The 144179-nt window shown below is 37.8% G+C and overlaps 2 long non-coding RNA genes across 3 annotated transcripts; both read right to left on the reverse strand.

The window, feature by feature from the left end:
- Window positions 1–133560: 133560 nt before the first annotated feature.
- Window positions 133561–134550, reverse strand: LOC143578241 (uncharacterized). The gene is made up of 3 exons (XR_013143225.1): window positions 134413–134550; window positions 134241–134317; window positions 133561–133744 (listed from the first exon to the last, which is right to left on the reverse strand). It is a non-coding gene; the product is annotated as an uncharacterized LOC143578241 (long non-coding RNA).
- A 760-nt stretch (window positions 134551–135310) lies between these two features.
- Window positions 135311–136150, reverse strand: LOC143578242 (uncharacterized). 2 transcript variants are annotated; one of them, XR_013143227.1, is made up of 3 exons: window positions 135818–135871; window positions 135673–135726; window positions 135311–135385 (listed from the first exon to the last, which is right to left on the reverse strand). It is a non-coding gene; the product is annotated as an uncharacterized LOC143578242 (long non-coding RNA). The 2 variants fall into 2 exon arrangements; XR_013143226.1 differs by having other exon boundaries at window positions 135673–136150.
- Window positions 136151–144179: the final 8029 nt, after the last annotated feature.

Here is a 144179-nt window from a genome sequence, read left to right on the forward strand (position 1 = left end):
GAATGTGACCCTCACTCGGTATCAAGTTGCAACATTTGTTGCATTAACATATTCTGTGAGGCTAGTGCATACATACCAGCCATTTTTGACAACTATCAAAATTTTAAAATTTAAATATAAAGAATTAGCGACTGTGAACAGTTGTAGCGAACTATGAACAGTAAACTAACGAATCAAATCTTAACGAATTGATCAGATGGCGAATCACAATTGATCTTAGCGAACCAATCCAAACGAATCAGAGAGTCAACGAATCAGATTTAACAATAAGTCAAATTAACGAATTGACTAACGAATCGGCTAGCGAATTGCTAAGTGGAATCTTGATGAATTAGAAAATTTTCAGTAACGAATCGCTAAGGTAGACTTAGCGAAATAGATAACGAACCAGCTTCAGTTGATAGCGAATCAACTAAAAGTGAATCAGGTTGTTACAATGGTTTGTAACAAACTCTGACACTGAATGCCACGTGGAAAAGGTTGTTATGACACAACTTCCAAGGTAGACACGTGTCACACGAATCTGTTAACACGAAACAGATGAGGTAGCGAACAGATTGACGAACCACTAGAATTTGATAACGAATTGACCAAATTAGTTAACGAATCAATATGATCAAGATAACGAATCAACATAAACATGATAATGATTCAAACTCATTTTCAAATATTCAAATCTTCAAAGATAGTTCCCAGATTTTTCTGGAAATGAAGAACTTTAAACCCAGAAACCCAGAAACCCAGAAACTTAAATTCATAATACTACCTCAATTCTTGACCAAATTGCCCAAATAACCTACCAACTACTCGCAAACCAAACGCGAATCCAAAAATCCAATTCTCGTAATTGATTAACACCGATTACCAGTCCAATTGCACCACAAACCAAAACCCTGTTTCGGCTAACACCAAAATCACACTACTATCAATCCAAATACAGTCCTAACTTCAAATCCAACTCACAATATCTCACCAATACCTTAACCAACTCAAATCCAATCCAATTCCATTATAACTCACTCAATTAACCTCAAATTAATTCAAAATTAGTCAAACAGAACACTATCAATAACCAATACTAATAAACAATTAAATCAAGTGTAATTGAGCCCCAACGGCTCTGATACCACTTGTTGGAACCAGAAGATCAATCCTATAACTATAACAGATCTCGGATCTGTTTTTATTTGATTTAATCCTTAACTTAGATCTAGCTCATAATTACGTTTGATTATGTGTTGTATATGTATATCTATTATAAGTATATTAGTAGTTGTATATGAATAAGATTAGAATGAAGATCGAGAGCGATTTGGACAGCGTATTGTTAATTAACTCTCAAAACTTAAATTATGTGAACAGTGTTCACCTATAAATAGAAGACGGACCTAGTTCGTTAACATCCCCTCACGAACTAGAGTCCGCTTCGTTACATACATTATAAAAGAAATATATTAACGAATCACCCCTGATTCGTTAAACATCCTTAACGAACCAGAGGAGACTTAACTTAAGATCTAGTTCGCTAAACATTCTTATCGAACTAGATACATACATAGCGAACTAACTAAATGCTTGTTTATTATATTAAACAAAACAACAAATACACAACTGGTAATTACAAAGACTCAAGACGCAAAACCGTGCACTAACAGTATGTTCTAAGATGAATATTGAATGATGTATGTACGTACGAAACTTTACGATTATGTATATAGAAAGTATGTTATGGAGGTAAGGAAGAAAGGGTACCGGACCCTAATAATATCCGAGGATGGAGGGTGACCGGACCCTAATAATATCCAAGGATGGATGGTACCGGACCCTAATAATATCCGAGGATGAAGGGTGACCGGACCCTAATAATATCCGAGGATGGAGGGTACCGGACCCTAATAATATCCGAGGTATGTAGGACGAATGCTCTTTATAATGTAAGGTTATTTATGAATGTATATGAAAGAATGATGGACATGTTAAGTATGTAATGCGTACCTTCGGGCACGTATATGTGTATGTAAAGTAAGTGATGTGATTAACTAGAACTCACTCAGCGTAGCTGACTTTTAGTATGCACACAAACAAATAGGTTGAGACAGCTAGCGTGATTGAAGACACATGGCATGGAATCGAAGATACTGGCATCTCGAAGAAACGTTGTGACATTTTAAAGACTATGGTTTATTTAATTGACTATGAATGTTTTATAAGACAAGATTTGAAGGTTATGTAACATATTATGGTTGAAGCTTTAATGTTTCACGAAGGTTTTAATTAACTCTGATATTAAGAACTGTGTTTATGAGTAAATCCAACACCAAAGTAGGGCTACTGGTAATGGGGCCTTACAAGTTGGTATCAGAACAAAGTTCATGAACTTGTAACCACTTAGCATAAGCAGGAATTCAAGTTTGTATCACTCTGACCCTTACTCATTTGTCAAGCTTATCCACACATTAAGCAATGATCTTATTGGTGTTTGATCTACTATTTTCATGTGTTAGAATTGTCAGAGAAAATTTCTTATCATTTTCCAAAGGTTGGATCAATTTCTCAAAAATTTAGAATCTTAGAATATTAATTATCTGACTCCCTTTAAACAAGAGCTCCCTTTAAATAGGAAAACATTCCTTTTGAAACATTTTATGAAAAATAAAATCATGTTGATATGTCAAGCGACTCATCTTTGTTTTTCTTATAATCAAACTAAAAATCTTTTTTGTGAGTTAAACATAACTAATTTTCTCCCTTTAAAATTATGACAAATTTACAATATATTAACAAGTTTTAAACACAAAAAGATAAATAAGGTTTAATCAAAACAAATCATGCTAAGCGACTGTACAAAATATAGAAATCGAGCACGATCAAAGGCTTTTGTATAAAGTTCTGCAAAGTTGTGGTTAGGGTGGACCTTTCAATACTGAAAAGTTTCTGGTCATAAAATCACGAATGTAGTGCGTTAGGATATCAATATGTTTTGTCTTAGAATGTTGGATCGGGAGTTAACAATACAAACTGTCGCTTCGTTATCACACTTGATAAGGGTGTTAAAGAAATTTAAATTGTAATCCAGTAGCTGATGTTGGATCCATATCAATTGTGTAGAGGTGGATACGGTGACTTGATTTTTGTACTGCCAAGAGGTTAATCGATCACCCAGGAATTGGAATCCTATTGAAGTTGATTTTTTTGTCAAGATTGCATCCCCCATAATCACTGTTAGTGTAAGCATGCAGGTCCAAAGGAGAGTCTTTAGGAAACCACAGACCCAAACAAGGCTTTCCTTTTAGGTACTGGAAGATACATTTGACCACAATTAAGTGTTGTTCTTTTGATTCAGATTGATATTTGGCACACTGACCAACTGGAAACATGATGCCCGGCCGACTTGCATACGTCAGGGAGCCAATCATTGACCTGTAAAGGTGTTGATCGACTGATTTCCTTGTCAAATCTTGAGCTAACACTGCTCTTGTAGCAATCAGAGTAACATAGGAAGAAGCATCCTTAAACGCAAATTTCTGAACATTTTTTGTGGACGTATTTTTCTTGATGAATCAAAATCCTATCCGTCTTTTATTCAACTTGAAGTCCCAAAAAGAATGTCATTCCACCCCCCCCCCCCTCAATGAGCTCATCTTGATTTACTCTGCATTACCTCTGCAAAGTCTCTACACAGTCTATCACATGATGTTTCGAAGATAATATCATCAACATACACTTGAACTAGGATATGATATTATTTTACCTTCTTGATAAAGAGTGTTTGATCAATAACACCTCTTTTATAGCCATTCTCTAAAAGTTCTTCTAAAGTAGCATACCAAGCACGGAATGCTTGATGAAGACTATAAAGAGTTTTATCAAGACGATAAACATAGTTGGGACGGTCAGGACCCTTAAAACCTGGCGGTTGGTTGACGTAGATTTCTTTTTTTACCTTCCCATACAAGAAAGCAGTCTTCACATTCATTTGATATACTATGAAGTTCATGTATGATGCATAGGCTAAGAAAAGACGAATTTTCTTCAAGCCTAGCAACAGGGGCATAGACTTCATCGTAATCAAGACCTTTGCGCTGAGAGAAACCTTGAAATACCAACCGTGCTTTATTCCTTATAATTATTTCTTTGTCTTCCATCTTATTTTTTAACACCCACTTGGTACCAGTCGGTTTCTTGTTTTCAGGCTTCTTCACTAGCCTCCATACGTTTAGCTTCTTGAACTGTAATAGCTCATCTTACATAGGTTCAACCCGAGAATTCTATTTGAGAACAACCTTATAATCCTTGGATTCAACATGTGAAAAAAAAAACAAGCAAAAACACATTTGTTAATGATACCAGACTTTCTTCTTGTTTGGATGCCAGGTGAAGGAGAACCAATGACGTTCTCTATTGGGTGTGGCCGATGAATGGGCAGCTGAGGAATATCATCCACTTGAAGATCAACTATCAGACTCTCAACGGGATGAAATATGCATGGAGCATTGAGAAAAGCATCTGTGGCTGATGGGATAATGTTAAGATGATCAACCACATGTTCTTGTGCAATAGGACCATCCCAGAGATTTTCGATAAAAAAAACAACAATTGCGGGAACCAGAGAGGAATCAGTGTTGTCAGAAGCACCAACAATAGTCTGCTCAGCATCAATCTAAATATGGTAATTTAATTAGAGATGTGTGGGAACAGATTCCACCACACTAGGTTCCGTCTGAAGATTTACTGCAGGCTCAGTCTGATTTGAATCGACATTGTCGACCGACATGAGTGTAGTATCCGAATCTGAATCCGATGCATCTTCGACGGTTACCATATCGGTTGTATCTGCTGGTTGTGGCATGTGATTTGCTTGAGCCACACAAGGAGCTATGTGTGGAACATCTCTATTTGAGGGACTAGCTAACAAGACAACATCGTTTAAGCTGCTTGCGATTTCATGAATTATCACAGGCTGAGGCACTGAAGTATAAACTTAAGCAATAGCATCATGAGGAATAGAAAGGCCATGAAACTGACTGAAAAAATTGTCATAGTCAAAAAGCCAGTTTGGTACCGCGTCTGCATCTGTGGGATTATACACTTTCTAGTCAACGTTGAAGGTTTCCGCTATCACTTTGGCTCTTTTGTTATAAACTTGATAAGCAGACTTGCTGGCAGCATACCCAACAAAGTAACAGTCATCTGCCTTTTAAGCAAACATTGGATCTGAATTGGAATTAGTATGAAGCAAAGTGCATGGACATCCAATGGTCTTAAAATAGTTGACTAGTGGCTTTTTCTTGTAATAGACTTCATAAGAAGTCTTGTCTAGACGAGTGTTTAGTAGCACACGGTTCTAGAAGAAACAAGCCACATTAATTGCTTCACCCCGAAGAACCTAGGAATCTTCGAGTATGATAACATTGTTCTGGCATCCTCGATTAGTGTTCAATTCCTTTGTTCAGCAACCCCATTCTGTTATGGAGATAAAGGAGCACAAAACTGATGGCCAATCCATTTCGAGTATAAGAAGTCATTCACTGCCTTGTTGCAGAATTCGGTTATGTTATCGCTTCTAATACACTTCACTTTATTGTCTATCTTATTCTTCACAAGTTTCATGAACTTAATCAAAAAATGAGTGGTTTCGTCTTTATACCCTAATAGGAAAGTCCAGCTGAAACGTGAAAAATCATCAGTTGCAACACGACAATAGGCTTTTCAACCTATTGCCAAATGATGAATTGGACCAGATAGTACAATGTGTAACAACTGAAGAACGGAATTGATGGAATTAACAGTTTTGGGACTGTGAGGGAGCTTGTGTTGCTTGCATTTTGAGCACGAAAGACATTTTTCAATGAAAGAGAAAGTTTAAATATGCAAGCCCCTCACATGCTTTCATTTAACCAATTTTTCTAGATTCTAAAGGTTGACATGACCGAGAAGTCGATGCCAAATTGATGAATCGTTCTCCGAGGCTTTGGAAATCAAATATGAAGTAGTTCATCATGAGTATGAGCTTTTCATGTCTAATATATATGGATCATTATGCCTCTACGTATGCATCAAAATCCAATTTTCAGGGACTGGCAAACCTGGTTTCAAGATCAAGCAATCATTTCGGTGAATAAGGTTTAGAACTTCTTGTCACAAATTTGTGAAACGATGAGCTGATTATGATTAAGTTGTTCCACAAGGTTGAACTCATCAAAGGTTAGTGTGTTGTTAGAAACCTTTCCTCTTTTTTTTATGTTCCCTCTCACGTCTCCATTAAAAGAAATGTGTCCACCATTGAACGGTTGAACGTTAAATAGCAAGGACTCGTCTCTAGTCATGTGTCGGGTGCAGCCACTATCTAAGTACCATATACTATTGACAAATCTTCTTGACTGGCCTTACACTCATTAGCGATTAATTAGACATGGGTTCCCAGCCTTAGTTGTCTCGGGAAGGTTAACTACGAAGTCACCAAATTTTATCTTGTTTGTGTTGAAAATGAAGTTTTGAGAAAAATCAGACTCAGAGGAACAATCCTTTGGAATCCATGCAAAGACACGTTTCCTGGTTTTAGAGGATCTGGTGGACCGTTTTCGTTTTGTTTTTAAAACAAAATTCTCAGCTCTTTCGACCTTTGGATTTCTTTTCTCACTTGGTTTTGGTGGGTTCTTGGACTTTTCAGTCTTTGAACCCCTTTTTGTTCTTTTCCCGTTTGGTTATCCAAAAAGGTTTCGTTATCTTTTGCTTGTTGTTGGATCTCACATCCATTTCACTAGCATCACTAACATTTTGATCAATCATTGATCCGGAGATGCTAGCAGCCGTAGACTGGGACTGATGAAATTGTATTTTCAACTCCTATTGTTGTCTGTGCCAGTCCTTTCAATGTCTTGCAAGGTGAGATGGGTTACCACACACAAAACAAGACTTTCTTCTACGAACACTATAGAACTCATCAAAACTATAACATGGTTGATGCGGTGTGAAAGGTTAACCTTGGAAAGGAACATGGCTGTAAAATCTGCTTGATATATGGCTACAATCATTAAGAGCGTTTGTATAATAAGAATCAACATAATTTTCTTGATAGCGGCCATAGTAGTTGTTATCACAGAAGTTGTATGTCTGAGGATCTCTTACTTGATTGGTAATTTGAGAAATAGACCGTTTGCTTGGTGGAACATATTTACTTGAAGTGCCTGTCTTTTCATTTTCATAAATTTTGTTTCCATTCATATTAACCTAAGTCTTACAACTTCATGATGAACGACTAGGTACGTTCATATTAATATGCCTTTTCACATTCACACAATTTTCAACAAAAGTTTCATCATAAATAATTTTACAAATCACTATCTGAAATAACATTTACATTTTCATTCAAAATGATGTGAGAGGTGCCAACATTAACATTCTCGCAAGTTATATTATCATCCGAAGATGAGATCAATATATTTTGCGTGGAAATAGAATTGTTATTATTATAGACATAGGTTGTAAATAAAGATTTTAAATTCACATTAGAAACAAAAAAGTAAATTTGAAACTCCTTTCTTGTTACAACCCATGCCCTTTTCCATTGACCCACATTCTTCTACACAACATGTTGAACAAGATGAATAATTATCAAAACCAACTGGCATAGTCACTAGATCAACAGTCTTAGGAACTGGAGAGACAAACATCTTTGATTTTGGTACATGGCCAACTCCATAGACCTTTTCATCCTCTAGAGGGGTATTGAAACTAAAATGAGGTAGGATGGTGTAACTATCATTAAATGAATGTGGAATGGAGGTATGTTCATAACCTAACCATGTCTTTTGTTTCAGCCCCAATTGTGCTCAAATGGTGCCATTTACTTTATCCGACGACATTTCAAAATTTTCCACAGTCATCTTTCTTTGGGCAAGATCTAATTCTAGTTCCACTATTTTAGCGTTTAACTCAACTATACGTTTAATTATGAGACTCGACAAGCAAATTATATTTAAACAATTTTAGAAGTAAGCTTGCCATGTCATCATGATGAGTTTTAATTCTAGTAGTAGATATCTTTTTATCTTTCAATTATTCCTTATTCGGATATTTATAGCCTAGTTCTTCTCTAATCATGGAGGCATTATGAGTTACACAATTCTCTACTTTATTAATACAAGCTTGAGTGCAAAGATTTTTATGGACCTCAGGAGTGTCAGAAGTATTTTTGTTTCCTCCCGGTGTAGAACTTGTAGAAGCTTGATCTCTATTCAAGAATGCCATTCCAGCAAAGGTTACCAGGTTCATTAGCTCATCAAATTGACCTTCTCAATCTTGTCCAGATGCTTCATTAGATTGGGTGATCAATGCCCTAAAATTTGAGCTAGAGTTCCCTTGACTAATTCGTGGAACTCTTTAACCCAAAGAGCTGTTTTGACCCATAGATCTCTTGTCGTTATTCTTCCTACCCTCATTATCAGAGACTTCAGTAATCTTAACATCAATGGCAAACTGTGCTGGGTTGGTGCATTCTCTAGCAAAGTGCCCCCATTTCATTACAACTGTAACGACGGAGATTTTCCTTATCGAACCCGATGCCTTTGATGTCAGAGTCTCTAAAACTGTTTTTCCATAGTTTTTCATGAAACTTAAGGCTCAATGAACTGCCATGGCCATTTGATACGTGATATCTATTATCTTCATATCTCTCTTGTTGATTTCAGGGATATCACCTTGTTGGAAGAAGGGGGGCAGCAGTTTTCATTGCAGCAATTCTTCATGACTGGCTGGAAAGGAATTGATTAAATCAATGTTGGAGTCATCAGCTTGATAAGTGGGTTGACTGGAGCTGTTGGTTTTGTTGCTTGAAAAATTGGTTATCCCATGAGCCTTGAGAGCTTGTTCAACTACTTTGTTGACTGCTTCTTGGAATAAGCTTAAGTTAGATAAAGTTGACTGACTTGCTGATGACTTGAGAACTTTGTTGTTGTCGGATTGAGCTGTATAAAGCTTCACACCATCAGCTGGATATACGTTAGGTGAGATTGACTAAGAAAGATTGTGCAGATCAGGGAACCAGTAGAGACCCCGGCTTGATTCAAATAGCTAACATGGTTGTTTAACCTGAGCTTGTCACCCATTTCAAACGACTTGATAGCGGATATTAAGTCAGAAAGAGTATTGATGTTCATATTTTTTGTTCTTTTGATGGTGATAATACTACTGTTCCATGTATAAGGCAGTGAATTCAGCAACTTGTGATTAAACTCTGACATGTCATAGTTGATTCCAGAGCTTATCATTTTGGTAATCAACTTCTCAAATCTTCCAATCAAAGCTCCAACATATTCTCCTTGAATGTGATTGAACATGTTGAAATCTCCCCTAAACATTTCTTTTCTATTGTTTCTCAGCTCAAGATTACCCTCAAACTTTTCAAATAAAACGTCCCAAAGACCTTTAGTTGTTATGTATTATCTCATAGTTTTAGCTATATCGGCTGACAGACACACACCCAACACACCATATGCCTTTTCATCATCAAGAATGAACTTCTTGTCACCATCAGTATAACTCTCAATACAGCCTCCACTGGTCCATTATCAATTTCAACTCTACGCTTGAGGACCGTTTTCAATTTATCTAAGAAGAGCAAAGTTAGTCATTCTTATGATGTTCTTTAGCCTCAATTTAAAATCATCAAATATAGTTTCAAATAACATGTGCTTAGGAGGTTTAGTTGCCTCATTCTTTAGCATTAGACAACTCTTCAATAGCTTAAGATCGTGTGACATTTTTTGTTAAGCAAATCAGAAAAGTAACAGACTCTGTCCAAAATTACCAAGTAGGAGCAAATCGAGTCAAAGTTTAAACGAATCAAATTTTTAAGGAATCAAATTGAATTGCAAAGAGTCGAATCGAATTACAAACTAATCGAATCGAATAAAAACTTGATTCTATTTCTTTGAAATCTCGATTCGATTAGTTAGAAATCTCGATTTTATTAGTTTGAGATCTCGATTCGATTTAAAAATCTCGATTCGATTTGTTTCGAGTTTCAGTTCGATTCAAATTTTTCAGAAGGTACAAATCCCACTTTTCGCATACGGACTTTGAACATATACACTATTTACCACTTATGGAAACTGCAAACTCCACACTAAACCAGAAGAACGACACATAACACTTGAACACAACTTTTTAACATATTTCAAGTTTGCACATACACTTAGTAATCCCGAAACTCACTCACAACACTTGAGCAGGCAATAAAGTACAAGTACACACTTCCCAAACACTCAAACTAGACCAAAATTCAAGGTTGTGACCCAAGAACCACAACTAGTAGCGTTGAAGCTCTGATACCAATTGAAGGTTCTTAAACTGGATCTAACAAAATGTTCTTGAACCAATCTCAGCTAAAAGCTAGCGAAAATCACCTATAGCCAACTAAGATCTCGGATCTTGTTGTGTTTTGTTATTAGCCGAAAGAGGAAAGAAAGTGATGGAGTAAAGAGAGTTGGTGAATGGATAAGATAGGTTGCAAAAGGTTGTGATGCATTGGTATGGTTGCACTATTTGTAGTGCAAGCCATACCATGCATTTTATATTAGATCTGGCCCAATGGGCTCCAATACATGGCCTCGGGCCCAAACGTTTATTACAACAAAACGGAAACTAACAAATACAACAAGAAATAACACAAATGACTATTATACAAAATGGGCCCTACAATTAGGTTGGTGGTTTGGGAAATAGAACCTGTTAAGTTTGGTTTCCTAATCATCACTTAAAAATAATTCACATATAGAATCCCCATTAAGGATATCTCAGTGAACAAATCTAGATTATTAATTAAATACTAAACTTGAAGCCTAGGATGATCATTGTTCTCATTATTGTTTTTTAATCAAAGTTATCTTTAAATCGCTTGGCATCGATTATCGACCTAGTATTTTATTTTAATTAATCAATTCTTCATAAAAACTTGATTTCTCCTTTCTGACAGAACCTCTATAGGTTTGACACCTTACTTACCCTTGCTAGTTAAGGGAACATTAGTAGGTAAATTATAGATGTTTTGGCATGAATTAACGACGGTCGTCAAAATGGCGTCGTTGCCGAGAATCATCACACAAAATCCTAGCTTAGTGTTTTGTTTATTTTTCTTATTTATCATTTGTCAGTTTATTTTTATTTTAATTTTACTCACGGTATTATTATTTCTTATGGATGCAGGTAACTTACAATGACTGGAGACGGGTTTATTACCCATATGAGGAATATGAGGTCATGGAAGATGTTGATACATTCTATTCACCTCCATATCATGAACCATCTTCACCAAAACTTCAAAGCTATTACGATCCAAATGATCCAAACAATTATAACGAAAGAAACTACAATCAACTATGGCGTAATATGTTATATCATAACCATCATCATCACTACAGCCAAGATTGCCAAAATTATTCACCGCCACCACCATATTATCAGGAATATCATCAATTAAACACTGGTAATAACTATAGGTATGATCCAAATAATGATAGTGAAAGGCCTAAATGGAAACTTTTGTAAGATATCAATGGAAGGAAGATTAGTATCAGCATGAATACTTTCAACCATTATACGATGATCACGAAGAGTGTAACCGTGATGATGTGAGCACTTAATTGGTTGCATTGATGATGCTGATGAAATAGGTGATAGAGGAGCAAAAAAAGAGAAAGGAAAGCTAAGAAAGGTCAGATGTTGTCTACGATAAGATGATAAGTCAACTATTAAAAGATTTTTCTCAAATTAAACGAGACCATCAACTGTTATCTAGTGATGTTGTGATGGATGATAAAGTGATAGACGAGGCTCTTGATAATTCAGAGCACGATGTAGAGGAGGAGGTTGTGGAGATTAATACCACACCAACTCTGTCAAGTATTGAAGAGTCAACAAGTGTATTGGTTGTGGTTAAAGATCATGATGCAGAGGGAAAGGATTCAGTTTGTAACTACTCGGTTTTTCCAATTAAGATTTTATCCGTAACTCGACCCGTTTTATGTTTGGAAAATTTTATCAATTTAATTATCACGTTTGTCGAGTAATTATTATATTATTTTTATTTGTTATTATATATATTTAATATATCTAATTAACTTAGAAACATATACATTTTAAACCCTAAACTAAACTTTAACTTATTTATGTTTCCATCCCTAATCTTGAAGGACCAATATGCAATTTATCTTACTTATAACCTGACCTGTTTCCTCGAAGACCCGAACCATTAACCCAAATCTCAAACCCGATTGTAATTGGGATTCTTGGACCTTAATTCTCGTAATCGTTATAGAAATTGAATCAAAGTTTGTTTTACACATTCAGTATTCGGTCCACCGACGAATTTAATTAAGAAACAACATCAATTTGATTCGTTTTACCTGTTATCAATCGGCCGACCCTAACCCTAGGTTGTTACACACCTAAATTTCTATATAAACACAATTAGTCTTGCAGATATCATCCATATACCCGCCAGATTAAGCCCTCTCTTTAATTGTATTATTGTAACTGTTAGTTCTTGTTTTTGGATCGTCATCTTGCCGTCTGCTATATCCCTCAATTAACCATCGACCTTAATTTTTCAAGGTAATTAATTATATGGGTTCTACTTGTCGTTATGTCTTTTTCATTAACCCTAAGGCTAATCGGCCAATTGTTTAACGATTTGGCCGATTTGATTTCTAGGGTCCATCCTGTTGAACTGGTATTAAGGCCGGTTGCTTAATTAATTTAAAATATTGTTATAACTTATGTTAGCCACCACCCGGCTGGCTGGTGGCATTCTGGATAAAGCGTTGGGACACTAGGGACGCGGATTCGAACCCCCCTCGCCATATTTGTTTCTTTTTTTTTTACTTTGAATCATTTAAGACATATAATGGATATATTTAATTGTAGTACAAATATTATAAGTATTATATTTAATTGGTATTATATAAAACCGACATTTAAAATCGTTTTTTTCCAAATATCGGTTAGATTATATATATATGTGTGTGTTTGTGTGTGTGTGTTGGTGTGTGTGTAAATATAAAAGTTATTAAATATTAATAAAGGTTTTATATTAAATAATTAAAAAGGTTATGTCTATTTAAATTAAGGTATATAATGTTATTTTACATAATTATTTGGCTAAGCATTTTATAAACAAATGGCATTTTTATAAATATTTATATCTATTTTTATTACTTTAATAGTATAAGTACAAATATTTTATAAACAATTATATTTTGTATTATATTAATTTATAAGTAATCCTTATTAATCATAAACTTTATATAAAATATGTTATACCCTCAATACCCGTTCATATCTCATTTCTCTCTTAGTCCATTTATTAATTTGTTGTATTTTCCGTTATTACACTTGTTAGAATTTAACTTTGTTACCTCTCGAGCGCGACGCTTATTCTCTTATTAATCTTAACGTATTTATTCAATTGCTTATTTCTAAGGTGAGTATCTCACTCCCCTTTTTAACTCATTTTTCATCATTTTGGGGACTTATGCGTTCTATTTATTTTAATACTATATAATACACAACTTGCAGCTGTTAGTCATGTATGTTTAACGGTTTATACCTAACGTGTTATATGCTTATATTCTTTACTTGAATACATGTCGGAGAGGTCCAACATATTCTCAGTGTAGTATGATCATACGTCCATCAAGTTAGCCATCGTTCAGTTCATTAGACATCGTGCTTACCAACATCATTATTTACTTGCTCATTGGTTAAATTACTTATCTCACTTGACACATTTTGCCTTATATATTATTATTATTATATAATCATGAAAATCTGGTGATTTACCCAATCAACCTTGTGTTGACAAATTTATTTTATTTTTAGCTCATATGCAGGTTCTCGTGTGATGTGATTCTCAAGTTTGTTTTGAAGAGAACTTAGGGTTGCATGCTAGAGAAGAAGATACAAGAATTAGAATATTGGTTTTTGTTTTGATTGATTTAATTTTAATTTATGTAATTTGGTTACTTTGATGTATATGATTATTTAATTATATTTAATATATATTGTCACATTTAATATTGTATGATGGTACCTTGAGAGCTGTGAGCAATCAACTCACGCCCAGGCATTTCCAGCATAGGTTGGGGTGTGAAACCAATATTTTGTCCGGTTAAAGATATAACAAACCTTGAAGAACCAATCATTAAAGTAACCCATGTGAATTCGAATTTTTCTCCTATAATAGTTACACGATAAACAAAATTGGGGTGAATGGTTCAAGTTCAAAGATAAGGAAGGTATGCAAAGAAGACTTTGAACAAAACACGATTAAACAGCCTTGTATTCAGTTTACACACGTGTTAACTACGGGAAAGAAGGTGTAGGTACGACATGTCGCTTATCTTAGTTCGATCCCAATCGAATCATTGTGTTTTAGTCACAAGAAATAATGGGTGGGCTTTGCGTGTTTACTATTGGGATTATGTTGGAAATTCTGAAGGTAAATGAGCATTTACGCCAGGTCGTATCGTTTCATCGAATATGTTGAATGTGGAAGAAGAAGCAGAGAAAAGGAATGTAAACTACTGAGCTTTTATAGGAAACTTGGCAGGCTAGTATTCGCCTTGGCCACTGTAAAAGATAAATTAGGTATGGTCCGGCGAAAGACCTATACAAATACATAATGTTAACCCAGAGGCAACCCAGGTGTTATATTTTGTTCTTAATTTGTTTTAGTTTATTATATTTTATATTTGTGTATTTTTTTAACCATTATTTCAAGCATGCAACTATAGAAAAAGTCAAGTGTGGGAATATCTCACGGGAAAAGTCAGAGTTTTGAAGTGTTCGGTGAAGAAAATCGGCATGAATGAAGTCCCAGTCGAGTTAATCTGGAGTTCTTTCATGTTTCTTTTGTTATGATTATTTCAGGTACGTGTGTATTTTTTTTGCACTTACAAGTTTGTGGGTGTAGTTTCCTAGAAACCCCCACAAGACCTTACACATCTAATCGGGACCCGACGGGTTTAAAGGGATTGTTTCATACACTAATTGTGATCGTGATTCCTACGAAAGTAAGTTAGGTCTTTTAACGCGTTCACTCGCTTAACAAAACAGATTGTGATTTGGAGTAACCAGGATTGGTAATTGATATTAAAAATCTAAATAACGACATTGAAAATTTCTTAAAAGACGTAAGGATTGAAAATTTTGAGAAGATTGCTTCAACATGCTTTAAGAATTTGTAGATTAATTCAAGTCTTTGGAGAAGACAAATCATTCCAAGCCGACGATGTGTTAGAGCATAAATATCTATCGCTAGGGTCTTGTATGTATTAGAAACAGTCTAGAATGTATTTTTTATTGTATGTAGCCCATAAGTCACATACAACGTATAAGACTTATACGGCGCATATGTTATTCATCAGATAAGACTTAAGCGACGTATATGATTTTGTCAAGTCTATAAATAGGTGTTAGAACTTATGCGCTGAGTAGTGATCATTCTAGAGTACTAGAGCTGTAATATAATTTTTTTGATAATATTAGATGAATTAAAGAGAATACTTATGTATTTCACCTTCTACTGGTTTCCGAACATTAATTGAAGAGCATATATTGTTATATGTTGTGTTTCAACAATCCTAGAAATCACTAGCATGTCTTTTCAAGTGGTACAAAGATTTTGGGCTCTAAATCTGCTTAGAATACACAGGTTTTTACCTCTTTTTCATCTTACTTCAATCATATCATAAGATTTAATCATCAAGTTTCTACTAAAACATCACAAGATGTTCTATCACTAGTTTACATTAATTTTACAAAGTTACAGATTCAAACACATTGATTTTCATCTTCAAAAGTTTCACAAATTTCACCGGGATGTATACGGCGGATATGTTCTTCCGTATAACTTTGGCCGTATAACGTGTTTCTCCGTATAACTTGATTTGCAGCGCATAATAAGTTATACACTAAAAGTTGTCACGTATATCTTATCCACTGTGAGAGACATATACATTAAGGAGAACTCATAAGTTACAAGATCTTATACGTTTGGGGATCAAGACCAATCCCATGTTCCAAATTAGAAGACTTTTGATACCACTTGCAAATACATGCGGTGACGTCTAGGATCGTTGAAACACAAAATATAACAATATATGCTCTTCATTTAATGTGCGGAAACTATTAGAAGGTGAAACACACAAGTATTCTCTTTAATTCATCTAATATTATCAAAATAATTGTAGTACAATCAAGTTTTGACTCTCTTAGAACTCTGGTACTCTACAATGATCACTACTCAGAGCATAATTCCTAACACCTATTTATAGACTTGACAAAATCATACGCCGCATAAGTCTTATATGGCTCATAACTTATGGTCGTATAAGTCTTATACGTTGTATATGAATTATTCGCTACATACAATACAAAATACATTCTCGTTTGTTACTAATACATACAAGACCCTAGCAATAGACATTTATACTCTAACAAACGCCCCCTAGGATATTGCTAGGTCTTGATCTTCAAAAATCTTCAATCTTTATCTTCAAAATGTTTTTCACGATACTCCTTCCTTATATCATCAAATGATATTTTCTTTGATTTGTCTTGATTTGTAGGAATAGAAACACCACACAGTTTTTATCTAAATTTACTCCATGAAGCTCGTTCCATTCTCTTTTTACGTTCAGTCTTGATATCTGCCTCCTCCCGGTCCATGCATTCACCTAACTGTCACCATTTACTCTCCCAAACTCTACCACAATGTATCTTATACAATAAGCATACCTTGACAACACGATGATACTGTAGAGCTTGATCCACATCCTTTTCATTGTACATATGAATCTTGTTCAAATGTAACACTTCTATTTCTTTTTCAGAACAACTTATCAGCCACATCGGATCCAAAACAATCACGAAGTCCCATTTCCCTTCTTTGTTCAAAACAATCATTGCTTCTCTAGTAGCACCATCATAGAACCACCAGTTGAAATAAACATGAAAGTTCTGTTCCATTGGGTACACAAGGATAATTTTCAATGTATTAGGTTTGTTGTACCTCCAAGTCTCCACAACTTCTCCAATTTTGGAATCAATCTTCACTTTTGAAATATGAAATTTAGGCTTCTGAGGAGTCCAATTCTTGAAACCACCCTTAGAATGTCTCACTATGAAGTTTCAAATTTCATGTACATAACCCTTTGCTGGAGCATACCACAAATTTTTTGACACAAATTCATTACATTTATCCAAGGTAATGACTTCATATCCATCAAACTCTTAGAGTATTGAACACCATACCGCCTTCGAACATCAATTTTCCTAAAGTTCTTTAAATAAGCTATGCTTATACATTTTCCCAAAGCAACTTCCTTAGGCTTCTTATAACACTTTATAGGTTGAAGGAATTTCTTTTCGGATTCAACTTTGTGTTCTTTAACCAATCTATATTTACACTTGTCACCTCTTCTTCATTTACAACAAGATTACCTTGATTATCCAACTCCTGACTCAGCATCTCAATCTCATCATCAAAATCTTCATCAAATTTAAGAAACTCCTGATTATCCTGATTCACATAACAAACAGACTCTTTTTCCATGACTTCCTATAAAATAGATTCATTAGTCAGAATAAGTTCTTCCTTATCATCACAACCAATGTTGTAAAAGTAGGTCTCCAAGGCCAAGTACTCCCCGAGTACTCGCTACAAGGCATGGCACCGAGGCGAGTTTCTTTAACTCCGCCTAGTTGCTAAGAATCGGTCTAAGTTTGTCAACCTTAGCCAGAATCATATATAGTCGGTTAACTTTGGGCGATTTTGACTTAAATAAATAAAACATAATTCGTTTTTCTGTATTATTAAAGAAATAAAATCATTTTTCAATTAATAATTAGCACTATTTAGAATAATTTAATATTTAAAAATGCATTTCTCTTATTTATATTAATATTCACTTATTTTGTTATAAATATTAGTAAACTTACGGTATTTGATATATATATAATCTTCAAAAAACTATTTGCTTTATATTTACCATTTCCGAGTACTCTCCGAGTACTCACTGAGTACTCTGAGTACACCCAACTCCCACGTCGGCCGTCTAGGGTCCGCCTAGCGATTTTTGCAACCTTGATCAAACCCACGACAATAGTTATGTCAGCTTCAAAATCAAAGAAGAACTCTTCTTCTATGGCATTCATCATTCTAGTTAATTCATCTCTATCAATCTCTATCTTCCCCTCTTCCAAATCATATCCAACACCTTTAAATTGAAATAAAACATGAGATTTTGTGGATATTGGATCAATAAACAATACCTGCATCTCATCCACATTTCCTTCTTTAGACCTTCCAGTTTGTTGTTGATCTGGTTGTTGCTATGGTAAAGTTTGAAATGCCATGTGAACTTCATGAGTTGAACTCACTAATATTTTAGTAACACCACCACAACTTGGATCATCATTATCATCTTGAAATATAGGAGAATCTTCATAATCCATTGTCTCCTCATTCTCTCATTCTGCCACTTCTGTTATCTTATCTTCAACTATTTTTTCAACCACATATTCAACAAATGTGTCAAGATTGATTCTATCACTACAAACTCGTAACCCACAAATATGTTGACAAGACGGATTACGAAATAACTAAGTGAAAACTCCTTGTTCATTAATGGAGGTAACAATACAAATCAGGATGTTTCTTTAATAACACAAAGCTAACAAACACGCTATAAACTCAAAAGATTTTCGTTCATAGTAATCAGTGAAAATACAAAGGAAATATCTTTAGGCTTTCTAGGTAGAATATCAGGTGCGGCTGCTTTCCGTACAAAATATTATTTATGCTTGGAAAAGTGTGTTATCAACCGTTGTCATAAATGTGACCTAGTATATTCTTATATAGCCACATCTGACACCTTCTAGAAACCCTAATGCTTGTTAAACGTATTCAAACATATTCAAATTTATTATAAGTGTTAACTGGTCTTTGAGTAAGCTTTTTTCTTTGTTGAGCAGACCTTGTAATCCTTGAGTACGCTCGAACATTTCTTCGAGTAAGATTTTACTTAGAATATTTTTCGAAGAAAATATTCTTCAAGCAGACTTCAATATTCATTATATATTCAAGCCTTGCTCGACAATATCTTACAAGCAAGCTTATTCTTCTTGATCTCTTCAACCTTTTGTCTAAGACTTATTCTAGCAAACTTAGTATGCTCGGGATACTGTAGCTTGCTCGAGGTTGAACCTTGCTCGTAGAAGTCCTCATGATAATTATTTTAGCTTCATACAAGTGTTCTTGAGATCATATTATTGAATCCGAGCTCGACCCACCAAAATACTTGGTTTAAGCTTGGATAAGTCAAGAGTTTTCTCTACAACAAACCGTGTTTGACTGAAGAACAACGTTGTTTGATGAAGTACAGTTTGCTCAAACCTAACAATTAGAAGAATTTCTAAAGATAACCTTACTCGAAATAAGATACCTTGCTTGAATAAGTGTAAAGCTTGCTCGAAGTGCCTGGTTTGATCAAATTCCATACTTGGCATATTTCTGAGGAGGTTGAGAAACTATTTCATCGTTTAGGTCCAACAAACTGTTTTAGCAACTGGTTTCACATCAACTTGTTCAATGATTGGTTCAGCAACAATATAAGAAGTACCAGCATCCTGCACATTTACTTTAGGAAAAACCGAATCCTCAAGAAGAACAATTGCTTCATCAACAACCTTACCCTTGCGTTTCACATCAGCCTTCTCTTGATCATATAACATTTTGAAAGCACACTCTTCAAGTGATACATCAGCTCCATAAATTCTATCAAGCAATGTTTCTTCAAACCCTTTCATATTCTTTCATTAAGTTAATTCCAAGCTTATTTTCTATTACAAGAAAATATTTCATGTACAGATAGATTGAGTAGATCAGCTTGAACTTGTCTTCTTATTTCTCCTTCAACAATCTTTTGTTGTTGTTTATCATTTTCTTTTCTTAACCTCTCATTTTATGAAATAAGACTTTCAATAACAACCCCCTAATCATTTGCTTTCCACTTTAAATCATCAAATTCTATGGCAATCACAAAATCCACAAAATAGCTTGCATCAAGATTAGGTATACAACCGAAAGTTGATTGAAAAGGTTCTTGAGGAGTTACTTTTGGTTTAGTTGGTGGTCATGTAGCTTGAACAGTATGAGTCTTCAAGATATTATCATCTTTACACAAATCTACCACTAGTTCAGACTTAACAATAAAATTTGGAATAATAGGAGAAACTACAATTTCATGTTCGGTTCTGAGCACCGTTTCCCTTTAAGCTTGAACATTCTTAGTTTCATTAACCAAATGGAAACCTGGAGATCTCTTATGTTTTGCCATATGTTTCTTTCTACGAGGAATATTTTTCTTTGAAGCAGGATTTTTAAGAACTTCTTCAGGTTTGTATGTTTCATAAACCTCCTCCACATCTTTATTTTTCTTTAGTTGATTTCTTTTCTAATACATAGCACGTGGATCAGCAAACCATTTCCTTCTCTCTTCAAAATCAGACTATGTTTCTTCACCTTCACCTTCTTTGTCTTTATCAGAAGTAGTATATTACACTTTTGTGTCAAATGGTGTTACTTCAGGTGTTACGACCTCATCCTTTACACTTTCCTTTTCTTGGTCTATGGTTTCTGTGATTAATCATCCTCAATACTCTCTATTATGATAAACCACCTCTCATAGTTTGAAAATATCCATTTTTTCTATTTTCATTTTCTCGATAAGAATCACTTCCATCGTTTCTCCACTTATTATTACTAGTAGCAACATACTGATCATTCTTTAAATATCCAAACAACCCTCTAGATCTTGGAATCTCATGTTCTTTCTTTCCTTTATAGGAAGCCAACTTAGCACAATTATTTCATGCCATGTGCGCTAACTCTATCTTTGCACCCTCTTTCTTCACTTTTGGAAATTGATCTTCAACTATCATCTGAATAAACTGAGGGTACGTCAACCACTTCTCTTTAAAGTAATGCTTCATATTCTTAAAGATCATCCTTGAAAAGTTAATCTTCAAGTTCAAGCATAATGCAGCCAAGATACCCATTTGGTAATCTAGAATTCTTCATATCCACGTTTCTATAACCAGGACAATGGATAAGCACATGGACTAAGAATTTGTACAGCCTCGATAAACCAGTCTTCTTAAAAGAACTAGTGTTCACAACTCCCTGATAACCCATTCTTAGCAAACATCTTTTAACCATTCTATCATCCAATGTAACAGGATCAGTATTAGAATCCCCAAATTGCAATATCTTTCTGATGACTTCCTTATAAACAACAATCTCTTTCCCATGAACTTTTGATCTGATTTGACTTCCCACATCTATAGCATTCTTCCAGAACTCCGTGACAACCGACTCATATGGATCACACCTAGCTGTAATTGCTTTGAGAATCCTGGAATGTTTTAGAAAGGGTATAATCACTTTGAAATGCTTCACCTTTGAATCATCTTCTTCCAAATATGCAACAATGTTGTGTTTTGGATATGTTATCTTAGCAATTTTTACCATTTATAAAACATATATTGCAAAAAAGTTAGAACATGTAGATCAATACATAAGTCAACAATTATATCAGTATCTAAGAATGATGAATAAGACTAATCAGTGGATAAGTATTATTAACATATACGTCTGATCAACCCATTACACTGTATCAGATATATCGACGTATATGTCAGTTTTAGAAAATACAACGTATAATTCTGATTTGAAATGTTCAGCATATAAGTGCCCAAAGTATATGACTAATTACATCGTATAAATAAATTTTGACTTATCAGCGCATAAGTCATATGAATCATTTCAAAAAACAATTTTGTTCATACACCAATTTTTGCATAATCTATACACACCAATAGGTCCTACAAACGCTAACTATAACAATGGAATGATCAATTTTATCTTTAAAAATGATTTAGAACATATACGTTTGGTTTAGAATTTTGTTTTTTTTAAGATTAATCAATCCAAGTTCAGTTATTCCAGTTAACAGCAATGTAGGAACAATCTAGGTTTGGCAATGATGTAACAACACTTCATTATCAAAAGCCCTTTGATTTGAAGATAAATAGCACTCCACTTTTATCCTTCAAGCCCTGTTCATTCAAAGCCAAAAATCAGAATTGATAAGAACAAATTTATACCTCCAATAGTTAACCCATTGTGTAAATCACCAGATTAACTAGATTTTGACAGAGTAATGACTCCAAACTTCTATTTTAGTTGACAGATTATACCAGCATGTGAGTTCAAAGTGATATAAATGAGATATACAGCGTATAACATGCATATATATAGTAAGGACATATGCGACAGTATATGTAATGATCGGAAACTTGTACAATTCTCCAACTTCTTGAATAAAATCATCAAGCTGTTAAATGTCTCATCTTTAGAGTCTAAAAACATTACCCATGAGAATCTTGAATAGTCATTAGTGACCACTAGACAATAGAGTTCGCCAGTGATACTCTTAATATTAACATGACCAAAAAGATCCATATGTACTCGCTCAAAGGGTAAGTTGATAGTGTTAACCATCTTTGTTGGATGAGACTTTTTCTTCTACTTTCCTTTCTTTCAGCTAAGACAATCTTCACTCAAATCAAACCCTCTAACATTTACCCCATCAACAAGTTGATTATGAACTAGATAGTTCATCTTCCTTACTATAATATGACCCATTAGTCGATGCCATAGAATATACTCCTTTTCTGATGCTTTAGATATAAAGCATTGAGCGCTACGAGAAGATCTAGTAGAAATACACATGTTGAGAACATATAGATCATTCTCTCGAGGACATCCTAGCATAGTTTAACATGGCTGATTCAACAACAATCAATACTCCGCATCCATTGAATCATGGGATTGATCCTGATCCCACTGGGGAAATGGTTGATCAAACATTTTATTAATCTATGATTAGCCCGCTCATGTATCATGCCGCTTCAATGCCGGACCTCATGTATGCTACTTGCTTGTGTGCCCAATATAAATCCTATTTGAAAGTCCCACACCTGATGATTGTCAAGAGGATACTTTAGTATCTAAAGGGACATCCAGGTGTCGATCTTTGGTATCCAAAGGATGATGAGTTCATATTGAGGGTTTATTCAGATTCTGACTATGGAAGTTGTAAACTAAGCTGCCAAATCTACAACTGTTGGATGTCTATTTTTCGGCAAGAGGTTAGTCACGTGGCAATGTAAGAAACAAACCACCGTGTCGCTATCAACCTGTGAAGCTGAGTATGTAGCTGCTTTAAGTTGCTTTGTTTTGAGGTTCAACAGTAGATGCGCGATTACATTTTGAGTTTTCTGACTACACCTATATTTGTAGATAATAATGCTACTATATCCATAACTAAAAATCTGGTAAATCACTCTAAAACTAAACGTATCGAAATATGGTATTACTTCATATGTGACTGTTATGAGAAGAAGCTGATAACTATTGACAAGATTCTCACCGATGAGCAAAAGGGTGATCTTTTTACTAAGAAAAACACGTTAACTAATTGAAAAAGCTTATCTTTTTCCGAGATTATGAGCGGTGGGGAAGTGAGTGATCCTGAGAGTAGGTATTCGGACCTCAAGTAACTCGTCATCAAATTCAAATTTGTTTTGTAAATACTTTCATTTCAAAATTCCAAAAATATGTTTTTGCTTTTAGGTGGAGAAAATTTTTGAAAATCCAAAAACAATATAAATTTTGAAAAAACCAAAAACATTGAAAAAGATATGCCTTTTGCTCTTTTGCATGGGTTACAAAAAAAACGTTAACTAATTGATATTTTACTCTTTTTCAAGATTGAGGACCTAATTAATTTTACTGTTGTCATTTTGTTGATATTTTGTTTAATATACTAATTGCATTTGGGTATTAAGTTTTTTTTGTTTTACGTTAAAATTAATAACTATTATATTATTTGGTCATATATGTAATTTTATCTTCTCAAAAATATTATTATCATTATATATATAATTTTAAAACTTTGACCAGTGACCCTCCAACTACTATCAACTATAGTCAATAAAATGTGAAGCAGATACAAACAAAAAGTATATTGTGATCCACCTATTAGAAGTTTCGTTCCGTCACTGAATGCCACAATAATGACAGTGGTGCTTGGTGATGTTGTATAATAGTTAAAGGTGGGCCCAAAACGTAATTTAATATTTTAACTTTTAAAGGGTGGTTTGTAAAAAGACTAGTTTACACTCTCATATGCCTTGAAATTTCATTTCGCTTTTAGCCTCCAAATTGGTTTGACGGCCCTGTTCAGCTATTCTTTTGAACCGACCATTTTTTTACTCTATCCAGTTTGTGCCCACCATAGAAAAAATCTATGGATCCGCCTTGGTGTACGTATGTATATGTGTGTTGTGTGTGTGTGTGTGTATATATATATGTATGTATGTGGTGTGCAGCTTGAATGTATCTATATATATATATGTATTTATTACATACATGCATGCAAACATACATACATACATACATATATACATACATACATACATACTGTGACAATCGTCAATTTCAGGTTAACCCCGTTAACTCAACTCCGTCAATTCAAACTTTAAGATCGTTGAATCTATAACGCACACTTCATTACATTTAAACTAGGGTTTAAATGACGCTTAACACTTACTACATGTGTAGTCTTTCGGGATTTGCACCGAAACGCAAACGAGTTGACGCGAACGATTGATAAATAAACGACAAATGTCAAAACACTAATTATGTGAGTATTATGTGTTAGATATATGTGTGTTACTTGATTGTTATGTGGAATGTTAAACAAGAAACAAGAACCAACTAGTTTAGGCTAGAGATGTAACACTTGAAAGATTAGGGACTAGAGTGTAACTTGTATTATTATAAATATATCCTTAACTAAACCCTAACCTATTATTATTCTTTCTTCAAAAACCCGATCGGAACAAGCTCCCACCCCACCCTTGGCTGCCGTCACTTCCATACACACATTCAAGCCTTAATCAAGTGTTTAATCCAAGAACTAGGTGCTAGGAAGGTATAATTGATCATCCTTTATCTTCTTGTTGTTTGATTTTGATGTTTAATGGGTTAATCAAAAACCCTAGGCAGCCGACTTTCTTATGTATGTATGAGTTAACATGGTGGTTGTTGAATTCATGATGATTGATAACTAGTATTGATGTTGTTGCTTGATTGATTGTTGTCTTTGATTTGAGTTAAAACACAAACCCTAATCTTGTATGTATGGTGTAATTGAGTTGCATGGATAGTAGTATTAGTGTCTAGCATGTTATATGATTTATTTGTGATCCATGGCTAGTGAAATTGTTGAGTTTTGATGTGAACAGAATCTGGACAGAATGTATGTACGATGTTCAAGTGACTGTAACGAAGTGTAAACGTGAAAATTGGTTGAGATTGTGGGTACTGCAGTAAACTAGGTTGAGTCTAGTTTTCATAAAGTATAAATTCGTAATTTTTGGATAAGTGGAAGTATACTTTTATGATTTTACAAAAACGTGATGCAAAGCTGAGCTGTTAGACCTGCTGTTAGGTTATGTTGTAAATGTTATATCTCATGAACTACGAGACCAATTGGGTTGGTTCCACTTCTGGAAGTTGACTCATTGAGTTAGGAACCAAACCCAAGTGGTCTTGCATTTATTGGATTTTTCGTTTAATGGGAATTGCAAATAACATTCTGTTGCACATGAATCTGACTGATATGAGTTTGCTGTAATGTTTTGGTCATTATAAGAAAAATATGTGGAATAAAAATAAGATAAAATATGTTCTGGAAACCTAAGATATGTATGCTTCTGTGGTAATTTTTGGTGAATTAATTGAGACGTTATGATCGGTGAACTAGTGCAATCTTTCAAGTAGAAATTCTGTCATAACGAAACTAGCTGCTGAGTTGTGTAGGAATGCATGAAATATGATAGTTTTTGTATAATTGTTGTATTTTGACCAAAATACCCTTGCGGGGAATAGTTGTTAGTTGATTGCCATGAATTGACCAAATTGCCCTTATGGGGAATAATGGTTAGTTAATCTTTGTTTGTTGACCAAAATGCTCTTACGGGAATAATTGCTAGTAAAGTATGTTATTAGTACGTGACACGAAAGTAATTGCTCACTCATGTATCGTATCACAATTGTACTTGCTTAAGTCACACACAATTCACAAACGAAACACGAAATCTGTTACGTGCATAGGTACTATGTGCCGAGTCTAGAGACTCGTTAAACGTACCGATACTTAGAAAATCTCTTTGTTATTTAGAACGCTAGAGAGTTTCTACGACGCACATCACTTGGTGATCTAGATCGGGATATTCTTCGCAAACAGTGAGTTTCACTTACCCCGCTCTTTGAACTGTTTTCAAACGTTTTTCACTTGGGGGAGATAACATACTCCGATAAACATATTTTCTGAGATAAACGCATATTTAAGATTTTGTTATAAATTATATATCACTTGTAAAGGCTAAGCGGCAAACGTAACATTTGAAGTCCCACACATCGGACCGGTTAATATTTGGAATAGCGAGTCACTGTTGAGTAGTACTACTGGGTTTGACAAACCCCACCCGACGTTAAGCTCAACTGGAGGTTGAGTGGGTGTAATTTTGGCTAACACTTACCATGGTCTGGATTGACCTGGTGACGGGCACTTGATAAACAGTCAGCTTCGGTCGCGAACCACTTAGCGATACTTGTTGTATAGATTAGCTACCTATCGATATATAATTTGACATAACACTATCTGGTAATGCAAAACACTTAAACGTTGTAACGTGGTTACACAACACTTAAACGTCGTAACGGGGTTACGCAACACTTAAACGTCGTAACGTGGTTACGCAAAACACTGAATCGTCGTAACGAGGTTACGCAAAACGCTAAACGATTTATCTTATTTAACTTGTGAACTCACCAACCTTGTGTTGACACTTTTAGTATGTTATTCTCAGGTAGCCGAGGCGGGCGCGCGGTTTAGGAGCATGCATTAATTGAAAACATCTTTATTCTGCAAACTTAATTTTAACAGTTACATTTGGTTTTAAGTCGTCCTGCGTGACGCAACTTTTGAATTAAGGTTTTACGCTTCCGCACTTACTTTCATTTAAACGTTTTTCTTTGGTTTGATTATAACTAATGATTCCGATCCTGCCAGTTCACACCCTCTGACGGTAAAACTCTGTTAGTGGATTTTGAGGGAGTGACAGATTGGTATCAGAGCCATTGGTTATAGCGAACTAGAAGCTGCATGCATACTAGACTATAACCGCGACGACCCATTAGTTATAATGATACGCACTGCATAGGTTTGTGTAGTCTTGAAATCTTATTTCTTTACCTCCTTCACTCATACGCGCGCATATACACGGCTTACCTGTAGGAATGTCGACGCCACCCTCATCATCATCTGATTCGATGACGCATGCTCACGGGAAGGAACCGCAGTTACCTACTGCCTCGCCACCCCGTGTAGTCCCGGAACTCGAAGCTCCTGCACCGAAGAGGTACCGCCTATCCGGAGGCCTGTATGAAAACGACGTTAGCTGGGATTGGTACCCCAACATGATCAGACGTATGGTCTACCGTGAACAAGTTCCCCCATTGCCTCACCCTAACACTCTACCACCCATAACCGAACCTGTGGAGCGAGTTCTCGCAGCTGTCGTTTCTTGTTTGGAGCGTGATGTGGGTTACATGCGCTACACGAGAGAGAACGTTTCCAGATTGTTAAAAGACGAAACCGAGAATAAGGAGGAGATTGCCCGCATGGCGGCGGCAATGAAAGATATGCAAGGGGCTAGTGATCAACAGATGAAGGTTATGATGAAGATGCAAGCCGAAATGATAGACTTGAAAGAGCAACTCCAAGAAGCAAGGACCCGAACCGAAATAGCGTTAGAACGTCGCGATATCCTACAAATGCAACTTGCTCAGAACGCAGCAGAACCTGAGGCAGAGCCTGAGGCCGAGCCCGAGGCAGAGCCTGAAGTAGAACCTGAAGAAGATCCCGAAGAGGAACCTGAGGAGGATCCCGAGGAAGATCCCGAGGAGGAACCCGAAGAAGAACCGGAGGAAGAACCGGCTGAGGAGGAGGCACATTCGGAAGTGTCCTCAGATGACGACATCTAGTGATGATGATACTTAGATGGAGGGGTTGTCTCCATCCTAACTATTATTTTTCTATGATTTTAAGGATTGATTGGAAATACTTTGTAGCGAATACAATGGTTTTAATCATGAGTTTTTATTTAGACTAATATGTGGTTGTGATGTGATGTTTTTTTTTTCTTACCTATCTTTTATTACATGTATGGTGTGTTGTATATGAAAGAAAAATTCATGTTTAACATTTTATACTGTGATTCTAGGAAATGGCCGGAAGAAACGCTGGACGAGGACGTGGTAACATCAGCATGACTGCAGCTGAACTCCAAACTCTGCTGAATGACCATGTGGCGGCCGCTTTAGCCGCACACGTTCAGAATCAAACTGGAGGTCCGAGTGGAACATGTACCTTCAAGAACTACCTTGACTGCAAGCCCAGTACGTTTAAGGGCACTGAGGGAGCTATAGGCTTCCTGCGTTGGGCTGAGAAGGCCGAGTCGGCCTTTGAGATGTGTAACTGTCCCCCTGCCAGTAGAGTCAAATTCGCTGCTGGGACACTTGAGGATTCCGCCCTCACTTGGTGGAATTCGAACGTCCAGATCCTTGGATTGGAACTGGCTAACGCGATGAACTGGGAGGAGTTCAAAAACATGATGCGAGAGGAGTACTGTCCGAGGGAGGAAATTTCGAAGTTAGAGTCGGAGTTTTGGTCGTTGAAGATGGTGGGTTCGGAGATTGAAGCCTACACTACTCGTTCGCACGAGTTGGCTGTGATGTGTCCGCGGATGGTGGATCCGCCGAGCAAGAGGATAGAGATGTACATTGATGGGTTAGCACCACAGATTCAGGGTATGGTGACGTCTTCCAGACCAGCCACGATCCAGCAAGCGATCCGTTTGGCTCACAAACTGACGGATCAGGCTGTGACCCAGGGTGCGTTACCACCGAGGGGTTCGACTGTTAAAGCCCGTGACAACCCGAGTAATGACCACGTCAGCAACAGTAACAACAACAGCAACCCGAACAGCGGGAAGAGAAAGTTTGACAACACCAGATCTTCATCCTCAAACCTCCCACCGCAACACCACTACCGTAAGCCCGAATTTACTCGGAGTTTCAATACTCAGAATCACAACAACAACAACAACGGTAGCGGGCAGGTTTCGAGCGGATATGCTGGGAAATATCCAAAGTGCAACAGGTGCAACTTTCATCATGTTGGTCAGTGTGACCGTGTCAAGTGTCAAAGATGCGGAAAGATAGGTCACCAAGCGAAGGAATGTAGAGTTGACCTTGCGGCGAAGGGTGCTCCTAAGCCACCGATGACAACTAAGGGATGTTTTGAATGTGGACAGGAAGGTCATTTCCGGAAGGATTGCCCCAAGCTGAAACAGAATGACAATAATGGGGGTAATGGAAATGGCAGTAATGGTGGAGGAAATGGCAAAGGAAGAGCGTTTGTGATTGGATCGGGTCAAGCCCGCAATGATCCGCATGTGGTGTCTGGTAAGTTCCCTGTAAACGATTGTTTTGCTTCTATTTTGTTTGACACTGGAGCTGATAGGAGTTTTGTGTCAAAAGCTTTTAGCCAACTTTTAAACCTTACTCCAACCCCGTTAGACGCTAAGTTTCCTGTTGAATTAGCTAACGGTAAAACTGTAATAACAACTCATATACTTGCGGGATGTAAGTTGAAACTGTCAGGTCATGTCTTTGACATTGACCTTATTCCTTTTACGCTTAGTAGTTTCGATGTCGTTGTCGGCATGGACTGGTTATCCGAGAACCGAGCGGAGATTATATGCCATGATAAGATAGTCCATATTACCACCCCTTCCGGCGAGATCATTTCGGTCCGAGGCGAGAGAAGCGGCATGACCACCAGCGTCATTTCCCTTTTGAAGGCACAGAAGTATCTACGAAAGGGTCATCCGGCAATTTTGGCGCAGATTGTTGAGAAACCCGCGGAGGAGAAACGAATTGAAGACATACCGGTTGTGCGAGACTTTCCGGAAGTTTTCCCGGAGGATTTGCCCGGACTCCCTCCTATTCGTCAAGTCGAATTTCAAATCGAGTTGACACCCGGTGCAGCACCCATAGCACGAGCTCCGTATCGACTCGCACCGGCGGAACTTCAGGAGTTGTCCACTCAGTTGCAAGATTTGTTGGATAAAGGTTTTATCCGACCTAGCTCTTCGCCATGGGGAGCCCCTGTCTTGTTTGTCCGAAAGAAAGACGGGACTTTCCGAATGTGCATCGACTACCGGGAGTTGAACAAGGTGACGGTCAAGAACCGTTATCCTTTACCCCGAATTGATGATTTGTTTGACCAGCTTCAGGGATCGAGTTACTACTCGAAGATCGATCTACGATCCGGTTACCACCAGCTGAGAGTGCGCGAAGAAGATATTTCAAAGACGGCTTTCAGAACACGGTATGGTCACTACGAGTTTTCGGTTATGCCTTTTGGCCTAACCAACGCACCAACCGTATTTATGGATCTCATGAATCGAGTATGCAAGGCGTACCTCGACAAGTTTGTGATTGTTTTCATTGATGATATTCTCGTCTACTCCAAGAACGAGACTGACCACGAAGAGCACTTAAGGATAATTCTGGAACTACTGAAGAAGGAACAACTGTATGCTAAACTCTCGAAATGTGAATTTTGGCTTCGCGAGGTTCACTTTTTAGGACATGTGATCAACGAGAATGGTATCCATGTCGATCCCGGTAAGGTAGAGGCCATCAAAAACTGGGAAGCACCTAAGACTCCGACTGAGGTGCGACAATTCCTAGGACTGGCCGGCTACTACCGGCGTTTCATCGAGGGATTTTCAAAGATTGCTCAACCCCTCACCGCTTTGACTCACAAGGGCACTAAGTACAACTGGGGTGACGCGCAAGAATCCGCTTTTCAACTGTTGAAAACCAAGCTTTGTAGCGCCCCTATTTTAGCCCTTCCCGAGGGAACGGAAAATTTTGAGGTGCACTGTGACGCATCTATACAAGGTCTCGGTTGTGTGCTGATGCAACTCGAGAAGGTTATAGCCAACGCCTCTAGACAACTACGGGTTCACGAGAAGAACTACACGACCCATGATTTGGAACTCGGAGCTGTGGTGTTTGCTCTTAAGATATGGAGGCATTACTTGTACGGTACCAAGTTTACCATTTACACCGACCACAAGAGTCTCCAACATATCTACGTCGTTGGGTCGAGCTGTTATGTGCATACCAAGTTTACCAAGTTTACCATCTCTACATACATATGTAGAGATGTTATGTGCATACATACACACATACATGCATACATACATACATACATACATATGTAGAGATGTTATGTGCATACATACACACATACATGCATACATACATACGTACATACATACATACTATGTATACATCCACATATGTATGTATGTATGTATGTATGTATGTATGTATGTATGTATGTATGTATGTATGTATGTATGTATGTATGTATGTATGTATGTATGTATGTATGTGTGTGTGTGTATGTATGTATGTATGTATGTATGTGCGTGTGTATGTTTGTGTGTGTGTGTGTATGTACGTGTGATGGCGTGTGCGAGTGGCTTGTATAAATATGGTGGATTGGATATTTAGCTTTTGCACAAGATCGTGTTTTAAATTTATAAAAGTGATTTCTACAAAGACTAAACACACACAAAATAGGCAAGTGTACGTATCGTATATGTAGAATAGTATTGGTAAGAACCAAGTATCGATCCGTGGACACAAATATTTCTAATAATAAATCGTTGTTTTACTTTAATCGGAGGTTTTAATCATTTTGGGGTTAATTTTTGAACTTTGTATAAAATATAAATACTTATATATATAACATATAGGTGACCAAGACGAGAGATTCTAAACGAGTAGTTCAATTATGTGAAGGTTACCATCTAAGATCAAGAATCCACTCCATTTTAGCATTGATAATTAATATTCAAACATGTGGTAAACTTGTCGTAGCAATATATGATAGATAGCTAACATTAAGTGAGCATCTTTGGCACTAAGGAGGTAACGTGCGCATTTTAAAGTCCACCCTTTCCTAATGTCATGCCACCTCAATGATGTCAATTTAAGTTGACAAGTAGTTTCATAAAGTAGAAAGATTAGGATTGACTTCGATTTATCAAATACCAATTGTAACAACTTCGGGTAGTTGTAGTTAACTCACATAACCTCCCCTTGGTTGATTTATGTAGGTTATAATTACACATTCCATTAACATATGATTTCTTTAACTAGCATGATATCCTAAGCAAATCCATTTTTGGATTACCAAGACTTAGAGAAATACATCATAACTTATATCTCATCATTTCTAAGTACAATATAAGGATCCATGTTTCGATAATGTATCAAAGTATTTCTATCTTTTAAGAACAAGAATCGATCATGAACGATTGCCAATAGATTTGACAACCACCAACTTTGAATTAGTGATTTAAGATGGTGAAACATTTCTCATCAAAAGATAATTGTAATATAACCATGTACTTTACTAGACTACACCACATGTTTTGTATGATTATCAAGTAAAACAAAGCTTCTTCATAGATTTTAGATGGTAAATGGAGTTTAGCTCATAATGAGCATGATGATAAACATTAAGATGATTGATGATAACAAATACATGATTAAACTAGAACAATCTAACCAAATGTAGATGAATCTTCCTTCTTAATGATGATGATGATGGTTGATGATGATGATTGATGATGATGACCTCCAAGCCTTCAAACTCTTCACTAAATCTTCTATGTGAGTGTTAGTGTGTGTTTTTATAAGAGAAAACCGGATAGAATTCTTTTCAAGGCACACCAAATGAGTGCAACATGAGCCACTATTTATAGGAAATCAGGAGTGAGAAGCACGGCCCCGTGCTTACGTAGGCACGCCCCCGTGATTTTTAGTGACATGTGCTAATTCTTTTTGTCGCTTTTGAAAGGTAAGCACGGCCCCGTGCTTACGTTGGCACGCCCCCATGCTTTTTAGTGACATGTGCTAATTCTTTTTGTCGTTTCTGAAAGTTAAGCACGGCCCCGTGCTTCCAAAAGCACGGCCCCGTGTCCCGCTGTTCACTATTTTGTCTTTTCTTGTAGATTTTTTTTGTCTTTTCTGAAAATTGACCAGAAGCACGGCCCCGTGTTTCCAAAAGCACAGCCCCGTGTTTCCAAAAGCACAGCCCCATATTTCTTGAAAGCACAACCCCATGTTTCCTGAAGCACAGCCCCATGTTTTCTGAAGCACAGCCCCATGTTTTGTTGTTTCTTTGGTTTTTCATTCGTTTCTTTGTTTGAGGCTTGGATTCACCTGAAAATACATTTTAACATGATAAGTAGTTATTTTAACTATATTATACGATAGAAGTTGCAGTTTTTAGAGATTATTTGATACTAAAAAGATGTATATTTTTATATACATCAAACATCCCTACACTTGAACCTTGCTTGTCTTCAAGCAAGCTACTTATAAATATTCTCTAAAAATAGCAAGTCAGGACCATAGCTAAACATCCCCTAAAAGAGTTCCAAGAAAATGGGAACAAAATAACCAACCTTAAATCATAAGAATATATGAAGTGATATATAAAAAGTCACGTTCTCATGATGGTTGGTTAATTTGAATATGTTTTGGTTTGTTTATAATTTAGTTTTAATCATTTATTCCAGAACTTTCGGTACTTCATACGTGCTTTCGTATTTCAGGTCATTGATCGTTAAAGATGCTAAATTGGAGACTTGTACGATCATGGAATGATATCTCGGGAATATCGGAGCCACCATACAAGTTGGTTGAAATTCATCTGGCAGAGCATGATAAGATAGAGGATGAAATTACGAGAACGTGGGCGAAAACGGCGAATAAACCGGAGTTGAAACGAGAAAGATATGAAGAAAACAAGATTTTGGGAAAGTGTCCCACCGTGGCCCACGGTCAAACCGTGGCCCACGGTCAACCCAGCCCAAAATCGGACAGAAGCCACTGTACGGTGGCCTCTAACCCACGGTGGGACCGTGGGCCACGGTCCAGTATGGCCCGGCAACCACCGTGACCCACGGTGGAGACCGTGGGCCACGGTCCGGAGTTCGTAACAGCATATTTAAAAGGGTTTTTGGCTGCATTTTGACCTATCTTTCATTCCATTTCATTCTTGGCGGCTGAAGGCGATTTCTAGCAGCTCCAAGAGGCGATTTCCACCACCATAGCTCGTGCCAAGACCCTACATATGATTCATATAATCCGTATTGAAGACCCAATGATGTCAAGGCTCGGCAAATCTCCTAGAATCGCACCCGGGATGTATAGTTTGTAACCTTTACAGTTTTTCTCATGTGATTAAGAACATTTGTGTATAATTATTTATGATTGATATATGATTATTGATGTTTGGTATTTCTGTGTGTTCGGTCGGTTTAGGTTTACGTTGGTCTGAACGATCTGTTACCAGTTGCTAGATAATTAGTCATATAACTGTTTGGTTAGATTGAATACGATAAAACATACAATTGCCCTTAACTGAGTCACACTGGCAAGGACTGTTTGGTAACCAGTGCCATGTGTAAAGTAATTGTTGATGTCTAAGGTTTTGTCTGATTGATCAGTTTTCAGTTAATTGTTAATAATTAATCTGTTAGGTTGCATGAGATAATTGTTGGTTGCATACTTGAATTCCTGGGTGTGATTTGCTTTGTTAACTGCTTACAACTTGTTTACTTGTTTGTTGCTTAGTTTTCTAAACTCACTTTAATTGCTTGTGTGATCAGCACTAAAAACCAGTCACTTCATAATTAGAAATCTATTACACGAATACATTGACCACATACTCCTTGTGATACGATACCCTACTTGTTCTAATTATTTAGAATAATTAGGTTTTTAATTGACTCAAACGACGGTCATCAAAATGGCGCCGTTTCCGGGGAGTTAGCGCGCTTAGTGTCTTTCGTGTTAATTGATTTTTGTGTTTATTTTAGTTTTTAATTGTTAATTTTTATTTATCTGTATTTTACACGGGTTTTGTTAGTGTGCAGATTACAGATTTATGCGCACCCGCCATTCGGGCCGATAGTCTCCATTAGCTTACGAGCCCGAAATCGAGAGGTTAGCTCGGCAGAACCGATTACAAAAAAGAACATCTGAGATGGAAGACCAAAACCAAAACCAAAACCAAAACCAAAACCAAGACCCACTCCCACAGAATAACCAGTTTCACCCAGAAAACATGCCTCCACTACCAATTTTCAATTACCAAAACGAGCAAAATAACCAAAACGCCCAAAATCACTCAGCTCGTGCATCTAGAAACCGAAACATAAACCGAAACCTATTTGACCAAGCCGGACCATCCGCTCCAAACAATAACCCCAGCCGCCGAGTTCGGATAAATATTGATGATGTTCGATCGAGTGTTCCGACTGAAGATGAGGATGAGGGTGAAGATAATAATGGAAACGAAGGTTTCCGGGCAGCTGATGATAAAGTAGATCTATGGGTTAGGAGGAATCGGGTGGTTGAGCCCGAGAACGAGGTTGGTGAACCAGAGATTGAGTGTGATAATAATTATGAAGATTAAGTGGAGGAGCCTGTTAATCGAAGACGGGCTGAAGTAGACAACAGAAACAGAAGGGATCGAGAAAGGGTAAATCAGGCGGAATGGCCCGAAAGAGTTCGTGGTTTTCCGGTTAACCGGGGCGGTATGGGAAACCCCGGGGGGCTGAGGAGAAATTACATAGCCCTGGCTCACGTGTTAACAGTCGGTTCAGATCGGCTATCTAAGACGGAGCATCCCCGTTGGTTTCACAGGAACGAGTGCAGGGACAGCAAACTTTCAAGTCCCAGACATCCTACATCAACATCGTTCCTCACTACAACGGGATGGCTTCGGAAGACCCGTATTCACACTTAACTGATTTTTCGGCTATCTGCGGGACTATTGGTGACGGTACGTTTGATCAGATGAAATTCGGTTGCGGTTATTCCAGTTCTCGTTAAAAGACAAAGCAAAATTATGGTTTAATTCGCTGCCGATGCACAGTATCAGAAATTCGGCCGTGATGCAACAAGTTTTTTCTAAACGAGTTTTATTCACAGTCGAAGACTACCGAGGCCCGTTCCGACATTCGTCACTTTTCACAGTTACCTGGTGAGTTATTTCACGAAGCATTTACCAGGTATAAAGACATGATTAGGAAATGCCCACATCACCAGATCAAACTGTGGGAACTGGTAAAGTGTTTTGTTGATGGTTTGACATACGAGGACCAAAAGCATTTTAAAGCCTCGTGTAATGGTCAGTTGTTGAATCAGCCCGAGGAAGATGATTGGGAATTTTTAGAGTTTATGTGTGAAGATTCCAAGGCAGAAGCAGCAGCTGAAAGACGAAGACGTGGTAATTCATCAAGATCCGTTAAGTTAGTCACGAGTGAGTTCGCGAGAATTACTGAGTTGGAGCGTGAACTGGCTGAGTTGAAAAAGGGTAAGAAGAAAGAGGTCGGGAAAGTTGGTGTTAAATTCCTGATTTGTGAAGATTGTGGTGAACTCGGGCATAAGGCAGAAAATTGCCCCGAGTATTATATTGATGAGGAGGATGACATCGAGGAAGTTAATTATGCTTACGAGGATTCCAAAGGCCAAGGGTTCAATTTGAACACATGTCACCCAGGGCTGAGGAATCACCCGAACTTTCGTTACGGGAACGCGTCTTCTCAGTTGAACCCAAACTTTTAGAGATCGACCCAGAACAGATCGCATGGGTAATTACCACAAGGGCGGTTATCAGCAGTAGCAAGGTTCGTATGATCAGAGTCAGGGGTATAATAGAGACGGTAACCGGGGTGGAAATTCATCGGGTAATCAGGACCAGCAGAGGGGGTCCTCGGGAAATGCGGATGAGTCGTGCACTCAAAGTTGGATGCATTGATGAAGTTTCTGACAGATCATAAGGGTGAAACGAAGAAACAGTTTGAGTTACATGATAAGTCAGCAGGGGCAATGTCAAAGCAAATTGGTCAGCTTGCAGCAGATATGGCAAAGTTGCAAACGAGTGCAGGTCAACTCCCGAGTGATACTACAGTCGACCCGAACCATTACTGCTCAAGCTCCAAGAAGGGAAACAATGTGCACATCAATGCTGTAAGTCTTTTACCTCATTTTAAAATTTCTAGTGTTGAAGTGGATTCACCACCACAGTTTGTTGAGGAGGTGGTGAAAGATATTAGTGGTGAGAGTGATTGTGTCGGTCCAAATGAATCAATGTTCCAAAATGAATTAGAACCAAAAACATATGAAAAGTCTTTTTGTGAAAATTGCGCGTGTGAAAATGTTTAAATGGTAAATTGATCAACATGAGAGATGAGGAGGTGGAGAATAATACCACCTCAAGTAAACTCCAATACCCAGGAGTGCCGCTTTTATCAATTCAAATTGGGAAATTTAAAACTAATCGGGCACTTCAAGATCTTGGAGCATGTGTTAGTATCATGCCCGGTAGTTTATATGATCAGTATGAATTTGGCCCATTAGAAAGGGTAAACACCACCGTGGTGTTGGCTGACCAAACTCATACACTTCCCCGAGGCATGGTGACTAATGTAATGGTTCAAGTGGAGGAATTTTTCTACCCAGTTGACTTTCTTGTACTTGATTATACTAAACGTGTGAATAATACGCAACCACAAGTCATATTGGGTAGGCCATTCCTTGCCACAGCACATGCGGTGATTAATTGTGCTAAGGGGGTTTTGGGAATTAAGTGTGGAGACCGTGATAAACGGTTATTATTGTTTGATAATGCTATTAACCCTCTTGTTGACAAATGTGTATCCTTGGACAAGGATCACAAAAAAGAGGATTGTTTTGTGATTGACAGGATAGATAAAAAGTGATTTGAGAAACAACATAGTGAGAAGGTGGAAGAGAAAGGTAGCCGGCCAAGGAAGAAGAAAGTGAGACATCCACCCAACCAAAATGATCGAGAGTGGAGATTGAGAATGTTCGGACCAGATCCTGGCCTATTGGAAGACTGGCAAGAAATGATTGAAGAAAAGTGTGCTTATAATTAGAAGGTTGCACGGGAGCGGGCCAGAGGCCCACCTTGAATGCCATAAAAGTTTCAAAAGGGTGGTAATTGTACATTTTGTATATTTTTAGTTTAAATTTTGAATTTTTTTTATATTACTAATTGTATTTCAAGCGTACCATCATAGCAAAAGCTAAGTGTTGGGATACCGCACCACGAGAAAAGTTGGGATTTTGATGCGTCCATTTAGCTACCCAGAGTGCTTTCATGTTCTTTTTGTTGTGGTTAATCCAGGTACATGTAAATTTTGTTGTAATCGAACTTTGTGGGTGGTGTTCACTATAAACCCTCACGAGACCCTACTCATCCTCCCGGGCTACCGGGGGGTTTACAGGGCTTGTTTCATACGCTAAATGCAATCGTGATTCCTACGAAAGTGAGTTAGGTCTTTTAACGTTTTTAACTAATTTAACATAATTTATTATGAAACGACTTAATTTGGCTCGGTAATCGTTTTAATAAAATAAACAAATACTCATTTTCATAACTCTTAAAAGACCTATGTCTTACACTTGTGAGAAGCTTGCTTCTACACATCTCGAGATTTTGCAGGTTCGATTGTCAGTGTGGTAATTGGATGAGACGAGAGTATACTAGTGTTTCTGAGAGTTCACGAGCCAACTAGTCCTTCTCCAGTCCCGTTGATATCAGGTGAATTCAGTTTCATAATTTATTTTGTTTTTATTACTTTAAAAGTTAAAAGTGTAATTGTATAATTGTTAGTAGAACCGCCACATGTGAGCACCGAAGTTTTAAAATTTGCTTAATAGTCAAAAAGTAAATTTCAACCCCGTCCCTCAAATGTTCATTAAGCGTTTTATCTATTTTAACTTTGAGGGCAATGTTAACTATTCTTACATTGAGGACAATGTAAACCTCAAGTGTGGGGATGGGGGAAATTTGAAAAATTTTAGCCCGATAGTACCTCGAAGAGTGTTCAGAAACCAAAGTTGTTAACTGTTAATTATTGCCATTAATGCTGTAACAACTCGGATCTTTCAGAAACTATATCTTTATTAAAACCCGACCCATTTCGAAATTCGGGAAATATTACCAAGAAATATCGCGTTATTCAAGTAATGTTATTGTATTGATATTTTTTTATTATATTTAATTAATATATATTAAATAACTTTTGATTATATTCAATTTTTACCCTAAGCCCTACTTTTATCCCTTTATGTTTCCACACTCAAATCATAGGGACTAGACTGTAATTTTATAAACTATAATCCACCAATCCAGTTACCCAGGATCCAACCATTTAACCCAAAACCGAATCCATATTCGTCTTTATACCCGATTACCAAAATTTGTAAGCCTTGGACCACAATTTACGTAACCAACTTGGTAATTCAATCATCTAATATCCTGTTTATATTATAATCGGCCTAATAAACTGTAACGATTCCGACGAAACCCGGTATACCCTAACCGGTAGACAATAGTTACGTCATATTTAATGTCGGGTACATGAATTACCATAGTAATTATACGAGAATACATGGTTCATTGTATTGATTGTACGTGAATATATAATTCACCGTATTGAATATGCGATCAATCGATCGATAGTTATTGAAACCCGAACGAATCGAGGGTTCAATTATAGACGAGATATATGATATATAGTGATGTTACGAAGTATTAAAGCTTCGGGATAAGTGGATTAAAGCACAGAAAAAGAATTTCGATTTAATAGTACGTCGGTGCGTTAAACGAAACCTTTAATACCAAACCAAGCAAGAGACGATCGATCAAGCCGAAAAAGATGCGCAATTATTAATAATATGACGTTTTAAGTTAATAAATGTCATGGTTTAAGTTTTTAAAGTTTTTAAATCGGTTTTATATAAATTTCATTTTTAAGCCGAAAAACGACCGTTTTAACCTCGTTTTAAGCCGAATCAGATATTTAACCGAAAAACGAACTGAACCAGATTATCCAAAACATTATCCGGATTACGGGAATCCAATTGTGTGGCTAAAAATAGAGAAGTGGGTCCCACCCCACCCCCCTATCTAATCGATCGGACCCAAGGGGGTCATTCCCCATTCCATTTTCTTTTTTCTCATCAAAACTCTCAACATTCATCAACCTCTTCAAGATCATGATCCAAAACCGAAAGTTTGTAGCAAAAAAACAAGGTAAAGAATCGAGTTAATCACGTTTCCATCTTCGTTTCTTGAGTTCATTTGCAAGAAAATGAGGTTTCAAAGATGAAAACCGATTCTTGCATGATCAAGTGATGTATACGGGTTATACAAGGGATCTTGGTCCAAGAAAAGAGTGAAACGGACCAAAAAACGAATTTTTACGGTTTAAATCTTTGTTTTTGAATCATAACCAAAACTATAGTGTAAGAGGCTTGATCGTGAGTGTAACTTGCTTGGTATTGTGGTATGTTGGTTGTAGGTTCTGTATTTAGTGGTAGATAAGGCGGAAAGACGAGTTTGTAGCTTGTAGTGGCGGAAAACGAAAGGTATATTCGGTTATGTTCGGTTTTGGGATATTTGGACAGATTATGATACGTGTAGAGTTATGTCATGAAATTTTACAGAGGTGTTAGATACATGAAAATATGAGTTCCGTGAATTTTTGGTAATTTTTGGATAAAGGATGAATATTTGGTGAATTTAATGCTCGGTTTTGGCCAAAAATGGTGAAAAATAGTTAAATATTATGAAAAATTCTGGAAAATTGCAGATACGCTTTTTATATCATTTATAAGTCACACACAAAATTTGAGGTCAGTTGGAGAAGTCTAAGTAGGCTTTTCGGTTAAACGAGTTCTAGGGTTTTCTAGCTCGGTTTTACTGAAAATGGCATGTAAAAGAAGATTTTGGTTCTGGAGAAATTACAGGGGACTATGTGGATGGTAGGGGACATCCAGGAGAAATTTGGGATTTTTCTAAGATCGTTTGGTATTTACGACATATTTAGTGTTTAAATGGTGTTCAAAAAATAGATAAATAAATTTTAAATATATAATTTAATTCTGGAAATATTTTTATTAAATTCCCCACTGTCAAAAAGTGATTTGTGCAAAATTTCAAGATCCGAGACTTAACGGATAATCATTTGTGCTAAAAAGAAGATAAAAACAAACTTTTAAAGTCTAAAACGCATAAACCGGAAAAGTTCGTCTAAACGAACTGACTGGTGTATAAAAACCCTAAAAATGAACTATTTTCATATAATTGAGTTAAACAAGTAAAAATGAATCATGCGAAAATAATTCGGATGATTTGAGTAATTTTAACCTATTTTAACAGTTTCCGGTACGCCAAAGACGGAAACGGGTCCCGCGGCCAATCGGGACGTCTAAACCGAGCTATAATTTCACATCTTTAATTAAATTATCAGTCAACCACTATTTTCGGGTCGTGTGTAATCAAACTCATTTTTGAAACATAAAAACGGATAACCGTGCTAGGCACGCAAAACGAGAAAAACGACTAATAGTAATTGTGACCATGGAACTCTAAACGATATCACAATCTGAGTCCGGAGAAGTATTTCGGGTACAGTACTGGGTTAACAGTGTCCCCAGATGTACCGGTTGATACGGTTAAAAGATTATATAAACAATAAGTGTATAATAACGATCGTAGGGATCATATTACAGATTGGACGTGTTAATTGATAATGATTGTTGTTACCTGCTTGCATGTGCTAAGGTGAGTTTCACGAGCCCCTTTTTCTGAACTGTTTTCGAGTATTTTCTCGGGGCGGAAGCATGTTTTTACTGAAATGTTTAAGTGCATACTGAACGCATGGATTTGCGTGGATTTATATATATTTTATTATACGGGAATCGTATGGAAATATACTAAGATGGTAATTGTCTGAGTTGCTAACATTCTAAGGCCCCGGAACACGAGTGATTAACTGAAAGCCGGTAGAGTGTGGATAGTACTATTGGTCTGACAAACCCAACTGGTCCGGCATGGATTTGCTGATGTTTCGCAGCCAGTTGCACATGTCTATTTTGGGTGTTATATATATTTTGCTATGTAATGTTAGACATAGCGGTTTGGGGCAGTTCCGTGGGCGGGGGATATGCCACGGGTCCGTGGGCGGGGGATATGCCACGGGGGTTGTGTGTGATAGTCAGAGGTTTCACTTGTGGGCTCAGCATAATTACATCGATAATAATATTATTTTATGATAATGATTTATCATGGTTTACTCGAATTGTGAAACTCACCAACTATTCGTAGTTGACCCGTTTTCTCACATGCTTTTCAGGTACAATTAAGATGAAGTGATTGCTTACGTGCTAAGTGCTTGATGTGTGTAAGATTTGCGTGCGGAATGTTAGGATACATTATAATAAATAGAATTATGTATCGTATTGTATGATGTGTGTATCACCTAGACGGTAATGAAATACGAGATAATGTAATTTTGAAGTATATTAATGTATTCAGTTTTCTTTATAAGCAATGTGGTTGATATCAGACGAGTCTGTCGCACCCCGTTTACGTTTCCGCTGCGGTTACGGGGTGTTACATAAACGAGTTTATTATGTTACCTATATCACATCTGATCCGATTTTCCTATTTAACCCAACCGACACTCGTTTGATCTTGTAGAACACGTTATAGATCATAATAATTCAATTAATTTAGCAGTCACAATCCTCAAACCCTAACCGACATAACCCCTCTATTTAATTGAGTTTTATGAACTGTTTGACTGGTTGTTCATCGTCCTCCATCGCCGGGCCCTGTTCTTGCTCAATTAACCCTCCTATAATTATCGTTACAGGCAATTAATCATACTATTTGAATTGTTTTTGAGTCTAGATCATTAGCCCTATCAATATTCAAACAAACATTTAACCGAATATCAGATTTGAGTTGTTAGGGTTTGGTAATAAAATCTTATATGAACTGTCTGTGTATTTAAGTTTTGGAAATTGTTGATTAAACGCAAGTCGCCCTTGGGTCAGCTGGTTAACACACTGGACTATGGGCGCAGAGGTCGCGGGTTCGACCCTCTGCACCCCGATTTTTTAGTGTATTTATGTTATTTTCTTATTTAATAACTATAATATTAATATTAATAACTAATTAAAAACCATTTTTAATGAAAACCGACTTTATAATACTCGTTAATTCACGTTTTCGTTCACTTGTATACATATATATATATACATACATACATATATATATATATATATATATATATATATATATATATATATATATATATATATACGAAGAATATTATAACTTAAAAACTAATTGTTTAATGAATATATAAATCAAGTAAACTAATTTTATATATATTTATAAAACTACAAATAATAATTATTAAGTTATGTTTTCTTAAAAATCAAAATAATTATTTTATAAAATAAAATATTATTATATTATTATATCATTTAACTAGTTGAAATAAATATCATATTTTACTTAAGCGTATTTGTTACTCTCGTTCTTTTAGGCTTTAACGTTCGCGTATGACTTTTCCCGTCTTCTCGCTATTCTAATCATCTTTTGTTCGTATATCGATGTGAGTACCACATTCCCCCATTTTACTTGTTTTTTCACGTTTTGGGGACATATGCGTAAATATACTTTCTCATATATACATATACACAAAACTGCAACTTTGTCTTATGTGCTAATAACTTATACCTTACTTGTTTATGTGCTTATTTGCTTTGTATGCTTTCGCATTCGGAGAGGTCCAACATAATCTCAGTCTAGTATGATCATACGCCAGTCGTTAGCCTTTGTGCTTCTCGACATCTCAGTTATACTTGCTCATTTGGTTAATTTGTTATTCTCATATGACTTGTTACAAATACTTATTTTTATAATATACTATATGTACACTTAAACTAGTGTGTTGCTCACTCAACATGTGTTGTTGACAAAATTCTATTTTATACGCATATGCAAGTTGGTGAAGACTTAGTGAAGACTTTAGTTAGAAGAATATTTTAATCAAGAATTTAATTTGTAATTGTTGTTTGTTTAATAAGTTGTATTTTGTACTTGATTTTTTTTGAAATTATTAAATAGATGTTGAAACTTATATTGTGCATGATAGTAACCTTGAGAGCTGTGACAATTAGTTCGCACCCCGGCATTTCCGCCGTAGGTTGGGGTGTGATAGATTGGTATCAGAGACAGGTTTAAGATAGGTCGTTAGAAATTGCCCTAGACACATGTTTAGGAACCCTATTCGTGCCTATCTGTTTACCTTTATGTGTTAAATTTTAAATTGTTTACAACTTTCTTAGATAATTACCTATTATTTATTGTTATGCACACATACACAAACTCCGAGGCTATGCCTCAACATTCAAAGAAAACTTTAAAAAAAAATTAGATTACTTTTATTTTCGGGAAATTCCTTAAGAATTCCCACATGTTGTTTTCACTCGTAAACCTTAAGGCTAGGTTATGTGGCATGTCCCTGTGATAAATGAAAAGGGAAGAGAAACTGTGAGTTGGGCACTGGCAAAACGGTTCCAAGAACCAAAGGTAAGAAGCTATTCCTTACATGGGTGATAACATGACCACATTACTCAACCCTATGGACTCGAGCGAGACCCAAAAATTCCATATGACCGACACGTTAGGTTAACTTAAACCGAATTCACGGTGGTTCGTGGTTAAACTCGGTTTTCCTGATTATTGTGTTCCGTTATTTAAGTGGTTAGTTGGGTGAAAAATCCATGGAACCCATGGGCACTCCTACTATCCATTTCTCAACTTGTTTTCGCGTTATTGTTGGAGTAATCAAACGTGGTGGTTCACAAGATACTACGACTATCCGTATTTATTTCGATAGTTCGTTATTAGTTTGGTCGGATAAAACGCCGTGTAACGCTCATTGGGCCGACAAACTTCATTGCATTGTTAATTCGTTAATTAGTTGGGACAATCAAATTGCCATGTAACGCTCACGGGCTGTCCAACTCAGTTGTTTTTCGTTAGTTCGTTGGGCCATTCAAATTGCCATGGAAAGCTCATTGGAGGCCAACATCCATAATTTATATTTCGTTAATTTATTGTAAACTTAATAATCTAAATTTTAAACTGACTTAACTTCTCATGTAGTCATCACACATAAATCTTATTGACTACATCACTTAACAACTATTTACGCTATGTATCCCCCCCCCCCTCTTATTATAAACTATTAATTTTGATCATAATGACGCAATTCCCTTTACTTCTCAAGGCAATGTTATTATAAGTTACCTACATACTTTAACATTTTACTATTCATATGATTTCCTCAATTAATCCTTCATCTTATAAATCCTTATTTTTGGTCCCTATAGAATGACTCATTCAAGATACTAACGTTATCCTCGACATCAATCATCTGATTCTCATGGCCACCGTATGGCTGCCTGTATCGCCAAAGAGTTAACTGCTGCGATCCCCAGAATAGTAACCCAAATTCGGAACCTCCATGCAACCGTCCAACTTTTCTCACTAATTCTTCTGCTGGTGACTACAAACCATCTACCTCCACTCATCCTCATACAAGAAACCTTACCTTGGTTCTTACTCGTTATGCTCCATTTGTAACCATCATCACCTAGTTAAATCACTATGCCGTCGTTGCACCCAATGCAACCGTTATGGCCATCTTGCTAACACCTGCCGTGTCCCGCCTACTGCACAAGTTGTCCCGCAACAACCTACCCCTCTTGCTCAACTTAGTGTTCCTAATACTCGTGCTTGCTACCATTGTGGAAACCCAAATCACCTTCGTAATGCATGCCCTCAACTTACCCAAGCTCATCAAGCCAAATCTACGACTACAACATACTACTTGACCCATGCTTACCAGACTCAAACCCATCAACCTCATGTCCCTAAAGCTCCTCCCATATTCAAGGTCAACCTTACTTAACCCAACACTACCAAACCTCGCAACCACAAGCTCAAGTTTCCCAGACATATTTCCACCAAACAACTTTCTTGCAAACCGTTCAAGCTCCAGATTTTCAAGCAATGCCGAAGCAACCTACCTCGACTGCTCCTACTCCTACAATTCCTCATGATGCCTCAAGTCATACCAATTAAGCTACTGAACGATGGTGAAGCCCTTTGACGTTCCCTTTATCTATCTTAATTTATTTTGTCTCTGCTTAATTACGTATTATAACGCCTCTTTATGGCTTTGAATTATTTCTCCATTTGAACTATTTATCTTCAATCCCTTGACTAAAGTCCATATTGTTGTTTACTAAAGCCTACTTCTATCGTATCTCTTTACCTTCGTTAACTTTAACCATATATAAGCTACCCCTTCTTAAACTTCAAATACTTATATCTTTACGTTCAAAAGTCTTAAAATTTCTTTGCTTTATTAAAATCCACCACAACTTTTGAAATAATTTTATACATTGGTGACTTTCTAGTGTTCTAAATTAAAACTCCTTAAAACTTTTGTTTCCTCAAAGTCATGTTTGTAATCAAACATTTTGTAATTCCACACGATGGGACGAATCATGTGGACCATCCGACGATAACAATAATTATGGTCCGGAACATAATTATCGAAGTTCTCGCATGGAAATCATGAAACGTAAAGTTGTGTGTCATAATATAGAATCGAAAGTAGTTGGGTAACGGTACAAATGTAAAGATGATAAAGGCATGGTGGATACGCCGCAGGTACATCCTATATATAAGTACCCTTATCGGATTTGCATTTGGAGCGTTATTTTAACTATTCAAAATTCAGTGTTGTGATAAATTTTTAGATTTTATTTTAAAATTTTCTTTCCCTTAAACTTTAATGGTGTTGTTATATTATTCTTTAATTTCGGGACGAAATTCCCTAAAGTAGGGGAGACTGTATGTAACGCCCTGGAATTTGACTGGTAGACAAAAATCAGGGAATCATCGGAAACTATACACTTTGGGGTTCTGGACGATAAGTTCGGAACCCATATCATTGGAGAAATCTGCTTTTATCATTTGAAATGTTTATTTTATAAAACGACATTTACGCCTGGAAAATATTAATTTTTATGCTTTTGAAAAATAAAATGTTCTTATTTAAAAAAAAAAAAAAAAAAAAAATTTTAAATAATTATTCGGAAAATGGTTTATAAAAGTTTTGCTGAAAAAGTTTTAGTTTGTTTAAAAACTTATGAACTCGACTAGTCTTGACCCGTCGGTAGCCTAAACCCGAACCCGAGTCACCCGAGTATTTAAGCGGAAAATCAAGTATTCTTACACCATCTCTTTCATTTCCACCAACACTTCCCACCCAAACACTCCCACTTCTAGAGAGAGAGTAGTGAGAGAAAGTCATCCAATCTAAGATTCGAGTCCACCAATCTGTTTATCGTTGTTGTCGGTAAGATCTTCTTGAAAATCATACGTTTTTACAACCAAAACCCGCCCCGAATCGAGCAAAAACTCCGACTTTTGTGTCAAGTGTGTTCTTGGTCAAAAACCGTCATTTTTGGTGTCAAAATGCAAGCTTTTGTGTTTAAAAGTACTAGGAATCGATACCCCTTTCAATCCCGAGCATTTCCATGTCAAAAACTTCGATTTTGGGTCAAAAATCTGGAAAATCTGGAAAACCCGTGGGTATCTCCGTCGCCCAGCTTTCAGTCGATCGAATCAGTTCATTCGATCGAACCAGTCGATCGAATCAGTTCATTCGATCGAATGTGTCGATCGAACCAGTCCAGTCGACCGAATAGGAAAGCAACCGAATGGTCTCCAACTCATTCGACCGAATGAGCTTCGTATTCGATCGAACGTCTGTCTATTCGATCGAATGTGTTTCTATTCGATCGAATGTGTGTCTATTCGATCGAATGTGTGTCTATTCGATCGAATGTGTGTCTATTCGATCGAATGTGTGTCTATTCGATCGAATGTGTTCCTATTCGATCGAATCAGGTCAGAACCAAGCTGTTTCGTCTTTAAAACCTAGTTTTTGCTCGAGATCGTGTAAGGCTTACACTCTTAGACTTAAACTGTGTTGTTAACTTATTATGTCCTTGTCTAGACTTAGAGGATCGACGTTTGACAGCACCCGACCGCCCTAGCAACCACACCTAGTCAACAAGGTGAGTTCATAGCCCCCATTTTTCTTTTAAAGCCTTTCAAATCATTGGGGGTGAAAACATGGTAAATGTACACGTTTTGACAAAACACATTTATTCAAACATTACTTATCATAAACACTTGACAAATCTTTTGCAAACAATGAACATTGGGAAAACAAGTAATCATGGCAGGTTACGCGTACCTTAACTTTCTCGGAAGTTGTGTATGCATAATCAAATATTCAGGAGTAAATATGGGAATCACTCAGCGTTTAAGGAACATTGGACGTTTGGAAATCAAAGTCATGTACCCGTTATACTTTATCATGAAAACACATTATTCATTGGTCAGTCTTGTGATCGTGTGAACAGTGGCAATATAGGTCACAATAGTGCATAGGTTTGATCTCCAAGTGGTCGATTGGTAGACAGGCCGTCACTAGATGTGGGATTCTAAAGTGATCGATTTAGAATACACGTGACCTATGGGGTTCTTAAGTGTTCGATTAAGAATCCGAAGGATCTCTTAAGTGTTCGATTAAGGATCCGAAGGATCTCCTAAGTGATCGATTAGGAATCCAAGAGATACTAAAGTACGCTTTAGAATTCTCTCATGGTACCCAAAGTGATCGATTTGGGTTACCATCAAGGAAATCAAGTAGCATAGTGTGGTCTTGTGTGGGGTCGATGTCAGGTCTTGTGTGATCATTATGCATCATTATCATTTTTCATCATGGCATGGTTACATATGATTCTTGGGTATCTTGTACATATATCCTTGATACCGTTCCTCCTGCATGCATGGAAACAATAATTGGAATCTTTATACGAAACTCTTGCAGATTCAGTTGAGATGATAAGCATACCAAGCATAGTAGGATAAGTTGTAGGAGTGGTGGGTTAGCCGATGGTACACCCTATATATAAACCCCTACAACTTAGCCTAGTATGCTTGTGTAGGGCTTATCACTACAGTATTAGTTAACCTATGAATTCACTCATCTACTTTTTGTAGTTGACGTTTTATTACATGTTTTCAGGAAATGAAGCAGGAAGTAGCTAATAGCTGATAGAGGCCTTAGAGAGATGAAGGCTAGGCTAGGAGTTGTTTGGAGACTTGTTATTTTGTATTAGAACAATTTGTTTCATGTTACCTGGATGATGTAATATTTGACAGTTTGGTTATGTTTATGCATTTAGACTTTTATACTATTGTGCTCAATCAATCACGACCTAGTCGCCACGCCTCGGTTTTCCGCCATTACGACCGGGGTGTGACAGATTGGTATCAGAGCCAATGGTTATAGGGAATTAGGAAACCGACCTAGACTATAACCTAGGACCCTTAACTCTAGATAATTCATGCATCACTATCACACGCCCACACTTATGTGCTTGCTATGTGCTTATGTGCTGCATCTTTAATTGTGTCTATCGTAGCGATGTATTCTTTGGCTATTCCTTATCCTGTTATTCTTATTCCCGGTATCATTCTTGCGCGTTCTTTTTCTTTTTCTGAATGCCTCCTCGTCGCTCGTCCGTCAATGCTGACCCTGCTGACCTCGCTGCCATCATAGCGCAGCAAATTGCAGCAGTTCTTCCGGGTCTGGTTAACAACCTAAGGCAAGAAGGAACCTCGGGTGCGCCACAAGCCCCAGAACCGAATCCTACTCTTCAGGCCGACAGGCTCTATAAGGCTTTTACTAACACTGGGCCTACGAGCTTTAATGGATCCGAGGGAGCTGCTGGTCTTCTCCAGTGGTTCGAGAAAGTCGAAGCTTCATTCAACATGTGCTCTTGCCCGGATGAACTCAGGGTCAAATTCGCGGCGAGTATGTTCCACAAACGGGCTCTCACGTGGTGGAATATCGAGATTAGAACCAGGGGGCGAGACGCGGTCTTAGCCTTGCCCTGGGCCGAGTTTGTTGAGCTAGTCACGCAGGAGTTCGTTCCGAGAACCGAACTCCAGAAATTGGAGGCTGAGTTTAGGGCGCACACGATGAAGGGCGCCGATCACATGAAGTACACGGAGAGATTTCATGAACTCTCCCTATTGGTGCCCCACATGGTTACCCCAGCTTCACGCGCTGTCGAGCAATACATCAGCGGTCTTCCGGACTCTATGAGGGGCATTGCGGTTGCAGTTGACCCCACTACACTTAAGGCCGTGATCGATCTCACTGCCCGTTTGACCAGGGAACAGCTCAGGTCCGGTGTTTTGCATCAGGATAAGGGCAAATCTTCCGATGGGAAAGCGAAAAAGGGGAACAATAGGAAGCGGAAAGCGACCTACTTAACTGCGATCACTGGTGCTACGCCTATCAACTCCATGGCCCCCGTTTCAGCCGCAACAGTTCAGGGAAGACCGAGAAAGGAATATACTGGGCCGCATCCCAAGTGCAACTTATGTTCTTATCATCACCCAACAAGTGAGTTGTGCCGCAAGTGCACAAATTGTGGACGATTCGGACACCTGGTGGAGCGCTGCAGGAGTCCTGGCAACCAATTGGCTGTGGGGAATGCTAACCCTCAGCCTAACCCTGCTCGAGGCTGCTTCGAGTGTGGCGCGATGGACCATTACAGAAATCGATGCCCTCGCGTCACCAACGTTCCTCCGGCTCGCGGGAGGGCCTTCACCATTGGAGCTGCCGAAGCACGCCAAAACCCCGATGTTATTACTGGTACGTTTACTCTTAACAACAATTGGGTGTCTGTCCTATTTGATACAGGAGCTGATAGGAGTTTTGTCTCTTGCGAATTGGTTCCTTTGCTGAAATTAAAAATTTCCGAGTTGGAACCTGCCTTGGTTGTTGAACTTGCTAGTGGAGAGTCCACACAAGTGAGGTCTGTCATTCGATATTGCACCCTTACTCTTGTCACCACATCGTTCAGTATTGACCTTATACCTTTTCGTCTTGGAAGCTTCGATCTAGTTGTGGGAATGGACTGGCTGTCTAGCAATCGCGCGGAAGTAATCTGCGCCGAGAAACTTATTCGTATCCCTCTGCCCTCTGGTGAAATTCTAACCATTCAAGGGGATAGGTCGGGTGGATGCCTAAGAATCGTTTCTTGCTTAAAAGCCAGTCGGTACCTTCAAAAGAAGTATCCCGCATTTCTAGCCCGTGTTACTCTCAAGGAATCCAAAGTCAAGAGACTGCAGGACTTCCCTGTCGTGCGTGAATTTTCTGATGTTTTTCCCGATGAGCTGCCTGGACTTCCTCCTAGCAGGCAGGTGGAATTTCGTATCGATCTTATTCCTGGTGCTCTCCCTGTTGCTAAGTCTCCTTATCGTCTAGCTCCGCTGGAACTTCAAGAATTATCGAATCAGCTTCAAGAACTTCTTGGCAAGGGATTCATTCGCCCTAGCTCGTCTCCATGGGGAGCCCCAGTACTCTTCGTCAAAAAGAAGGATGGGACTTTCCGTATGTGCATTGACTATCGGGAGCTTAATAAACTGACCATCAAAAACCGGTACCCGATACCGAGAATTGATGATCTCTTTGATCAGCTTCAGGGTGCTACGTTTTTCTCTAAGATCGATCTGCGTTCTGGTTACCATCAATTGCGTGTTCTGGAAGAGGATATCCCGAAAACTGCGTTCCGAACTCGTTACGGTCATTACGAGTTCATGGTTATGCCTTTTGGAATGACCAATGCCCCCGCCATTTTCATGGATCTGATGAATCGCGTTTGCCGTCCATATCTCGACCAGTTTGTCATTGTTTTCATAGACGATATTCTCATTTATTCTCGTTCGAGGACCGATCATGAGCTTCATCTCAGGCTTATTTTGGGGCTTCTCAGGAAGGAACAACTATATGCCAAGTTCTCCAAGTGCGAATTTTGGCTAAAGGAAGTTCAATTCTTGGGACATGTTATCAATGTCGACGGCATACACGTCGACCCTGCCAAGGTAGAAGCCATCAGAAATTGGGTAGCGCCTAAAACACCTACCGAAATCCGTTCATTTCTTGGATTGGCTGGTTACTACCGCCGATTTATCTCAAACTTCTCCAGGATTGCCTTGCCTTTGACCACTCTGACTCAGAAGGGAGAACCCTTCGTGTGGGGACGAGATCAAGAGGAAGCCTTCCAAACTCTGAAGAATAAACTTTGCCGTGCACCGATTCTATCGCTTCCGGAAGGTGACGATGACTTTACCGTTTATTGCGATGCTTCAAATCAAGGCCTCGGTTGCGTTTTAATGCAACGAGGGAAGGTCATCGCTTACGCTTCTCGACAACTCAAGGTGCACGAAAAGAACTACGCCACGCATGACCTCGAGTTGGGTGCTGTGGTGTTTGCCCTAAAAATCTGGAGACACTACCTGTACGGCACGAAGTGTGTCATCTATACCGACCACAAGAGCTTACAGCACATCCTCCATCAGAAAGAGTTGAACATGAGGCAGCGACGCTGGGTCGAACTTCTCAGCGATTACGATTGTGAAATCCGCTACCACCCGGGAAAGGCTAATGTGGTGGCTGACGCATTGAGTCGTAAAGAAAGGACCCAGCTGCACTCTATTCGAATTCAATCCAATCTTCCCTCCTTAATTCGCGAAGCTCAGAATCAGGCGCTTGTGAATGGAGATCTCAAGGGCGTTTTGTCGTGTGGAGCCGAACAGAAATTCGAAACCAAGTTGGACGGCATCCTCTATTTTCTTGACCGAGCATGGATCCCAAACTCTGAGCCTCTTCGAACGCTTATTCTAAGTGAAGCCCACAAGTCCAGATACTCGATTCATCCCGGCAGCAGCAAAATGTATCAAGATCTTAAACCTCATTATTGGTGGCCCGGGATGAAGAAAGACATCGCTTTATACGTGATGAGATGTTTGACTTGTTCGCGAGTCAAGACAGAGCATCGAAGGCCGTCTGGGCTGCTTCAGCAACCTATTATTCCTCAGTGGAAGTGGGAAGAGTTAGCTATGGATTTCATCACCAAGCTACCGCGGACGCCTAGCGGTCATGACTCAATTTGGGTTATTGTGGACATTCTAACTAAATCCGCTCACTTTATCCCGGTTCGTGAGGACTACACTACGGAAAAGTTGGCGCGGATATACATTCGTGAGATCGTTTCCCGTCATGGTGTGCCTAAGGGCATTACGTCTGATCGCGACAGCAGTTTTTCTTCCAGGTTCTGGAAATCTTTGCAAAAGGCCTTTGGGACAAGTGTGAAGCTTAGCTCTTCCTATCATCCAGAAACTGATGGGCAGAGCGAGAGGACCATACAAACCCTAGAGGACATGTTGAGAGCTTGTATCCTTGAATTCGGTAATAGTTGGGAAGCTCATCTGCCGCTGGCAGAATTTTCTTACAACAATAGTTACCACTCTTCTATTAAATGCGCGCCGTTTGAAGCTCTTTACGGTCGCAAGTGTCGCTCACCCTTGTGTTGGTCCGAGACCGGGGATTCACAGATCATCGGCCCGGAACTAATACAGGAAACAACCGATCAAATCGCTATCATTCAACAGCGACTCAAAGACGCCCGTTGTCGGCATAAGTACTACGCAGACAAACGACGCAAGCCACTCGAGTTTCAAGTTGGTGACCGTGTTCTGTTGAAAGTTTCCCCCTGGAAGGGCGTAGTCCGTTTCGGGAAGAAGGGAAAGTTCGCTCCTAGGTATGTTGGACCATTCAAAATCCTTGAAAGGATCGGACCAGTTGCCTATCGTCTTGAGCTGCCGCCGGAACTCGGTAGAGTTCACAATGTTTTTCATGTTTCGCAGTTAAAGAAGTGTCTTGTTGACGAGGCCCTTCTCATTCCCGTCGACGAGGTTCGAATTAACGACAATCTGCTTTTTGTTGAAGAACCCGTCGAAATCTTGGATCGCGAGGTCAAGAAGACCAAGCGTAGCCGCATACCGCTTGTGAATGTTCGATGGAATAACAAACGCGGACCCGAGTTTACATGGGAACGCGAAGATCAAATGAAGGAGAAATACCCTCATCTGTTCTCTTAGTCTCTATTCTTGTAATCTATTGTCTAGAAGTCAATATAACATTTGCAGCATGTATCACATAATTGTGTTATTCAATGAATATCGTGTTGCCTTATTATGCTTATAAGTATTCTTTTATTTGCATCCACAAATTTGGCTACTCAGGGCTCATGCTGGGAGCACAAGTCATATCTACTCAATCATATGAATTTTGGGGAAATTTATACATTATTTAAGCCAAAAATTTGTCATTCATTCTTGCATTCATGGAGCATGGTTGTGTGTATGTGTGTGGTGTCGTGTCAAATTTTCTAGCCGCACACAATAGAGCTTATACATTGATACAAGGTGAGCTCGTAATTATAGTCCGGAATATAATTACATCAAGGTCACAGGTGTATACGTGTATAAGCAATATGCTATTGTGTAACTAGAAGTCGTGAACTCAAGGTTCGTGTAGAGAAATATTCGACAAAGGTTGAAGAAGTGGTGGGTTAGCCGCTGGTACACCCTATATATAAACCTCTTCGGCACGAGTTGAATATGTCTGAAGCGAAACCTGGAATTAGGGACTTATAGTTAGCGTGGCAGCTGTGAGACATTGAATTCAAGAATTACCGAGGGTAATATTCGCGGAAGATTGAAGGAGTGGTGGGTTAGCCGCTGGTACACCCTATATATAAACCCCTTCAATCCGAAATGAATATGTCTGATGTAAAGCTTGAGGATGATGCCTCGTAGTGGAAAATAGTGTGTCGTCCTGTGTGTCATTGATCTAATAGGAGTCGAAGGAAACACCCAAGTAAGGTTGAAGGAGTGGTGGGTTAGCCGCTGGTACACCCTATATATAAGCCCCTTCGGCTTGAATTGGGTGGTGCCTGAGACGAATATTAGAAGTGGTGGCGCATAGTGGTCATCATGGGATCATGTAATCTTAATCATCGATGCATCAAGTATACTAAAAAGCTAAATTTCGGGACGAAATTCCCCTAAGTTGGGGAGGATGTAACGCCCTGGAATTTGACTGGTAGACAAAAATCAGGGAATCATCGGAAACTATACACTTTGGGGTTCTGGACGATAAGTTCGGAACCCATATCATTGGAGAAATCTGCTTTTATCATTTGAAATGTTTATTTTATAAAACGACATTTACGCCTGGAAAATATTAATTTTTATGCTTTTGAAAAATAAAATGTTCTTATTTAAAAAAAAAAAAAAAAAAAAAAATTTTAAATAATTATTCGGAAAATGGTTTATAAAAGTTTTGCTGAAAAAGTTTTAGTTTGTTTAAAAACTTATGAACTCGACTAGTCTTGACCCGTCGGTAGCCTAAACCCGAACCCGAGTCACCCGAGTATTTAAGCGGAAAATCAAGTATTCTTACACCATCTCTTTCATTTCCACCAACACTTCCCACCCAAACACTCCCACTTCTAGAGAGAGAGTAGTGAGAGAAAGTCATCCAATCTAAGATTCGAGTCCACCAATCTGTTTATCGTTGTTGTCGGTAAGATCTTCTTGAAAATCATACGTTTTTACAACCAAAACCCGCCCCGAATCGAGCAAAAACTCCGACTTTTGTGTCAAGTGTGTTCTTGGTCAAAAACCGTCATTTTTGGTGTCAAAATGCAAGCTTTTGTGTTTAAAAGTACTAGGAATCGATACCCCTTTCAATCCCGAGCATTTCCATGTCAAAAACTTCGATTTTGGGTCAAAAATCTGGAAAATCTGGAAAACCCGTGGGTATCTCCGTCGCCCAGCTTTCAGTCGATCGAATCAGTTCATTCGATCGAACCAGTCGATCGAATCAGTTCATTCGATCGAATGTGTCGATCGAACCAGTCCAGTCGACCGAATAGGAAAGCAACCGAATGGTCTCCAACTCATTCGACCGAATGAGCTTCGTATTCGATCGAACGTCTGTCTATTCGATCGAATGTGTTTCTATTCGATCGAATGTGTGTCTATTCGATCGAATGTGTGTCTATTCGATCGAATGTGTGTCTATTCGATCGAATGTGTTCCTATTCGATCGAATCAGGTCAGAACCAAGCTGTTTCGTCTTTAAAACCTAGTTTTTGCTCGAGATCGTGTAAGGCTTACACTCTTAGACTTAAACTGTGTTGTTAACTTATTATGTCCTTGTCTAGACTTAGAGGATCGACGTTTGACAGCACCCGACCGCCCTAGCAACCACACCTAGTCAACAAGGTGAGTTCATAGCCCCCATTTTTCTTTTAAAGCCTTTCAAATCATTGGGGGTGAAAACATGGTAAATGTACACGTTTTGACAAAACACATTTATTCAAACATTACTTATCATAAACACTTGACAAATCTTTTGCAAACAATGAACATTGGGAAAACAAGTAATCATGGCAGGTTACGCGTACCTTAACTTTCTCGGAAGTTGTGTATGCATAATCAAATATTCAGGAGTAAATATGGGAATCACTCAGCGTTTAAGGAACATTGGACGTTTGGAAATCAAAGTCATGTACCCGTTATACTTTATCATGAAAACACATTATTCATTGGTCAGTCTTGTGATCGTGTGAACAGTGGCAATATAGGTCACAATAGTGCATAGGTTTGATCTCCAAGTGGTCGATTGGTAGACAGGCCGTCACTAGATGTGGGATTCTAAAGTGATCGATTTAGAATACACGTGACCTATGGGGTTCTTAAGTGTTCGATTAAGAATCCGAAGGATCTCTTAAGTGTTCGATTAAGGATCCGAAGGATCTCCTAAGTGATCGATTAGGAATCCAAGAGATACTAAAGTACGCTTTAGAATTCTCTCATGGTACCCAAAGTGATCGATTTGGGTTACCATCAAGGAAATCAAGTAGCATAGTGTGGTCTTGTGTGGGGTCGATGTCAGGTCTTGTGTGATCATTATGCATCATTATCATTTTTCATCATGGCATGGTTACATATGATTCTTGGGTATCTTGTACATATATCCTTGATACCGTTCCTCCTGCATGCATGGAAACAATAATTGGAATCTTTATACGAAACTCTTGCAGATTCAGTTGAGATGATAAGCATACCAAGCATAGTAGGATAAGTTGTAGGAGTGGTGGGTTAGCCGATGGTACACCCTATATATAAACCCCTACAACTTAGCCTAGTATGCTTGTGTAGGGCTTATCACTACAGTATTAGTTAACCTATGAATTCACTCATCTACTTTTTGTAGTTGACGTTTTATTACATGTTTTCAGGAAATGAAGCAGGAAGTAGCTAATAGCTGATAGAGGCCTTAGAGAGATGAAGGCTAGGCTAGGAGTTGTTTGGAGACTTGTTATTTTGTATTAGAACAATTTGTTTCATGTTACCTGGATGATGTAATATTTGACAGTTTGGTTATGTTTATGCATTTAGACTTTTATACTATTGTGCTCAATCAATCACGACCTAGTCGCCACGCCTCGGTTTTCCGCCATTACGACCGGGGTGTGACACTGTAACAACTCAGATCTTTCGGAAACTATATCTTTATTAAAACCCGACCCATTTCGAAATTCGGGAAATATTACCAAGAAATATCGCGTTATTCAAGTAATGTTATTGTATTGATATTTTTTTATTATATTTAATTAATATATATTAAATAACTTTTGATTATATTCAATTTTACCCTAAGCCCTACTTTTATCCCTTTATGTTTCCACACTCAAATCATAGGGACTAGACTGTAATTTTATAAACTATAATCCACCAATCCAGTTACCCAGGATCCAACCATTTAACCCAAAACCGAATCCATATTCGTCTTTATACCCGATTACCAAAATTTGTAAGCCTTGCACCACAATTTACGTAACCAACATGGTAATTCAATCATCTAATATCCTGTTTATATTATAATCGGCCTAATAAACGAGTTTATTATGTTACCTATATCACATCTGATCCGATTTTCCTATTTAACCCAACCGACACTCGTTTGATCTTGTAGAACACGTTATAGATCATAATAATTCAATTAATTTAGAAGTCACAATCCTCAAACCCTAACCGACATAACCCCTCTATTTAATTGAGTTTTATGAACTGTTTGACTGGTTGTTCATCGTCCTCCATCGCCGGCCATGTTCATGCCCGATTAACCCTCCTATAATCATCGTTACAGGTAATTAATCATACTATTTAAATCGTTTTTGAGTCTAGATCATTAGCCCTATCAATATTCAAACAAACATTTAACCGATTATCAAATTTGAGTTGTTAGGGTTTGGTTATGAAATCTGATATGAACTGTCTGTGTATTTAAGTTTTAGAAACTGTTTCTTAAACGCAAGTCGCCCTTGGGTCAGCTGGTTAACACACTGGACTATGGGCGCAGAGGTCGCGGGTTCGACCCTCTGCACCCCGATTTTTTAGTGTATTTATGTTATTTTCTTATTTAATAACTATAATATTAATAGTAATAACTAATTAAAAACCAATTTTAATGAAAACCGACTTTATAATACTCGTTAATTCACGTTTTCGTTCACTTGTATACATATATATATATATATACATATATATATACGAAGAATATTATAACTTAAAAACTAATTGTTTAATGAATATATAAATCAAGTAAACTAATTTTATATATATTTATAAAATTACAAATAATAATTATTAAGTTATGTTTTCTTAAAAATCAAAATAATTATTTTATAAAATAAAATCTTATTATATCATTTAACTAGTTGTAATAAATATCATATTTTACTTAAGCATATTCGTTACTCTCGTTCTTTTAGGCTTTAACGTTCGCGTGTGACTTTTCCCGTCTTCTCGCTATTCTAATCATCTTTTGTTCGTCTATCGAGGTGAGTACCACATTCCCCCATTTTACTTGTTTTTTCACGTTTTGGGGACATATGCGTAAATATACTTTCTCATATATACTAATACACAAAACTGCAACTTTGTCTTATGTGTTAACAACTTATACCTTACTTGTTTATGTGCTTATTTGCTTTGTATGCTTTCGCATTCGGAGAGGTCCAACATAATCTCAGTCTAGTATGATCATACGCCAGTCGTTAGCCTTTGTGCTTCTCGACATCTCAGTTATACTTGCTCATTTGGTTAATTTGTTATTCTCATATGACTTGTTGCAAATACTTATTTTTATACTATACTATATGTACACTTAAACTGGTGTGTTGCTCACTCAACATGTGTTGTTGACAAAATTCTATTTTATACGCATATGCAGGTTGGTGAAGAATTAGTGAAGACTTTAGTTAGAAGAATATTTTAATCAAGAATTTAATTTGTAATTGTTGTTTGTTTAATAAGTTGTATTTTGTACTTGAATTTTTTTTTGAAATTATTAAATAGATGTTGAAACTTATATTGTGCATGATAGTAACCTTGAGAGCTGTGACAACCACTTCGCGCCCCGGCATTCCCGCAGTAGGTTGGGGTGTGACAAATGCCAAGTCATAGGTTTCTGGTCATGGTTGGTTTGTCAGCTTCTCACTAGTCTTACTCACAAATGTTTTTATAACGAGAAGTTGAAAATGGGGTCGTTTAGGCGGGGATAACGAGTCATGGGGACAGGTACACATGTTTATATCGTCAACCCTATTCCTCCGGTATGTGTGTGAGTTGACCAAATATATATATATATAATACACATATAATATATAGTACACACATGTCATTTGAGTGCTTTCACAGATGTTCATGGATTGCGGGATCGTAGTTGGCAAAATGCAAAAGTGATAGAGGCAACTAGGTTAAGCCTTGTCTGGATGAGCGTGAGTGTGGGTTCTTGGGGGTTGGGGCCTCATACATTATACATATGAGGATGGTTTATGTGAGGGGCGGGGGGTTGGGTCCCTTAGAAAACCTTTCTTGGACTTATTTTTCATTTGTTTAACCCCGACATTATGTTACGAGACGATCCGACTTACTAGGTTTATTTGTAATTGTATTTGTTTTTGTTATTGTATTTGTTCCATTTTTAAGCATCACGTTATTATGCTTATATATAAAAAAAAACCTTGAGGAAAAAGCCAAAAAGATGTCTGTTTATATTCAGTTATGTATTCAGTAGTTCGTTTATTTAAAAAAAAAAAGAAAGAAAAAAAATATATGAAATTAGTATGTATGTTAGCTTGCTTATTTAGAGGTTTTATAATAAGTCAGTCAATTTGTATAGAAGTTTCGTTTATTTAGATGTTTTGTAATAAGCCGGGTCGGATCGTTTGAGCTACTTAAATATTTCCCTTCCATACCCTTACACCTGGCCCTGTTACAACCCTTTTAAGACCTCTTGATTTGCATTTGTGTCAAAACAACTTGATGGATGAATATGTACTTATAAGTGATACTGAGAGCAGAATGATACTGGCACATCTTTTGCTAGTCCATATATTAAACCGAGAGGAGAGATTTTATATTACGAGGGGTATGAGCATGTGTGCCATAACCGGAAACAAAGTACACTTGTTTGGGCGGCTCTATCGTTTTTATTATAGCAGTTAACCTTATTTGTGGGATGTCCATCTATAAAAAGTGTCAGTCTGGGAAACTGGTTATGACCTTAAACCTTACGAGTATTAATGGCGATAATTTACATACCTATGATAGAGGTTAATGTTTACTTTAGAGTTTGCTTGAGGGCAAACAAAATATAAGTGTAGGGATGTGATGGTTGGTTCATTTATATATGTTTTAGTTTGTTTATAATTTAGTTTTATCGTTTATTCTAGAACTTTCGGTACTTCATACGTGTTTTCGTATTTCAGGTCATTAATCGTTAAAGATGCTAAATTGGAGACTTGTACGAGCATGGAATGATATCTCGGGAAGATCGGAGCCACTATACAAGTTGGTTGAAAGTAATCTCCCAGAGCATGATGAGATAGAGTACGAAATTACGAGAACATGAGCGAAAACGGCGAATAAAACGGAGTTGAAACGAGAAAGATATGAAGAAAACAAGATTTTGGGAAAGTGTCCCACCGTGGCCCACGGTCAACCCAGCCCAAAATGGGACAGAAGCCACCGTACCGTGGCCTCTAACCCACGGTGAATACACCGTGACCCACGGTTGGAGCGCGGGCCATGGTCCAGTATGGCCCGGCAACCACCGTGACCCACATGTAGACTGTGGGCCACGGTCCGGAGTTCGTAACAGCATATTTAAAAGGGTTTTTGGCTGCATTTTGACCTATCTTTCATTCCATCTCATTCTTGGCGGCTGAAGGCGATTTCTAGCAGCTCCAAGAGGCGATTTCCACCACCATAGCTCGTGCCAAGACCCTACATATGATTCATATCATCCGTATTGAAGACCCAATGATGTCAAGGCTCGGCTAATCTCGTAGAATCGCACCCGGGATGTATAGTTTGTAACCTTTACAGTTTTTCTCATGTGATTAAGAACATTTGTGTATTATTATTTATGATTGATATATAATTATTGATGTTTGGTATTTCTGTGTGTTCGGTCGGTTTAGGTTTATATTGTTCTGAACGAGCTGTTACCAGTTGCTAGATAATTAGTCATATAACTGTTTGGTTAGATTGAATACGATAAAATATACAATTGCCCTTAACTGAGTCACACTGGCAAGGACTGTTTGATAACCAGTGCCGTGTGTAAAGTAATTGTTGATATCTAAGGTTTTGTCTGATTGATCAGTTTTCAGTTAATTGTTAATAATTAATCTGTTAGGTTGCATGAGATAATTGTTGGTTGCTTACTTGAATTCCCGGGTGTGATTTGCTTTGTTAACTGCTTACAACTTGTTTACTTGTTTGTTGCTTAGTTCTCTAAACTCACTTTAATTTCTTGTGTGATCAGCACTAAAAACCAGTCACTTCATAATTAGAAATCTGTTACACGAATACCTTGACCACATACTCCTTGTGATACGATACCCTACTTGCTCTAAATATTTAGAATAATTAGGTTTTTGATTGACTCAAACGACGGTCATCATCTCACAATGTTCACTCACTCTCGGTTTTATATCTGATCATACCTGTGATGTATGTATGTGAACACTCTTAGCCAAGATGCAACCTGTGAAAAATAAGCTTGTAGCAATTTCAAATCTCCACCTTTGTGAAGGGTTTCACAGATTAGAAGGTAATATGGGTTGGTTTTGTGTGAGTAGGGATTTGGTATTTTGTGGTGGCTCAAGAGTTTAGGTTAATGAGGATGGTAAATACAGATTATGTTGATTGTCGGGAGTCTTAAGATGTCTTCAACGGTTAGCTCCTTTCTCCTGATTGCTAAATTTTTTTTATTTTTTTTAACTAGTGACTCTTTTAAGGTCAGATCGTCAAGACCAGTTTTGTCGAGGATGTGGATCAGTTCTTCCTCAATCCTGCTCTGAACATAACTCCCAACTCTAATGGATCATTCGGCTTTGAGCCAAATAGCCCCCACCCTCATTAGTTCGGTATATTCATGTGAGACTGAGTTTGAGTTTTTCTACATCTTTCTTCGTGGGATCAGTTTCCGTATCCTAAGCATCGTAAATATATTTTTGCTCTTCTTTTCATTGCGCTTTTGTAATCTCCACAAAATGGTGGCCTTGTTCATCTTGGCGCCACTTTTTCATCTCCTCATTGCTAGAGAGAGAGATTTTCTCCCTAAGTTATGGAGGTAACCTAGGTTTTGCGAAATGTATGCAGCAAAGGAATTTGAAATCGAAAGAATGCACTTCCAGTTCTTTAGGGTCTACCGGTAAAAGACCAGTGTTGTATTTTACCAGTGAGATGCATGAAGTAGTAAGGTTTTGGTTAAGGTTTTGGGTGTTGTAGTTTTGGGAATGGTGACACGTTACCTTCTTCTTTATACAACGCTTCGTGCGGTCTTGAAATGAATATTTGTGACAAGTTCTAAATCACAAGAAACATATGACTCACTCAAGGCTTCTGAAAAAATATTTATATGGCATGAGGTTTATCTCACAGTAACGGAGGAATTGGGTATAAACGCCATCTTTTGCATAAATTTCTTCTCAGTATTACAAAACTTTTTTACTTTTTCACCTTTCTTTGATTATAATAGATTAGTAGTTGGTTATTTGCAAAAACTTTTCTTGGATTTTCTTTTGGTTTTGTTATAAAAATAGTCTTTACTTTCTATAAAAATTTTATTATTAGAGAATCTTATAATTAGTTGAGCAAGCAATTGGTCAAGTAATTCCCCTCCCCACACTTGAATCTCACATTGTCCTCAATGTAAAAAATTTCATAAAAAGGCTCGTAAAAGGATTCATAAAAAATATGGTGGGTAATGTGGAAAGGAACTTCCCTATGGGCTAATGAAATTTCGACAGAGCATCCCCTGTTTTTCGTCCGTTTTCCTGTAGTGTACCTGAGTAATTAAACTGCAAACAACCAACAAACATCTAAATCACAATTATTATATATTTAACTTTATTTTTATTTCTATTTAAAATGCCTAGTTTAATCAGGGTCTTGGCCAGACCCTACTTCCAATATGTTCATCGGTTTGGTGGAGGATTAGTACCTCCGAAACATCTTCGAATGGACCATCGATGTATGGTTTTAATCGATGTCCATTATCTTTGAACTTGTGGCCATCAGAATTTGAAATCTCAACTGCCCCATAGTTAAAAACTGATTCAACTATGTGTGGACCTGTCCAACGAGATTTCAATTATCCTGGGAAAAGACGTAAACGTGTGTTATATAACAGTACACGGTCGCCTACTTGAAATTTCTTGTTTCCTTTTAAATGGGCGTCGTGTAAACATTTAGTCTTTCTTTGTAAGAGAAGGAATTTTCATATGCCAGTGCTCTTAGTTCTTCGAGCTCGTGAATTTGATCTTCTCGGTTTTTAACGGCGGACATTAGATCAAAATTCACTGCTCTCGGAGCCTAATACGCTTTGTGTTTTAGTTCTACGGTTAGATGACATGCCTTCCCATAAACAAGTTTGAATGGTGTTGTTCCTATGGGGTTTTGTAAGCCGTCCTGAGGGCCCACAAAGCGTTATCTAACTTTTCTGCCCAATTTTTGCGATTCACTCCTATAGTTCTTTCTAAAATCCTTTTAATTCCTCGATTCGAGACCTTTACTTGCCCACTAGTCTGAGGGTGATATGGTGTTGCCAGTCGGTGGTGAACCCCATATCGTGCTAAGACTTTGTCCATCAGAGGGTTACAGAAGTGGGTACATCTGTCGCTGATTAGGGCTTTCGGAGTACCGAATCGTGAAAATAACTTTTTCAGAAATCTTAATACTACCCGAGCATCAATAGTGTGAAGAGCTTGAGCTTCTACCCATTTAGACACGTAGTCGACTACTACTAGGATGTATTTATTTCCGGATGAGTTAGGAAAAGGGCCCCATGAAATCTATTCCCCATACATCAAAGACCTCACAAAATTGAATGCCTTTTTGAGCCATCTCATTCTTGGCTGAGATGTTCCCGGCTCTTTGACAAGCATCACATGCTTGGATTAAAATATGTGTGTCTTTATATATGGTGGGCCAGAAGAATCCTGCATCAAACACTTTTCTGACCGTAGTGGCGGTACCGTGGTGCCCACCAGTAGGTCCTTCATGACAGTGTTTGAGAATATCTAAGGCCTCCTTTCCCGCTACACACCTATGAACAACCTGATCGGCCCCTATCCTAAACAAGAATGGATCTTCCCACAAGTAGAACTTAAGGTCGGAGAAGAATTTCTTCCGTTGTTGATGAGTTAGCCCTTTTCTTAGGATTTTACAAGCCACATAGTTTGCGAAGTCAGCAAACCAAGGACTTTCATCCTTTTCCTGCATAACTGCTTTGATATGCATGAGAATTTCGTGTGGAAAATTATCATCGATAATTTCTTTGTGAGGTTCTTCTGAAGTTGGGCATTCTAAGCGCGAAAGATGGTATGCGGCTGCATTCTCTACTCCCTTTTTGTCTTTGACTTCTATGTCGAATTCTTGGAGTAGTAGAATCCATCTGATAAATCTGGTTTGGCATCCTGCTTGTTGAAGAGGTATCGTATGGCTGCATGGTTGGTGTAAACTATGGTTTTGGAAATAATTAGGTAGGATCTAAACTTTTCAAAGGTGAAAACTACTGCTAATAACTCTTTTTCTGTTGTGGTGTAGTTTTCTTGTGCATCATTAAGAGTTTTACTAGCATAGTAAATTGGGTGAAATTGTTTTTCTTTGCGTTGTCCGAGTACGGCTCCAACTACAACGTCACTTGCATCGCACATGATTTCGAATGGAAGGGTCCAATCAGGTGTAGTCATGATTGGTGCGTTGACAAGTTTGTCGTTTAATATGTTGAATGATTCAACACATTCTTCAGAGAAGACGAATGGTGCGTCTTTATCCAGAAGTTTGGTCATAGGTCTAGCAATTTTGGAGAAGTCTTTTATGAAGCATCGGTAGAATCCTGCGTGACCTAGAAAACTTCTAATGGCTTTTACTGAATTTGGTGGTGGAAGTTTGGATATGGTTTCTATTTTGGCTCAATCAATTTCTAGTCCGTCTTGATAAATTTTGTGACCGAGAAAAATGTCTTCCTTGACCATAAAGTGGCATTTTTCCCAGTTGAGCACTAGATTTACCTCCTCACATCTGGTTAACATTTTATCGAGGTTGTTTAAACAATGATCGAAGGAATCTCCAAAGACTGAGAAGTCGTCCATGAAGACTTCCATAAAGTTTTCGATCATTTCATGAAAGATGGCCACCATGCAACGTTGGAAGGTGGTTGGAGCATTACATAATCCAAATGGCATTCTTCGGTAGGCGAAGGTTCCGTATGGACATGTTAATGTGGTTTTCTCCTGATCTTCAAGAGCAATGGGAATTTGGAAATATCCGGAGAATCCGTCAAGAAAACAGTAGAACATTTTTCCAGATAATCACTCAAGCATTTGATAGATGAAAGGAAGTGGAAAATGATCTTTTCTTGTGGCGTCATTAAGCTTCCGGTAGTCAATTTGCAAACTCGCCAGCCTGTGATGGTTCTCATTGGTATCAGCTCGTCCTTCTCGTTCATTACGACCGTCATTCCTCCTTTTTTGGGTACTACTTGAACGGGACTAACCCAAGGTGAATCTGAGATTGTGTAGATTAATTCGGCATCAAGTAGTTTGATTACTTCCTTCTTCACCACATCTTTCATGTTTGTATTCTTCCTCCATGAGAATTTTGTTAGTACAAAAGGAGGGACTGATGCCCTTGATATGCCTTCTTATGGTTCTTGAGAACCTTGAGAAGTTCGTCTTTCTCTTCCTTCGAAAGGTGAGATGAAATAATTACTGGGAGTTGAGAGTCTTTTTCCAGAAAGGCATATTCGAGATGTTTTGGCAGCTCTTTTAATTCTAAGACTGGTGGTTCTTCGATTGATGGTTTTGATTTTTCATTACATTCGGTGATTTCATATACTGCTTCTGATGCTTCCTGATAGTTATTCACAGTATTGAGATTATCGTTTTCTAAAATGGGTTTGGTAATAGTGTCAGTTATGATTTGTGTTTCTAATGAGGTGTTAAGGGAAGATTTCCACACATAGCAACTCACGATAGAATCGATGATGTCAACACAATATAATGTGTCATCGTGATGTTGCGGATATTGCATAGATATTCCTATATCAAAAGTGATTGCCTCGTCATTGACCCTGAGAGTGAGTTTGCCGGTGCAAACATCAATAATAGCCTTTACGGTGGCTAAAAAGGGTCTTCCTAAAATCAGAGGTACACTTTTGTCTTCCTCCATATCTAGAATCACAAAATCTACTGGGAAAAAAAACTTGTCAATTTTGACAAACATGTTTTCAACAATGCCCCGAGGATTTTTAACAGATCGGTCAGCTAATTGAATGCTCATGCGGGTGGGCTTTGGCTCTCCTATCCCTAGTTTTGCAAAAACCGCATAAGGCATTAAATTAATACTAGCTCCTAGGTCAGCCAGGGCATTGCTAACAGACAAATTTCCTATGAGACAAGGGATAGTAAAACTCTCTGGATCGGTCATTTTTGGCGGCAACTTGCTTTGGAGGACAACCGAACATTCTTTACTTAAAGTGACATGCAAGAGCTCCTTCAGCTTCCTTTTGTTAGTCAGCACTTCTTTGAGAAACTTTGCATAGTTCAGCATTTGAGCAATGGCTTCGACGAAAGGGATGTTGATGTGGAGTTGTTTGAAGAGTTCTAAAAACTTCTCATACTGAGCTTCCAATCTCTCCTGTTTCAGCCGTCCAGGGTATGGAATAGGTGGAACATAAGTTCGGACTGCTTCCTTAGGTTGTACGGTACCTGTCGGGATCAGTCTTTCCTGCGTTTTCTCAGGGGATTCCTTCTCCATAACTGGTTCTGAAGTTGATAAGGCAATATTGGTTGTGCCACTTCTTAATGTAACAGTGTAGGCTACTGCATTTGGGTTTGTTATTGTGTTGCTTGGAAGAGCGTCGGGTGGTCTTTTAGACAATTGTCGGGCAATCTGTCCGATTTGAGTTTCTAGATTCTGCAGTGATGCTTGTTGACTTTTTAGGTCAGTTTCATGCTTCAACAATACTCCGCTAATATCAACGGCTCTTGAGTCGGCCTTTTTCTCTGCTTCAATTGTTTTGGTCATGATTTGGATAAGCATTTCTTCAATTTTTAAGTAGCTCGGATTCGGATGGCTACTGGAACTTTGATCTTGGAATTGTGGTTTAGGCTAGAAGGATTGATTCATCGGTCTCTTTACAAATCTGGGTAGGTTTTGAGTGTTACCTCCGTCTTTCCAACTTAAATTCGGGTGGTTTCTCCATCCTTGATTGTAGTTATTGCTAAAAACGTTGTTCTGTCGAGCGATGAAATTGACTTCTTCCATAGCCATGATGACTTGTTTACAGTCACTTGCTTTATGATTTCCTCCACAAGTGTGACAGGTGAGTCTGGATTTTGATAGCTCGGCTTGAAGTAGTTCGAATTTTTTAGAAAGGGCCTCAAGCTGTGTTGTGACAAGACTGTTGGAATCAACGTGGTTTATTCCTTTATGGGTAGGTGTAGATCTTGGTAGGTTGTAAGCGAAACTCTTCTTTGCGGATTTCTCCAGGACTTTAAATGCTTCATTAGGTGATTTGGATCACAGGTCTCCACCAGCGATTTGGTTGATGGCCTGCTTGTTTCGACTGGATTGTGCGTCAAAGAAAGTTTGTACTTGTAACCATACGCTCAGCCCATGATGTGGGCATCTTCTCAGAAGACTTTTGTATCTCTCCCATGCTACGTGTAGCGATTCATCATCATCGGTCCAGAATCCGGTAATGCTGGCTGGGTATTTGGCAGTTTTATCAGGCGGAAAATATTTGAGGAGAAACTGTTCAACCATTTGGTCCAAGTGGTGATGGAACCAGAGAAAATAGATTCTATCCATTCCAGGGCTTGACCCCTTATAGAGAAAGGAAAGAGTTTAAGATTGATTTGATCGTCTGAACAGTTTTGGATTTTAAAGGTTCCGCAGATTCGTAAGAATCGAGAGATGTGAGAAAGAGGGTCTTCATCGAGGAGACCATGAAATTGAACTGAATTTTCCACCATATGAATGGTGCTTGATTTGATTTCGAAATTTTCGGTAATTTTGGGTGGAGCCACTCTGTTGTCGGAACCTACAAGAGTTGGCTTGGCATACTGGCTCATGTTCGACTCATTCTTCTAGGCCGCCATCATTTCTTCGGTTTGATTTTCTCCTGGTGTGGTGGCGTCTACTGATTTGTCTTTAATTGCTTCGGCGGTTTCTGCAGTCCGTTTACGAGTTCGTCGATGAAAGAGCCATTCCGGTTCAGAAATTGGAAAAACAAGCTCACGCTCAAAAGTAGAGGACATACATGGAACTAAATCAAAATGAAAACTAAAGTAAAAGTTAGCTAAAGTTAGTCTAAATTAAACTATGAGTTAGGCTAAGCTATTTTAAACTAAACTAAGGTCTAAATTAATTAAGCTAAATTAAAGTTAAGGTAAATAAAGGTTAAAAGTAGGCTTGCCGTAAAATTATATAGTTTAATATTTAGTAAAAAAATAACTAAAGAGAATAAATAAAATAAAAGTTAAAAAAAATTTGTACAATTATAGACAATGATTAAATTAAAACTTGGATCATTCTTAGAAACGTACCGTGTCCCCGGCAACGGCGCCAAAAACTTAGTGCGCGTGCGTGCGAGTGGCTTGTATAAATATGATAGATTGGATATTTAGCTTTTGCACAAGATCGTGTTTTAAATTTATAAAAGTGATTTCTACAAAGACTAAACACACACAAAATAGGCAAGTGTACCTATCGTATATGTAGAATAGTATTAGTAAGAACCAAGTATCGATCCGTGGACTCAAATATTTCTAATAATAAATCGTTGTTTTACTTTAATCGGAGGTTTTAATTATTTTGGGGTTAATTTTTGAACTTTGTATAAAATATAAATACTTATATATATAACATATAGGTGACCAAGACGAGAGATTCTAAACGAGTAGTTCAATTATGTGAAGGTTACCATCTAAGATTAAGAATCCACTCCATTTTAGCATTGATAATTAATATTCAAACATGTGGTAAACTTGTCGTAGCAATATATGATAGATAGTTCCTTAAACCTTAAGTGAACATCTTTGGCACTAAGGAGGTAACGTGCGCATTTAAAGTTCCACCCTTTCCTAATGTCATGCAACCTCAATGATGTCAATTTAAGTTGACAAGTAGCTTCGTAAAGTAGAAAGATTAGGATTGACTTCGATTTCTCAAATACCAATTCTAACAACTTCGGGTGATTGTAGTTAACTCACACAACCTCCTCTTGGTTGATTTATGTAGGTTATAATTACACATTCCATTAACATATGATTTCTTTAACTAGCATGATATCCTAAGCAAAGCCATTTTCGGATTACCAAGACTTAGAGAAATACATCATAACTTATATCTCATCATTTCTAAGTACAATATAAGGATCCATATTTCGATAATGTATCAAAGTATTTCTATCTTTCAAGAACATGAATCGATCATGAATGATTGCCAATAGAATTGGCAACCACCAACTTTGAATTAGTGATTTAAGATGGTGAAACATTTCTCATCAAAAGATAATTGTAATATAACCATGTACTTTACGAGACTACACCACATGTTTTGTATGATTATAAAGTAAAACAAAGCTTCTTCATAGATTTTAGATGGTAAATGGAGTTTAGCTTATAATGAGCATGATGATAAACATTAAGATGATTGATGATAACAAATACATGATTAAACTAGAAAAATCTAACCAAATGTAGATGAATCTTCCTTCTTAATGATGATGATGATGGTTGATGATGATGATTAATGATGATGACCTCCAAGCCTTCAAACTCTTCACTAAATCTTCTATGTGAGTGTTAGTGTGTGTTTTTATAAGAGAAAACCAGATAGAATTCTTTTTAAGGCACACCAAATGAGTGCAAAATGAGCCACTATTTATAGGCAATCTGGAATGAGAAGCACGGCCCCGTGCTTACGTAGGCATGCCCCCGTGCTTTTTAATGACATGTGCTAATTCTTTTTGTCGTTTTTGAAAGGTAAGCACGACCCCGTTCTTACGTAGGCACGCCCCCGTGCTTTTTAGTGACATGTGCTAATTCTTTTTGTCGTTTCTGAAAGGTAAGCACGGTCCTGTGCTTCCAAAGGCACGGCCTCGTGTCCAGCTGTTCACTATTTTGTCTTTTCTTGTAGATTTTTTTGTCTTTTCTGAAAATTGACCAGAAGCACGGATCCGTGTTTCCAAAAGCACAGCCCCGTGTTTCCAAAAGCACAGCCCCATGTTTCCTATAAGCACAGCCCCATGTTTCCTGAAGCACAGCCCCATGTTTTCTGAAGCACAACCCCATGTTTAGCTGTTTTCTTTGGTTTTTCTTTGGCTTTTCATTCGTTTCTTCGTTTGAGGCTTGGATTCACCTGAAAATACATTTTAAAATGATAAGTAGTTATTTTAACTATATTATACGATAGAAGTTGCAGTTTTTGGAGATTATTTGATACTAAAAAGATGTATATATTTATATACATCAACGTGCATGCGTATGTATGTATGTATGTATGTATGTATGTATGTATGTATGTATGTATGTATGTATGTATGTATGTATGCATACTTATAATAGTTTGTGAATAAACGGGTCAATAGACCGGTGTAATTGGTGACAAGAAAGAACGGTTGCTCCGTGTATTGATTAAATTTAGAACGGTCTTATGGACCGTCCTACAAATATACAACGGGCTTTTGTGTATAATCGTTTTAAATTCACTACATTTCGCTAGTTGTTTTCCCGTGTTTTGTGAAACTAAAGCGTCAGTTCGTCTTCAATAAATTCTTTATCCAACTTCACACACTTCTCATCGATGTTTCAGATAAACAAAAACCTTAACACCTCTATTTCAAGACGATGGCTTACGACGACTCTCGACACACATTTTCGTTAACTTATAATTGGAGAATGATAACGAAAGTCACGTGAGAATTCTAAGACTTCAAAAATATGATTAACTTGCTAAGACTGAGTCTTCTTGCCTACTCCATAAATGATCAAGCCAATGTATATCGACGAGGGATACAACAATTTTGGGATTCTGTTGTTATTGAAACCTATATAGTAAATGGGCATTTAGAACAAGACATTCATTGTGTGATAAATTGGTCAGAAATCGTTGTCGGTCAAGTGAAAATTTGTGCTTCTCTACAAATAAATGATGCTCAAACCAGAGAGTTCTTCTCTCAAGATGATGTGCGCCAGAATTTTTGGTAGATGGTATATCAGAACATTTCGCCATAACAAGTTGAACAAAAAGCACCTCTATGAAGAATGGCAATTTTTTTGTACACAACTCTATTTGTGTTTTTCACACAAGAAGTGTAACAAATAGTTTATGCTATTGTGAAACAACAACCCTACAACTACTCCAATCATATGGTATGAGATACGTGTGATAACATTGAACAGGAACGAGTGACACTTCTATATCTCATATTAATCATGATAATCATTTTGTCATAAGTGCTAGATTTTCTACCAAGTGATTTTCATGTTAAACCAACCTTATGTTTAGATACACATTTCTCAATCACTCTACTTGAACTTTTAGAAAAATTGGACTAATATTATTTGTCTACTCTATATCTTTTTTACTTGTAAATATTCTACCTTTATTAATATTCTTATCAGTTATAATTATGTTAATTTGTTTATAATATTTATGCGTGCTTTTAGATAGTTGTTAGTGATTGTTACAATATAAATAAACAAATAGTATAAGATATGATACTTGTGAGACCAGATGACTAAAGTCGTTTGCAATGTTCAATGTGTTTTAATTATTTATTATTTTGCCATATACAACAAAATAATTCAACATAACTAAACAATATCTCTAACACGAACAAATTTAGTTCGATAGTACAAAGGATATAATACAACAAAAATTTCTAAACAAAAACTGTCTTCGGAATTTTATGCATGTATGTTTCTACATGATTGGGTATGTGTCTTCATGATTTCACCAATGCGTATTAGCATTCATCCGTGACGTCGATGATAAGATCAACGATCTATTTCGATGAACAATCAGACATTATATACCATTACTTACATGACGATATATATGAACTTCCAACTTCGAATAACACTTAGGTATCTTAGGTGGTGTTTATCAACACGCTTACACGGATGCATACCTTAGTTGGATATGATTATTCAACATTAGATAACATTTAGGGATCTCGGGTACGCGTTTATCAACGCAGTTACATCGATATATCTCGTTTAGCATTTCAAATGCATGCCACCTGGTCATCAATCTTAGAGGGTGTTGGGCTAAGCTAAAGCTTAAGCAATTCAAAAGCTTGGCCAAATAGCCCATAAAGTCAAACATTATGTAATATTGAAAGCATAAAACTCTATAGCAACAAAAGATCCAGGAGAACGTGACAGGTTAACACATTGGATACACTAATCCAATGTGTATAGCCTTCCATTTCTCATTACTTGGAATCGATCTAAAAATCAAAAAAGATAAGAGGCCATTCAAAAGGTATCATATTTCCGAGACTACCAATTCCAACAAAAGTTCAAGAACCTATAGTGAGGTGACTTTGAAAGAGGATGTAGCATAATCTTATACATAATTTGGTGAAGGGAGGATTCGGCCAGAGGAAATTACTGGACAATTTTGAAAGTGGTTGGGTAGATTGGAGGAGTACGTTTGCTAGTTGAAATTTGCAAAGTGATTGATCTTCTAATTATTGATATGATTTTGTTATGGTTGCACGTAACTCATTTAATTGATATTAATTCTTATTAGCTGGCAGATAGACCATCTACCTTATTAAAAATCCATTTATTATAAATGTGTTTCTCTTCTATTTTTAAATCATGCATCTGTGTCAACTTATACATGTGCAACTATTTTAAACTTATAAACGGTTTACATTATAACATGTGTAAAATTATAGAATTTTTATTAAAAAAAAGTTAGTATTTCCATTGGTTTAGTATAATAACCTTGTTATATGCAAAATGTTTTAAGTTTTTGGAACGGGTCTTTGTAGAACCATTCCAAGTAATGAATATATTAATGGAAATCTAACGTGAAAATGTTAACTGTTTTAAAATAATTATTAAAACTCGTTGTTGAAGGTTTTGTCTATAAACAACGCTAGTTTCCTTTTTATTTACACCGGGTGAGAAAATTGTTTAAAATAAAACGATGTTGTGCATTATATTTAACGGTTGGACCTTACACTGTTGTAAATTATATTTAAACCGATGTTAATAGAAGTTTTTATGGTAGTGGAAGGAATGGGGGACATGTTGTGGGTTTTGAACAGTTGTCTATGTTCCTTAAGACGATATATATAGGTAGCATTTGGCATGAAGTAATTATAGACGGATTGAAAAGGATCATTTCAAAGAAATGAAATAAAACATTTTTGGTTGTCATTTATCAATGAAATGAATCATTCATAATGAATGCAATTCCTTCCATATATAACATTTTTCATTCCTTGGTAAAAGGTGAATGGTCTATCATTACTTCTAAGAATAGAATGGAAAATTATCAATAATAACAATAATAATTTAATAATTATTATTATTATTATTATTATTATTATATCATCATTATTATTTTGTTATAGTATAACTATTATCAAATTAGTGTTATTATATTTTTATCACTATATCGCATTTTCTTATTATTGTTTTATAAATTGACAAAATATGATTGAATAGTTTATTATTTAATAAAATAATAATAATAAAGTGATGATTTATTTCATTCATACGTGGCAACTTAGCAAGACAATGGAATAGTAATAATTCATTCCATTGTTTGCTCATTCAATCATTTGTCCATTCCATTTACTCGTTCATTCCATTATTCCATACCAAACATGCCCATTGAGTATATTATTTGGATTTTGTAGTAATATCTTTACACTTTAGATTATATGATTTGGTGGTGGTTGTATCAAATCGCGGATGCAACTCCAAAGAGGATTATAGTAATGATGTATTGTTGTTTGAAAAACGTGGATTACGATAGAAACCGAAAACAAAACAACTTACATCAACTGAAAAGGGCTTTTAACCACATTAGATTCATAAAACAAAATATGAATCTCTTTATTTCTTAGTTTAGATGGTTAAAAGAAAGACGTGTTCTAATATCTTTTAACATTGAATTGTTGTAACATAACATGTAACCATGAGCGGAGTCTGTAACATATGAACCTTTCATCTCCTAAAAAATCTATAACTATTTGACTTTGCATGTTGTCAGATTTGTACCAGTTGTTAAAGAGATTAAAAAAGAAAACTAAGCCAGTCTTTATATTTTACTTGGGCCCTTATTCCCTGAAAAGACTTAAAACTAAGTGAATCGTGATAATATCAGATAGGCTTAATATTCTTATCGGATGATAACATTGATTCTAATTATTCACTAATTTTAAAGTAAAAAAAAAAAAGACCGGTCAATCAACTTAATCTAGAGAATCAATACGTTGTGGAATTTTGTATGTCTATGCTCTACTACCGGGAAGAGCTTGGTACAAGTACTGAAAGTACCAATACCGAACGAAAAAATTCAGGAAAATATCAGTACCGAACCATATCGGTATCATATCGATTCGAAACGTAAAAAAGTCGGTACCAAATTTGTAACGGTACATGATTCGGCATCCCTAAGATACTCAAGTTCCTAAAAAAATCAAAACTTAAATATGTATTTCAAAACACTACTAGCTAGCTGTAGTACGTATGTACAAAGAAACATGCATGAGAACAAACTGACAACATAAGTACACATAGAAAAATGTAAGTATAATGATAGTCTTGTGAAACAAGACACAACGATTTACGAGTTAGTTGGAGGTTCTTGTTCACATATTTGTGTCTCTTGTTTAAAAAGAAAAAGATATCAGAGTATCTCCAATCATATATCCACTTTCTCATTTAGTCTAGGTGGCAAATGACATGGATGAGAGATGAGAGAGAAATACATGAGAGATGGTGTTTCATGTTCACAAAAGTGAACAAGTGTGGATGAGTTATGTGAGTGGAGAGTTGGTGAAAAGTTAGAGAGATGAGAGGGAAGTGGATAACTAGATCATCCACTTTGCTTTAGCATTGTGGATGCTCTCAAGACATCAGCAAAAGCTATCTTGTAAACTTTGGTGTAATATCTATTTGAATGAACAAAAAAAAGGTATAAGGGTGATAGAAATATCTTAAGGACAATTATGGTAGAGATTTGAAGCTTTTAGATCAAGTTGAATAACTTGGTGTTTAAGTTATTTATATATGAAATTTGTTTCGATTAAAATTAGAAGTTGTTTAGGTTTCCTAATTTGAGTCTGTCTTGTTCTCTAAAAAACATGGACAACATTGGGGTTTGTGGGTTGTTTGTGTGGTGTGGTGTGGTGTGGCAGACAAACTAGAAGGGAGGAGGAGGATAGTGTTCTAGCTTAAAGTCCACGGACCAAAGTCCGTCCAACAAACTTGAGGAGGGACTCCATGTGGGCACGCACTCACATTCACATACACATACATACATACATATAATATATATCTATATCTGTATATCTATATATATATAGGGTGGGGTTAGAATAAAAAGTGAGTTATTTGTAAGAAGTGTGAGAGGTAATATCGGGCGTTGTATTTGATCATCTAATGGTGGATATTGTTAGTGTGTTTTTTGTTCGTTGTGTTTTATTTTGTTAGTTCGGTGTGTTTTTCGTTCGGTGTGTTTTATTTTTTTAAGGGTAAAAAACACTTCTTACACTTCTTAGGATAATTTTACTTCTTATTTTAACCTTGATCTATATATATATATATATATATATATATATATATATATATATATATATATATTATATACATTTTTAAAGGGTTATTATTTTAAATTCCTAAATAGTTACGTTTTAAACATTTAACTTTAATTGTTTACATTCTTATCTTTTATTTTAAAGCTTTCCTAAAACAACCTTTCAAATACAAGACTTTTACTTTTTACTTTTACTTAGGCTTTGCTCGTTAAACCCGTCGTTCCGGTTAAACTCCAAATCATCCATCTTTCAAGTTTATTACTTGAACGTGAGTACTTTCATACCCCGTTTTCCATCTTTTGTTTTGGGGGTGACATTTCATACTTATTCAAATTAAACTCTTTATACTTGAGTCTTAAACCACAAAACGTTATTGTATACTTTACTTAAATAAATGCTCGATTTGGTGTTCTATGCTTACATGATTATATGCTTATGTGTTTACCGCTTTTGGAAGGTTGATTCATAAATCCGTGAACTATCTGGTATTCTCTTATAGCACGGTTCCGCTAATGTATTCTTATTAACGACCTCATGAAATCCGAATCTGTTTGGTATTCTCTTATAGACGGTGCCGCTAATGTATTCTTATTAGCGACCTCATTTTATCCAAATTATTGCTATTATTTATTATTTCGTATGCAAGTTTGTAGCAAGAATGGACAATATTTAATTTTCTATATTTTGTTATATCTTGTTATGAGTATCTTTTGAATATTGTTATGTGACATTTGATGTTGTGAAATTAAATGATTTTGTTAAATATTGTCGCTTTAAATAGTGTTATGTGCTTATGGGTAATCCGTCGCATCCCGGCATGTTCCGCTGCATTTGGTCGGGGTGTGACAATTTTTTTAACGCTTTAGTGCAATTGGTTGACATGGGATTCCGAAATGTTTACCACTCGCAGAGAATCCACATTTCCTAATTTCAAATACTAGAACAACTGTGTTATTCCATATTGTGACATTTGTCAAATTCGGGTCTCGATTGTATTCGTATTTGTATTGTTTTGTGTTGTAAACCAAACCGCTTTGTAAATCAAAACTCATGATATATAAAATATTGGATATTTATGTTACCAAATCATTCCCATTTGTTCAATTTGAAAAACCTCCTTTACGGATTCGAAAACGACCGTAAAACGAGCAAATTACATCAAAAACGAACTTCTTGAAGCAAAACGAACCACAAAAGACAAGCTGGGCCAGCCCCCCCCCCCCCCCTCCCCCCCGGGCACGCCACGCTGCGCGACCAAGAGCAAGGGGAGGCCGCGCGGCGCCTCCTGGCATCTGCAACATTATTTCGTTTTTGTTTGTTGTTTTGTGCTTTGCTTGTTTGTTTAACCAATCTATTTTCATGCAAAACATAAAAGAGAACCTTGTAAATAAGCCTTGACCCTTACCCTATATATACACACCCATCTCCTTCATTTTTACACTTGCTCTTACTCCAAATTCTCTCTCAAAAATCCAGATATTCAAGGTTGTTATTTATATGTTCTTGAAGGTTTGACTTTCAAATGTCAAACCAAGTTTAATCTTTCATTCTATTTAGCTTATGTAGTATTGTTAATACTTGTATATGGTGGTACAATATATATATAATACACACCCCTTTTTACCTTTGGTAGTTACTTCTCCGACTCCGGTTGGTTAAATTTCGGACCTCGTAAGGCAAGGTTTCATGGAGGACTTCGTGTTCTTGATATATACACACACACATAACTTGTTTGCACATATTAATATTGTTTAATTTATGCACTTTTTAGTTTGTTTGTTATATTTATGAAGTTCCATGGTGGGGGTTTGTAGAGACTAACCTCGGTTTAACCGTAAATAGTCCAAATTGTGAACCGAACTTGTTACTATGTTGTTAAATAATTGTTTAAACATGCTTTATGTTAGATTTAAGTTTCTAAAATTCATTTATACAAGTTCTTGGTTATTTGGGCATGTGGTGACCATCAAGGAACGTATTGTGAGATGGAAACCGAACCGATCCGGTTTTTACTCGCTTAAGACACACTAGTGTGTTTTTAGCTATCAAGACTTGTATATTTCTTTAAAAATAGTTTACAAACTGATTTTAATTATTTTTTTAAGTACTTGGAAATGTTAGATCCAACTTGATCTCATAACATAGTTTGGACCGACAAAACCGAACACTCGCTTAGCGTACGTTGTTAGTTCTAAAACAATAGATCTACATACTTGGTTAAGTCTTATAAAGTTATGGCATTAGAACTGCTCGGAGAAGTTCGATATAGAAGGTATACAGTTGATAGATCAGTATTGAAGTGAGATATTCAATCCTCTTTCTATTTAATGTTATTTCACTACCTTTCATGTACAAGTATTGCAAGTTTTATTGAGTTATCTCATAACATTCATCATTTTGGAAAGTTGACTTTGGGTTTGACCAATTATCAAGACCCGAACCAACAACTCTAACACTCGTTAAAGACCCGTTTTAGTATCTTTGTCCCAAAGGAACTTGCAGTTAGCATTTTCTCACCTTATTACTTAACCTAGGTTAAGTAAATATTAAGGTTAGATACTTTAACCCGGACTCGAGCAAACTTACATTTTTAAAGGGTTATTATTATAAATTCTTAAATATTTACATTATAAACCTTGAACTTTAATTGTTTACTTTTTGCAACAATTATTTTATTTAAAGATCTTCAAGACAACCTTTCTAAATCCAAGGCTTTCTTTTATTTGGGCTTCATACGTTAACTCGTCGTTCCGGCAAATCTTCAATTACCAACTTTTCAAGTTTATTACTTGAACGTGAGTACATTCATCCCCTGTTTCCATCTTTTGTTTTGGAGGTGACATTTCATACTTATTCAAATTAAATGCTTTATATTTGAGTCTTAAACCACAAACGTTATTGTATACTTTACTTAAATAAATGCTCGATTTGGTGTTCTATGTTTACATGGTTATATGTTTATGTGTTTACCACTTTTGGAGGGTTGAATCATAAATCCGTGAACTATATGGTATTCTCTTATAGCACGGTGTCGTTAATGTATTCTTATTAACGACCTCACGAAATCCGAATCTATTTGGTATTCTCTTATACACGGTGCCGCTAATGTATTCTTATTAGCCACCTCATATCATCCAAATTATTTCTATTTAGTTGTTGTTTTGTATACAAGATTGTGGCTTTTCTTATTATATACATATTAATTAAAATATATAAATTGTTCACCAACCATTGTGTTGATAAACTTTATTTTATGAAATGTTACAGGTTTGCATCTAGGTTGATTATGGAGTTGGAGAAGAAAACGTCACAAATACCTCTAGTATATTAACAAAAATGAACAATATTTGATTTGCTATATTTTGTTATATATTGTTGTATTTGACTTATGAACCTTGTTATGTGACATTTTCGATGTTGTGAAATGAAATGAGTTTGTTAAATATTGTCGCTTAAATAGTGTCTATGCGCTTATGGGCAATCATTTCACCCCGGCATGTTCCGCCGCCTTTGGTCGGGGTGTGACAGATTGGTATTAGAGCCTTGACAATAGGATAGGTGGTTAGATGTAACGACCTAGTATTGTTATGCTTAGGGTCTTATACGTGTATTTATACATGTTTACTCTATAAATTGATTGTTCATATCGCATGTTATATATTTATAAACTTGTTTAAAATTCACCAATATCCTAAATGTTCACATACACACACTTTCATAGTATTTCCAAGGTATCCTCACCTTAAAACGCAAAAAGTAGATTTTCATTGTGTTTTATGGATTACAAGATTAACTTGGATTCCGTTGTTTCAAATCCCTTAAAGGTTGCATTTATATCGGGTTTGTTGCCATCATAGAAAACGAGACATTATAAAACGACCATTTGACAAAAATATTCCAAGGATCGAAGGTGATTTACTTACCTGGGATGGTTGAGTTATAGTGCTCGTTTTCTAGGCCACAAATCGTGTTATATATGTCAATACTTTAAGTAGTCGAATGCGAGCGTTCGGGTCGCCATCCAAATTTTCGGTGTTAAAACAATAGAACTACGGTGATTCGTAGACTAGTGTTTTGACATGACGTTGTATCTCGATTTATTGTGTTATTATTTTTATTTGAGTCTAAAACATGAAAAATTCGCGGTGGTTCGTGCACATGTTTAGACTCCAACATGGTGTTTTATAAACTTTTTAGTGTTGGAATATCAAGTCATGGTGGTTCATGCACGATTTTCCGACTCTATAAATCTCAAAATTTCAAATTTTCAAGTTTAACCATCTCAAAATCTTTTACGTTTGTTTTCGGTTTTGTTATTTATAAAAAAAGTTTTATATTTTATCTAACACTAATATCTTCTCCTTACTAACTCTAGGATTCACAATAACAAAATTTGAAATCTTATTTATTTTACACACCCTTATATTCATTTATTTTTTACCCAAAACTTATCCCATTTTTTTTATAAATTTTAGCATGCCTCCGCTAAGACGCCAACCGCGCAAGAATTCCACCCGACGTATGGCCGCTCTTGTCGCCAAACAAATGGCCGCTGTGATTCCCGAACTTATAACCCAAATCAAAGCTACCCAACCTGCACACGTTGTTGCACCCGTTGAACCCAAACCCGCAGCTTACTTGTACAAGCAATTTACTAGTGCCAACCCAACCGAGTTCATTGGAACCAATTGTGCGACTACCTTGTTGCAATGGTTCGAATCGACCGAGAGTGTTTACCGACACAGCGAATGCTCCGACGCGAAAAAGACAAATTTCGCGTCAAGCATGTTTTGAGAAACTTCTCTAACATGGTGGGGGTAGTGTTATGCACCTCCAAGGTTCGAATATGGCTATGGCTCTTCCATGGGCCTATCTCAAGGCACTTATGATGAAGAAGTTATGTTTCAAACACGAGCTCCAAAAGCTTGAGGTAGAATTTTGAAACCTAAAACAAGAAAGTGGTGATAACGCCGCTTACTCACTCAACTTAAATGAGTTGAGCATCCTTGTTTCTCATTTGGTTACCCCAACCGAACGTGAAATTGATAAATACATTGGGGGTTTACCGATGCAAATCCGGGACTCCGTTATGAGTAGCAAACCCGTGAATCTTGAGGACGCCATCACTTTAGCCGGTACGCTGTCGGAAAATCATGTGAAGGCGGGTACTCTTACCCTCAAGAAACCAAGTGAGAAATCCAAGCCCGATCCCGCACCACAAGCCAAGGTTGAACCAATACCACAAGCCATTAAGTACTTCAACTCATCCCGTCACAACAACAACAACAAGAAACCCAAAAACAACTACCAAAACTTTGCCGTAACCCAACCACAACAACAAACCCAAGCCCCACTTCAAACCCGAAAACCCTACACCGGTACCTTTCCACTTTGTAACACTTGTCAACGTCACCATCCATCACATTTTCCATGTCGCCAATGCACCATTTGTCACCGTGTTGGTCATCTCAGTATCTCATGTCGATCCGCACAACCAACCCAAGCCAACCAACCAAGAACAACTCCCCAAAATGCCCAAGACCGTTATGCACTCTACCCACCAAACCAACCCCAACCACCCCGAGCTTGCTTCAATTGTGGAGATCCAAACCATTTTCACAACATTGCCCTCGCCTCACTTTTGCTAACTAAACCATGACCGTACCTTACTACCAAACCCAAGCCAATCAAGTCCAAACCTACCAACCCCAAATTGCCCAACTCAATGCACAAAATCCAACCCATCCAAGCACCACCTCCACCTTCACAACAAGCACCTCAAGTCAACCATGGCAATCAAGGGCGAACTTTTATGATGAATGCAAATTAAGATCAAGTGGCAAACGCTGTTGTGAACGGTATATATAAGACTTAGTTATCATTTAATGAGATATATTTGATTTACCACTTATTTTTGATTGATTTTGAAAAAGGAAAATTCATTAAATAGTATAAAAAGTTTTAGAAAAGAAAATTCATTAAATAGTATAACAGTTTTATATAAATTCCCTTAATGTCACTTAAATTTAAAATTTATAAATTTATAAAAAGATTTAACAGAAACAATGTAATAATGTTGAAAGTTGAAACTAGAGTGATCGACTTTTGTTAGAAAAAGAAAATGTAAGTAACCATATATTTATTTCTTGACGTCAAGTGGTTCTACGTGCCTTGCAAATTAGGGCACCATCGTCTTCAGCCTCTCAATGTCTTGTTCAATTATTCTTCATTTTCGTGTTTTTGAAAACAATAATAATATATAACTAATATATTATATCAAAGCAAATCAATATTAAAACTTATACTTAACCCGGAAACATTTAATCAATTTCATCCTCATAAACAAGTAACCTGTTATATTTTATAGTCAAACCAGCACTGATGACATGAATATTTGGTTGTATAATTGATTTATATCATTCTAATTTTATATAAACTTTCGTTGCAAGAACCAAAAATTGGAAACATATTATAAGATGAGAGCGGTAAAAATTCCAACCCACAAAAGCTACCTTCTCCATGGGTCAATCGTTACCCATTCAAATTTGATTGAATTGGAATTGAACCCTATCTTTTAATAATATATTTGGTTCATTATTCATAGAATCCCTTGAAATTGAAATTTAATTCAACTTTTTAATATGGTTGCTTCGCAAATGAAACGGTATTGGAATATGAATATTATTCCATTAAACTCTTCCACTGATTTAATAAATCCAAAAAAAATGTAATAATACATTTCATTCATTCAAAGTAAATAGAGTCTCATCTTATAAGTTGGTTGTGGCTAGAGCACTCACTTTATAAGTGAGAGGCAAGGGGTTCAAACCTCACTATCACCAACTTATATGGAAGATATGACGGATGACCCTGGCTTACAAGGGTTCGAGTTCTGATCTCACCCGGTTTTACCGGCTTCTCGCTGTCGTGCCGTTTGACGGGCGTGGGGGTCGGGTTTTATCCGGTGAATCCCTCAATAGGTGGACCGCTAGGGGCTCCGTCCGTCCGAACTAGTGGCCGGCTCGGGCTACCTTTAGCCAATGAGGGCCGCGTACAGAGTACCCGGCGTTACTTAGCTGGCCGTTCAAAAAAAAAATAGAGTCTCATCCCCCACCCTCTTCCTCCTCCTCCTCCTCCTCCTCCTCCTCCTCCTCCTCCCACACACACTCACACACATATAAACAATAGATTAAGAGTAGGATCTGATATTGATAAATTATAGATCTAACACCGATGTATCCCAACACCAATACTCGCCACTCCTGAAGCTTGCACACATTCGTTGCTAGTTAGCTGTCCAGCACTAGTAATGTGTGATGCATTAAATTTGACCTACACATAATTTTTATAGAACTTATAATATTTAACAGAGATTTTTTTGTAATTAAAGTATAGTTTTGTTATATTAAGAAAAAAAACTAAACATATGTTAATATGTCATTACATATATTTCATTGAATAAAATGAAAAGAAACTAAATATATGTAATATGAATACTTAGATATATAATATGAACAATTTACTATAATACACTCTTTTTATGTATTTACTACCTAGGATATGATGTTTCTTGAAGGCTTCCTAACCTTTCAAATACAATTAGTGTTTAGTTATATCAAAGTCTATTTGGTCTGGTGGTAGCTATAAAGATTTATTATTTTGTAGGAGGTTAAGAGTTTAAGTCTAATTTAGAGAAATTTGTTTCAAGTTAAGCTAGAAATTTTTTCAGTTGTAGGTTTCATCCTCGGTGAATGGGCCGGATCACCACGTTCTGCTGTTCGGACGAAAGGGTGTTTCATTTTACGGGGTTTGTCTTCTTGTTCAACCTCTATTATTAGAACAAAATCTAAAATCTTATCCGAATAAAAACAACAAAATCCATCACTTCATGAGTAGTGAGGTCAGGTGAATCATTATTCTTGTATCTTGCTGCAAATAGTGTGTATTCATATATTTTATACAAGTATTGCCTTTTCTAAATATATCAAGTAAAACGTACGTGTGCCATATACTTATTTTATTTTTGTATGTTTTTGGTGTTAGAGAATGGTCAAAATGCAACTTTTGATAGTTTTCCAAAAGGAAACATTACGTGTATAATTAATAACTATTGATTTATAATTCTTATTAAATAAAACATTACCTAAGAAAAAACATAATAACATTTAATAATAGCGTACAGTTGGAATGGCCTTTTATGACAAGCCTCAATGAGTTTTCGTTGTCTGATTGGGTGTGGGGCTGATCATCGTACTACTCAGAACAAATAATACACATTTCCAGTTTTACCCCTACCCACTAGTTTTTGACTTTTTAGTATTTAACTTGATAGCTACTTGGCTGGTAACTAGAATGTATGTTAAGTTGTTAAAACTCAAGGTTAAGGTGAACTTATTTGATTTGAATCGGCAATTGCCCTTTGGTTCAATGAAGTAAGACTGATGGTTTAAGTTTGAGTTTTTTAAGTTCAAATTTAAAACCTGATTTAATAGAGTTTTTTCATAGTGGTTGGTTTCCTGTGACAATCGTCAATTTCAGGTTAACCTCGTTAACTCAACTCCGTTAATTCAAACTTTAAGATCGTTGAATTTATAACGCATACTTCATTACATTTAAACTAGGGTTTAAATGACGCTTAACACTTACTACATGTGTAGTAGTCTTTCGGGATTTGCACCGAAACGCAAACGATTGAGGAATAAACGAAGCACACTAAAACACTAATGATGTGATAACTATGTGTTAGGATTATGTGTTATATTATTGTCATGATTATGTGCAAGTTAGGATAGAATGTTCTAGAAAAACAACACTTGAAAGTAGAAGGACTAGAGTGTAACTTGTTTGTTTATAAATATATCACTAATAAACAAACCCTAACCTATTATTCTAAACCTACAACACCACCGATCGGCTCTCTCTCCCTCTCTTGACCCACGGCTGCCGTCCACCATCACACACATATACACATCAAATCAAGAGATTAATCCAAGAACTAGGTGCTAGGAAGGTATACTTGATCATCTCTTACCTCTTTGTTGTTTAATTTTGATGTTTGATGGGTTGTGTGAAAACCCTAAATCGGCCGATCTTGTATGTATGTGATTGTTATGATTCTTGTTAGTTGGATAATAGATTGATAACTAGATTGATATTGATACATGATTGATTGTTGTTCTTGATTTGAATTAAAACACAAACCCTAATCTTGTATGTATGGTGTGATTGATATGCATGGATAGTAGTTATAGTGTCTAGAGGGTTATATGGATGCATGATAGTTCATAGATTGTTATTATGATGAGTTTTGATGTGAACAGATTCTGGACAGAACGTATATACGATGTTTAACTGACTGTAACGAAGTGTAAACGTGAAAATTGATTGAGATTGTGGGTACTGCAGTAAACTAGGTTGAGTCTAGTTTCTATGAAGTATAAATTCGTAATTTTTGGATAAGTGGAAGTATACTTTTATGATTTTACAAAAACGTGATGCAAAGCTGAGCTGTTAGACCTGCTGTTAGGTTATGTTGTAAATGTTATATCTCATGAACTACGAGACCAATTGGGTTGGTTCCACTTCTGGAGGTTGACTCACTGAGTTAGGAACCAAACCCAAGTGGTCTTGCATTTATTGGATTTTTCGTTTAACGGGAATTGCAAATAACATTCTGATGTGCATGAATCTGACTGATATAAGTTAGCTGTAATGTTTTGATCATTATGAACAATCTATATGGAATAAAAATAAGATAAAAGATGTTCTGGAAACCTAAGATATGTATGCTCCTGTGGTAATTTTTGGTAAATTAATTGAGACGTTATAATCGGTAAACTAGTGCAATCTTTCAAGTAGAAATTCTGTCATAACGAAACTAGCTGCTGAGTTGTATAGGAATGCATGAAATATGATAGTTTTTATATAATTGTTGTATTTTGACCAAAATACCCTTGCGGGGAATAGTTGCTAGTTGATTGCCATGAATTGACCAAATTGCCCTTATGGGGAATAATGGTTAGTTAGTCTTTGTTTGTTGACCAAAATGCCCCTACGGGAATAATTGCTAATAAGTATGTTATTAATACGTGACACGAAAGTAATTGCTCACTCATGTATCGTATCACAATTTTACTTGTTTAAGTCACACACGATTCACAAACGAAACACGAAACATGTTACGTGCATAGGTATCATGTGCCGAGTCTAGAGACTCGTTAAACATTCCGATACTTAGAAAATCTCTTTGTTATTTTAGAACGCTAGAGAGTTTTCTACGACGCGCATCACTCGGTGATCTAGATCGGATATTCTTCGCAAACGGTGAGTTCACTTACCCCACTCTTAAACTGTTTTCAAACGTTTTTCACTTGGGGGAGATAACATACTCCGATAAACATATTTTCTGAGATAAACGCATATGAAAGATTTTGTTATAAATTATATATCACTTGTAAAGGCTAAGCGGCATACGTAACATTTGAAGTCCCACACATCGGACCGGTTAATATTTGGAATAGCGAGTCACTTTTGGGTAGTACTACTGGGTTTGACAAACCCCACCCGACGCTAAGCTCAACTGGAGGTTGAGTGGGTGTAAATTTTGGCTAACACTTACCATGGTCTGGAGGACCTGGTGACGGGCACTTGATAAACAGTCAGCTTCGGTCGCGAACCACTTAGCGATACTTGTTGTATAGATTAGCTACCTATCGATATATAATTTGACATAACACTATCTGGTAATGCAAAACACTTAAACGCTGTAACGTGGTTACACACTTAAACGCTGTAACGTAGTTACACACTCAAACGCTGTAACGTGGTAACACACTCAAACGTCGTAACAGGGTTACGCAACATTTAAACGTCGTAACGAGGTTACGCAAAACGCTAAACGATTTATCTTATTTTACTTGTGAACTCACCAACCTTGTGTTGACACTTTTAGTATGTTATTCTCAGGTAGCCGAGGCGGGCGCGCGGTTTAGGAGCATGCATTAATGAAAACACTTTTATTCTGCAAACTTAATTTTAACAGTTACATTTGGTTTTAAGTCGTCCTGCGTGACGCAACTTTTGAATTAAGGTTTTACGCTTCCGCACTTACTTTCATTTAAACGTTTTTCTTTGGTTTGGTTATAACTAATGATTCCGATCCTGCCAGTTCACACCCTCTGACGGTAAAACTCCGTTAGTGGATTTTGAGGGTGTGACAGATTGGTATCAGAGCCATTGGTTATAGCGAACTAGAAACTGCATGCATACTAGACTATAACCGCGACGACCCATTAGTTATAATGATACGCACTGCATAGGTTTGTGTAGTCTTGAAATCTTATTTCCTTATCTCCTTCACTCATACGCGCGCATATACCCGGCTTACCTGTAGGAATGTCGACGCCACCCTCATCATCATCCGATTCGATGACGCATGCTCACGGGAAGGAACCGCAGTTACCTACTGCCTCGCCACCCCGTGTAGTCCCGGAACTCGAAGCTCCTGCACCAAAGAGGTACCGCCTATCCGGAGGCTTGTATGACAACAACGTTAGCTGGGAATGGTACCCCAACATGATCAGACGTATGGTCTACCGTGAACAAGTTCCCCCATTGCCTCACCCAAACCACCCTGCTTACCCTAACACTCTACCACCTATAACCGAACCTGTAGAGCGAGTTCTCGCAGCTGTCGTTTCTTGTTTGGAGCGTGATGTGGGTTACATGCGCTACACTAGAGAAAATGTTGCCAGACTGTTTAAAGATGGAACCGAGACTCAGGAGGAGATTGCCCGCATGGCAGCGGCAATGAAAGAAATGCAAGAGACTAGTGAGCAACAAACCAAGGTTATGATGAAGATGCAAGCCGAGATGATAGACTTGCAAGAGCAACTCCAAGAAGCAAGGACCCGAACCGAAATAGCCTTAGAACGTTGCGATATCCTACAAATGCAACTTGCCCAGAACGTAGCAGAACCTGAGGCAGAGCCCGAGGCAGAGCCTGATGTAGAACCTGAAGAAGATCCCGAAGAGGAGCCTGAGGAGGATCCCGAGGAAGAACCCGAAGAGGAGCCCGAGGAGGAACCTGAAGAAGAACCGGAGGAGGAACCAGCTGAGGAGGAGGCACATTCAGAGGTGTCCTCAGATGACGACATCTAGTGAGGATGACACTTAGATGGAGGGGTTGTCTCCATCCGAACTATTATTTTTCTATAATTTTAAGGATTGATTGGAAATACTTTGTAGCGAATACAATGGTTTTAATCATGAATTTTTAATTAGACTAATAAGTGGTTGTGATGTGATGTTGTTTTTTTTTTCTTACCTATCTTTTATTACATGTATGGTGTGTTGTATATGAAAGAAAAATTCACGTTTTATACTATGATTCTAGGAAATGGCCGGAAGAAACGCTGGACGAGGACGAGGTAACATCAGCATGACTGCAGCTGAACTCCAAACCCTGCTGAATGACCATGTTGCTGCCGCTTTAGCTGCACACATTCAAAATCAAACAGGAGGTCCGAATGGAGCATGTACCTTCAAGAACTACTTAGACTGCAAGCCCAGTACGTTTAAGGGCACTGAGGGAGCTATAGGCTTCCTGCGTTGGGCTGAGAAGGCCGAGTCGGCCTTTGAGATGTGTAATTGTCCCCCTGCCAGTAGGGTCAAATTCGCTGCTGGGACACTTGAGGATTCCGCCCTCACTTGGTGGAATTCGAACGTCCAGATCCTTGGATTGGAACTGGCTAACGCGATGAACTGGGAGGAGTTCAAAAACATGATGCGAGAGGAGTACTGTCCGAGGGAAGAAATTTCGAAGTTAGAGTCGGAGTTTTGGTCGTTGAAAATGGTGGGTTCAGAGATTGAAAGCTACACTACTCGTTCGCACGAGTTGGCAGTGATGTGTCCGCGGATGGTGGATCCGCCGAGCAAGAGAATAGAGATGTACATTGATGGGTTAGCACCACAGATTCAGGGTATGGTGACGTCTTCCAGACCAGCCACGATCCAACAAGCGATCCGTTTGGCTCACAAACTGACGGATCAGGCTGTGACCCAGGGTGCGTTACCACCGAGGGGTTCGACTGTTAAAGCCCGTGACAACCCGAGTAATGACCACGTCAGCAACAGTAACAACAACAGCAACCCGAACAGCGGGAAGAGAAAGTTTGACAACACCAGATCTTCATCGTCAAACCTCCCACCGCAACACCACTACCGTAAGCCCGAATTTACTCGGAGTTTCAACACTCAGAATCACAACAACAACAACAACAACGGTAGCGGGCAGGTTTCGAGCGGATATGTTGGGAAATATCCAAAGTGCAACAGGTGCAACTTTCATCATGTTGGTCAATGTGACCGTGTCAAGTGTCAAAGATGCGGAAAGATAGGTCATCAAGCGAAGGAATGTAGAGGAGACCTTGCGGCGAAGGGTGCTCCTAAGCCACCGATGACGACTAAGGGATGTTTTGAATGTGGACAGGAAGGTCATTTCCGGAAGGATTGCCCCAAGCTGAAACATAATGACAACAATGGGGGCAATGGAAGTGGCAGTAATGGTAGAGGAAATGGCAAAGGAAGAGCGTTTGTGATTGGATCAGGTCAAGCCCGCAGAGATCCGCATGTGGTGTCTGGTAAGTTCCCTGTAAACGATTGTTTTGCTTCTGTTTTGTTTGACACTGGAGCTGATAGGAGTTTTGTGTCAAAGGCCTTTAGCCAACTTTTAAACCTTACTCCAACCCCGTTAGACGCTAAGTTTCCTGTTGAATTAGCTAACGGTAAAACTGTAATAACAACTCATATACTTGCGGGATGTAAGTTGAAACTGTCAGGTCATGTCTTTGACATCGACCTTATTCCTTTTACGCTTAGTAGTTTCGATGTCGTTGTCGGCATGGACTGGTTATCCGAGAACCGAGCGGAGATTATATGCCATGATAAGATAGTCCATATTACCACCCCTTCTGGCGAGATCATTTCGGTCCGAGGCGAGAGAAGCGGCATGACCACCAGCGTCATTACCCTTATGAAGGCACAGAAGTATTTACGAAAGGGTCATCCGGCAATTTTGGCGCAGATTGTTGAGAAACCCGCGGAGGAGAAACGAATTGAAGACATACCGGTTGTGCGAGACTTCCCGGAAGTTTTCCCGGAGGATTTACCTGGACTCCCTCCTATTCGTCAAGTCGAATTTCAGATCGAGTTGACACCCGGTGCAGCACCCATAGCACGAGCCCCGTATCGGCTCGCACCGGCGGAACTTCAGGAGTTGTCCACCCAGTTGCAAGATTTGTTGGATAAATGTTTTATCCGACCTAGCTCATCGCCATGGAAAGCCCCTGTCTTGTTTGTCCGAAAGAAAGACGGGACTTTCCGAATGTGCATCGACTACCGGGAGTTGAACAAGATGACGGTCAAGAACCGTTATCCTTTACCCCGAATTGATGATTTGTTTGACCAGCTTCAGGGATCGAGTTACTACTCGAAGATCGATCTACGATCCGGTTATCACCAGCTGAGAGTGCGCGAAGAAGATATTTCATAAACGGCTTTCAGAACACGGTATGGTCACTACGAGTTTTTGGTTATGCCTTTTGGCCTAACCAACGCACCAGCCGTATTTATGGATCTCATGAATCGAGTATGCAAGGCGTACCTCGACAAGTTCGTGATTGTTTTCATCGATGATATTCTCGTCTATTCCAAGAACGAGACTGACCACGAAGAGCACTTAAGGATAATTCTGGAACTACTGAAGAAGGAACAACTGTATGCTAAACTCTCGAAATGTGAATTCTGGCTTCGCGAGGTTCACTTTTTAGGACATGTGATCAACGAGAATGGTATCCATGTCGATCCCGGTAAGGTAGAGGCCATCAAAAACTGGGAAGCACCTAAGACTCCGACTGAGGTGCGACAATTCCTAGGACTGGCCGGCTACTATCGGCGTTTCATCGAGGGATTTTCAAAGATTGCTCAACCCCTCACCGCTTTGACTCTCAAGGGCACTAAGTACAACTGGGGTGACGCGCAAGAATCCGCTTTTCAACTGTTGAAAACCAAGCTTTGTAGCGCCCCTATTTTAGCTCTCCCCGAGGGAACGGAAAACTTTGAGGTACACTGTGACGCATCTATACAAGGTCTCGGTTGTGTGCTGATGCAACTCGAGAAGGTTATAGCCTACGCCTCTAGACAACTACGGGTTCACGAGAAGAACTACACGACCCACGATTTGGAACTCGGAGCTGTAGTGTTTGCTCTTAAGATATGGAGGCATTACTTGTACGGTACCAAGTTTACCATTTACACCGACCACAAGAGTCTCCAACATATCTACGATCAGAAGGAGCTGAACATGCGACAGCGTCGTTGGGTCGAGCTGCTTAAAGATTACGATTGTGCCATCAAGTACCACCCTGGCAAGGCCAATGTGGTGGCCGACGCCCTCAGCAGAAAAGAAACAGATAAACCCAGACGGGTGAGAGCATTGCAACTTACGATTCATGCCAGCTTACCCGATCAGATTCGCGATGCGCAACTGGAAGCGTTGAAAGATGATAATCTTCCATCGGAACTCATGCGGGGCATGAGCAAGAAACTTGAAACCAGATCGGACGGGGTCCGATATTTTGAGAACCGGATTTGGGTTCCACGATACGGAGAATTGAGAACTCTAGTGATGGACGAAGCTCACAAGTCCCGATATTCTATCCACCCTGGCTCAGATAAAATGTATCATGATTTAAAGGAACTTTACTGGTGGCCGAACATGAAAGCCGACATTGCCACCTACGTGAGCAAATGCTTGACTTGTGCCAGAGTCAAGATAGAATACCAGAAACCATCTGGTCTACTGCAACAACCGGAACTCCCAATGTGGAAATGGGAACACATCTCAATGGACTTTATTACGGGTTTGCCTAAAACACCGACGGGATGCGATACCATCTGGGTGATCGTTGACCGGTTGACTAAATCGGCGCACTTCCTAGCGATTAAGGAAACAGACAAAATGGAAAGACTGACTCGTGTCTACATGAAGGAAGTAGTGTCAAGACACGGAGTGCCTGTCTCGATCATTTCCGATCGAGATTCTCGTTTTACCTCACACTTTTGGAAGTCGCTGCAAAGCGCACTGGGCACACGTCTCGATATGAGTACCGCATACCATCCTCAGACGGATGGGCAAAGTGAACGGACTATTCAGACCCTGGAGGATATGTTGCGTGCATGCGTCTTAGATTTCGGAAAAAGTTGGGAACCCCACTTACCCTTGGTAGAGTTTTCGTATAATAACAGCTACCACGCAAGTATTAAGGTAGCGCCGTTTGAAGCGCTGTACGGACGGAAGTGTCGATCACCACTCTGCTGGGCAGAGGTGGGTGATAGCCAAATCACTGGTCCGGAACTGGTACTCGAAACCTCGGAAAAGATTGTTCAAATCCGAAATCGCATGGCAGCAGCACGAGATCGCCAAAAGAGTTACGCCGACAAGCGCCGAAAACCTCTCGAATTTCAAGTAAACGATCGAGTGTTACTCAAAGTCTCACCCTGGAAAGGTGTGGTTCGCTTTGGTAAGCGAAACAAACTCAACCCACGATATGTTGGTCCGTACCGGATAACTGAGCGCATTGGTCCGGTGGCGTACCGACTGGACCTACCAACAGAACTCAGTGGCGTACACGATGTATTCCACGTATCAAATTTGAAGAAATGCCTATCTGATGAAACCCAAGTAGTCCCTTTGGAGGAACTACAAGTTGATGAACAGTTACGGTTCATTGAGGAACCAGTCGAGGTTTTGGATTGGGAAACCAAAACGCTCAAACACAGCAAAATTCCAATTGTTAAGGTTCGTTGGAACTCGAGACGTGGACCGGAGTTCACATGGGAACGCGAGGATCACATGATGAAAAAGTATCCTCACCTTTTTGAAGGGCTAACCAAACACCGAAAACCGCGAAACCCGGCAAACCGTCAAACATCACCGGAGGTATGAACTAAATTTCGGGACGAAATTTCTTTCTACTAGGGGATGATATGACAAACTGAAAATCTTTCTTACTTTTTCAGGCTCTCATCACGACTTGACTCAAATTTTCGGGACGAAAATTCTTTAACATGGGAATGATGTGACAATCGTCAATTTCAGGTTAACCTCGTTAACTCAACTCCGTTAATTCAAACTTTAAGATCGTTGAATCTATAACGCATACTTCATTACATTTAAACTAGGGTTTAAATGACGCTTAACACTTACTACATGTGTAGTAGTCTTTCGGGATTTGCACCGAAACGCAAACGATTGAGGAATAAACGAAGCACACTAAAACACTAATGATGTGATAACTATGTGTTAGGATTATGTGTTATATTATTGTCATGATTATGTGCAAGTTAGGATAGAATGTTCTAGAAAAACAACACTTGAAAGTAGAAGGACTAGAGTGTAACTTGTTTGTTTATAAATATATCACTAATAAACAAACCCTAACCTATTATTCTAAACCTACAACACCACCGATCGGCTCTCTCTCCCTCTCTTGACCCACGGCTGCCGTCCACCATCACACACATATACACATCAAATCAAGAGATTAATCCAAGAACTAGGTGCTAGGAAGGTATACTTGATCATCTCTTACCTCTTTGTTGTTTAATTTTGATGTTTGATGGGTTGTGTGAAAACCCTAAATCGGCCGATCTTGTATGTATGTGATTGTTATGATTCTTGTTAGTTGGATAATAGATTGATAACTAGATTGATATTGATACATGATTGATTGTTGTTCTTGATTTGAATTAAAACACAAACCCTAATCTTGTATGTATGGTGTGATTGATATGCATGGATAGTAGTTATAGTGTCTAGAGGGTTATATGGATGCATGATAGTTCATAGATTGTTATTATGATGAGTTTTGATGTGAACAGATTCTGGACAGAACGTATATACGATGTTTAACTGACTGTAACGAAGTGTAAACGTGAAAATTGATTGAGATTGTGGGTACTGCAGTAAACTAGGTTGAGTCTAGTTTCTATGAAGTATAACTTCGTAATTTTTGGATAAGTGGAAGTATACTTTTATGATTTTACAAAAACGTGATGCAAAGCTGAGCTGTTAGACCTGCTGTTAGGTTATGTTGTAAATGTTATATCTCATGAACTACGAGACCAATTGGGTTGGTTCCACTTCTGGAGGTTGACTCACTGAGTTAGGAACCAAACCCAAGTGGTCTTGCATTTATTGGATTTTTCGTTTAACGGGAATTGCAAATAACATTCTGATGTGCATGAATCTGACTGATATAAGTTAGCTGTAATGTTTTGATCATTATGAACAATCTATATGGAATAAAAATAAGATAAAAGATGTTCTGGAAACCTAAGATATGTATGCTCCTGTGGTAATTTTTGGTAAATTAATTGAGACGTTATAATCGGTAAACTAGTGCAATCTTTCAAGTAGAAATTCTGTCATAACGAAACTAGCTGCTGAGTTGTATAGGAATGCATGAAATATGATAGTTTTTATATAATTGTTGTATTTTGACCAAAATACCCTTGCGGGGAATAGTTGCTAGTTGATTGCCATGAATTGACCAAATTGCCCTTATGGGGAATAATGGTTAGTTAGTCTTTGTTTGTTGACCAAAATGCCCCTACGGGAATAATTGCTAATAAGTATGTTATTAATACGTGACACGAAAGTAATTGCTCACTCATGTATCGTATCACAATTTTACTTGTTTAAGTCACACACGATTCACAAACGAAACACGAAACATGTTACGTGCATAGGTATCATGTGCCGAGTCTAGAGACTCGTTAAACATTCCGATACTTAGAAAATCTCTTTGTTATTTTAGAACGCTAGAGAGTTTTCTACGACGCGCATCACTCGGTGATCTAGATCGGATATTCTTCGCAAACGGTGAGTTCACTTACCCCACTCTTAAACTGTTTTCAAACGTTTTTCACTTGGGGGAGATAACATACTCCGATAAACATATTTTCTGAGATAAACGCATATGAAAGATTTTGTTATAAATTATATATCACTTGTAAAGGCTAAGCGGCATACGTAACATTTGAAGTCCCACACATCGGACCGGTTAATATTTGGAATAGCGAGTCACTTTTGGGTAGTACTACTGGGTTTGACAAACCCCACCCGACGCTAAGCTCAACTGGAGGTTGAGTGGGTGTAAATTTTGGCTAACACTTACCATGGTCTGGAGGACCTGGTGACGGGCACTTGATAAACAGTCAGCTTCGGTCGCGAACCACTTAGCGATACTTGTTGTATAGATTAGCTACCTATCGATATATAATTTGACATAACACTATCTGGTAATGCAAAACACTTAAACGCTGTAACGTGGTTACACACTCAAACGCTGTAACGTGGTAACACACTCAAACGTCGTAACAGGGTTACGCAACATTTAAACGTCGTAACGAGGTTACGCAAAACGCTAAACGATTTATCTTATTTTACTTGTGAACTCACCAACCTTGTGTTGACACTTTTAGTATGTTATTCTCAGGTAGCCGAGGCGGGCGCGCGGTTTAGGAGCATGCATTAATGAAAACACTTTTATTCTGCAAACTTAATTTTAACAGTTACATTTGGTTTTAAGTCGTCCTGCGTGACGCAACTTTTGAATTAAGGTTTTACGCTTCCGCACTTACTTTCATTTAAACGTTTTTCTTTGGTTTGGTTATAACTAATGATTCCGATCCTGCCAGTTCACACCCTCTGACGGTAAAACTTCGTTAGTGGATTTTGAGGGTGTGACATTTCCTGCTTTGTATTCTTGAGTGAGTCGAGTCTAAAACATTAAAATCAGCATTGACGATTGGCACTTCGTCTCAGTAGGATTTACTCGGAATTTGAGGGTAACTTCAAGTACTGTTAAAAAAATTGATTCGAACAAGACGTTTTTCATTAATTTTGAATTTCTCTCTTTTCTTCAAATCCAAAACTACACTAAAAATCCTAAATTACGTTAAAAAGTCATTACATTTTATCTTTACTTTTCAATTAAATAGTACTTTTTAATAAATTTATCAATATATTTTCTTTCTCATTTACTCCCAACCACTTTCGATAAATATTTAAAAATTTATAGGGTGCTACATGATCTTTTTAAATATACAGAAAAATCACTGAATTTTCTCCATCATCCACTCATAACATCCTAAATCACTCTCTAAATTATAAAAACATCTCTCACAAAAATTTATATGTTAAACGAGAATGCTCTTAGCTCATAAATTTATAAACTAGTTTGTATACATTTTTTATATTAACTTGTTCATTAGTTATGGTATTTAATAATTTATAAGTAAACTTGTAATCTGTTAGCTCATATAAGTTTATAAACTCGTTTTCAATTTATTACATCTTTTTTTATTAGTAGTTTATTATTATAGTATATGAATTTGTTTCTTTATCTCCAAACTTATAATTACACTAAAACATGCTATATTATTTATTTTCAAATAAATAATATAATTTTTGTATATTTATCATTATTTTTGCTTTGTTCTCCATTCACAACCACTTTAAAAAGCACATTAAAAGATTTATATGGTGAAACAAGAACTTTTCAAATATTACAAAAGAAAAACAGTATATATTTTCTTCTCCACTCATAACACTTTAAATCACTTTCTACATTATAAAAATCACCCATAGGAAATGGCGGAGGGAATATGAATGCTCTGAAATCAACAAAATTTAAAAATGAGTTAATGTAGCATTCGTTGTAGTCAAACCCGAAAACTCAACCAATTTTAAATTTTTGGTTTTGTTTGTAAATATATATATATATATATATATATATATATATATATATATATATATATATATATATATATATATATATATATATATATATATAGGGGTGAGATCTAGAGATAAACTTTTCTAATGAGAGAACTAGAGAACCCTATTAAAATAATTGATTTTATTTGATCAATGGATGTAAATAAAGGAAGGGGAAAAGAACAAAAAAGAGGGGCTTTTAATATAGAAGGGTAAAATCGTCTCATAAATTTCTCTTTGTTCCCTCTCTTAAACTCTCAATCGTGTGTGTTCACATCGTTTGTCTTCAAATCGGCGATCTAAGGTTTCGATTCATCCAGATATGTTGCAAAATCTAGCACAAATCAGAAGAACAATAACAGGCAAACGATTGTAGTATTCAATTTCACGGATTATCTCATCGATTAGTTGTATTAAATACCAAAAAGCACAAATAGAAGCTATCACATGTATTATTGTGAGCCTAATCATATTATAGGTTAAATCATACACACAAGAAAGGTGCTTTCTTGTTACCCGATCTAATATTAATGAATTTGGTATGTATTGTCTGATTGCTGTTGTGAAGGTATCATCGTAATTTTGGACTTTTGCATAGGTTAAGTAGCCTATTAATTTGTTGAAATTGATTGAAGGTTTGTACAGTTTTATTGTTAATTTGATGAATTTGTAAAGTGATGCGGAATTTGTTACTAATATGCTGAATCCGATTATCAATGTGTTCAAATTTGATTACTAGCTTATTTGTGGACTTGATTGTAATATTGATGGGTTTGATTGTAGTTTGTTGAAATTGATATTAACATGTTGAATTTAATATTAACATGCATGGTTAGTTGTTTTTCTGAAATTTGTTACTAATTTGCTAAATTTGAATACTAATTTATTATATTATGAGCCAAACTTATCCTAATAATACGTATATTGCATATGTGAACAAACACAATAGGATGTTTGTTTTATCATCATCATCATCATATATATATTGTATAGATATAAAGACATAAGGGTCCAAAAAGGGAACCAAAAGTGAAACACAGGAAATTGGACAATGTCGACGAGATTGATTCCGGTAATGATGATGTAGTCGAAGTCGTGATGGTACGGTTTAGATATAATATTAAGATTTACGCATATTTTATTGTAATGCATACATTCATATCACTAACATTACGCGTATGTCACAGTCACAAAGACCGGGGGGTCAAAATGACCACATGAAGTGAAATAGACAACATTGGTAGATGAGGAATAGGAGTCCGAAGAGGAAGATGAGGACGAAGATGACATAACCTTAGACGGTATGATCTATATAAGTTAAGATCACATGAATTGTATATAGACTATCACGATTACATATATGCACTGATGCATTACATGTATGCAATGATGCACTACATATACGCAGTGCTGATGCACTAGATATACATAAATGCTGATGCACTACGTGTGTATATGCAGTCCTAATGAATTACATATATGCAGCGTTTTGTATTACATTTTTGTAGTACATAAAATGACATATTTTATGAATATTTTAGCTATATTGCATATATGTAGTGTTTAAAGTAGTAAGGTTCATGTGACTGTATATGTTTATTTGTATTGCATATATGTAATATGTTTGAACCTAATAATATAATGTAATCACATATATTTAGTATGCATATACGTAATGTATATGGAAATTGTGATGATAACCTTAATGCAACGTTTTTAAGGTATACTACATATATGTAATATAATATATTTGGCGGTAATATGTATACAAGTTATGATTACATTAGATGCATTATTGTGTGTTAGGCCCTTTGGGTTTAGTCTTTTGTATTTGTAACTTATGTTTAGTTTGTGTTTATTTATGTTGTTAAACATCATCTTTTATATGTTTGGGCCTTAGGCCATTGTACTTAGAGCCCATTAGGCCGATTTATAATATATCCATGTGCATGAGAACTCATACTATAAATAGTCTGAGTCTCTCATACACAAAAAAACCTTTTGCAAATACAATATCTTACACCTACAAACTCTCTCCTTGTCTCTTCTTCGTTATCGGCCAAAATAAACAAACAAACATCATCCGAGATCTCGGTCCTAACTAGTTGTTTCCGGAAACTATGTATATGTTGATCCAAGATAACTAGTAATAGTTAGTGTGTTGTTAGATCTGGTCAGAGTACCTACAATTGGTACCAGAGAGCTTTCAGGCTCTACTAGTTGTAGATCTTGGGTCACAACATCAGATTTTGGTCTTGTTTGTGAAGAAAGACGGATTTTCAAGAGGTTTAGTGGGTTACGGGTTCATAAAACTCAAGTAAAGTCTTCAAAAGTTCAAGAAAAAGTGTGTTCAAGCTTCAAATCTTCAAAGTTTGTGTTTAAAGTGCATGAATTATGGGTTAAAGTGGTGTTTAATCTTCATGTGTTGGTGTTTGAAATAGTGAATATTTTGGGTTTTGTGTAGATCTACAATAGAATTACTTATAAGAAGTGACATACACGAAAAAGGGATTGTTTGAAAAGGTGGCAGGAAAGTTCCTCCTGAACTTTCCAAAAATACAAGTTCATTCAAATCGAATCCAAAATTCAAATCGAGTGTTGATTCGAATCACCAATCCATTCGAATTCCCTGTGCATTCGAATCCAAAAGTGTAATCTAATCGAACAAAGTTTAATTGAAGTGAACAAGTAAACCATTCGAATCAAGACCATTTGAATCGAATACAAGTTGTGATTCAATCAAGCCCAGATTATATTTGAATCGAATATCCTTCCAATCGAATACCCATTCGATTTGAATAGTCCATTCGAATACAATCTTACTTGGTTCAATTATTTGATTCGAATAACAATCAATCCATTCGAATAATTTTTACTTAGAAATTTTTCAAAAACCACTTGATCAATTCGAATAACCTTATGTTGAGTTAACTTACATTAGAATACTCATTTGAATACCCATTCGAATACGCAGTTCATTCGAACAGTTTACACTTGTACTTTTGAACAGAATCTATTAAGAGTGTTTGATCTTAAATTTGTTTGAGCTATGGCAAACCCAAATGTGTAAGTCACTAATGAGGCTGTTAGAAGTTGTGCAATGTTTGAAAACGAAGCTAAAACTACAACAAGGCCACCAAAGCTGATGACATGGGAAAGCGATTTTGATAAGTTCAAGTGCAGATTCCAGAATTATCTAAAAATCATTGATTACAATCTTCTTAGACCATTTGAACAAGGTCCACACCATCCTGTAACTACCACTGCTGATGGTGAAACTCCAAAACTGGTAACAGATTATGATGATACTAGCAGAAAGTTGCTTAGTAAAGACAACAAAGCTTATGGAGTTCTTAGTGTGTGTCTCTTAAGGGAAATTGCTTTAACTCGAAGAGATTACACTACTGCTAAGACACTTTGGGATGCATTGGTAACTAAGTTTGAAGGAGATCTTGAAATGAGAAACAACAAGAAAGGAATGTTGAAGGGAGAATTCAACATGTTCAACCATGTTGAAGGTGAATCAATTGCTAGCCTGATTCAGAGATTTGAGGCTTTGATTACCAAAATCAAAGGTGTTGGTATTGATTATGATCAATTTGAAATCAATGACAAGCTACTCAACTCTCTTCCTTACTCTTGGAACAACAGTGTTATAACAATCAAGAGGACCACTAACTTGCATATTACACCTCTTGCTGACCTAACCACCATCATCAAGTCATTTGAGATGGATGAGAAGTTAAGAATGGGAAATCACATCAGTTCTCTTAACCAAGATGGAATATCCACTAGGTCAGGAATAAGAACTGCTTTTATGAGTCAATCACACACTGTTTCTCAACCTCTAAGCTCTGCCTTCAAGAATTCTGCCATGTCTCAAGCTCCATCCAACTCAAGTTCGTTTCAAAATGCTATCGATAAGGCTGTTGCACAAGCCTTAAAAGCTTATGGGATCAAAGCACCTGCTAGCAACCAAGTCAAATCTGTCCCTCAAACCATATTTGCTGATGACTCCAATGTGGCATTGTTTCATGTCTTTATGGCAAGCCATGATGAGTTATTGCAAGGAAAGCTACTGCTTCCTTCCTTTGAGCAAGAAGATCTTCCTGAAATCAATAAGAAAGACTTTAAGAAGATGGACATCAAGTATCAGATGGCCATGGCTGTTCACAGAGCTACCAACTTTATGAAGAAGTACGAAAAGAACAGCTTCAAGGATTCTAATGGGAATAACATTGGTTTTGAGAAAAATAAGCTACGTTGCTATAACTGTGGGGAACCTGGTCACTTTGCAAGGGAATGCACAAATCCACCGATGGCCGTGGGTGATATCAATATCATGGAGATGTCGGACAACGAAGGTGCCAAGAAACATGAAAAAGGTCCAACCCAAACTACTCCTCGAAGACAAGGGTCCCAAGAATCAGTCAAGGAAGTGGATCCAAGGGAAACTTCGAGTCGAGCTCAAAGGCCATGATAACAAGAACTGCTGAGTCTTCACAACCAGATTGGGAAGACGACCAATTTGTGGAAATGAAGAATCCTCTGACCTTTACTGGGATAGCCTTTACCGATCAAGCAAGAACCTCCTGAAGCACCATTGATGGAATACCTGCACTTGCCTCTCTCATTCCCGAGGTACACAAACTTTGCACACAAGATTGTATTGATAAAGTCCTACACTATAGAAATGGTAATGCTAAAATTTTAGATCAAATTCATAGCATTAAGTGTCAGAATGATGAACTTAAAAAGGCTGAAAAGATTTGTGCTACTAGGATTAAAACTCATGGTAATGATATGGCTAAGATTAGAGAAAAGGATTTTATTGCTGAAAAGTTAGATGAACATCATGAAAGACATGTAGTTGAGCTACACGCTAAAGTTGTCAAGTTAGAACTTGAGTTAGACCAAAGAAAATTTACCATAGAAAACTTTGAGTTAGTATCTGAGAAACTGAATAAAATAATTGGGGCACAGATGGGGTTAAGAATAAAGACATGAATAGGCTATGATAGTTCTGCAGTTCCACCTCCTTTCAATGATAACTATACTAGCCTTCCTCACTTTAGTTTTAATCCCCCACCTGAGGATGAAATGTTCTATGGAATTGGTCATGTGCCAAAGTCAAAGACATTTGTTCCTGCTGTTCCCAAGACAGTTGATCCAGTTATTTCTTTAGTTAGTCCTAATGGTAGTTCATCTTCTTTAGCATGCCATGTAGAAGAAAGTGGGTGTGTGAAAACAAACAAGGGTTGTGAAGATAAAAATTTACTTTTTGATTCATCTATTGTCAACCCGGTCTGTAATAATAATTCTTCTGAAAACATTTAGAACAATCATGTAACTGACGAGAGTGTTCATGTTGGCACTTCTCTTAATGTTGAGAATGAAAATGATATTTACACTTCTGATAGTGACTGTGAAACTATTTTTGATGAGATTGTTTTTAATAGAAATGCACAAGAAAAGGTATCTGTGAATACAAACCTACCTAGCTATTCATCAATTGAGAGTAGGGTTGAGGAAATTAAAGTAAATAAAAATTGTTTTGAAAAGAAAAAAATCAAGTACATCAAGTAAATATGTTTCACCTCATAGAAACAATGTTTATCAATCCACTAATAAAAATATCAACCTCAATTATACAATCAGTTTGATAATAGCTACTATGGTTAATATCCACAAGATCATGTCAACTCTTTCTATTCAAATGTTTTTGTTGATCGCGGTTATAAATCTGACAACCCGTTTGTTCCATTTCATGCATCACCTTATTCACTACAGCCTATGTATCATAGTTCTGACAATTTCTATAGAGAAGATTGGAGAAGTCTTTGTTATTTGTGTGGTAACCCATGTCACCTTGAAAGACATTGCAAGAACTAACATAAAATGCAGAAAGAAACAAACAGTAAGTTTAATCAATTCCGTTCCAAAGCTACTCCAAGCTTCATAAACAAGAAATGATCAAACTGATACTTTTGCCAGTGAAATGGATGTGAGATCCATAAACAAGAAAAATAATAAACCTCCTTTCTAGATAACCAAAAAGGAGAGAGCAAAAAGGAATTCAAAGACTGAGAAGTCTAAGAATTCAACAAAAAGAAATCAGAAAAGGCGTCTAAAGATTGAAAGATCTGAGGATTTTGTTTTTAAATAAAAAATGAGACAGTCAAGAAAATCTTCCAAAAACAGGAAACCTGCACGTGCAGGGATTATTAAAGACTGTTCTTCGGATTCTGACACGTCTCAAGACTTCATAATTAGTGGCACGGTTTTAAAAGATGATAATAGTGTGGTAAACCTTCCCGAGACAATTAAGTCTCGGGAACCCATCTATAATTAGCTTGCTAATGTGTGTAGGGTTAGCCTGGAAGGTCTGTCAACAATATTTGGTACCTAGATAGTGGCTGTACCCGACACATGATAGGAGACGAGTCGTTGTTGTTTGACGTTCAACCGTTCAATGGTGGACACGTTTCTTTTGCTGGAGATGTGGACGGGAGTATCACGAAGCGTGGAAGAGTGTCTAATGGGATTATGATGTTTGACGACGTCAATTTGGTGGAGCAACTAAATCACAATCTGGTGAGTGTCTCACAAATTTGTGATCGAAAATACTCCACACTTTTCACTGAGAATGAATGCTTGATTCTCAAACCACGTTTCATAGTCCCAGAAGAGTGGATCTTGATGCGGACTCCGAGGCCCATTGATGCTTATATATTAGATATGAATAGCTTTTACTCACGTAGGACCGCTTCATGCTTAACATCTAAGGCCTCAGAGAACGACTCATCTCTATGGCATAAACGTCTTGGCCATGATAATTTCAAAAACTTAAACAAATTGGTCAAAGGTGAGCTTGTGAGGGGATTGCCTGTTAAATCTTTCTCTTGCATTGAAAAATGTCTTTCGTGCTCTAAATCCAAGCAACACAAGCTCCCTCACAAGCCCAAGAGGATTAATTATGTAGATTCCATTCTTCAGCTGTTACACATGGATTTATTTGGTCCCATTCATCCATTGACAATCAGTCGTAAAGCTCATTGTTTTGTGATTACTGATGACTTTTCCCGTTTCAGCTGGACTTTCCTTTTAGGGCACAAGGATGAAACCGCTCAGTTTTTGATCAAGTTTATCACATTGGTGGAAAGGCAGACATACATGAAGGTGAAGTGTATTAGAAGTGACAACGGAACCGATTTTTTCAACAAGACGGTGGATGAATTTTGTAGGTCAAGTGGGATTGAACGCCACTTCAGTTCACCGTATACTCCACAACAAAATGGTGTAGCTGAACGTCAAAACAGAACTCTGATTGAAGCTGCAAGAAAAATGCTTCTTGACTCCAAACTTCCTCTGTTCTTCTGGGGTGAAGAAATTAATGTTGTGTGTTTCATCCAGAACCGTATGATTATCAACAAGCGCTTGAAGAAGACCCCGTATGAGGTTTACTACGAGACAAAGCCGCTAGTTAACTACTTTAAAACATTTGGATGTCCCTGCACCTTGCTCCATACTGGTGCTCAACCTGCTCCTAGGTTTGCTGAAAAGGCAGATGCATGTTACTTTGTTGGTTATGCTGCCAACAAAACCGCTTATCGTGTCTACAATAAGAAGACCAAGCTGATAGTGGAATCATTTAATGTTGACTGGCAAGAGCTTAACGCTACTAATGCTCGCACGTGACCAGATTAGTTTTTTGATTATGACTACATGTTCAAACAGTTTCGTGTCATGTATACTCCACTACCTACAAATACTCAAGTCCCAACTTCTGTATCCGAAACTCTGTTGATGCAATCTCTTATCGATAGTTTGTCTGAAGTGAGTCTACCTGTTGTGCCTTCCAGCAGGGTTGTACAACCTGTTTCACCACCAGTTGATCTCCAGCCAATAGTTAATCAAGTTGTTAACAATCCTACTCATCAAGTTGCCGATTCAACCGAAATGGTTGAAGTCGAAAATGTTTCTGACACGGATTCAAGCAGCTCCAAGCATGGTAGAATCTGTCGCCACACCTCCCTCTGAAGATGATATTATTCAAGTCGGTGATTCTGATCACACTACTCCTCTTGAAGAACATGCAGCCGGTGATTCTGATCACACTGCATCAACTCCTATCACTGCAATCATTGTTCCATATGGAGATGCGCTCAACCATTTGCCCAAGAACATCAAGTTGACCAACCTGACACTGTTCAAACTATCAACGATGTTCTTGTCAATGCTCCTCACATTTTTCATCCTATAGACAACCTGTCTGGTAATCTTCAGGCAGAGCTAATAACCATTGTCTATGACATTCCTCAACTACCCTTCCATTGAACACATCCCACAGAAAACATCATTTGTTCTCCATCTGCCGACATCCAAACAGGGAGTAATCTGGTAACGTTAACATATATCTTTTTACATGTTTTATTTCACAGGTGGAACTAAGAACTACAAGATGTCCTTGAAGGAAAACTCATGGGTTGAAGCTATGCAAGATGAGTTGTTGCAATTCAATAAACTTCAAGTTTGGAGATTGGTGAAGATGCCTGCAAAGAAAAAGCCAATTGGGACAAGATGGGTCTTTAGGAACAAGAAAGATGACAAGGGGTTAATCACAAGAAACAAAGTAAGATTGGTTGTAAAGGTTTCTCTTAGCGAGAAGGTCTTGATTATGATGAGACTTATGAACCTGTGCCTAGGCTGGAAGCAATTCGTCTCTTTCTAGCCTATGCCTCGTACTTGAATTTCAAAGTATATCAAATGAACGTGAAGACTGCTTTCTTGTATGGTAAAGTAAAGAAGAAGATCTACGTGAAGCAACCACCAGGTTTTGAGGATCCGGATCGCCCAAACCACTCTTACCGACTTGATAAAGCTCTTTATGGCCTTCACCAAGCACCTCGTGCGTGGTATGCTACCTTAGCTGATCATCTGCTAAAGAATGGCTATTGAAGAGGAGTTATCGATCAAACGCTCTTTATCAAGAAGGTGAATGGTGATCAGATCTTGGTCCAAGTGTATGTTGACTACATTATCTTTGGATCCACATTTGATAAACTATGTAGAGAGTTTGCTGAGGTCATGCAGAATTGGTTTGAGATGAGTTTGTTAGGGGAGATGAGTTTCTTCTTGGGTCTTCAAGTTGAACAAAAGGAGGACGGGATTCTGATTAATCAAGAAAATATGTTCGAGACATCGTCCAGAAATTCAGGTTCAATGACTCAACTCCCTTTCTCACTCTGATTGCTACTAGACCTGTGCTTGCTCCAGATCCAAAAGGTATTCCAGTTGATCAACATCTTTATAGATCCATGATCGGCTTCCTGATGTATCTCACTGCCAGCAGGCCGGACATTATGTTCCCCGTCTGCCAGTGTGCCATATATCAGTGTAATCCGAATGAGTCCTACTTAACCGCAGTCAAGCGTATCTTCCGGTACCTTAAGAGAAAGCATTGCTTAGGTACTTGGTACCCCATAGATTCCCTTATGGTACTGCACGCTTACACTGATAGCGATTATGGGGCTTTCAATCTTGATCGAAAGTCAACATCGGGAGGATGTCAGTTCCTGGTGATAGATTGATCTTCTAGTCACCGTGTCCACCTCCATTGCTGAAGCAAAATACATTGCCACCCCCGCTTGCTGTTCTCAAGTGATCTGGATCCAGCATCAGCTGCTGGATTACGGTTTGAATTTCTTTGCCACTCCCATTAAGTGTGACAATGAGGCAACAATGTGTATTTTTAAAAACCAGGTCCAACACTCTAAGACAAAAACATTGACATCCGAATGCTATTCATTTGTGATTTTTATGACCAGAAACTTGTCACAATTGACGGGCTGATTCTGATTACAACTTTGCGGACCTGTTTACAAAAGCCTTTGATCATGCTCGATTTTTGTCTCTTGTCGAGTCATTGAGCATGATCTCTTTTGTTCAAAATTAAGTTTTTTTACTTTATTTTTTTATGGTACTTTAATTCAATTTTTTTAATTTTTTAATCTTTAAAATTTTATTTATTTTTTTATTTCACTTTTATTTTTATTATTTTATTTAATTTTATTTTCTTATCTTGTTTTAATTAATTTTATCTTACTATCTTTTATTATATTTTTTTAGTCTATTTTATTTTTAATTTATGCTTATTTTATTCACGTTTTTTTTTCTTTGCTTCATTTTACTATATCTTAATCTTATTTTACTATCTTTTTTGTATAGAAAACTATAAATATCTTTTAATATGTCATAATTTTAGAGGGAGAAATTGAGTTATGTTTAACTCACCAAAAATATTTTCACCTGTGCTTTAAGACAAACAGTAAATTAAGTCATTTGACTTGTCAAAAATATGTTATATTTTATTATTTAATTCTATGTTATTAAGAAAACCAGAAATGTTTCAAGAATATATTCTCTTGTTTAGAGGGAGCTCCTGCTTAGATGGAGTCGGATAATATAAAAATTATAATTTTTGAGAAATTGATCTGACCTTTGAAAATAATAAAAAAATTGTCTTTTGTGATCCTAACACATGAAAAGAGTAGATCAAAAGCCAACAAGATCATTGCTTGATATGTAGATAGGCTTGATAAATGAGTAAATATCATAATAATATAAACCTAAATACTTGCCTATGCTAGTGGTTACACTCATATGAAGCGGTTGCCGACTCCGGTATAAGTCATATCAATGAAGGCAAAAATGCTAACAATCAGTCATACATGAGGCCGTTAGTGATGGGTCACAATAAAATTATTTCTTGCTTGGGTTTCAAAAATTGAAAAATACCAAAAATTATTGAAAAATAAGAAATGTAAAATGCTCAAAAAGTATTCAAAAAATCAACAACAAAAATGTTGATAATTTATCAAACAAAAAATGGTATATTAGAACTATGTGACGTGGGGCAAACATGTAAGACCTAAACACTTTATATAAAGGCCCATAAGTCCGGGTGGCAAGTAAGTCCATGATTCAACCTTTAAAGTTGTTTGAAAGAAAATTTTGCAAAAAGTTTAAATAAGCTCAAAAATGTTTGATCATCATTAGGGGGTCGGAGTCTATTCGGGGTGATACTGATGAACACAAAATATGCCTGGGGTATGATGGAGTTTGTAACATGTCAGATTAACATGGGACCACATAAGTATTGTGCCTAATTCATACCTTAACTTATCACATTGAAATCAAAATACTTGTTAAGTTTAAAGTGGAACAATTTATCTACAATCGACTTTGGGTTCTTGGCATAATAATAAATTGAAGTATGATCTAGGACATTATAGACAATGTGATTCCATGTCGAGTTCTTTCTCACCAAAAATACGTATCACTCAAATTATGTCAATTTATTAATTAGTATAATTAATTTCATCTTTACTTCAAACTCCATTTTTAATCTTATTTTATTTTTAAGTTTTTTTTTTTGTTTTATTTACATGTTAAAACTAGTTTAACTTGTATTATTTTTAAATTGTATTTTATCTTATTTATTTTTATTTTTTATTCAAACATTGCTTTACCTTTATTTTTAGATATATTTATCCTTTTAACTCTTTTTAGTCTTATGTTTAAATCTTATCTTTGCTGTAGTTTTATTTATTTAAAATGATTTTTAAAAAAACCTTATTTTAATTTAAACTTTATATTTTATTTTAACTTATGAAGCTATGGGAAAGAGTGATTGAGGTTAGACTTAGACGGAAAACTCAGGTTACGGTGAACCAATTTGGCTTCATCCGGGGCGTTCCACCACAGAGGCAATACACCTTTTAAGAAGTTTGATGGAAAAGTATAGGGAGAAGAAGCGTGATCTGCATATGGTGTTTATTGACCTAGAAAATGCCTACGACAGCGTGCCACGACAAGTGCTCTGGGAGTGCTTGGAGGGTAGAGGAGTACCAAGGAAATATATAGAGATAATTATGGATATGAATACCAGGAGTGCAACTAGTGTCCGTGCGCCCGTGGGGGATACTGATTTCTTCCCCGTAGAGGTAGGTCTTCACCAGGGGTCAGCGTTGAGTCTGTTTCTTTTTGCAGTAGTCTTAGATGAGTTGTCAAAGTCGATTCAGGGGACGCTCCTGTGGTGCATGATGTTCGCAGACGATATATTGTTTTACTTGCTGAGAGAAAACAAGACCTAAAAAGGAGGCTAGAGGAGTGGCGAACAACCTTAGAGACAAAAGGTTTACGGATTAGTCGCTCGAAGACAGAGTACCTCCACTGTGATTTTGGCGGAGTAAATGACAATAAGGACGCCCATATCACCATTGAAGGGCATGTGGTTCCGCAGGTAACAAAATTTAAGTATCTAGGATCATTTGTTCAGAGCGATGGGGGAATTAGATAGTGATGTGACCCATCGAGTTCAGGTAGGATGGTGTAGATGGAAAGCAGCCACAAGTATATTATGCGACAAGAGTTTCCCAACTAAACTAATGGGAAAATTTTATAGGGTAGCAGTTAGACCTGCAATGCTATATGGAACAGATTGTTGGGCCATCAAGAAGGCACAAGTGCGGAAAATGGAGGTAGCAGAGATGAGAATGCTACGCTGGATGTGTGGGAACACGAGGTTAGACCGAATAACAAACATTGTGTTTCGAGAGAGATTAGGGATAGCTAACATATCAGACAAGATAAGAGAGTGGAGATTGAGATGGTTTGGGCATGTGAAGAGAAGACAGACGACGAATCCGGTTAGATCCGTAGAAAAAATTACTATAGAGGGGAGTAGGGGTAGAGGACGACCTAAATTGACATGGGATGAGAGGATTAGGCATGATTTGATAGACCTAAACCTCTTAGAGGACATGGTTGGGGATATGAATTATTGGAGAAGTAGAATTAAAGTTAAGGATTTTTAGGGAGAAATGAAAACCTTAGGGGCTTCTATTTACCTTATTTTTTGTCACAAACCATGGTATTTTCTTTTCATATACATATTTGTGTGTACATATATATAGTATTATCTCTTTTACTAGGTGCTTTTATCAATTATACAATATCTGAACTTTGATTTCCATTTATATTGCCACATACATATGTAGTTAAGAGATGAGGGTCTCTCTGAAAGCCACCTCTCTATCCAATTGGATAGAGGTACAGTGTGCCTACATCCCACCTTCCCTAGACCCTACTTATAGCTTGGCTATTGGTGGGACTTCACTGGGTATGATTGATTGATTGATTGATTGATTTGTGTCTATTTAAAATGGGTGAATGTTTACATCAAGGTCCTCTATGCAACGTTTGTTAAGTGTTGACCCGACAATAATATATCTTGTATATATTTGAAGTGTTTGGATTCGGTGGGTAAATGTTTTGCGGGTTTAAATTTGTAAATATTTTCAAAGTTCGGGGTCTGAGAGTGTAAAATCGTTTATAACTCAAGATGTTTTGACCCTATCGCGAGATAGGCTGACCATATATATAGGGAGATTCAGGATGTCTTTCACTTTTATTCACAAACCTTATCCATTCATTCTCTCTCTCCTACTTTTTCTTTAAACTCACGCCACCACCACCACCGCCTTCAAAATCTTGATGATTTGTGCCCAGATCTGAAAAACAAAGACAAGATCTGCTTCAAAATTACTCTTAATCATCCTTTAACAAGGATAAATTCCCAGTGGTAAAAATTTTTAAGATTTGAATCGTGTTATTACGTTTCTGGGCTGATGAACAGTTCCCGAAGGAACTGTTCAAGCCTGATTGAACTCTTTTTAGTTATTCTTTGTTATGTTTGGAGGTATAATCTGGCTATCGATATCATTAGGACCATGTGTGTTGATTTAATTGAGTTTTTATAGTCGTTTGTATAGTTTTCCATATTTTTAGGGTTTTCGGTGTTGTTTGGGGTTAATAAACCCAGTTTATGAGTATGAATATGGTCATGCCCAGATCTTCAAATCGCTTGAAGATAAACCCAGAAATATGGTTAAGGGTTGAGATTATAATGATTTTGACTTTGAATGATTGTATTCGAATGGAGGCCGTATTCGGTTTTCGAATGAACATGCATTCGAATAGCCTTGTGTTTATGAATGGGAACTTGGTTGAAAATTTGTTTGGTAAATAAAAAGTGTTAAGGTCAAGGTATTCGAATGGTTATTCAAATCTACCGGACATTCGATTCGAATGCTCATTTGATTCTAAATGATATTCGTTTCAAATGTTATCAAAATTGATATTTGTTTAGAATGTGGCTAAAGACCATGTATTCGAATGGACATTCGATTCGAATGGACATTCGAATAGAATGAAAGATTGATAAATATTTCAAAGGACTGGACATTCGAATCATAATTCTAATAAGATAAGAATTTCAGAAATCTCCTATGCATGGTGTATTCGAATGACCAATCAAATAGAACAAAATATTCAAAAAAATTTCCAGGTGTTAACCATTCGAATGAACATTAGAATAGAATTTGTAAACCCTTGAAAGAATAATTGAGGAACGTTCGAATGTCTCTTGATTAAAGAATCAGATACAACAGATAAAATTCGAATCCAATGATAATTGTATTCGAATCGAATGCTCGTTCGATTTGAATCGAATGCTCATTCGATTCGAATAGAATGATCATTCGATTCGAATGATCAGTACTTATGAAAATTTTTAAATACGACCGTATGGCATTTCATTCGCGGCCGCAACCTCGGAAGAACTAGTTCCAAAACGCCATCAGATCTACCTTGCGCATAATACCTGTAATAAGTCAAACTCGCTCGCATGTAGCGGCGTACAAAACAGAAAACAAGAACATAAGAAATAAACATATTTTTGTGTTTTTGATTTTTTAATTTTTTTGGATTTTTGAATTTTTTTAATTTTGTTTTATATTTTTTTAATTTTTAATTAACTAAAATAAAATAAATAAAACAGATAATAAAGAAAATCATAATACAAACTATACAACTCGAGGTACCTCCCTAGTGATGCATCCAACACATCTACGCCTCGATGAATGAGTCAAGGTAGAACACCTCGACTGTCTGATCAGCTATCGGCTCGCCTATGTAATGCTTCAACCTATGACCGTTCACCTTAAACTTCCCGCTTTTATCTTGTATCTCAATGGTGCCATATGGGAATACCTCAGTGACTGTGAACGGTCCCAACCATCGGGATTCCAACTTTCCCGGGAATAACCTCAACCGGGAGTTATACAATAAAACCTTATCCCCACACTTAAACTGCTTATTACCCTTCAGCCTTCTATCATGCTGTTCCTTCGTCCGCTCCTTATACCTAAATGACTTTGCATGCACATGATCCCGGAGCTCCTGCAACTCGTGTAACTGGTGGAAACGATTGCCCTCTATGGCGGATAAATAAAGATTAACCCTCTGAAGGGCCCATGAAGCACGATGTTCCAAGTCAACAGGAAGATGACAGGCCTTCCCATAAATCATCCGAAATGGTGTGGAACCAGTCGGAGTCTTGTAGGATGTACAGAAGGCCCACAAAGCGTCATCTAATTTGTCGGACCAATCCCGACGATTCGTACTAACGGTTTTCTCAAGAATAAGTTTGATTCCCCGATTACCCACTTCCACCTGCCCACTAGTCTGTGGGTGGTAGGCGGTCGCAAGCCGATGGGTGACCCCATAGCGCTGCAACGCCTTCTCCATCTGCGAATTGCAGAAGTGAGTACCTCGATCACTGATCAAGGCTTCCGGGACTCCAAAACGAGAGGAAAGATTCTTCAAAAATCTCACTACAACTCGGGTGTCCTTAATGGGTAAGACTTTGGCCTCGACCCACTTGGAAACGTAATCAACAGCCACAAGTATGTACTTGTTCCCTCTAGACGACGGGAACGGGCCCATAAAATCAATACCCCAAATATCAAAAACCTCGCATACCTGAATCGCATTTTGGGGTATCTCATTCTATGACAGGATATTACCGACACGTTGGCATCGGTCACAGCTTTTAACAAACAAATGCGCGTCCATGAAAATAGAAGGCCAATAGAATCCATAATAAAACACCTTCTTTGCCGCCGAACTCGCACCGTGGTGACCTACTGTCGGTCCCACATGACAATGGCTCAGAATCTGCAATCCCTCCTTAACATCTACACACCTCCTAATCAACTGATCAGCACCGATATGGAAAAGATAAGGGTCGTCCCACAGGTAAAACTTAACATCAGCAAAGAATTTCTTCTTTTGCTGGTAAGACATCTTCGGGAGGTACCCGTCAGCAAGATAGTTCGAAAAGTTAGCGAACCATGGAAAACCCTCCTCCTATGCCGTAACAAACATGAGACTCTCCATCGGAATTCGATCGTCGATCCTAACCCCATAATCTCCTAACTCAGCTCCCTCTAGACGTGAAAGATGATCGGCCGCCACATTCTCGGCCCCCTTTTTATCACGGATCTCAATATCAAACTCTTGAAGCAACAGGATCCAACGGATAAGACGAGGCTTAGCATCCTGCTTACTGAAGAGATATCTAATACCAGCATGGTCCGTGTACACAATCGTCTTGGACAAAACAAGATAGGACCTAAATTTATCGAATGCCAACACCACAGCTAAAAGCTCCTTCTCGGTGGTGGTATAGCTCTCCTGTTCGCAATTTAAGGTCAGGCTAGCATAGTAAATCGGATGGAAGTGTTTATCCTTCTGCTGTCCAAGAACCGCTCCGACAGCGAAGTCGCTCGCGTCACACATCAGCTCGAATGGTAATGACCAGTCGGGAGAAACCATGATCGGGGCGTTAACGAGTTTGTCTTTTAGAAGATCAAACGCCTCGATACACTGCTCAGAAAAAACAAATGGAGTATCCTTATCCAGAAGTTTGGTCATGGGTCTCGCGATCTTAGAAAAATATTTGATGAACCGGCGGTAGAACCCGCCATGACCTAGTAAACTATGAATGGATCTCACAGAAGTGGGCGAGGGAGGATTAGAAATGGTCTCGATCTTCGCTCGGTCAACCTCAATCCCCGCACTCGAAATCCGATGCCCCAAAACAATACCCTCGCGTACCATGAAACGACACTTCTCCCAGTTAAGGACTAGGTTGGTGTCGACACAGCGGGACATCATCATCTCAAGATTTGACAAACAATGATCATAGGAACTCCCAAGATCAGAAAAATCGTCCATGAACACCTCTATGGAGTCCTCGATCATATATTGGAAAATGGCCACCATACAGCTCTGGAATGTGGCTGGAGCGTTACACAGTTCGAACGACATACGTTAATAGGCAAACGTTCTGTAAGGGCAGGTAAAAGTGGTTTTCTCCTGGTCATCGGGAGCTACGGGAACCTGGAAATACCCGGAGAAACCATCTAAGAAGCAGTAATACTGCTGACCCGCTAAACGCTCCAACATCTGATCAATGAAGGGTAAAGGAAAGTGGTCTTTCCTGGTGGCATCATTCAGTCTGCGATAGTCGATGCAGACTAGCCATCCCATCACAGTCCTAGTGGGAATAAGATCTTTCCTCTCGTTGGTGACGACAGTCATGCCACCCTTTTTAGGAACCACTTGAACTGGACTCATCCAAGCACTATTAGAAGTGGGGTAAATGATCCCCGCATCAAGGAGTTTAATGATCTCCTTCTTCATGACCTCTTGCATTTTCGGATTAAGCCGCCGTTGTGGCTGAACGATAGTTTTGAAATTATCCTCCATAAGGATTTTATGAGTGCAAAACGAAGGGTTGATACCCTTAATGTCGATAATCTTTCATGCAATCGCCTCCTTGTGCTCTCGTAGCACCCTCAACAACTTCTCCTTCTCGACCTCCGTCAAAGCAGATGCAATGATAACTGGCAGCTTCCTCTCTTCATCTAAAAATGCATACTCAAGATGGGCAGGCAAATCCTTAAGCTCTAAGGAAGAAGAAGGACTCTCGATGGAAGGTCGGTCCATCGGATCGTCTCGTACGATCTCAGCAGACACGCCAGATTCAGGGATATGCGACTCGGTGTCGTCATCTAAGGACTGATTGGTCATGGTAACCATCTCAATCTCCGAAATCTCCCTATCGAGAATCTGAGTGTCGGAGGCATATCCTCCACAGATCTCGCTGAAAATTCCCTAACATGTTCCATGATGGTATCAATGAAGTATAAGGAGTCATCAGTAGACTTGGGGTGTTTCAGTGACTGTCGAACGTCAAAGGTGGCGTTCTCATCCCCAACTCTCAAAATCAACATACCCTTGCAGACGTCGATCAAAGCCTGTGCAGTGGCAAGGAATGGTCGGCCTAAGATAAGTGGGACACTATCATCATCGTTCATGTCCAGGATGACAAAGTCCACCGGGAAGATGAACTTTGCGACACGAACTAGCAAGTTCTTGACCACCTCTCGGGGGTACTTCACAGAACGATCAGCAAGCTGGATACTCATACTGGTAGGATGTGGTTCGCCTAGACCCAACTTGCGATACACGGAATATGACATGAGATTAATACTGGCACCAAGATCTGCCAGCGCATGAACAACCGTATTATCACCCAAGATGCAGGGAATCATGAAACTCCCAGGATCGGACATCTTTTCTGGTAACTTCCTCTGCAAGACTGCAGAGCAACCATCACTGAGTGGGATGGAAGAGACCTCAGCTAACTTCTTCTTATTCGAAAGAATATCCTTAAGGAACTTTGCATATTTGGGCATTTGAATGAGTGCCTCAGGAATGTTAAAGTGAAGTTGCTTCAGAAGGTCAAGAAATTTGGAGTTCTGCTCCTCGTCTCTATCCCTGCGGACTCAACCGGGATATGGAAGTCTAGGTTTGTAGACTCTCGGTGGTGTGCTGGGCAATGGCTGGTCCTCGGCCTGTGCTGTACTTCGTGGGCTTCGCCTCTGATGCACCTTGGCTGGTGGAGACTCCATCTAGATCTTCTCATCCACCTGCTCCTCTCCATCGACTGCAGGCTCCTGACCCACTGGCTCACTATGTGCCCCTGCACCGCTCCTCGTCGTCACAGCCTTCACGAATGCCTTCGGGTTTTTCTCAGTGTTACTCGGAAGTGTATCTGGCGGCCTCTCATTTAGACGACTTGCTATTTCCCCCATCTACCTCTCATGATTTTGAATTGATGCGCCTTGATTCCTCATGAATGACTCGTGCTCTCCAAATTTCTCTTGGGTCTCTTTGTAACTGGAGTCCTCTCGAGTCATAAGCTGAGACAACATCTGAGTCTGTTGTGCCATCATCTCCTCTAACGTGGGCTTCTTCTCCCCACCACTCGCTCCCTCACCGAAATCCTGGAAAAGACTCTGACGCGGTTGGAAGCTGGAATGATTTCCGTTCCTCCAGTTGGAATTTTGGTTACCTTTCCAACCTGAATTATAAGAATTGAAAGAATTTGGATTTCAGTTCGGATTATTAACAAAGTCTACTGCCTCCTCCTGGAAACCTACAATGAACTGAACGGTATCATGCCCTCCTCTACAAATCTCGCACAACTTACTTTCCACCTGCAAGTCCTTCACAATCTTCGCTAACGTCTCAACTTGTGCCGCAAGTGCGGTGCTCGTTTCGACCGAATGTATACCGCGTGATATAGAGTCGACGGTCTTGGTGCTCTTGGCGGGTGGTCGTTGGTATCCACTCAGGGCAAAAACATTAAACAAGGAAATTCACTCATCGGTATCTTTTGTCGTCAATAAGTTGCCTCCCGCAGCAGTGTCAAGCATATTCTGAGTCGCGTACGTCACTCCGTTATAGAACTTTTCAACAACTGCCCAGTCCTGCAGGCCGTGGTTCAGACATAAAGCAAGTAGATTTTTGAATCTTTCCCACGCCTCGTAGAAGCTCTCGGTGTCCTCCATCTGGAAAGAATGAATCTGGTTACGCAAACGAGCAGCCTTAGCCGGAGGATCGTATTTCTCAATAAACTGGGTCTGCTTGGCGGCCCAAGTAGCAATGGATCCCTGTGGGAGGGACTCAAGCCACAGACTCGCCTGATCAGCGAGTGAGAACGGAAAGATTCGGGGTTTGATGGTGTCTTCGGATACGTTGGCAAGATGAAACGTGTCGCAAATACGTGCGATGCGAGTGAGATGAGAATGCGGTTTTCATGGAGCTACCCGTGAAATTGAGCAGAATGGGAAATGGTGTTCAGAACGTTCGATGGAATCTGCCAAGTCGTTTGAACTACGATGGCTGGTGGAGCAATGCTGGATCTCGCGCCAGCGTCGACCGGACGGGACCGGTCTGCAACTGTCCTCCTCAGTGGTGCTGCGTCGCCCATGATCCTATCCCTAATGTCGGATTCAGAAAAAGTGGGAGAAGAGGATTTATTACCAATAGACGACGAAGAAGAACTGGAAGACGGCTTGGTACGACGTCTCTCACGCAACTCTCTCTCAGGTTCGGAAAATCCTTCGGCTTCTGGTGGTCCTAGAGATCGAGTACGTCGCATAAAACTATTAAAATAAACAAAATAAACTAAAATTAGCTAAACTATTTTAAACTAACAAACAAATTACATAAGAAAACAAGTAGAAAACAAGGTAAGTCCTAACTAGAGTCGTTCTCAATACGCCTCTAACCGTGTCCCCAGCAACGACGCCAAAAACATGATGTGTGTATAATGATGCTCTTTCTAAATAACTCACAACTAAGCTTTAAATTTATTAAACAAGACTCCTAAAGAAACCACACAAAACCGGCAAGTGTACCGATCACTAATAGTATAGCACTAAGGAAGTCCGAGTATCGAACACAAGGACACGTGAAAACGTTTTTAATACTTAACCCTAACCAAAACTCACCTAAGAATATTTAAATGTTTATTTTATTAATTAACTACTTAACCTAACTTACTTTAACTAAATTAATTAACTAGACTTAACTAAACTTGACGAAACACTTAACGAAACTTGGAAGCTTAACTGCAATTGGAGAAAACGTCTACCTAGGTAAGAATCATATTGAAGGTATAATAAGGTAATGGATTGATGAATCTCACGACACCGGTTTCTAAGGATGACACAACTAAGGTTCACTCAAGGAAGCTAGATCACCTCTCAGTCTCACTAACAAACTCTAACTTACACTTAGTTGATTTTAAGAACAAACCAGGAAACGAACTGTTAAAGTGCTCTAATGTCGACTCTCCTCTCGGTCTCACCGACACACTACCGTAATGGAGACGAATACTACGCAACCAAGGATAGAGGAACAATTTAGTTTAACTTAACTAGATCAACTAATAGCTCAAAACCCAAACCCGACAAGAATCGAACCCGCTCTCGCGCGATCCTAATTCTAACAAGTAAAAGCTATGAGAAGAGTTTACTTCTTATCACCTCTCGGTCTCTAAGAAGGTGTTCACCTTCTGAATATAATCAATTAACTTACCCACTTAAACCCTACGGTTGATCACCCCGCAAACAAACCCTAAACACCAAGTAAAGAGTTCTAACAAGTAACAATCAATCAAAACTTATACAATTAATCAAAGCAAGAGATACATGAGTATAATTAATAAATTCACATCCACTAAACACAACCTAATTCAATGTTAAGCCAAACTTTTCATTAACAATTCAAGCCATGATGATCAACAATCCATAAAACTCACTAAAACGTAACAATATTCATCAAACCTAGGTAGAACTAACAAGTTTAGCCGAATATGATTTTTGGATAGCAGCTATACATCAAAGTAAACATCATATAACTCAACATAAACATAATTAAAATCATTTACGAATCAATCTTAATCAAGCACAAGTCAATCTTCAAGTTACTTGCAAAGCAATTCAAAGTAAAAGATCAAATCAACAAGTTAAGTATCTTGAACAAATGAACAAAGTTTATGGATGTTATACTACCAATTGGGGCTGAGATTATTGATGAGAAACACCCCGAGCTGCTGTCCCGATGTACTCCTTTGTTGTTGCTGTTCACATGAATGCCCGGCCACAAGAATATATATTATTCTTGTCTCCTTACATGTAACATCATACTTTCGGTTATAATAATAAAGTAAATTTTGTCTATTTTATAGTGGGTTGTTATCGGTTTAGATAAATAGAATATGAGTTGGGCTAGTGTTGGGTAAACGGGTATGGGTTATGGACTTGGGTTATGAAAGAAAGAAGGAGAGTCCATGAGCTTGAGCCCATGATCCCTAAATATATAAACCTTTAATCTCCATTTAATCCTCATTCACACATATTCCATACACCATCCAAAACACACACTTAAGCTTTCTCTCTAGTTCTCCCCTAGAGAGAACTAGAGAGAAAATAGTTTTGTTTTTAAAATTTTTGAGTTATGATTTTTTTTTTGAATATTTTTACGTATCTTTTTGTTTGGCCACAAATTTTTTTCACAGTTTTCATTTTGTTCTCTTTTGCATTTAAATTTTTCCTAAAACTAAAATATTTTTTAATTTTTACCTCCAGAAAATCATTAATTCTCACTCATTTCTATAAGTTCTAAATTTTTTTCTATGTATATAAGTTTGTGTACTTTTCAATGTGGTGTAGTAATAGAAAGTTTGGTTTCTCAATAGTGACTCAACTTCAATCTCACTTCCAACACTTTGTGTGTGTGTGGGGGGGGGGGGTTGACTCAACGAAGAAAGACTGAGATCTTTGTGATATTTAGTTGGATCCTGAGTGCGTCCGGGTTTTACCACTAATGGATCTTTGGGTGGGTGAGTTCTCCCCGGAAGTGGAGATAACTTGGAGGAGCTTACGGAGGTTGATTGGGCCAGCTGAGGGTGACATTTTATCATTGTGTCACCTCGAACAAAATACCTATGCATTTGTTTGTTTGTCGTAAAAACAATTGTATATAAGTTTTCTTTCAAATTTAAAATTTAAAAAAAAAAGTCAAATACTCCCGCGTTCCTAAAATTCCCTCCCAACCCAATTCACATTCCCAAATCCCACTTAGCCAATTAACCCTAAATCAGCCCCCACCCACTCGTAATACTGCAGCCGATGGTGCTTTGTCACTAAAATAATCAAAGAGTGAGATTTTGAAGCTTTCTCTCCACACATCATATGGCGTTGGCTTGGAATGAAGAAGTCATCAAAAAATTGAATGGGTTGCGGTGATGGTTCCTACGTTTATTCTTAGCGCGATGGCTTTTTTCCCCTCTAGTCTCTGCATCAGTTATAATTCCATTGTTGTTTGTTCATGAGGTCCGTTTACTTTTACATTTTACTAATTCTAATTATTTCCGTGCTATGATTCTTTCACGTTTCTTTATTATATATTTATGGATTAAAAGTTTAAAGGTAACAATTAAATTTTGATTCAACAACCATAGATGAAACGTTGGGCGGTTGGTGAAGTTTTGACCTTATTGTTTGAAAAACATTATATTAGTGTAGGTTAAAAGCAACATAATTTTAATTTTTTTGTTCTTGTTGTTTTTCCTTTTTACCCTAATTAAAATTAGATTATGTGGGATTTGAGTGAAGTGGTGAATCATAAGTCCTTTAAATTTAAAACATGCTCTGCTAATGAATTATGATAATTATTTCAACAAGGAATTTATAATTGTTGACACACTTGTCACTTTGCTACTGTATTATATACCTAATATATGGTAGGTGATAACTGTTGTTAACGTAATTTTTATTTATTATGAAGTTCTTTAGTTTAACTGTTTATAACATGTATTTATCTCTGCTAGTTACCTTCATAATTTGTTTGACTGGTGTGTTAATGTTAGTTTTGAATAGGGCCTCAAACTTTTTAGTTCGTTTGAGATGTCATAGTTTCTTGTGCTATTATATCTATTTCCATATCATTACAACAAATATATTCATCATTGTCTAATATAAGCATACTAACCTAGCTTTGTGAACCCTATAGACGTTTCACGAGCATTGTTAAGATAGAATACTAGATGGTTTTGGTGGAGCATTTGGCAAATTTGTAAATGCATTTACAAGATTTTCAATCTTTGATATTGTATTTTTTTTGTTGTGGCTATAGACCTAGGCAGCATAGAGACTGGCTTGCAAAAAATTTGATGTTTTGGATCTTGGTGCATATTCAATGCCACATGATAATATCTCTTCTCCTATTATATCATTTAGATGGAATGCATATCATTACACATAGAGAGTGAATTTATATACACGTTAACTTTGTGTTTCCAAATTATCAAAGACAACTCTGACCGGTGATTATTCTTCATTACAGGTAATCAGGTGGCTTGCAGCACTAATGGACCCGAATGAGCCGAATCGATTACACTGTTTAGGCTAATTTTTCTTTCTCTAATGTTTCTTTCATTAAGGAATTTAACAAACAATTTAAAGAAAAGTTTGACAAGAAATTTTCTGCTGCTGCTGTGAGTGCTCTTAATTTTAGAAACTTAGAACAGTGAGTTTGACTGTTTGGCCAGTTTGTTGATTTTCTTATAACTTTTGACTACTAGATTTATTTTGTGTTTAGCCTATAACAACAAAGATGATAACTATGAGGGTGACAGGAGATAAGAAGAACCCGATTGCCTACAACAATAAGCATGAAGACGATGGCTAGAAGTATTATATTTCATATTATAGTCAAAGTCAAGTAGTCTCTTCAACTCTATATATGTAACCTAATTTCTTTATATATGAAGAATTTATATAATTTTGTAAATTTTTGTACATTTTATGAGCTAGAAGTTTGAAAGATGTGAATTTGTATAAATTTTTTTTTCTATGCATGTTATTGGAAGCTAATTTTCAATCTCTAAAAAAACCCAATGAATCTCTAAAAAAACCCAATGAAACTGAGATAGTTTTAAAGACTGAAAAGGTAGTCACTGAAAAAACATACTAACTAGTTTAGAAGACTGATTTCAATCTCTAAATAATATATCAGGGACTAAATATAAATATTGATTTTCAGTCTCTAAAAGAAGCAAATTAACGACTGACATCAAGCTATATTGAGGACTGATAACCACTCTGTAAAAAATCTTATTGGAGACTGATCTTATATAAACTACGAACCTAATGAAACGTATTAGGGACAATTACACTTGTTTAGAGGGCTGATTTACAGTCCCTAGAGTTATGCATTAGAGACTAAAATATCATAGCATCCAAGACTAATTTGCAGTCGTCGAAAAAATGTTTTAAAGACTAAAATGACTTGGTACCAGAGAATAAATTGAGGACTGAATTTTTATGTATCGAAGACTGGGCATTAGCCTCTGTTGGTGTCATACATTGGGGACAGATTTTCAGTTACCAAAACCACTATTTAGGACTAAGCATCCGTTACAGGCTGGGAACTGACAAATCAGTCCTCGATGACCATTATGTACTGATTATGTGGTATTAGAGACTAAATTTTCAGTCACAAATACCAATTGTTTTTATAGTGTCTCTAGCCAAAACCAAGAAAGAATCCGAGTACCGACCCGAGATAATGATAGTTTAATATTGTATGAGCTTAACCCGTTAGATATAGTCACGAAACGACGAGCCGACACCGTTAAACCATTTATGTCACGAGATCCGGGTGGAATCGGGTATAAACCGAACCTATGATGAGCATAGGGGTCACCCTAGCTCAGATCTGGATCGAACGGGACGATAAACGGTGAAAAAGTGTTCGCGATTTTCCGGCGGCTTTCCGGCGGTGGTGCCGGAAAAGTTAATACGAGGTAAGGGTGTCAGGGAATGTTCCCTGACATTCTGACCTAACCCTAGTGCGTCAGTGAGTGTAATGAATTAGCGAGTAATTCGTGTGTTGATTCGCTAATGAAAGATTAACGAACTAGCTTTAGTTCATATCCAATTCGTTAAGGGAAAAAGGATAATGAATTAACTTTGATTCGTTATAGTCATTCGCTAACAGAGATAACGAATTAGAAGGTCCAATTCGTTATATGGACCGGTTCGCTATGGAACTGATTCGTTAAGGAGTCCAGTTCATTAAAGGGTTTAATTCACTACATGGACCAGTTCGTTAAGATAAGCTAATTCGTTATGAACCAGTAACGAATTAGAAGTTTAATGGAATGACAAGAACAGTCCCTGGACTTAGAAAAAGAATGAATTAATTACAATTAAGCCCTTGAACTTTTAAGTAGCAAATAAAATAATAATTTAACATCCTAATGGAAAATGTGCTTAAAAGCTCGACCCCAGCCAGGGGCTCTGCCCCTTGGACCCTGCTATGGGCTGCCGCCCCTAGACCCCGCTGCCAGGGGCGCTGCCCCCGGACCCCTTTCGTTGTGGGTTATAATTAGACTAGAAACGCGAGATAAGTAGTGATAGTTGATTGATGCATGTAATTATTATACAGTTAGCCGTGCCCAACTGAAGAAAGGAATAACAATTAACGGTGAACGTAACCGACTTCAGGTGAGTTTCTAGCCCCATTCCTTGTTATGTTTTCGGGGCTGTGTGCATACTCGATGTGATTAGTTAATACACTTATCCTAAGTGATAAGTGTATGCCATATATGTATTATGTTAAATGTATGAATGATTTCTTGTCGGTACATGAACGATCTTCAGAATTGCATGTACAGTCATGAAATGGTTGATGTTATATGTATGATGTAAGATGAAGAATGAATGATGTATGTATGTGCGAAACTTACGATTATGTATATAGAAAAGTATGTCACAAAGGTATGTAAGAAAGGGTACCGAACCCTAATAATATCCGAGGATGGAGGGTACCGGACCCTAATAATATCCGAGGATGGAGGGTACCGGACCCTAATAATATCCGAGGATGGAGGGTACCGGACCCTAATAATATCCGAGGATGAAGGGTGACCTGACCCTAATAATATCCGAGGATGGAGGGTACCGGAACCTAATAATTTCCGAGGTATGTAGGGCGAATGCTCTTTATAACGTAAGGTTAGTTATGATTGTGTATGATGAATGATGGACAGGTTAAGTATGTAATGCGTACCTTCGGTCACGTATATGTGTATGTAAAGTAAGTTATGTGATTAACTAGAACTCACTCAGCGTAGCTGACTTTTAGTATGCACGCAGGCAAGTAGGTTGAGGCAGCTCACGTGATTGAAGACACATGGCATGGAATTGAAGATACTGGCATCTCGAAGAAAATGCTATGATGTTTTCAAAGACCATGTTTTATGTTCAAATAAATTTGAATGTTGTTAAGACAAGATTTGACAGTTTTGTAATATGTTATGGTTGAAGTTATATTCCGCGTAAAGTTTTAATTAACTCTGATATTTAGAACTGCGTTTATGTGTAAATCCAACACCAAAGTAGGGCTACCGGTGACGGGGCCTTACAAGTTGGTATCAGAGCAAAGTTCGAGAGATTTATGCTTCCTACATGCTTAGAGTCGAACAGAGAATGGGATTTAAGTAAGAAAGAAAGAAGATGCTAGTTCAAGATAGCCATGTGTCACTCAAGCTAGCTCAGTAATGGTAAAGTGTATGGTTAAATATGTATGTTAATGTTAGCTTGATTGCTAAAGAAAGGATATGTGAATGTTAGGGATATGATTATTTGATTGATTAACTGTTTAGGATAGAACCAACACAAATAGACTCATAAGGGAAAGTGTATAGGACACGGAAAGTAACGTGATCAGCTAATCACAATTGGCCACTGTTATTACCTGTTAGCCTTACTATCCTTGTACTAAATGGTTCCTTAAGTGATGACGTTTGTGTTTTCCCTTTTAGATTATGATGGCTGGAATGGGAGGCGATGTAGGAGCTGGAGTAATTGCGAGAACTGAGGGCCCCACTAGACGTCGTGGCAGGCCTCGTCGTGCCCAACAACCTTCGGTTGAGACCGCTTCCAACACCGGAGATAAAGGAAGCGCAGCTAGAAGAGACCCAAACAACAATAAAAAGGGTTCATCTAGATCCCTTAATCCAAGCAGCTATTGTCCAAGCAGTAGCCACTGCTGTAAAGAACATGAATCCGGAGAGGTCTGCTGGAGACCATGAAAGAACTGCTGAAAGGGTGGAGGGGGATGGTAGGAAAGATGATGAAGGAGAAAGGGAGGCTTCGAGCGTGGTGAGGTCTGTGGAGGCTGATGATAGAAAGAGGGGCCGAGGTGGTTGCAACTATAAGTCCTTCAAGGGTTGTGACCCACCGAAACTGACTGGTTTGGGAGACGCAATCGCTGCTCTTCAATGGATAACCGCCATGGATAAAATTATCCGCATTAGAGAGTGTCATCCCGATCAAGCTGTCGGTTATGCCAGCCAATCGTTTGAAGAAGAGGCGATGTACTGGTGGGAGTCGGTTGAGCAGATGAAGAGTCGGAAGGAGATTAAGGCTATGAGGTGGGATGATCTGAAGGAGCTGGTTATGAAGAAATTCTGTGCTGGCGCCGAGGTTGAAAGGGCGGAGATGAAGTTCCTGAACTTGAAAGCTGGGACGATGAAACATCGTGAGTACACCACAGAGTTCAACCGAATGTCTAGGTTGGTACCCGATATGGTCAACACTGAGGCTAAGAGGATCAAGTGTTATGTGAGGGGATTTCCGCAGAGAATCCGCACGCTAGTCAGGACGAGTAAAACTGCTACCTTTGACTATGCTGTCGAGCTCGCAGAGGTGGTTTATGCAGACCTGGCTGCGGATGATATTGTGGTGGAAGAAGAGAAGAAAGATAAGAAGTGGGTCAATGACAAACGTCCCGTACTCAGTTATGGAACTCTAAGAACAAGAAGCAGAAAGTGTGGGAGAGAAAGACATGTAAGACGTGTGGGAAGGTGCACGGTGGTGAGTGCAAGTGGGGTACTGGTTCGGATGTGTGTCACAAATGTGGAAAAGCTCATGGTGGAGAGTGTAGGCTTGGGACGAATTTCTGTTATAAGTGTGGGAAGGTGGGGCACTATGCCAATGATTGTGATGCAAAGCCCGCATGCTATAAGTGTGGTAAGACGGGTCATATGGAAAGGGAGTGTACTGATGGTGGAGCTGGAGGTAGTGGAAAGAAGGATGCTGACCAAGCTAGGACAAGGACTAGAGCCTACATGCTGACTCAGGAACAGGCTAAACAGATTCCGGACGTTGTGACTGGTATGTTTTTAGTAAACGGTATTTCTGCTTCAGTATTATTTGATTCGGGTGCAAATAGAAGTTTCGTAGCTACACCGTTTTGTAAATTAGCTAAAATGAAATGTTGCCGAGTGTCTGAAACCTTTATAGTAGAAACCTCTAGTGACACTTCGGTTAAAATAATGAAAATGGTTAAGGACTGTACGATAGAATTAGAGGGACATGAGTTCCCTGTTACCTTGTATGTTATGACCTTAGAAGGGTTCGATGTGGTTTTGGGAATGGATTGGTTGTCTGAGTATGAAGCTCAGATAATGTGTAAGAGTAGGATAATAAGGTTAAAATCCTTGGATGGTAGCACGGTAACGGTTTATGGTGATAAGTAAAGTTCTGGGCTTAACGTCATTTCGATGATAAAAGCCGAGGGTTTGTTAAGGCGAGGGTGCGGTGCCTACCTGGCGTATGTTGTCAACGCTACGGCCGAGACGAAAGAAATGAAAGATGTTCCTATCGTGCGTGACTACCCAGAAGTATTCCCTGAGGATCTTCCGGGGTTACCACCGGAGCGAGAGATAGAATTCCAGATAGATTTAGTACCAGGAGCCCAGCTCGTCGCGAAAGCACCTTACCGTTTAGCGTCGTCCGAATGAAAGAGCTGATGTCCCAACTGCAAGAATTCCTCGACAAGGGTTTTATTAGACCCAGTGTTTCCCCGTGGGGCGCACCGGTGTTTTTTGTCAAGAAGAAGGATGGAAGTATGAGAATGTACATAGACTATCGCGAGTTGAATAAGCTTACAGTAAAGAATAGATATCCTTTGCCAAGGATTGACGATCTGTTCGACCAACTGCAAGGTTCAAGTTGGTTCTCACGAATAGATATTAGATCAGTCTATCATCAGTTGAAGGTGAAGGAGGCAGACATCCCTAAGACAACGTTCCGAACGCGGTATGGACACTACGAGTTCCTCGTGATGTCATTCGGTCTAAAAAATGCTCCTGCAACATTTATGGACATAATGAATAGGGTGTGTCGGCCAATGTTGGATAAGTCAGTTATCGTCTTCATCGACGATATATTGATTTATTCTAGGAGCGAGTGTGATCATGATGAGCATTTGAAAGAGGTATTGGAGACTCTGAAGAAAGAGAAGTTGTATGCTTAGTTTTCGAAATGTGCGTTCTGGTTGCGAGAAGTGCAATTTCTAGGTCACGTGATTAATCCTGAAGGGATTACCGTTGACCCAGCTAAGATTGAATCAATAACAAATTGGAAGACTCCACAGAACCCAACTGATATACGAAGCTTCCTAGGGTTAGCTGGCTACTATGAGGCTTCTCCAAGATAGCCGCACCGTTAACCGGTATGACCCGAAAGTTAATAGTATTTAGTTGGGGTAAGATTCAAGAAGAGGCTTTTCATGAGTTGAAGAAGAGACTCACGCAAACTCCAATCCTTGCTTTATCCGATGGTGACGAGGATTTGGTTGTTTGTACTGATGCTTCGCATCGTGGGTTAGGTTGCGTTTTGATGCAACGAGGAAAGGTGATAGCTTACGTGTCTAGACAGTTGAAAGTCCATGAGAGTACTTATCCGACACATGATTTAGAGCTAGCAGCAGTAGTGCATGCCTTAAAGATATGGAGGCATTACTTGTATGGTACTAAGTGTACTATCTACACGGATCATAAGAGTTTAAGGTACTTCTTCGAGCATAAAGAGCTAAACATGAGACAGAGGAGATGGTTAGAATTGATAAACGATTACGACTGCGGTATTAAGTACTACCCTGGTAAAGCTAACGTGGTCGCTGATGCGATAAGCCGTAAGAACGAGGAAGTCATTGCAACAGTGAAGTCATACCAGTTGATTATGAATTCAAGTCTATTTGATGAAATCATCAAAGTACAGTCTGAAGTGTTGGTAGATGAAGGGCTAGTGAAGAAAGAAAGGATTTTCGGTCAGAAAGATGAGTTGATAGAAAACACTCATGGTGTTAAGACTAATTTTGACTGTATGTGGATTCCACGCCATAGAGATCTCAGAGGTTGAATCTTAGATGAAGCTCATAAGTCAAGATATTCGATTCACCCAGGAGCTACAAAGACGTACCAAGATTTGAAAAGAGACTATTAGTGGCCAGGAATGAAGAATGACGTAGTAGATTATGTTAGTAAGTGCTTAACTTGCTTGCAAGTCATGGAAGAACACCAGAAACCTTATGGAAATATGCAGCCTCTAGAGATACCAGAATGGAAATGGGAACACATCACCATGGATTTCATAACTAAGCTACCTCGTACAGCTAAGCATCATGATACCATCTGGGTGATAGTGGACCGTTTGACCAAAAGTGCTTACTTTCTGCCCATACGAGAGGCCTTCTCGTTAGAAACGTTAGCAAATTTGTTCATAAAAGAGGTTGTGGCCAAGCATGGAGTGCCGTTATCGATCGTGTCTGATAGAGATACTCGATTCACTTCGAGATTTCAAACCGATGGATAGTCTGAAAGGACGATCCAAACCCTTGAGGATATGCTACGTGCTTGTGTTTTAGACTTTGGAGGAAGTTGGGATAATCATCTGCATCTAGCATAGTTCTCCTACAACAACAGCTACCATTCAAGTATTCGTATGCCACCATTTGAGATGCTCTACGGTAGACGATGTAGGACCCCGGTGTGTTGGGGAGAGATTGGTCCGAAAGAGATGGGAAGCCTAGAAGTTGTGCAAGAAACCTCTTCGAAGTTTGATCAGATCAAGGGAAGAATGAAAGCGGCTCAAGACAGACATAAGTCGTATGCTGATAAGCTGCGACGACCTATTGAGTTTAACGTTGGTGACAATGTGATGCTCAAGGTCTCTCCTTGGAAAGGAATTATCCGTTTTAGAAAAAGGGGGAAGTTGAGTCCAAGGTACATTGGACCATTCAAGATTTTAGAGCGAGTAGGTGAAGTGGCTTACAAGTTAGAGTTGCCAGAAGAGTTAGAAGGAATTCACTCAACCTTCCATGTTTCTCACCTAAGGAAATGCCTAGCTGATGACATGTCTCATGTGCCATTAATGGACATTGAGGTTGATGACCATTTGAACTATATTGAACAACCGATCGAGATAGTTGACCGCAAGGAGAAGCAACTTCGTCACAAGGTTATACCTTTAGTGAAAGTGATATGGAAACATCGCAAGAGTTCAAATCCAACTTGGGAAGTTGAAGAAGAGATGCGCAAGTTTTATCCAGAATTGTTTTAGTAATAGATAGGTTTCGGGGACGAAACCTCTTTAAGGAGGGAAGACTTGTGACATCCTACTTTCGGTTATAATAATAATGTAAATTTCGTCTATTTTATAGTGGGTTGTTATCGGTTTAGGTAAAGAGAATATGAGTTGGGCTAGTGTTGGGTAAATGGGTATGGGTTATGGACTTGGGTTATGAAAGAAAGAAGGAGAGTCCATGGGCTTGAGCCCATGATCCCTAAATATATAAACCTTTAATCTTCATTTAATCCTCATTCACACATATACCATACACCATCCAAAACACACACTTAAGCTTTCTCTCTAGTTCTCCCCTTCTCTAGCCGAAACCAAGAAAGAATCCGAGCACCGACCCGAGGTAATGGTAGTTTAATACTGTATAAGCTTAACCCGTTAGATATAGTCACGAAACGACGAGCCGACACCGTTAAACCGTTTAAGTCACAAGATCAGGGTGGAATCGGGTATAAACCGAACCTATGATGATCTTAGGGGTCACCCAACCTCAGATCTGAATCGAACGAGACGAAAAACGGTGAAAAACAAGTTAAAACTCGTTTTTTATACGTGTTCGCGATTTTCTGGCGGCTTTCCAGCGGCCGCGCCAGAAAGGCGGCGCCGGAAAAGTTAATACGAGGTAAGGGTGTCAGGGAATGTTCCCTGACATTCTGACCTAACCCTAGTTCGTCAGTGAGCGTAACGAATTAGCGAGTAATTCGTGTGTTGATTCGCCAAGGAAAGATTAACGAACTAGCTTTAGTTTGTATCCAATTCGTTAATAGAAAAAGGATAACGAATTACCTTTGATTCATTATAGTCATTCGCTAACAAAGATAACGAATTAGAAGGTCCAATTCGTTATATGGACTGGTTCGCTATGAAACTGATTCGTTAAGGAGTCCAGTTCGTTAAAGGGTTCAATTCGCTACATGGACCAGTTCGCTAAGATAAGCCAATTCATTATGAACCAGTAACGAATTAGAAGTTTAATGGAATGACAAGAACAGTCCCTGGACTTAGAAAAAGAATGAATTAATTACAATTAAGCCCTTGAACTTTTAAGTAGCAAATTAAATAATAATTTAAAATCCTAATGGAAAATGTGTTTAAAAGCTCGACCCCAGCCAGGGGCTCTGCCCCTTGGACCCTGCTATGGGCTGCCGCCCCTAGACCCCGCTGCCAGGGGCGCTGCCCCCAGACCCCCGTTCGTTGTGGGTTATAATTAGACTAGAAACGTGAGATAAGTAGTGATAGTTGATTGATGCATGTAATTATTATACAGTTAGCCGTGCCCTACTAAAGAAAGGAATAACAATTAACGGTGAACGTAACTAACTTCAGGTGAGTTTCTAGCCCCATTCCTTGTTATGTTTTCGGGGCTGTGCGCATACTCGATGTGATTAGTTAATACACTTATCCTAAGTGATAAGTGTATGCCATATATGTATTATGTGAAATGTATGAATGATTTCTTGTCGGTACATGAACGATCTTCGGAATTGCATGTACTGTCAGGAAATGGTTGATGTTATATGTATGATGTAAGATGAAGAATGAATGATGTATGTATGTGCGAAACTTACGATTATGTATATAGAAAAGTATGTCATAAAGGTATGGAAGAAAGGGTACCGGACCCTAATAATATCCGAGGATGGAGGGTACCGGACCCTAATAATATCTGAGGATGGAAGGTGACCAGACCCTAATAATATCCGAGGATGGAGGGTACCGGACCCTAATAATATCCGAGGTATGTATGGCGAATGCTCTTTATAACGTAAGGTTAGTTATGATTGTGTATGATGAATGATGGACAGGTTAAGTATGTAATGCGTACCTTCGGTCACGTATATGTGTATGTAAAGTAAGTTATGTGATTAACTAGAACTCACTTAGCGTAGCTGACTTTTAGTATGCGCACAGGAAAGTAGGTTGAGGCAGCTCGCGTGATTGAAGACACATGGCATGGAATTGAAGATACTGGCATCTCGAAGAAAAAGCTATGATGTTTTCAAAGACTATGTTTTATGTTTAATAAATTTGAATGTTTTTAAGACAAGATTTGACAGTTTTGTAATATGTTATGGTTGAAGTTATATTCCGCGTAAAGTTTTAATTAACTCTGATATTTAGAACTGCGTTTATGAGTAAATCCAAAACCATAGTAGGGCTACCGGTGACGGGGCCTTACATTACAGAAAACAACTTTCTTGTCCCCTCCAAGCCAACAAATCAATCAAACATTAACTTCTTCTTTCTTTCTTTATTTCCGATCGGGAATTTTAGAGCTGCCATGGTGCTTACTTGCTTAGGGTTTTTTTCTTGTTATAATTAACTAGACGGGTGCCCGCGTGATGCAGCGGGTGCTTGAACCTGTTAATCATGTAACAAATATAAGTGTTTATGGTTCGATTAAAACCTTGAAATCTTTTAAACCGGTTATTCGTTTGACTTCTTTTTTTTTCGGTTTGTTGATCGGTTTCAAAAATTTCAAAACGTAGTGAACGGTTGGTTCGCGGTTAATACTGGAAACCGGCCATATGAAACCATACCAGACTGTAAATATTGAATGCATTTTAATGATGTTTATTATTAATTATTAGATATGTTGTGTAATATATATTAGATATAGTTAAAATTTAATTGAACATAATCTTTTTATTACAATTAACTTGGCTATACAACTTCAAACTAACCTAATTACAGTATGATTCATTTTGTGATCTTTGTTGTTATTATTTCACGTCATATATCTTCCCTTAATATTTACCATTTGTGTGGCTAAAATTATCATTTTTTATTTATGATCCTCTCAAATATCATATTATGTTGGTGTTTAGTTAAAATTGATGGTACATTTAAATTAATAATTATTTTAAACTAAATATATTATTAAAGTTTAAACTATGAAACCAAACTGGAACCAGGCCGTTAGTAACGATTCGGTTTCAACTTTCAATGATTGAGTTTGGTTTTGGACGACAAAAAATTCAATATTAACGGTTGGATTCACAAGTTTAACTTAAAAACCATCAAAATCGACACTGAACACCCCTACGTAACATATTAATTTATTTAAAATGAAAAAAAATTATAACAATATCATATCCAAAGTAAAGAGAATAAAATGCTCGTTTTTATGGTGTAATTTTTTTTATCAAAATATTAACGTTTGAAAAGGCCATAGTCGTTTAAAAATCATGGGTGGAAAGTTAGTTTACAACTTAAATTAAAAACATAATGTGGTTAAAGATGAGGGGCCAAACTTGTAAGTTGAATGAATTGTGTTTAAAAGGCAAGTTTACCCTTACTAACATATGTACCTCATGTTTTAAGTGTTGTAAATTACTTAAAAACTAGTTATTTGGACCCCCGCGTTGCGGGGGGTTAGGAGTGTCAAAAGTGTCAAACAGTTGTGAGGGTGGGAGGGTCAAAAGTGTCAAACCGTTGCCGGGGGGTGGGGTCAAAAGAGTCGAACCATACTAAGACTAATGATGTCAAAAACTTTACTAGGAAATCAATGTTGATTAACTTTTGTTTGTAACATTGGAGATTGTTGAGTTGTGATAAAATTCTACTTCTAAATCTAAAACGCAAGTTTAAGTTTTATAAAAACTAACATAACAGTATTTTTGTCAAAACGAAGGCTCGCATAAATTAGACACAATCTACTTCATAAAAAACACAACACTTTTTCTATTTTTAAGAGCACCACCAACATTCTATTAAAACAAAAAAATTACAGAACATGTATGGTGGTAAGAGGCTGAAAACACTTGCATACAAAAATTATGTGCGGGAAATCATGGGATCCTACTATACTCTCCATGAACTCAAGCAGGGCACCCGGTTTTTCTGTTGAAAGGCTAGGCCAGTATCCCAGTATTGACCGGGTGGGGGGCCATTATTGGGCTTTCTATAGAGTGATTCTTTATCTTCTTGTATTCTGTAGAAGCAGAATGACCGAACAGACCAAAAACAAATCATTATTCTTATCATCGTTATTAAATTACCCAATGATTAATTATTAAATCAAGGAATTAGTATAATCTTATAAAAACATATAACTTTTCAACTATAAAACCCCACACACCCTATACATGTCCTCACAAAACCATCACTCATAGCCCATATTAATATATTATTGAGCAAATGTACCATTTAAGTCTATTTATGAGTATGCACTCGTTGTTGTAGGTGCAAAAGTTTTATTAAAAGAAAAAATAAATATGATTTGACAGCCTATATTAACACCCGAACTGACCCAAACCAAAATGATCATTTATTAGAATGACCCTTTGAGCCGAACCCATTTTGTCAAAACTCATACTGACCAGAACGAAAAAGATCATTCTTTTAGAACGACCAGTTTTGACTCAAACCCATCTCGACCCGTACCTACAGTTTACAACTATTCTTATCATTTTGAATTCAAAACACACCTGCAAATGACTTGCATCGTCTTCACGGGCAAAACCTAGAACACTCGTCAATTCAAGAATCCTCTTCGGTACCGTATCTGAAAAAAATACACAACATAACCACATTAATTTATTTAAATTCTAACAAAAACTAACACACCCCAACTTTTAAAAGAACAAATACTATCAGTACCTAGTTGGTTAACAACACGAACAAACTGCTGATGCAACTCAACAACCATGTGCCCTTTTCGAACAGCCCGTCTCAACTTCATCATCACCTCAACTTTTTTTTTTTCTCACTTCATTAGAAATTGGACCGACCTTCATTATCAGCATTTGACCAACCTTTGACAAACCTAGGGAAAACCAAAAACGGAAGAGAAACAACGAAAAATGAAAGCCCGTTAAGAGATAGAATCACAGACATAAAAGGGCCATGTGATCTTTCGACATATCATGCATCGGTTAAACAACTCAAAGCTGAAAACACACATTATTCATATGACTGTGACAAATAATACAGAATTGAGATTTGAAGATTTAGTGATCATATCAAATAAAAAATAAAATGTTAGAACTATGGCTTTACCCCATATATATTCTCATACTCCCCTAGGAAGCTGAAAATAATGGGTTGGCCTGGTTAGCAGCTGCAGCAGCTTGCATAAGTTGAGCAGACACATCACCACCCATATTGAAGTAATTTTTTCATTAAACCTGCAAAACCATTGGAAAAGTTATTAATAACTTGTATAAAAATGCTAACAACATTAAATAAATCATAAACTTTTCTGCATATGTATTAATCTATTATCTATGGTTGTTAATATATTGGTTAGTCATTTCATACTTTCATTATTAAATGCATAAATCACAATTCCTTATGTTCAAAACAAACAAACAAAAAAATAAATAAACTACAAACCCTATTATAGTTGCAATTCATGAATCCAAAATCAAACAGTGTTTTATGATGAAGCAAACTATTTATTACATTTTTTATTCGACTCGATTTTAATAAACAAATCTGGGAGTCAAATCTTGTTTAAAATCCTACAGAAATAAGTTAATTAATCAAAGCAATACGGATTTACCTTGTAGAGCTTGTGAATCCCTAGTCACATGTCATCTTGATCATAGATGCCCAAAGCAACCTGCATGACCTTGTTTGAACCTAGTAAAAACATTAAAGTTAAATACATAAATAACTAATTAAGTGTTAGGGTTCAACAACTCAACCGGAATAATTACAACATTATGTAGTTGAGTTGAAGAGTTTGAAGCACCTTATAAGTTATTATATTCATAATTAAACACTTGGAACACTCAAATTAAAGAAACCCATACCACAATGGGGTTTTTAGGGTTATAAAACCTTTTTACAACCCAAATACAAATTAAAAAGAACAAATCTTATAATAACATGTAAAAGAAAGTATTTGGAGTGTACCATGTCGGTGAAGTTGATACTATGGTTATGTTCAGTTGAAGCTTCATAAACCATCTACATAAACAGAATAAAAACAAAGGTCAAATTAGGGTCAAGAGGCCGCCACCAATACACTTAAAAATCGGTCAACGCCATAAACCACCACCTTCCGCCAACACCACATCACCGCCACCAAGAGTCAGGAAACCCAACCCGGCAACAGTGACCAGTACTAGCAAGACGGAGTGTGACGTAAATACGGTGGAAAAGCAACACGACGATGCGGTGGAAGACGATAGGGTATTGACTATTGAGACTCCAGGGGACCAATGAGCTGTGCATCTGAGCCGATGGAACAAAAGATTTGGTTCAAAAGTAATCAGAAAAGATGATAGGAGAGCAACACGCGGAAAGAAAAATGACGCGTGTCTGTCAAAAAATTAAAGAGCCCACAACACAATACAACTACACACTTGTAAACAAAGTACAAAAGTTTATAAAAATGCTACAACACGTTAAGCGTCCACTTCCCCAAATTTTTAATATACCAGAAAAGGAAAGTGACATCAGCAGTGTACACTATTTTGAAGCGTAAGGTACTACCCTTGATGCACAATATTAGTTGAAAATGTAAATATATAAATGAGTGTCTTAATTTACCCTTGTTTGGTGTATTATATATAGTATATAGATATAATATGCATGTAAGACTTCGAACTTGTGGGCTTGGGTCGGGCCTTGAGTTGTAATCTTTAAACTTGATCAAATAATACCCTAGAGTCTTCAAACTTTACTCTTTTCTCCAACAAAACTCATAACCTACAATTAACATTCAATCTTTGTAAAATCAAGCAAAAACCATCCATAACTCTTATTAATTAAACTATTAAGTATATAAAACATGAAAAACGATACGGAAAGTAAGTGTGTTTTACAACACATCAATCGGTTTTGACTAGATTACACTTAATCTTATAGAACTTTCATATCCTGATTCGATTCGAAGGTTCAAGACTTAGTGTTTTCTGTTGTTCCTTTATAGCCCATTCGAATATTCTGTACTTCGATAAATTCTCTGTTTAGTTTAAACTTTGTACATAACTTTTGTAAAGTCTTAATTTGAGTTTGATTTTATTTATCCTTGTATATATTTGTCTTCTTTACACTCAGTTATCAACACTAATGTTTCTTTTGTATCTTATAGAGTCATAATAGCTTTTGTTCCTTGGACATCCTGAAAAAGAGAAAGTTTAAAGTGTTCATATCTATATTAACGTTAGATGATATCTAAATATACAAGGACAGTGTATCATCGAAAGGAATTCGTTCAGGAATACGACTGATGGAATATTATTACCAAGTAAGGTTGACCGAGAAGTCAAAGAAAAAGAACTCGAAGATATTCAAGAAATACAATCGTTAAGTATAGCAAATGTGATTAAAGTCAAAGTACAGGGGTACTGTTACAATACAGAGAATATCATTGATCAAGATCAAGGATAGAATAGATTCGATAGACTGAATCTAAACAACAAATGGAATAGATTTGACAGTCTGAATCAAAACAATAAATGTAGTTAACATCAGTAAATATTTAGAATACATAACGGTAAAGTAAATAGTTAAACACAACTGATCAATGTGTTTATCAATTTATATTTACTAATGATATTCTGAACTATTGACTGCTTACATCATTCAAGGATGTAAGTTATCAACAAAACAAAAACCTTAGTAACCAAAACCAAATTTAATCACCACTCAAACCCTCAACCAAAACCAAACCTAGGATTATCCTTAGGACCAAACCCAAACCTAAGAAACCGTCACTTGTAGATCAACCCATAACCTCACCCGAAACCACCTCAAATCGCTTAGATGAACCTATTCCTCCTATATTTGATTACATTACCATGACCACCTAGGCCAAAATCTTCACAGCCCGTAGGACCATTGCACCTGTTACCTCACCTAAATACCGATTTGCCTCATCGATTAGAGATACCACGTTCTGTTCCTCTACATTTATTACATCTAGCCCAATCCAATCCATGCCATCCACCATAGAAACCACAACCACACCAACTAGCCTACCCTTAACCACCACCACATCATTCCCTACCTTAATCCTAACCTTACCCATACCAACCACACCTCACTCAACCATATCAACCACACCTCCCTCAACCCTTAGAAGGCCGATCATTGCAGCCACTCCCATCTCAAGTGGGAAATCGAAGAAGTCACCGGTCTTCCGAGATCCTATCCTCGATAGAATTCAGGCACTGGAGGAAGCCAATAAAAATAGGGCCAAGCGTGAGCTTGCGTTGATCAAGTTCCTTAAAGATCAAGAAGCTATACATCAAGAGGTCACTCGACAACGTGACACTCTGGCTAATCGTGTGGCAAATGTTCAAGAACAACAAGACATGGACCAAGCTTTGATCATAAGTAAGTAGGAATAGATACAGAATATACAAAGAAGAGTTGACAATCAACAGACTTTGACTGAACAAAACTTTTTGAAATATGATGAGCATGACATACTTGAGTCAAGGGTATCTAACTTTGAAACCGATATTCCCTCTTCTTCTAACTTTGCCAATAACTTCAGGAGGGAACTTCATTCAACTCTTTATAAAGTGTGGATAGACTTTGAGCGTCTGGGCTCAAGAGTGAGTGGGTTGGAAGGTTCAGAAAGCCGGGATGTAAGCAGAGTGATGGGAGAAAGTGTGAGATTGCGTGGGATGATAGAAATATTGGAGGAACAAATGGAAGAACAACGCGCGGAACAAGGGCGCGTGAATGAGTCCTTGGTTAATCCATACCTCGCTGTTATAGAGGTGATGCGATTGAAAGATGAGGATGTTGAGAATCTAAGGGTTCATTTGATGGAAACCTTTCAAGGGTTTCTTCGTGTAGCTGAGCCAAGGGCAGAGCAAACCAATCAAAGACAAACTATTCTTGCGCGTTTAGCCACTAATGCCGAAAGGGTCAGAGCTCTTGGAAACATTCATGGTTTCCTCTACACGGGAGAACCTAGAAAAGATGGCGGCGAAGGAGGATCTGGTGCTAAGGCTGCTAATGATGAGCCTGCTGCTGTTGTTGCAACTGTTGTGGGCACTGAGCCTGTAGTGACTACTGCTGCTTCATCTGGGCAGGCCAGTTCTACAAGTTCACCACTTGTTGCACCCACCACTAGTGCACAAGTTAGTGCTGTGTTTGCCACTGCTTTGATTGTTTATGCTGATCCACAACAAGCAGCACAAGTTGGTGGAGATGATAGTGACGATGACGAGTCTGATGATGAGGACGATGAGGAAATAATGATGACGATGAGAAAGATGGTGATGAGGAGAAGGATGATGATGACCACGAGCACGATAGCTTTGATGATCCTCGTGGTGGAAATGTTGATGGTAGTGGAGATGGTAGTGGTAGTGGTAGTGGTAGTGGTAGTGGTAGTGGTAGTGGTAGTGGTAGTGGTAGTGGTAGTGGTAGTGGTAGTGGAGATGTTACCTGTGATAAGGCGGGTGATGATGAACCGCCAAAGGAAGCTGAGAAACACGGGAGACGGATGCTCCGTTGAGGTTGAAATCGCCTCTTTATTTAACATTTGTTCTTTTGCAGGTACCGACCCATCAGTTGAGAAATCCGTGGAAGAAAATAAAAGCGATAGTGTAACATCCAGATTTCTGTTTGGTTAATAAAATAATAATATTAGATTGTTATGCGTTAAGAGTGTTGGGTTAAGTAATATGAGTAATGGACTTGGGTTAATAAAGAAAGGAGAAAGACGATGGGCTTAAGCCCATGACCCATAATATAAATACCTTAATTATCCATTAATCCCCTCATTCTCATCCATTCCATACACCATCCAAAACGCACACTTAAGCTCTCTCTCTCATCTTTGTCTCTTCTCTAACCGAAACCAAGAAGAAGAATTGATTTCCGACCCGAGATATTGATAGTATGATATTGTATGGATCCAAACCCATTAGATCTAGTCGCGAAACAACGAGCCGACACCCTAAACCATTAAAGTCACGAGATCTGGATGAAATCGGGTATAAACAGATAAAAAGATGGGCGTAGGGGTCACCCTAGCTTAGATCTGGATCAAACGGGGTGAAAAACGGTGGAAAACGAGTGAGATCTCGTTTTTCCGGCAAGATCGCGGTTTTCCCGGCGGTGACGGTGCCGGAAAGGTGGCGCCAGAAAAGCGTGTACGAGGATGTTAGAATATTCTGACATTCTGACCTAATCCTAATTCGTTAGCGGAGAACTAATGAATTAACAACAATTCGTTACGTCAATTTGTTAAGGAAGAATAGGGAACGAGTTGCATTCGCTATCCTATTCGTTAGTCCATTCGTTAAGGAAATAATAACGAATGAGCTGATTCGTTAGGCCATTCTCTATGCCAGTTCGTTAAGAGAACATAATGAATGAACCCTCATTCGTTAGAAGGTTCATTTGTTGCAGAAGGGTCAGTTCATTATGAGAGTCCATTCGTTATGAGAAGTCCAGTCGTTAAGAAACTAATAACGAATTAGAGGAACTGGATAACGAATTAAGTTTGAATGAATGACAGAAAGGACCCTGGACTTAGAAAAGAATGATTTCATTACATAATAGCCCTTGGACTTTAGTAATTGATGAAAGATACCTTAAAGGATTAACGGGTTGGCAATAAAATATTATTATGAAATCCTAATGGAAAACTGTGCTAAGATAGCTTAACCCCAGCCAGGGGCCCTGCCCCTTGGACCCTGCTAGGGGCTGCTGCCCCTAGAACTTTTCTGCCAGAGGCGCTGCCCCCAGACCCCCGTTCATTAAGGGTTATAATTAAACTAGAAACGCGAGATGGGTAGCGATAGTTAATTGATACGTGTAATTGTAATACAGTTAGTCGCGCACAGCTAAAGAAAGGAATAACCATTAAAAGGTGGACGTAACCGCATTCATGTGAGTTTCTAGCCCCATTTCCTTGTTATGTTTTATGGGTTGTGTGCATACTCGATGTGAATAGTTAATACACTTATCTTAAGTGGTAAGTGTATGCCATATAGGATATGTGTGATAGATATGAATGAAAGCTTGTTGGTACGTGAACGATCTTCAGATATTGCACGTATCGTCAAGGGAGATAAGTGTTCGAATATGTATGTCTTTATGAATGAATGATACAGCAAGGTATGTAAGAAATTATATGAATGTTAGTATGAAAGTATAGTAGAGCGAAGGTAGGGAACATACCCTAATAATATCTGCGAATGAAGGGAACATACCCTAATAATATTTGCGAATGAAGAGAACAGACCCTAATAAATTATGCAAACGAAGGGAACAGAACCTAATAATATCTGCGAATGTAGGGAACAGACCCTAATAATATATGCGAATGTAGAGAACAGACCCTAATAATATCTGCGAATGTTATAGGACGAAATGTATGTATGTATGTATGTATATATATGTATGTATGAAAGAAAGAATGAAAGTATGAAAGACAGAAAGAAGGATTGAATGTACGAATGAAAGAAAGATAAAAGGCTAAGTATGTAATATGTATCTAAGGATACGTGTATATATAAATATGTGAATGTATTGTATGGTGCCTGATTAACTAGAATTCACTCAGTGTAGCTGACTTTTAGTATGCATGCAGGTTAATAGACTGAGACAGCTCGCTTGACTGAAGACACATAGCGGATCTGAAGAAGCTAGCATCTGCAGAAAGATTTGTCTTGACGTTAAATAAGATGTTTTTATGTTATGTTTCCTAAAGACAAGTTGAATGACTGTAATGAATGATTGAAGTTTTATTTATTCAGCGAAAGTTTTAATTAACTCTGATATTTAGAACTGTATTTACGAGTAAATCCAAAGCAAATGTTAGGCACCGGGACCGGTGCCTTACAGATAATGATGATGGAATCAAATACTCCCCTAACTCTGACACACCAGTTAGTGAGAACGTTGAGCCGGCCGCTGAAGAGCCAGTTGTCACTCCTGCTGCTAATCCTGCTTGAAGAAAGTCTAGAAAAGGTGTCAAATACTACAGTGTAAGCAGGATGGGAAGCTTGAGATGGAGGTCAAAGACGTACCATGATTCAGATCCCATTCTATATTCAAAATGGCACAAAGATAGCAACAGTCGGGCTATTCGACGTGCCAATGGGGATCTGACCTATCTCACCTACAGAGATATGCACACACTGTCTGTGCTCGACATGAACTACTTCCTAAAGACCATATCTCAAGACGATAGCAAGGACTCCGTAGAATCATGGTTCAACAAAAATTTCTTGAAGAGGGAGTGGAAGGATGATTACCCGACGTTTGTTGTTAATCCGGGTAGGTCATACAAGACAAAGAAGATCAACCCCTTCACCAACAAGCCGTCCAAGGGTCGACGATACAGAATGCCTGATAATCATGGTTAACCAATATGCCATGGGATGCCTTTTGAAGACGACTTTCTCTTTGACTTTATCGCATGGGAGTTTGACAACATGCACGGCGAAGTCATCATTCACAACACTCGCACTCACGACCTGAGGTTCTTCGATGAACATGAACTGACCACGAGTAATTTAAGGAGGATTTTGTTTGAGATTTGTGAAGACTATTCAAGACCTTGCTAATTTTTTCAAGAATAAGGGGAGATAAAACTTTCATAGAGTTTATTTGGCATGCATCTTCCTACGTTTGCAAGGGTTTCTTGAAAAATTACTACAATTTAGGTGGTAATTCATGATTGCAAAGCTATGTTTGACTGAGTTCAAGACTGGAATTGTTCTTTGATTGCTGATTGATGTGTTCGAGATTGAAACCTGATTATGTGGTATACGAGTGTCTGTTCATCTACTTCTTTCTGAGGGACTTTGATCCTGACTATGTTGCCTACGGGTATATGGCAGAATACTTCTGTTGAGGGTGACAATTCTTGAACAGGTTGATCTTATTGAGGAATATATGAGTATTGTCATTGGATTGAAGAATTTGATCGTTAAGGGTTTAGTAATAGAGGTTGGAACTTTGAATCATATGCCCAAACATTAGTGCATCTTTGCGAATGGGATGTAGAATAGCTTCAAAGAATTATTTGGGATAAACGTTATCAAGAGAGGAAAAACCGAAGTGAAAGATGTTGAATGATCGGATTGTCCATAAAGATGTATAACGAGGTCAAATGTAAAGATATGTTTCCTTTACCGGTACTGACAGATAACTGTGACTTGCTGCTGATTATTGAAATATTGGACCATATCAAACGCTAGTGGATGATCGGGATGATCTCCAAGAGTTTCTCACTTTGAGGGGGAGATCGAATATGAGAGGCTATAAGTTATTGGTTTGCTGAAAACACTTAAAGATTGTTTGTCTGCACAAGCCCGAGAATCATCAGTCAAGGGGGAGTCTGTTAGTGCATGAAATGTGGCTGATGATTTGCAGTTAAAGTATTCAAGGTTAAAGTATTCGATCGCTACGGAAAATGGGGAGTCTGTTAGTGCATTATTTGGTGTATGTAGCCTATCGAATAAGTTTGAGATATTCTAAGTTGTATATTTAATGTAAAATGGCCATTCTATATGGATTGTATAAGAATAGGTCCATTCGTTAGTTGAGTAGGTTATTAGTTAAGTTATGAGCCAATTCACTATGGATTGTATACCGAATGGAGGTTAAACTGTTAATGTATTTCCCATTCGTTGTGGAGAGATAACGAATGAGAAGCCATTCACGAATAGGATCACCCCATTCGTTAGTGTTGTATAACGAATGGGGTCTATGCCTATAAATAGGCTGATCCTATTCATTGAATTGTAAGAGATCCAAGCCTTTATTTATCCATATCGTTACCATGTCGGATTGTCTACATAACTTATTGTATCCACCAGAATGTATTTCATCCTTTAATATTATGAACATTATTAAGCATATCAGTGTTCGTTTAACGTATCCATAATCGTATTCATATTGATGTATCGATGTTAGCAGCTAGATCTTGGCTCGCAACGTGTTTCTACTAATGATACCACTTGAGAGAGCTTGAGCTTAGATACGTTAATTAATTCACATCGATTGACTATCAGATCTAGTTATATGATATATGTTTGTGTATAATATGCTTAATTATATTAACAAAGTGTTGAGTAATCAAATGGGCAGAGTAACGGATTGAGAGGAAAATAACATAAAGACTTCAATTATTATGCAGGCTAATCATCCTATATAAAGAAGACGAATGCCATTCGTTACGCATGCCGTAACGAATGACCTTCATTCGTCTCCATTATATAAATAAACAATTCATAACCAATCTCTAAGTATACAATCATTAGATCTTGGACCCATTGGCTATAAAATCCATAACGAATGGCCATTTTAAATTAAATTACAGACTAGTCTATCTATAACTTATTCGATCGGCTACGGAAACCAAATCATGCACTAACAGACTCCCCGTTTTCCGTAGCTATCGAATGCTTCAACCTTGAATACTTTAACTACAAATC

The sequence above is a fragment of the Bidens hawaiensis genome, unplaced genomic scaffold (genome assembly GCF_021521415.1).
Source record: "Bidens hawaiensis isolate Kalapana, Puna unplaced genomic scaffold, B.hawaiensis_p1.1 tig00029075_1, whole genome shotgun sequence".
NCBI classification, from domain to species: domain Eukaryota; kingdom Viridiplantae; phylum Streptophyta; class Magnoliopsida; order Asterales; family Asteraceae; genus Bidens; species Bidens hawaiensis.